Source organism: Sorex fumeus, unplaced genomic scaffold (assembly GCF_029834395.1).
Source record: "Sorex fumeus unplaced genomic scaffold, SorFum_2.1 ptg000007l, whole genome shotgun sequence".
NCBI classification, from domain to species: Eukaryota; Metazoa; Chordata; class Mammalia; order Eulipotyphla; family Soricidae; genus Sorex; species Sorex fumeus.
In genome coordinates, this window is record NW_026606064.1 from 48,706,777 (window position 1) to 48,840,322 (window position 133,546).

Sequence of the window (133,546 nt, forward strand, 5' to 3'; positions counted from 1 at the left end):
GGGTTTGGGGGCCACACACACTGGTACTTAGGACTTACTCCTGCCTCTTGCCTTTGGGTTCACTTCAGACAGTGTGCTCCTGATCAAACATTAATTCAGAGCCAGAAAAATAATATAACCTGTAAGGCCTCTTGCCCTGCACTTGGGCAGCCTAGGTTCGAAACCTGGCACCACATATGGTCCGCTGAGCATCACCAGAAATGGTACTTGAGTGTGGAGCCAGTAGTAAGCCATAAGCACAGCTGGGTATTACTCAAAAACTAAAAAGAAAAAAAGACAGAACAAAGAAAAAGAAGAAAAAGCAAATGTTAATTTCAAAATCAACTGTGTAGAGGGTCAGAGAGATAGTACAGAGGGTAAGGTGCTTGCCTTGCATGCAACTGACGTTAGTTCAATCTCCAGCATTTTCCTGAGTGCAGAACCAGAAGTAACCCCTGAACATTGCTGGGTGTGGCCCCATCACATGCAAAATAAAATAAAATAAAAACCAAAAAAGAAAATTTAAAATCAACCATTTAAGATATCTGAGGTGTTTCTAGCTGTGGTCATCCTTATTGCTTTTTAAAATATTTTCAGGGGTGGGGGCACACCTAGCAGTATCGAGGGGTTGCTCCTGGCTCTGTGCTCAGGTAAATTTTTCACAAGTCTTTCGTGTCATGTTGCCTTTCTCAGGAGAAAAGGACTCATGAGTGGGAAAAAGTGAAGCAACCCTGCCTCAGGGGAACAGATCTGCCTGGGCTATGCATTTCAACATCTCAGGAGCCCACCAAATAACTACCACATCCTGAGTTCCTCCTCAGCCATGTTCTCTGATCAAGGAGAGAACCAGGGCCTCTCTGTCAGCTACCACGAGGTCCTCACCACTCCACACAACTTCCCACTGAGAACACTTTCTTCATTTTTACAGCAACACAACTTTGTAGCAAGCAGTCCACACTGCTGTCCGGCCCACCTTGCTTTCACCTGTCATCCAACCCTGAACTACTACACCAATGAGGACGCAGCTCTCCTCTGAGATATGTCCCAGCTACAGCAGTGAAATCTTCAGCCCCCTTGGGGTAGGCAAAATTTATGGCCTCTGTTCGGCTGGGCCTGGGGTGGGATAGTCCCTGCTAGAGAGGTGAGAGTGTAGTTTCAAACCTCATTGTATAACCTGCTCTTCCAGACTGTTGAGGAATGCCTGGGGTTCCAGGTCAGGCTCTCCGAGAAGCAGATGGTAGGACAGAATCAAATATGCAGAAATTTTAACTGGAGAGGGGCCAGAGTGATAGTACAGTAGATAGGGCATTTGCCTTGTGTGCCAGCTGACCTGGGTTCAATTTCTGGCAAGCACCTCCTGCACACGGAGCCAGACCATCACAGGTGTGGTCCAAAAGCCAAAAAAAAAAAAAAAGAAAAGAAAAAATTTTAACTAGGGAAACTCTGTGTGTGTGTGTGTATGAGAGAGAGAGAGAGAGAGAGAGAGAGAGAGAGAGAGAGAGAGAGAGAGAGAGATCAAATCTAGAGCCACAAACTTGCATTGCACACACACTACCACAGAGTCATATGTCTGGGCCCATAGGGAAATACTTTTGAGAGATAAAGCAGAGTGGGAACAAGGGTATGTGAGATGCAGCTCAGACCAGAACACAGGACTGATGGCTGTGAATGGAGAAGAAGCCTTGGCTGGGAGGCGACTGTTGTTGTGATCGTCTGAGGAAATATTGTCAGGCCAAAGGGAAGGTGCATTAATGATGCTTTCAGCATCTTATAGGCCTTCAACCCTTTATCCTCAGAGTTTGATTTTTTTATAGACTTTTTTAGAGAAAATTTACATTCACAGCTACTCTCCTCCCTCCACAGAAATTAGTTTGCTTAAACTACCAGGGGTTAAGAAGATAAACTAGAATAAATGAGGAAAAGAAAAAGAGAAAAAGAGAATAAATTAAATCCAACTGCAATGTTACCTTATATTGTAGGTGGGAGAAACTTCCCCAGGCGAAAGGGTTGAGTTCCCCCAAGTAACTCATAAATAAGCTCACAGGTCACCTAACTTCTGGCTATTCTGAATGGTTCAGGTGACTTGGATGAAGGAGGGGAGTAAGGTAAGTAACCTCAAGAAAATAAGGCTTTCACCTCTCTGCTTGACACAGCCTGCCCACCCCAGCCATCTGGGGAAATGCTTGCCATGGGTTAGGACTGGTCAGATCTGCTCAAGCACCCACAGAGCATGGACTCTCGTGTTCTACCAGCCCCAAACGATAGCTGTCAAGCAGAGCCTGGTCTTGCTCTGTCTGCACAGGACAAGTACTGTCCCCTACCATCCCAGTTCTTGGGAAGCCAGGGACTCAGGCCAGAGCAAGGAACTGCTCTTTGCAGGAAAAGGAGTATCAATCCTAACCTCTGCTTAGATGTTCCAGTCAAGTCCCTTCTCTCTTGCAAAAAAGAATTTCGTCAGATGGGGGCTGGAGTCATAGTACAGTACATAAGGTACTTACCTTGCACGCAAATGACAGAGTTTGATCCCAGGCACATGGTTCTCTGAGCCCACCAGGAGTGATCCCTGAACTCGGAACCCAGAGTAAGCCCTGAACCCATTTGGGTATGGCCCCAAAATTTAAAAACACAGCAATAAAAAGAAATTCAGGAGATGAAATAGTTAAATAGAATAGTTTTATTTAAAATTTCACTGAGAGGAGTCAGAGAGATGATACAGTGGGTGAGGCTCTTACCTTGCATGTAGCCAACCCAGGTTTGATACCCCACATTCTAGATTGTCCTCCAAGCCCCCCAGGAGCAACTCCTGAAAGCAGAACCAGGACTAACCCCTGAACACCACCATACGTGTTCCCAACCTCCCCTTCAAAAAATTTACTTAGAGAAATATGAAATAAGGGAGAGAGATGAGGGAGGGGAGGGGAGAGAAGTGTTTAAGAGAGAACACACAGACCAGAGTGATAGTATAGCAGTTAGGGTGCTTGTCTTGCCTGTGACCAGCCTGGGTTCAATCCTTTGCACCCCAATATGGTTCCCTAAGGCCTTCAGAAGTGATCCCTGAGCATAGCCAGGTGTGGCCCAAATATGGGAGAAAGGGAGAGAGAGAAAGACAGACAGAGAGAGAGAGAGAGAGGGGGGGGGGAGAAGGAGAAAGGGAGAGAGAGGGAGAAAGAGAGAGAAAGAGAGAGACAGAGAGAGAGAGAGAACATAAACTTCACCGAAGTGGGAAAAGCTGAGTACATATACCAGGTTGAGATGCGGGTCAGTCTCCAGGGTGGAGTATGCAACCCACATGACTTTACAAAGTTGGCTTCTTCCAGAGGCTGGAGCAATAGTACACTGGGTAGGGTATTTGCCTTGTATGCGGTCAACACAGTTTGATCCCTGCCACCCCATATGGTTTCCCAAGTCCTTCAGGAGAGATCCCTGAGCACAGAGCCAGGAGTAAGCCCTGAGCACTGCTAAGTGTGGCCCCAAATTAAAAAAAAAATAAAGTTGACTTTTCCATACAGATTTGGCCTGAGGCAGGAAAGATAACAAAGTAGGTAAAGCTCTTTTCTTATGCAACCCAGTTTCAATTCCTGAAATTCACTGCATATGATCCCCTGAGTACTTCCATGATTGGCCCCCAAGCACAGAGCCAGGACTAACCCCTAAGCACCACTGGGTATGACCCCTCAATAAATAAACAAACAAATAAACAAAAAAACCCAGACTTGGCCTTGAGTTTTCTGAACATGAAGGTTAATCTTGGAGTTGTCACAAGAAAAAAGGTCTTGAATTCTTGATGGTTCTTATATATCTATTTAAAAAAATTAGGGGGCCATATACAACTGTACTCAGGTATCACTCCTGACAGTGCTCAGGAGTTATATGTAGTGCTGGAGACAGAATCCAGTTCTACTGCAAGCAGACCAGGTCTAAGGCAAGTGTCACAACTGCTGTACTATCTCTCCAGCACAAATCAAGACTTTCAGATTCTCTCGAAGCATCTTTTCAATGGGCGTCCTCCTTTCTCTGGGTGATGCCTCAGTTTCTGCATCTGTTCATGTTCTCCATCTCCACACACACAGCACAGCGGGTAGGGCGTTCGCCTTACAAGCGGCCAACATGGCCGACCCGAGTTCGATTCCTCCGCCCCTCTCTGAGAGCCCGGCAAGCTACCGAGAGTATTCGATATGCCAGACACAGTAACAACAAAGTCTCCAATGGAGACGTTACTGGGCCCGCTCGAGCAAATCGACGATCAACGGGAGGGCCTTTACCTTTACCTCCATCTCCAAAGCACTAAATATTTATTTGCATCTGAAAGGGATGTGGCCTTTACACCTTTGGATTACTCAGAGCTAAACAATTTCTTCTTAGTTTTATTATTTCCCAAGACTCATTACCAGGCTCTCCCCCACTAAATATATTATGGACACACATATATCCCAAATGGATCATCTTCCTAAGTTTGTACAAGTCCATTGTGTTGGGCTATCCAATCTTTCCAGTTTGGGCAAGTCTGATGAGTGCGTCTCTCTCTCTTTTTTTTTTTTTTTTTTTTTACTTTTTTGGGTCACACCCGGCAATGCTCAGGGGTTACTCCTGGCTCTGCACTCAGGAATTACTCCTGGTGATGCCCCGGGGACCATATGGGATGCTGGGAATCGAACTCGGGTCAGCTGCATGCAAGGCAAACACCCTACCCACTGTGCTATCGCTCCAGCCCTGAGTGCTTCTCTTTTTAAGAGTAAATTAATTTTTAATTGAATCATAATTGAATCTTATGTGAACCATAAGATTCACAATTACAAAGTTGTTCGTTATTGAGTTTCATTCAGAGAATATTCCAACACCCAACCCTTCAACAGTGTACATTTCCTGCCACCAATGTCCCCAGTTTCCCCCAGCCTCCCTGCAGCCTGCCACTGAACTCTGCCACTATGGCAGACTTTCTCTCTCTCTCTCTCTCTCTCTCTCTCTCTCTCTCTCTCTCTCTCTCTCTCCCACACACACACACTTTTCTTTTTTCCTTTTAGGCACTGTGCTTTGCAAGACTGTTACTGAAAGGGTGTCATGCATATCACTTTACCTCCTTTCAGCACTCAGTTCTTGTCTGGAGTGATCATTTCCAGCTATCATTGTCATAGAGGTTCCCTCTCTGTCCTAATGATGAGTGCATCTCTTGAGCAGCCTACTATCCTGTGCTCCTCAGTTGGTGTTTTCCCAACTCAGTTTCAAAATTCTGAATGATGCTTATGTTGGGCGGGCTGGAGCAATAGCACAGAGATAGGGTATTTGCCTTGCGCGCAACCAGCCCGGCGGAACCGGGTTTGATTCCTCCGCCACTCTAGGATAGCCCGAGAGTATCTAGCCCACACGGCAAAGCCTGGCAAGCTACCGTGATGTATTCTCTATGCCAAACACAGTAACAAGAAGTCTCCAAAAAAAAAAAAAGAAGAAGAAGAAGTCTCAAAATGGAGACGTTACTGGGCCCGCTCGAGCAAAATCGATGAACAACAGGAGGACAGTGACAGACAGTGGCTTATGTTGGGAAGGAGAATGTGGCTCTCTATTTTCCTTTCCATGGAACAACCTATCACAATTTCTTCACAGCTATGCGACATATCTGGTGAAAGAGGTCACTATTACTCCTTTGAGGCAGAGATGTTCTTTCTCAGCTTTTGGATCTATGTTGCATGTTCTCCAGTAAATTTTATTGAGCATAATGTCCTGAGAAATAATAGCTCAGAGGGGCCATGAAAGATAGCACAGTGGGCAAAGCACTGTACTATCTTGCCTTGTACATGGCCGACCTAGGTCTGATCCCAAGCATCCCATATAGTACCTTGAGCACTGCCAGGAGTAACCCCTGAGCATGCCCAGGTGTGGCCCTAAAACAAAACAAAATGAAATAAAAAGAATAGCTCAGAACTACAGTAATGACATTACTTCCTTCAGAGTACAAAGATAAAGGATCAAGATCCAGGAGACAGTGGCAGGAAGCTGATGATCCAGGTTTGGGATGTGGGTCTGGTGCTTTACATAAATAATCTCTTAATTCTCATTATAGCTCTAGGAAATAGGTTTAATGGATCCTTACTCTTTTTTTTTGTTTGGGGGGTAGGGGCGGGAAAAGGTCTCCAAGTGGTACTTAGGTGAACAGGGACCCCCCTTGGAGATCTTTAGCCAACAAGGCTGCAGGTTTGATGCAAAGCCTCAAGGATACAGGTCTTTTGGTTCTAAGTATTACTTGGACCGTCCAAGCGGTACAGAACTGTCTGGTGCTGCGGTTTAAACCAGGTTGGCTACATGCAAGGTATGCACTTTAATCCCTTTACTATCTTTCCAGGCCCCCTCTGTTTTGTGTTTTAAATCAAATGATACTTTTTTTTTCTCTCTTTTTGGGTCACAATTGGCGTTGCACAGGGGTTACTCCTGGCTCATGCTCTCAGGAATTACTCCTGGCGGTGCTTGGGGGACTATATGGGATGCTGGGAATTGAACCCGGGTTGAACCCGCAGGCAAGGCAAATGCCCTACCCACTGTGCTATCTCTCCAGCCCCCCAAATAATACTTTTTAAAAACATTTAAAAAAATTTTGTGCCGTACATAGCAGTATAATCCTGTCAGTGGCTGAGTGACTATATGGGATGCCAAGGATTGAACAAAGGTCGGATGTGTGCAGGGAGAATGCCCTAACCACTGAACTATATATCTAGCCTCCCCAAATGATACTTTTATCTGGTTCTTAGGAGAAGCTGGTATTTAATGATCCTCCTAGGATCATTCTAAAGAAATAGGATCTGTCATGGACTAAATTGTGCCTTGAACTAAATGTGCCATAGACTAAAAGTGATATAATTTGATGTACCTTAAAAGTTCCTATATTTCTTTTTTGTTTGTTTCTGCTTGGGGGCCACACCCAGCAGTTCTCAGTGCTTACATCCGGCTCTGTGTCCAGAGATCACTCCTGGCAGAACTTGGGGGACCATATGTCATACCAGGGATGGAACCCAGGTCAACTGCATGCAAGGAAGGCCCCTTACTTGCTGTCTTATCTCTCATGCCCCTGTTTTCCTTTCCTTTCCTTCCTTCCTTCCTTCCTTCCTTCCTTCCTTCCTTCCCTTCCTTCCTTCCTTCCTTCCTTCCTTCCTTCCTTCCTTCCTTCCTTCCTTCCTTCCTTATCCCTCTATCTCTCTCATTTTCTTTTTCTTTTTGAGTCACACCTGGCAGTGCTCAGGATTACTCTTACTGTGCACTCAGGAATTATTCCTGACAGTGCTTGGGGGACCATATGGGATATCAGGAATCGAACCCAGGTAAGTCTCATGCTAGGTAAATGCCCTACCCTCTGTACTATCAGTTTGGCCCCTGTTTATTTTTCTTATGGCATGTATTTTTTTTAATCTAGATTTGTCCTTTGCAACTTTGTCAAATTGTAGAGGTTTTGTCAGATAATTTTTTTAGATTTGATTTTAGTAAAGACCATAATTTGTAGTTGAGTTTAGACATATAAGGTTCCAGCACTGATCACACCTCCAACATAAAATTCTCTACACCGATGTTCCCAGCTTCCCTCCCCTGCTCCCCCATCCCCAGACTGCCATCTTTTTAAGCTTGGTTGTTAAACCTTGGGTCCCATGATTTCAATATTGTTGACTCTGTTTAGATATTTAGCTCTATTATTCCTTAACACCACGATGTACCTGAATCTCCTTGTCCCCTGCCCCCGTGGCTTCTCATCTGTCTCTCTCTCTTTTTTTCATTACTTTTGGTACTATTTCATCTGTCTCTTTGTCCCCCTTCACTTGATATCTTTCCTTCTCACTATACTCTGAGGCCAAATATATTCTAGCCATTCCTCCTTTTAAACCGCTGCATTCCTTCACCAAGTTATTCTAAATACCATATATTAGTGATATCATCCTGTGTTTATTCTTCTTACTTCATTTAATATACCATCCATTTTCATCTGTGTTGTAGCGAATTGTATGATTTTATCATTTTCTTCAGCTGTATAGTATTCCATCATGTATATACACCACATTTTCATGATCAACTTATCTGTTGCTGGACATCAAGGTTAATTCCAAATCTTAGCTAATGTACTGACCATTCAATAATCATCATTGAATGCTGCACTGAATAATGGTGTGTGTATATATGTCCTTTTTAATGAATGTTTTTCTATCCTCGGGGTAGATAGCCAAAAGTAGAATTGCTAGCTCAATTCTGTTTACTGAGAAATATACATACTATTTTTAATAGGGATTGAACTAGACAACATTCCCACCAGCAGTGAATGAGTTTGTTTTTCACCACATCCCTGACAATATAGATTGTTCCCAGTATTTCTGATATGTGCCATTCTTGTTGGTGTAAGATGATATCTCATTGTCATCTTGATTTGGCTTTCCCTATTAGTAAGTGATGATGAGCATTTTTCTCTGTGCCTGTTGGCCATCTGTTGGTCTTTCTCAGAGAAATCTCTGTGCATTTTTTTCTCCCCATTTTTTCCTGAGTTTTTTTTTTACTTTTGTTATTGTTGTTGTTGATCTCTGTGAGCACTTTATATATCTGGATATCATCCATTTATCTGATATATTGAATGTAAATATTTTCTCCCACTGAATTAGCTCTCTTTCAGTTTTAGTCTGTTTCTTTTGTCATGCAGAAACTCCTAATTTGATGTAGTCCCATTGTTTATTTATTTTGCTTTTTGGGTCACACCCGGGCAATGCACAGGGTTACTCCTGATTCATGCACTCAGGAATTACTCCTGGTGGTGCTCGGAGGGATCATATGGAATGTTGGGAATCGAACCTAGGTCGGCCGCATGCAAGGCAAATGCCCTACCTGCTGTGCTATCGCTCCAGCCCCCTGCCCCCATTGTTTATTTTTGATCCTGTAGCCTTTGCCAATGGCATCATATCATATATCATTGAAAACTCCTTTGAGGTCCAGGTCTTAGAGCATTCTGTCTATATTTTCCTTTTTCATTCATTCATTCATTCATCATCCTGTTATTCGTCGATTGCCTCGAGCAGGCCCCAGTAACGTCTCTTTCATCCTAGCCCTGAAATTATATTCAAGGCTCTTTAGGAGAAGAGACCCATCATTGTTACTGGTATTTGGCATATTTGGTGCGCCACGGGGAGTTTGCCAGACTCTGCCCTGTGGGCAGGCTATATTCAATAGCCTGCAAGTTTGTCCAAAGTAGGAATGAGATAATAAAATATCATAAAAAGATGTCCTGATAAGATGTCGCGCGGCCGCAAATGCGGCCGCGCGGTTCCGGGAGCTGGATTTTATAGTCTCTGAGTCTTGGCCGCTGATGGGATTACACGGCGCCAGGGGGCCAGGTGGTGGGTGTGACCCCTGCCTACTGGAATTTGGAGGATCTGGGTGGAGGATGCTCGACTCCAATTCGAGTAGGCTTGGAGATCTCGGCCCCGGAACCTGCGTGGCTTTGTCCCTCTGCCAGTACCTTCATGTGTGCGGAGAGTGGTCTCAGCATGGTGGTGGCTGGTCCTGGAGGTCTTCGGCTGCTGGAGCCTGCACTGGTCTCGTCCGGGAGCTGGATTTTATAGTCTCTGAGTCTTGGCCGCTGATGGGATTACACGGCGCCAGGGGGCCAGGTGGTGGGTGTGACCCCTGCCTACTGGAATTTGGAGGATCTGGGTGGAGGATGCTCGACTCCAATTCGAGTAGGCTTGGAGATCTCGGCCCCGGAACCTGCGTGGCTTTGTCCCTCTGCCAGTACCTTCATGTGTGCGGAGAGTGGTCTCAGCATGGTGGTGGCTGGTCCTGGAGGTCTTCGGCTGCTGGAGCCTGCACTGGTCTCGTCCGGGAGCTGGATTTTATAGTCTCTGAGTCTTGGCCGCTGATGGGATTACACGGCGCCAGGGGGCCAGGTGGTGGGTGTGACCCCTGCCTACTGGAATTTGGAGGATCTGGGTGGAGGATGCTCGACTCCAATTCGAGTAGGCTTGGAGATCTCGGCCCCGGAACCTGCGTGGCTTTGTCCCTCTGCCAGTACCTTCATGTGTGCGGAGAGTGGTCTCAGCATGGTGGTGGCTGGTCCTGGAGGTCTTCGGCTGCTGGAGCCTGCACTGGTCTCGTCCGGGAGCTGGATTTTATAGTCTCTGAGTCTTGGCCGCTGATGGGATTACACGGCGCCAGGGGGCCAGGTGGTGGGTGTGACCCCTGCCTACTGGAATTTGGAGGATCTGGGTGGAGGATGCTCGACTCCAATTCGAGTAGGCTTGGAGATCTCGGCCCCGGAACCTGCGTGGCTTTGTCCCTCTGCCAGTACCTTCATGTGTGCGGAGAGTGGTCTCAGCATGGTGGTGGCTGGTCCTGGAGGTCTTCGGCTGCTGGAGCCTGCACTGGTCTCGTCCGGGAGCTGGATTTTATAGTCTCTGAGTCTTGGCCGCTGATGGGATTACACGGCGCCAGGGGGCCAGGTGGTGGGTGTGACCCCTGCCTACTGGAATTTGGAGGATCTGGGTGGAGGATGCTCGACTCCAATTCGAGTAGGCTTGGAGATCTCGGCCCCGGAACCTGCGTGGCTTTGTCCCTCTGCCAGTACCTTCATGTGTGCGGAGAGTGGTCTCAGCATGGTGGTGGCTGGTCCTGGAGGTCTTCGGCTGCTGGAGCCTGCACTGGTCTCGTCCGGGAGCTGGATTTTATAGTCTCTGAGTCTTGGCCGCTGATGGGATTACACGGCGCCAGGGGGCCAGGTGGTGGGTGTGACCCCTGCCTACTGGAATTTGGAGGATCTGGGTGGAGGATGCTCGACTCCAATTCGAGTAGGCTTGGAGATCTCGGCCCCAGAACCTGCGTGGCTTTGTCCCTCTGCCAGTACCTTCATGTGTGCGGAGAGTGGTCTCAGCATGGTGGTGGCTGGTCCTGGAGGTCTTCGGCTGCTGGAGCCTGCACTGGTCTCGTCCGGGAGCTGGATTTTATAGTCTCTGAGTCTTGGCCGCTGATGGGATTACACGGCGCCAGGGGGCCAGGTGGTGGGTGTGACCCCCGCCTACTGGAATTTGGAGGATCTGGGTGGAGGATGCTCGACTCCAATTCGAGTAGGCTTGGAGATCTCGGCCCCGGAACCTGCGTGGCTTTGTCCCTCTGCCAGTACCTTCATGTGTGCGGAGAGTGGTCTCAGCATGGTGGTGGCTGGTCCTGGAGGTCTTCGGCTGCTGGAGCCTGCACTGGTCTCGTCCGGGAGCTGGATTTTATAGTCTCTGAGTCTTGGCCGCTGATGGGATTACACGGCGCCAGGGGGCCAGGTGGTGGGTGTGACCCCTGCCTACTGGAATTTGGAGGATCTGGGTGGAGGATGCTCGACTCCAATTCGAGTAGGCTTGGAGATCTCGGCCCCGGAACCTGCGTGGCTTTGTCCCTCTGCCAGTACCTTCATGTGTGCGGAGAGTGGTCTCAGCATGGTGGTGGCTGGTCCTGGAGGTCTTCGGCTGCTGGAGCCTGCACTGGTCTCGTCCGGGAGCTGGATTTTATAGTCTCTGAGTCTTGGCCGCTGATGGGATTACACGGCGCCAGGGGGCCAGGTGGTGGGTGTGACCCCTGCCTACTGGAATTTGGAGGATCTGGGTGGAGGATGCTCGACTCCAATTCGAGTAGGCTTGGAGATCTCGGCCCCGGAACCTGCGTGGCTTTGTCCCTCTGCCAGTACCTTCATGTGTGCGGAGAGTGGTCTCAGCATGGTGGTGGCTGGTCCTGGAGGTCTTCGGCTGCTGGAGCCTGCACTGGTCTCGTCCGGGAGCTGGATTTTATAGTCTCTGAGTCTTGGCCGCTGATGGGATTACACGGCGCCAGGGGGCCAGGTGGTGGGTGTGACCCCTGCCTACTGGAATTTGGAGGATCTGGGTGGAGGATGCTCGACTCCAATTCGAGTAGGCTTGGAGATCTCGGCCCCGGAACCTGCGTGGCTTTGTCCCTCTGCCAGTACCTTCATGTGTGCGGAGAGTGGTCTCAGCATGGTGGTGGCTGGTCCTGGAGGTCTTCGGCTGCTGGAGCCTGCACTGGTCTCGTCCGGGAGCTGGATTTTATAGTCTCTGAGTCTTGGCCGCTGATGGGATTACACGGCGCCAGGGGGCCAGGTGGTGGGTGTGACCCCCGCCTACTGGAATTTGGAGGATCTGGGTGGAGGATGCTCGACTCCAATTCGAGTAGGCTTGGAGATCTCGGCCCCGGAACCTGCGTGGCTTTGTCCCTCTGCCAGTACCTTCATGTGTGCGGAGAGTGGTCTCAGCATGGTGGTGGCTGGTCCTGGAGGTCTTCGGCTGCTGGAGCCTGCACTGGTCTCGTCCGGGAGCTGGATTTTATAGTCTCTGAGTCTTGGCCGCTGATGGGATTACACGGCGCCAGGGGGCCAGGTGGTGGGTGTGACCCCCGCCTACTGGAATTTGGAGGATCTGGGTGGAGGATGCTCGACTCCAATTCGAGTAGGCTTGGAGATCTCGGCCCCGGAACCTGCGTGGCTTTGTCCCTCTGCCAGTACCTTCATGTGTGCGGAGAGTGGTCTCAGCATGGTGGTGGCTGGTCCTGGAGGTCTTCGGCTGCTGGAGCCTGCACTGGTCTCGTCCGGGAGCTGGATTTTATAGTCTCTGAGTCTTGGCCGCTGATGGGATTACACGGCGCCAGGGGGCCAGGTGGTGGGTGTGACCCCCGCCTACTGGAATTTGGAATTTGGCAGTGAGTCTCCTGCCCCTGCGCTTGGCTGTTCCTCGCTGGGGTCCCTTGGAGGGGAGCGGGTTGAGCTTTCCTCCCCGCCCCGACCAGGGCTCCAGCAGCCAAAGACCTCCAGGACCAGCCACCACCATGCTGAGACCACTCTCCGCACACATGAAGGTACTGGCAGAGGGACAAAGCCACGCAGGTTCCGGGGCCGAGATCTCCAAGCCTACTCGAATTGGAGTCGCGCATCCTCCACCCAGATCCTCCAAATATTTTCCTTAATGTACTTTATTGATTCTGGTATTATCTGAAGATCTTTGATCCACTTTGAGTTGAATTTTGGTACAGTGTGAGATATGGATGCAGTTTTAATTTTTTTCATGTGGTTATCCAATTTTTCCAAACAGCATTTATTGAAAAGACTGTCTTTATTCCATTTCATACTCTCAGCTCCTTTGTCAAAAATTAGTTGAACATATATGTAGGTTTCCTTGGGTATTCCATTCTGAGCCATTGGTCAGAGTCTGTCCTTATTCCAGTACTATGCTATTTTGATCACAATGGTTGTATAGCTTCAAGTTATATAATGAAATGCCTCCCAGTCTTATTATTTCTAGGAGCTTTATTTTTAAACTTTAAGCATGGTTTACAAAGTTGTTCATAATACAGTTGTTTCTGGCATTCAATGTTCCAACACTAATCTCACTCCCAGTGTGACATTTCCTCCACCATTGACCCATTTTCCCACCCACCCCCCAAGCCTGCCCCCTTGGCAGGCACAAAATAATTTGCTTTATATTGCTTGTTACAACAAAATGGCAAATGGAATTATTAAAAAATAGTTCAGTAAAATAATTGTGAAAATTATTATGTAACAATAGGATTATTAAAGTAGGTGTCTGAGGGTTTACTGAGCTGTCTTTTGCTAGTTAAACCTTATGTGTTACTTTGTTTATTGAGCTTAGTTGGCTTCTATACTACTTTCCCATCTAATTTGTTGTGCTCCTACGTGGCTATCAATACTGTGGAATTTGGAGGTGTCACTCCAAGAGCTCCAGGATCTGCAGGCCTGGGACAATTCTTGGTCCATCAACCTCTTGAGAAGGCCCCAGAGTTGTCAGCCTGAAGACTGGTATACCTGCGTGTTACATCAGCTAGGTTTGCCATCTCTTCTGAGATTAGTCGTGAAATTGGGTTGTTGTTTACAAGGTGGCAGCTGTGAAATAGGGGTGTGGCCATTGGGGCTTCCTGCAGTAGGAGGTGGGAGGAAGTTTCCTGCCCCTACTCTGAAAGGACCCCAGAACTTTAAGCCCCAAAAACAATGTAGTAGGGAGTTTCAGCATCTCTTCAGAAATTAGTCATAAAGCTGGTATTGAAAGTTTGTATGGCTGTGGGGTGTGGGAGCAATTACTGGGGCTTCACCAGGGTGGATTATCCTGATTCTCTCCCAAGGGCACCCCAGCGTTTTCAACCCAAAGAGTAGTGTACCTGTGAGTTCCAAGTTTGGCTTGCCTTGCATCTCTTCCAAAATTAGTTGTGAAGTTGTGAAGCTGGTTTACATGATGGCAAGCTGGCTACGAGCATCTTTTGTGGACTCATTAGGGTCTTCAATGTATATCATCATGTCATCTGCAAAGAGAGATAATTTAATTTTCTCTAATACAATTTGGATCCCTCTGATTTCCTTTTCTTGCCTGATAGGTGTTGCTAGGACTTCTAATACAATGTTGAATAAGATTGGAAACAGCAAACATCCTTTTCTTGTGCCTAATCTCAGTGGAAATGCTTTCAGTTTTTCACCATTAAGAGTAACATTGACTATGGACTTTTTATAAATAGCCATTACTGTCTTTTGGTGGGGACACAGATGGTGTTCAAGGCTTACTCCTGGTTCTGTGAGCTCAGGGGATCAAATCCAGTTTGACTGTATACAAGAGAAGTGCCTTCCCTGCTGTACTATCATTTTGACCTGTCATTACTATTTTGAGGAAGGTTCTTGCACTCTTATTTTATTAAGTTGTTTTTACATCAACTGATATAATCATATGATTTTATCTTCCTTTTACTGATATGGTGTATTTTGTTTTCTATATTGAACCGTCCTGCAACCCTGAGATGAATGCCACTTGATCAGTATATGATGTTTTTGTTTTGATACACTATTGAATTTGGCTTGCAAGATTTTGTTGAGGATTTTTACAATGATGTTCATCAAGGAGATTGGTCTGAAATTTTCTTTTTTTGATAATCTTTGTATTTCTCATCCAGTGATTGCTTAATTTCACTGGCAAATGCTTGCTTAATTTCTGATGACAGTGCAGTGAGTGTTGATTTTAGATCCTCATAAACCACACCCAAGAGTTTTGATGAGCTTGGGGTCTTGCCTGAATTTTTGTCCCTGAGATTATAGTTGAGTTCCTTTGCTTACCCCATTTTTTTCAATGTTGTGAGTGTTAATGGTGGAGATTTAGAATCCTAGTTGAGAACCAATATGTTCAGGTGTTTGTACAGAAGGCTACTAATAGTACATTTGCTGTGCAGGTTATGTTTTTTGCCATGCAGTGTTTGTTTTTGTTTTTTGCTTTTTGGATTACACCCGGCAATGCACAGGGGTTACTCCTGGCTCTGCACTCAGGAATTACTCTTGATGGTGCTCAGGGGACCATATGGGATGCTGGGAATCCAACCCGGGTTGGCCACATGCAAGGCAAACACCCTGCCCGCCACGCTATTGCTCCAGCCCCTACCATGCAGTATTGAGTATGACCAGGGGATTTTCAACTAGTTACTATATTAACTGAGATTTAAGGCAATATACGGTTTGAAAAATAGGAGTGCCACAATCCACCTGCTCCCAATATGAGATATGTAGGCAGTAATATTTTTGCACAGACACTACTGCATCTATGAGGTTTGGGGTTTGGAGCATGGACAGATGTGAGGTGAGCCCTAAAAAATCACTGAGGTAATATGGTTGCAATAGTGTTAAGCTTTATACGTTTGGCACACAAAGTTACTATAGCTCCATCACCACCAAAATGTCGAATACTCTTTTAACACTGTCCCTATTTTGCTTCGAATCCACCTCTTCCTTCCTAATCAATATTTTCTTTCCCCATTGCTTGGCTTGATCTCACTTTTGTAGTAAAAATCTAAGGCTTAATCATTAGATAACAAATTGTCCATTTCCTTGCTTTATCTCTTTGGATACCACCTATGAATGAGAACATCCTGTATTTCACATTCTCCCTCTTATTTATTTTACTTAACGTGAGCATCTCTAGTTCTGTACAAATTGTAGCAAACAGCAAAATTTCATCTTTTCTGTTTCTTTTATTGGGGGGGCCACATCCATCAGTGATCAGGGATTGCTCTAGGCTCTATTTTCAGGGATCACTTGTAACAGGGCTCAGGGGTCATGGTGATGCAGGGGACTGAATCCAGGTTCATCAAGGAAAGTTTCCTGTCCCTTCTCTTTTCTTAAATCTGAGTAGTGTTCTGTGTACATATATCACAACTTCTATGTCTACTCATCTGTTATAGAAATGTGGTTGTTTCCAGATCACAGATATTGTAAATAGGGATATAATGAACAAAGTTTGCATACCTTTTCAGGTTAATGTTTTTGTGTTCTTGGAATAGGTACCAAATAATGGAGTCACTGGGTTACTGGAAGTTCTATTTTTAATTTTTTGAAAAGTCTCCATACTGTTTTCCACTGAGGCTGAATCAGATGAATTTTCCTTTCTCACCACATCCCACCAACACTAGTCATTTCTGTTCTTTTTGACATACACCATTCTCACTGGTGTGAGCTATTGCACTGTCATTTTGATTTGCACTTTTCTGATAATAAGTGCACAGTATTTCATATGCTTATCATATACTTGTTGCCTTCTTAGGGAGGTGTCTATTCCTTCTTAAAAATTTTTTTCTACTTTAGACATCAAGGTTTATAAAGTTGTTCATGATGCATGTTATAAGTATTCACTATTCCAATATCAATCCCACTACCAGTGTGACATTTTCTCCACCATTGTCCTCATTTCCCAATCACCCAACTCTTCCATTAACAGGCTCAAAATAATTTATTTTATATTTTTGTATCTTATGGTCTGGAGCAATAGCACAGCAGGTAGGGCGTTTTCCTTGCATATGGCCAACCTGGCCAAGTCAAGTTTGATTCCTCTGCCCCTCTCAGAGAGCCCGGAAAGCTACCAAGAGTATCTCGCCCGCCTGGCAAAGCCTGGCAAGCTACCCATGACATACTCAATATGCCAAACACAGTAACAAATCTCACAATGGAGACATTAATGGGCCCACTTGAGTAAATCGATGAACAACGGGAGGACAGTGCTACAGTGCTACATAAGTGACTAATAGAATAATAAAAGATACTCCAGTAAAAAAAAATTTGTGAAAATTATTATATCTCACCATGGGACATCAAGTCCTAGTCTGAGAGTTTACTAAGCTGTTGTTGCTAGTCGAACCTTCTGAGTTAATGTTCTTGTTTATTGAGCTTAGTTGACCTCTGTGTTACTTTCCCATCTAATTTGGAGTGCTCATACTGGGATATCAGTATTGTGCAGTTTGAACAGTCATTCTCACTGTCACTGACCTCCCGTTGTTCATTGATTTGCTCGAGCGGGCCCAGTAATATCTCCATTGTCACAACTGATACTCTGTTTGGCATATCGAATACGTCACCGGGAGCTTGCCAGGCTTTGCCACGCGGGCGAGATACTCTCAGTAGCTTGCCGGACTCTCCAAGAGAGACAGAGGAATTGAACTCGGGTCGGCCATGTTGGCCGCTTGCAAGGCAAACGCCCTACCCGCTGTGCTATCGCTCCAGCCCAGTTTGAACAGTATTGTACAGTATTGTACAGCTGTGGCACAACTGACCACTCCAGAGTCTAGAATATTTAACTGGGCAGTGAGCTTACATGGCGACAGTTGTGGGGTGTGGCTGTGGCTGCAAAGGGCTTCTGGAAGTTCGAGGGTTGGGGGAGGCTGCTTGCCCCCACTTGAGACAACCCCAGAGTTCTCAGCCAAAAAAAAAAAGGTGTACTAAAATTTTTTGCAGAGCTGTCTCGAGTCTCTGCAGTGTAGCTGTTGGCATGGCAACAGCTACTGGGTGTGAGTGAGGCTGCTGGGGCTTCAGCAGGGTGGGGACTTGGCCCACCTCTTCCTCCAGAGGGAGCCCCACTTTTCAGCTGGGGTACTGGTGTATCTGTGAAATTTTGCAGCTAGTTTATCTCTTCTGAGATTTAATCATGAGTCTGTATATCTGGGCCAACAGATAAAGCAAGCTTACATGGTGGTAGTTATGTGATGTGGGTGTCCCTTTTTATTGGAGTTATTTGCTTTACGTTGTTCAGCTTTATGAGTGCCCGCTCGAGTGCCTTATATATCTTGGAAATTAGCCCTTTCTTTATCAGATGTATGGTGTACAAATATTTTATCTCACGCAGCAGTGTGTTTTTAAATTTTAGTTCAGTACAAAAACTTGTATTGCTTTCTGGGTTTTCTTTGTATTTTCTTGCAGTGCCAGGAAACAAGCCCAGTGCCTCACGTTTGGCAAGTACTCTACTGCTGAACTACACCTCTGTTCTTAGCCACAACCAGCAATGCTTAAGGTCACTCCTGGAAGTTCTCAATGATCCATGTATTATTGTGGTATTACATCTGGTATGTAAAAAACCAGCCCTTTGAGCAATCCTCCAACCTACAAAACTTTAGTTTGATTTCTGCATATTCCTGCTTTTGTTTCCTTTGTCAATGGATTCAGTTTATTGAAGATATAAGGTCGATTTTATGAACAGTTCTGAAGAGGTCTTTGTCAAAAAAGCACTTTTTTTTTTGGTGCCACACTTGGCTGTGCTAAGGGCTTACTCTTGGCAGGATCAGGAGATCATATGGAGGGCCAGGGACTGAACCTGGGTTGGCCATGTGTAAGGAAAGCACCCTAGCCACTGTAGTATGTCTCTAGCCCCACCCAAACATTTTAAGCCAAGAATGACACTTTGTCCTATTGTGTGTATATGTGTGTGTGTGTGTGTGTGTGTGTGTGTGTGTGTGTTGGGTCATTCCAAGCAGTGTCCCCGGGTTATTCTGGCTCTGTGTTCAGGAGTCAACTTTAGTGGTGCTCTGGGGAGCATGTGTAGTCTTCAAATTTAGCAGATGCAAGGCAAACGTCTTTTTTTTTTTTATCCGGTGGAGGGGGGGGCTTTTTGGCCCATACCTGCCACTGCTCAGTGGTTACTCAATGGCTGTATGCTCAGGAATCACTCCTTGCAATGTTCAGAGGACCATATGGGATGCCAGGGATTGAATCCAAGTTCACCAAGTGCAAGGCAAACATCCTCACCACTGTACTATAGCTCTGGTCCCAAGGCAAAAGTCTTAATCTGTACTATCTCTCTAGCCCCCACTTAGTACCTTTAAATTGGATATACATAGAGAAAATATAATAGCTATAGGCTTTAGCATCAAAACCAAAAATGATGTGAGAATCGCCAGGAAGTGCAAGCCCTGATCCCTGTCAAGTACCTGTCTGAACACTGTGGCAACTCCTGGGAAGCAATACCAGAATGTTTGAGAGCACTGCAATGTGATATTCAACACTACCATCAGCAGCAGCAGCAGCAGCAGGTACAACTAAATATTCGAGCACCATAAGCAGGTGTAGGTGTGTGTGTGTGTGTATGTGTGTTACACACACATAGCAGTAACATAGTTATTATCATAGCAATAACAAAGGGGAGGAAAGGGAGAGGGAGGAGAGGAAAGGAAAGGGGAGAGAAGGTAGGGAAAAAAAACACACGAAGGTTGTGTTTTCCTCATTCTATAGAGGTAGAAATATGGCCAAAAAGAGGTCAAATTCCTGATACTATTACCTATGTTGCGCTTGAAGAAATTACCAGGTTGGTGGGAGAATCCAGTGATCAATGTTTTTAACATCACTCTCACAAATGTATAATAAAGAACTAAAGACATAATGGGTCAGAGAGATAGTACAAGGGTTAAGGCATTTATTTGCCTTAAAAGTGGCCGGCCCTGGTTTAATTTCCTGAACTGCATATGGTCCCATACACACTGCCAGGAATGACCCCTGAGCACAGTTAGGACTAACTCCTGAGCATTACTGGATGTGAACCCTGAGCACTGCACCACAACCAATCACCTCACTAAAGGCTTAAAATTGTTTGCCTGTGAAACACAAGGTCAATGAGTTTAAGCACAAGATCATGAGTTCAAAACTTAGAACTGCAAAGTGCATGGAGGTGAACAGGACAGCCCCAGTATTTTTGATCCCTGGTAAGAACAGTCCAGAAAATGACTCAAGTGCCCAGGGCAAGCATGAGATCAATGCCCTATGACCCCCAGGCACAAAGGCTATCCTGATGCCCCTGCTCTAGGCTTTGTGAGGGAGAAAAAGAAGAACATCATCAAAAACAAGTTAAATGTCTTATTTGTAGTTTAACACCAATACACTATAGATTTGGGGCTAGAATACAGCTACAGACTTCAAAGAAAATTCAGGGTTTTTGTCTAAAATGAGTTGTCACAAAACCCCATAACAGTAATCTCTCTCGATGTCAATGGTCTAAATTCACCATTTAAGAGATAGAATGGCAAAATGGGTACAGAGACAGAACCCAACATTCTGCTGCCCACAAGAAACTCATCTCAACAGTCAGAGCAAACACAGACTCAAGGTGAAAGGATGGAAAACAATCCTACAAGCAAACAGCTCCTTCAAAAAAGCTGGGGTGGCCAGACTAGTATCCGACAACATTAATTTCATGATGAAAAAGATTAGAAGGGACAGTGAAGGCTATTTTCTCTTCATCAAGGGATATGTACAACAGGAAGAAATCACACTCTTAAATGTATACGCACCTAATGAGGGAACAGCTAAATACTTAAAACAACTGCTAACAGATTTTAAGGAGGACACTGCTAGCAACACAATAGTAGTTGGAGACTTCAACATCACCTTATCATCTTTGGATAGATCAACAAGAACAAAACTCAGCAAGGAATCATTGGCTTTGAAAGAAGAAATAGAAGAGAAAGGGCTTATAGACCTATACAGGGCTTTACACCCCAAAAAGAAAGAATACACATTCTTCTACTGGTTAAAGAAACTTTGGTACATTTACACAATGGAGTACTATGTAGCAGTTAGAAAAGATGAAGTCATGAAATTTACATACAAGTGGTACTACATGGAAAGTATCATGTTAAGCAAAATGAGTCAGAAAGAGAGGGATAATAGAAAGACTGCATTCATCTGGGGAATATAAAGTAACAAAATAGGAGACTAACACCCAAGAATGGCCAAGATTAGTACCAGGAATTTTGCTCCATGGCTTAGAGGCCAGCCACACATGCTAAGGGAAAAGGGAGCTCATATAGAGAAAGGAGCACCAAATAAAGGGTGTTGGGAGCATCCTCCCAGGATGGGAGAAGCATGCTGAAAGTAGACTATAGACCGAACATGATTGCCACTCAATGCCTCTTTTGCAAACCACAACACCCAAAAGGAGAGAGAGAACAAAAGGGAATGCACTGCCACAGAGGCAGGGTGGGATAGGGGGGTGGGGGGTGGGAGGGATACTGGAATCTGTGATTGTGGAAAATGGGCACTGGTGAAGGGATGGGTATTTGATCATTGTATAATTGAAACCCAAGCACAAAAATTTGTAAGTCTTACAACTGTACCTCATGGTGTCTCACTAGTAAAAATTAAAAAATTAGGGGCTGGAGCAATAGCACAACAGGTAGGGTGTTTGCCTTGCACGTGGTCGACCCAAGTTCGATTCCCAGCATCCCATATGGTCCCCTGAGAACCGCCAGGGATAATTCCTGAGCGCAGAGCCAGGAGTAACCCCTGTGCATTGCTAGGTGTGACCCAAAAAGAAAAAAAAAATTTAAATTTAAATTAAAAAAAGAGTTGTCACTGTCACTGTTCATCAATTTGCTCGAGTGGGCCCAGTAACATTGTGAGACTTGTTACTGTGTTTGGCATATCGAATATCATGGGTAGCTTGCCAGGCTTTGTCATGCAGACGAGCTCGGTAGCTTGCTGGGCTCTCCGAGAGGGGGGGAGGAATCAAACTCAGGTCGGCCATCTCTGCCGCATGCAAGGCAAATGCCCTACACGCTGTGCTATTGCTCCAGCCCATAAAATGAGTTACCATAGATATTAAGGACATAACTCAAGTTGTAGTGCACATACATGCCTTGAGTAGTGTAAGGTGCTGAGTTTGATCCACAATACATTTCCTGCTGCTCCCCTCCTCACTCCCCCCCACCCACACACCAGAACTACCAGCTGTAGTCCTGTTGGTCCTGAGCACTGCTGGGACGAACAGTCCCAGTGGATAGGGCACTTGACTTGCTCACAGTGTTTTTCATTTGGCCCGAAAACAACAAAAAAATGCAGAACTGCTATCCTTGTGTAAAAACAACCTCAAAATAAAATCTGATTTGCCTTTTTGGTCTAATACCATGACTTTGGATTTCATTCACCAGTTTTACTTCCCCCAGTACACTTGTTTATTTCTATTATTTCAAGAGTTCACTTTTTGGGCTGGAGTTATACTACAGTGGGTAGGGTGCTTGCCTTGCATGTGGCCAACCAGGGTTCAACTCGCAGCATCCCATAGAGTGATTCTGACTGCAGAGCTAGGAGTAACGCCTGCGCACCACTAGGTGTGGCTCTAAAACACAAACAAAACAAAGTTTATCTTTTCTTGAACTCATCAAATCATCATTGTACCCTTATCTCCCTATGTGTTGATACTAGGAGCAATCCCCCCCCCCCCCCCCCGTTTTCTCGCCTTGTTAATTGGGGATGGGTCATACATGGCAGTACTGAGGTGGGAGTGGAGTTTCACTCCCAGCAGTTCTGGGGGCCATGTGGTGTTTTGGCCAGCAGGTCAAACCTAGGTTGTCCACATGAAAAGCATGTGCACTAGTTTTATGAGCTGGCATCTCTTTTGTTTAAAGCCCATTTGTTTGATTTGGGCCACACCTGGCAGAGCTCAGGGCTTACTCCTGGCTCTCTGCCCAGGGATCATCACTCCTAGCAGTGCTTAGGGGAACATATGTAGTGTAAGGGATTGTACCCAGGTAAGCCACATGCAAAGCAAGCACCTTATCTCCTGTACTATCTTTCTGGCACCTTTATTTTTATTGTAGATGAGTTAACATGGTTACTGTAGTGAGTTGTTCATTCTCTCAAAAGGTAGATTAGAATGCACAGGAAGGGCAGTTAGGATGAGGGGAGTAGTCTTTAGAAAATTCCAACTTTCCGTTTCACCAGATGACAGTAACCAGTAATTCAAAACAGAAAATTGACATGACCAGATCCTCGCTATTCCCAAGTGGAGGTAGCAAGAACTAGTATTTGCGACAAGATTTGTGCTTGAAACTATTATGACGGCTTTACATCATTTAGGCCTCAAAATCAACCGTTTGAGCTGGTTAGTACAGTGGGTAGGGCGCTTGCTTTCCATGAAGCCAACACAGGTTCAATTTTGGGCATCCCACAGGGTCCCCAGCACGTAACCCCTGAGAGCAGAGCCAGCAGTAATTCTGAGTACCTCTGGATGTAGCCCCGAAACCAAAAAAAAAAAAAAAATTAAAACCCTGTTATCTTAATTTTACACATGAGAAATTGAGGCACAAAGAAATACATTTTCACATAATTAGCAACCAGAATCCTATGCAGGCCTTTGTTCCAGACCCAGCCCAGAACCTTGAGGATGACTCCTGCAGACATCTCTCCTTTGCCTGCTCCACGTTTCTTCCTGACAGGCTTCCAGTACTCTCATCTTGGTACACTCCAATTCACTTTCCAATTTTTGTTCTGAAAACACAAATTAGAAACATGCCACCCCCACTGCATTGGTGCTCTAAGCCAATCCAACTCCTTAGCCTGAATTGGCTTCTGTACTTTCCTGTCCTCATCAAGGTGTACCACCATTTTAAGGGTGAGGGGCCACACCCTGCCTATTTAGGAGCCAGTTCTCTGCCATGCTGGGAGGCCATGCAGTGCTCAGGGAGCGAGTCCCTGCTCCCAAGCTCTAGTCCACTGGGCCATCTTGTGTAGTTGACCCAAGGGGTAGGGAGATGGCCTTATTTAGTTTTGTGTGTCACACCCAGCAATTCTTAGGCTACTCTCTACTTGAGGCTCAGGGGTTGCCGGGAGTTTGGAGTACCTGAAGGTCACCAGGCTGGGTGATGGTCGAACCGTGCAGTGCGGGGTATCAAATCCAAGGCCTCATACATGCCAGGCAAGCGCTCTAGGCAAGGCTGGGCTACATCCCCAGCCTTCCATTCCTGGAATCCATCCATGCTGTATTCTCATTGCGCAATCATCCCAACCTTCCCGCTCCTCTAAATTTCTGGAGAAGGGACTGGTGCTGCTCACTAACATTTAAACCAACTGCTGAGAAGCAGGCATGGTTTTTATGGAGGCCGGCAGGCTGGAATTGTGGCCTCCTTCCTGAAGCTTCTTTCAAGACGAAGTGACTTTCCATCTTGGCGTCCTATCCGCCAACATTCTGGCGGAGCGCCTCACCAGCTCGCGCGCCACCGTGGCCACACCGTGGCCGGCGTCTGCACCCCGCGAAGCCTCCCCCGCCGGGTTCCCTGCAACCCCCGCGGCCCGTAACCACGGTCCAGCGTCTAAGAGGCATGAAATGGTCGAGACCGGCAGGAACGCGGAGCCCGACGCGCTCCGGAGCTGCCGCCCTAAATAAACGGCGAACTTCATGACCTCTCAAGGTCTCGCCGCCATTCGGGCGTCCGCGGCTGGGGAGGGGACCCCGGGGGCGGGGGGCCCAAGTCCCGCGCCGACACGCCAAGGTGGGGGGGGGGGGCGCTGCGGCCGTAGCCCTCCTCCGCCTTCCGGAGAAGGGCGGGGACGGAGACGCCGGGAATCGTGGGCTCGGGGTACTGGGGAGCGGGGCGGGGGGAACGGCTTCGACTAGAGCCCCCCTCGCCCCGTAACACGACCCCGAGCGCGGGGCCTCGGTGCCCGCGCCGGGCGGTGCCGCCTCCGGCCCCCGCGCTCGGCTCGGCTCGGCCCGCCGCGGCCACCCTCCCCGTTCCCCTCCCTCCCTCTCCCCGCTCGGAACAAACAGCCCGCAGTTCCCGCAGCTGCAGCGCGAGACGCCGAACGCGCGCTGGGAGCGAGCCCCGGAGGAGGCGGGCGGCGCGGGGCCGGGCGGGACTCGGGCGCCAGGCCCGGGCAGGGGCGGCGCGAGACAGACGGGCCGCTCGGCGCGGCCTCCCTCCGCCTCTGCCCGGCCCGGGGGCGGAGGCGGAGGGGGGAGGGGGCGCTGCCGAAGTTTGGTCCCGCGGCGCCGAAACCCTGTCGCGGGCCGAGCGCGGGTGGCAGCCGGCCCGCCTCAGCCGGCCGCGACGGGAGGAGCGCGGCGCCGCGTCGCGCCGCGGGCAGCGAGCTCCGCATTCGAACCTCCCTCGCAAAGACAGTCTCCGCCCCACAATGCACCGCGGCGGGCAGCCTTTGAAAAAGCGGCGCGGCTCGTTCAAGATGGCGGAGCTCGACCAGTTGCCTGACGAGAGTGAGTAGCACCTCCAAGCACCCCCCCCCTCCCCGCCGGCCGCCTGCCCCCGGGCGGCCCTGGCCGGGGCGGCTCGCCCTCCCCTCCGCCGGGCCCGTGGGCCGACTGCCAGCTCCACGGTGGGTCTCCTAGCCCTCGCACCCGGGTGTTGCCGCCGCGTCGCCGCCTTTGTTATGGTGTCTGGTGTGTGGGGTTCTGGGGTGGTTTGAGCGCCAAGGCCGGAAGCCGGGAGCCCGGGGGCCCTACCCGGGCGGGACCAAGGCGGTGGCGGCTCCCCGGGCCCGACTCGGGCCCCGGGCCGCCGTGGAGGGGAGAGCGGCGGCCGGCCGCGGGGGCTGCGCTCGCCGTCAGCAGCGCTCGCCGGGCGCCGAGGGACGCCCGCGGGGTTATGTAACTCGCCGGGTGGGGGGCCGCGCCGGGCTCGCCTGGGGCGGGGGCGCCCCTTCCGCGGGGCTCCTTCTGGCCCCGGCTGCCGATCCTGTCCTGTCACCGTCCCTGCCGCCGCTGGCACTTGCGGGCGTCCCTGGCCTCTCTCCTCCGCGGCGTGTCCACCTCTGAAGTGTTTCCGTGTCAAAGGGTTGGCCCCTTCCTTCCCTCGGGACCACAGGTGGCCGTGGCTCTTTCCAAGAAGGGGGACACCCCGCATTCAGACAGCCTCTCATCCCTCCGAGTTCCTCGGCAGTGTGTGTGTGTGTGTGTGTATGGAGGGGGGGCAGTCCCATCGTACCCGGTGTACCCCTCCGCGCGTGCACATCCAGCATTGGCCAGGACAGCCCCCGGGTGCATGGCCTGCGCGCCCCACGCTCACGACCAGGTGTGCGGACTCCTGGGTGGTCGGTGAGGACACGCACACAGCCAGCCGCTGAAGCGCCCCTAGCACCTCTTCTTGCCATTTGCAGTGTCGTTCAGGGCATAGAGATGGGGGGTTTTAGTTAGCCCCCCAACCCGGATCCGCAACCCCCCCGTGGGGCACTCCTGGAGAAGTCAGATATGCAGAGTTTTCCGAGGACGGAACCCCCAGAATTCCGTCTCCCTTTAGACCTCACACTGGAGGCCAAGAGACGTAAGAAATGGGTGCGGAATTTGGGTCTCCTAGTTGGATTCAGATGAACTTCGCGAGATCTCAAGTCCAGAGCAAAGCTTTTGGTGGAAGAGTGGGTGCTCAAAATGTGCCCACTGTAGAGTTACAGTGGAACTTTCTCGATGATATACAGATGTTCTGTTTATAGTGTTCAGGGGAGTGGCCACTGCGTCACACTTGACTGGAATGACAAGAGACTGAATTTAACATTTTGCTTCATGAGCATTGGGCAAGACACAATTCTGAATTGTCTGTAAGTGTCCCCTCCCCCCTTGAGGACTTGCAAGGTGTGCTTGAAGGGGGACCCTCCTAAGGCGATTTTGGAGGAAGATTCAATGCAATGAAAGTTGCTGGGCCTGGGGCTGGATAGGTAGCACAGCAGGTAGGGCATTTGCTTTGCACGTGGCCGACCCTGGCCGACCGGGTTCAATTCCCAGCATCCCATATGGTCCCCTGAGCACCACCAGGAGTAACTCCTGAGTGCAGAGCCAGGAGTAACCCCTGTGCATCGCTGGGTGTGACCCAAAAAGGAAAAAAAAAAGAAAAAAGAAAGTTGCTGGGCCCTTCATTGCCAGTATTGTCCAGACCACCTTGACATGCTCAGGGGTCACCTGGGTCACTCCCAGGGTGCTGGCACACCCAGTGTTGCTTGACACCCTGCAGTACTGGAGGCCTTCCAGGACTGCAGGTGGGGACATGGGGTCAGACCCAGGTGGGGGTGTGGGGTCAGACCGAGTTGACTATATGCATACATGCATATGCCTTAACCCCTATACTATCTCCTGCAGACTTGTATTTCTTGTTTGGGGATAGAGTTGATTGTGATTTAGGATGTTCCCCAGTAAGAGTTGACCTGCTAACCACAACGTGCTTGTCATCTGGAAATCTCTGAAAATTCTTTTTATAAACATGTTTTCTCCCCTCTTAGTAGACCCAGCTGCTAGAGCTCTTAGTTTGGTTATTCTAGTCTTTTTGTCCTGTGAGAGAGGCTTTAAGCATCTTTTTTTTTTTCTAAATCTTCTTTGGAATATTTGCTCATTATAATTAAACATTTACTGAAGGCATATTCCAGTTCTCTGTAGACTTGGCACTCACAATAGAGTTCAAATTCCAGTGACACTGTCAAACTATATAATAATCATTATATTACTCCGACATGTCCAATACATGGTGTCTGTATATGGGATAGGGGTGTAGTGCATGGTGTGTTGTATGTCTTGTTTAACTAGACTGCAGTTTGTTGAAAATGAGGATTGCCAAACTTAGTCCCATAATATACCACAAGTCAAGTATGTATAAATACCTGCCTATATAGGTTTGAGTGTAGGCGCATGAGACATTGCTTATGAAATTCGAGCAGTGTCTTGAAAAGGGAAGGTAATTTCAGTTTGAAACTGAAAATTACACTCTTTTTTTGTGCCAATTTTAGTCAAGGGTAGAGGGGCTAGATAATAAATTAGCCATTTAGATTGTCTAACAATATTAATAATAAAAGCTACCTTTTTTTTCTTTTTCTTTTTGGGCCACACCCAGTAGTGCTCAGGTCTTACTCCTGGCTCTGAGCCCAGGGGTCACTCTTGGCAGGCTTGGGGGACCATATGGGGTGCTGGTGATCAAACCTGGGTCGAGTGCATGCAAGGTAAGCACCTTACCCCATTCGTTAAGCCCTCAGTCATTCTTTTAAGTCAGAAACTAGGGTGTGTGGGAAATAGTTTAAATGGGAAGTATACATGCTTTATATGGGGGATGTCTGGGTTTGATGACTCCTAAGCATTCTCTGATGTGGTGGTGAAGGGAGAGAGGGAGAGAGTGAAAAAAGAAAAACCACTGAAAGTCTGTCTAAACAGGGTTGAATCTTAGAGGTATCTTAGATTGAATCTGAGATAGATCCTAAGGGTTATGGCTCAATGGTAGTACATTTGCCCTGCATGTGTGAGACCCTGGGTTCAAATTCTGACACCATGTCATCCCTTGAGCACCACTGGGAGTAATCCCAGGAGCACAAAGCAGGGAGTAACCCCCAAGCACCTCAAAACAAGCCACTACATACTCTCAGACATTCCGAAGGGCCACACATGAAAAATCATATAAATGGGGTAGGGATCAGGGGTCAAACCTGTAGGGAGGGAGAGAAGGTCGTAAAGGGGCCACAGTTGGAAAAAGATTGAAAATTACTAAAGTAGAGCTTGTGTGAAGTCCAGGGGCATCTGAAAGGATGGGATCTTAGGAAGAACTATCGAATATAGGAGCTCAAATAAAGTTGTTAGCTGAAAAAAGACTCTCATCTCACATAAAATACAAATACCTCAGTTGAAATATGAATTAAATGTGAATATGATATACTGTTACAGAGCATCTGGGTCATCCTACGTTTTTAAGAAATGGTAGCTTTGGGGGCTTCCCTAGCACTGCACATGATCCCCAAAGCACTGCGAGGAATCATCGTGAACACTGCCAAGTATGACCCAAGAAAACTGGGGAAAAAGGAAAGAAAAGAATGACTGGACTATATAGTTCAAATGAAACCTAGAACTTATCTTTGTGCAACTATTTTTAACTTCCTTTATGTAAGCCTTTCTAATTCTTACACCTTTGATCTTCTAATTGTCTCAGCTCTACCTACTTCTCCCCATTAACCTAAACTGTCACCATCTCTGCTTAGTACTAATCACTTCAGCCTTGCATGAATCTACCACCCAACCCCACTCCCTTAGCCTCCACAGCTAATGATCCTTTCAAAATGTATTGTGAAGCATACATAGACAAAAGTTGGGAATATGTTCTGAGAAGTGTATTATTGTTAGGTGGTTTCATTTTCTGAGACTGCCAGATTGTAATTCTACAAACTTAACATGACCTACTACATGCTTAGGGTGTGTGGTTTAGTTGATTAGGACCAGTCATACTTTTAATACATCACTGGCTAAAAAATTGTTAAGTGTCACATAACAATATAATAACCTGCTTCTTAAGATACTTCAGTAGCGCCAGATCCCTTTTGTGATTTGGCCACTTATAGCTTTGCTTTGTATCACCCTTTCTCTTATTCTTTTCTGTTGAGCTTAATTTGACCTTTAAAAATTTTTTTTTTACTTAGCAGGGTCTTATTTTTTAATTTTTAATTCTTTTTGGCCATACTGGCTTTGATTTTAGAGATCACTCCTGGCAGTACTCTGGGGACCATGTGGGGTACTGGGGAATCTAACCAGGGTTGGCCACTGGCAAGGCAAGGCATGCCTTATCTGCTGTACTATCGCCCCAGTTCTACTTGGTAGACTTTCTTTCTTGCGGGATCTTTGTAAATGCTGTTTCCTTGGCCTGGAATGCTTTACTTTTTTCTTTTTTTTCTTTTTGGGTCACAACCAGCGTTGCACAGGGCTTACTCCTGGCTCATGCACTCAGGAATTACTTCTGGCAGTGCTCGGGGGACCATATGGGATGCTGGGAATTGAACCCAGGTCAGCCGCGTGCAAGACAAACGCCCTACCCTCTGTGCTTTCACTCCAGCCCCTAGAGTGCTTTACTTTCATCTCACTTCTAGTTCTCTTCTTTAGATTTCATTTTTTTGTTTTGTTTTTGGAGTACAACTGGCAATGCACAGGGGTTACTCCTGGCTCTACACTTATGAATTACTCCTGGTGGTGCTCAGTGGACCATATGGGATGCTGGGAATCGAACCTGGGTTGGCAGTGTGCAAGGCAAATGCCCTACCCACTACTATCATTCCAGCCCCTAGATTTCGTTTTAAGCTTTTTCAGAGAGCTATTTTCTATCCTCCTTGACAAGGTTGCATCTGACTGAATCTTCATTCCACGGGGTACCTTCTAGGTAGCAGCTTAATGTATAAATACCTTAAATATATAAATGTGATTATTTATAATTACTTTGATTAGAAACCCTATCAGAGAAGGTGCTATTTCTCTTTTTCTTCATGTTTGCATTTCTTGCATAACCCTTGACATATTTCTCTAATCTTTTATTTTTTCCTTGTTTTTGTTTCTGACTCCTGGTTCTACACTCAGGAATCACACCTGGTGGGCTCGGGGGACCATATGGGATACTGGGGATCAAACCCAGGTCATCTGAATGCAAGGCAAGCTCCCTACCTGCATTACTATTGCTCCGGTTCCATTCTCTGTGATCTTTTTCATACCTCTCTTCCCTTGCCATCTACTCCTAGCAAAATGGCCTTTTTCCTGTTCCTTTAGTATTTTATATGTTCTACCTCAGGTTGTTTTTTTTAACCTACTGTTTTCTGCCCAAATTCATTGTTTTGACCTGATCTGTCATTGTCGTGTCCTTTCCTGGTGTCCTCTCCTCATAGAAGCATTATCTATCTATCCTGTGTGAGGTAGCTCCTTTACTCTGAGATCACCTTATTTATTTCTTTTATAGCAACCACCAAGAGTGTAGTTATCCTTTCATGTACTTGTTTAAAGAGTCTCCTCCCATGAGCGTAAGCTCCTTCAGAGCAGAAACTGTCTTTTCCTTTGACTAAGCTCAGCCCCTTAAATAGTGCAATGTCAACGTTCAGTCAAAACTTAGTAAATGACTTAAAGTTGCAGCAAGATGCTAGCAGTTAAATGACTTAAAGAACATACCCAGTTACCTCAAGATGCTAGCAGTTACCTGCATGTAAAACCCTTGTTGTGAACTTAGTTGTGTTTTGTTTTGTTTTGTTTGGGTGGAGGAGCCACACTCAGCAGCACTCAGTGGTTACTCCTAGTTGGTGTTAGGGTTGCTCCTGGTGATGCTCTAGGGATCATGTGATGCTGGGGTCGACACTCAAGGCTCCAGTATGTAAAGAATGTGTGGCAGCCCTTTGAGCCATTGGCCTTTACTAGTTTTTGATTGATCAAAGTAATACTAACAGTAAGTGTCATATAAAAATTAGTCAGGTGCTGTAGGCATTCTCTTGCCATCTTTAAACATATATTAGCTCATTTAATCTTCAGTTTACTGTCACTGTCCTCCTGTTGTTCATCGATTTGCTCGAGCGGGCCCAGTAACATCTCCATTGTGACAATTGAAAAAATTAGCTATACAGAGAGCACAGCAAGAAAGCAGAACCAGAATTGAAATGTTCCTAGTCCCAGTTTGTGTTCTTATTTACTCTGCTCTCTTGTTTCTCAAAAAGAAATAGGTCAGAATTCTCAAAATATAGTTAGTTCCTGCCTTCATGCATGGAGCAGGAATGGATATTCCTGGGGCTCTTCCAGTGTCTTCCCAGATAGTACATTTCAGAGAAGCTTAAAGCGCTTCATAAAAAATTGTCTTCTTGGGGTTAGAGTGATAGTATGGTGGTTAGGGCATTTGCCTTGCACATAGTCAATCTGGGTTCGGTCCCCGGTATCCCACATGGTCACCTGAGCCCTGCCAGGAATGATCCCTGAGTGCAAAGGCAGGAGTAAGTTCTGAGCACTGCCTCTTGTGGCCCTGAGATGTTGCATGCCTTGGTAGAGTGCATACCTCCTGTGTGTGGGGCTCTAGGTTCAATCCCTGCCACTACACACAGTAATAAAAGTTTCTTCCAACTCCTTTTCCACATTCTCTATCCTTATTATTTTGTTCTGTTAACCTCCCCCCTCAGCACTTTTCATCACTAGGTATGCCTTTTTGTCACCCCTCCCTAGACTAAATTCCATGAGAGCAGCAGGGACTTGGGCTGTTTTGCATACTGTGTTATCTTCAGTTCCCAGCGGAGGGACTGGTGTGTGCTGAGCACTCCACATACTGAATGATTGATTGGTTACTGTTTTTTCTCAAATGAACTGTGTTGGTTGCTACATGAACATAGCTCTGCCTGTTACTGCTGCTTCCCAGTTTTGTTACATTGTTTGAGGCTTGATAAAAATCAGGACTTATTGGCATCTCTTCCCTACTTCTCTCCCAGGACTTATTGTCTTTGGTCATTAAATGTCAGTTTACCTATAGAAGTTGTTGAGGAGCCAAAGCTGTGACTCAGTAATAGAACACTTGTCTTACATCTTTGAGACCCTGGAGTCAATTCTTGGCACCACCAATTAAAAAGTTAGGATCTGGGGATATAGTGCAGGCATCAGAGGCACAGGGTACCCACTTTAATCTCTGGAACTGGTCTCCATCACTCCCACCACTCCCCAGCACTGCTGGGAGTATTTCTGGTGCTGGGAGTATTTCTAGTGCAGGGTAGAAGCAACATGATATTGCTTGGCTCAGAAGTTGCCTCTGGTCTGGGTTCTTGGTGTTCTGCTTAGAACCTGTGAGGATGCTTAATAACCATTCTCTGTATCCAGGCAAGAGAGGAGGGTGAGGGGCTGGAGTGATAGCACAGTGGGTAGGGCGTTTGCCTTGCACGTGGCCGACCCAGGTTCAATTCCCAGCACCCCATATGGTCCCCTGAGCAGCGCCAGGAGTAATTCCTGAGTGCAGAACCAGGAGCAACCCCTGAGCATTGCCAGGTATGACCCAAAAAGCAAAGAGAGAGGAGAGAGAGAGAGAAAGAGAGAGAGAGAGAGAGAGAGAGAGAGAGAGAGAGAGAGAGGGGAGGGTGAAAGCAAGTGTATTTGAAATTCTTCATAGTGCCTTGCAGAGAAGTCAGTTGAAGTGTAAGGTTTTGAGATGCATACAAACGTTTCATAGCCAAAACTTTGGTTGCGTTAGGGCTGGAGCAATAGTACAGTGAGTAGTGCGCTTGCCTTGCACTCAGTCAGCCAGGGTTTGATCCCCGGCATCACCCATATGGTCCTCTGAGTACCATCAGGAGTGATTCCTGAGTGCACTCAGGAGTAATCCCAGACATTGCTGGGTGTAATGGAAAAACAAAAACAAAAAAACCCTAAAAACAAACAGCTTTTGTTGTTTCTCATTTGAAGTTGTTCATTTATGTGAGTTATGTCATTGTTGCTTTTGTGCAGACAGGTAGAATTAATCTGTCTTCTAGTTTTTGTACCTAGCTGATATACTTTTTCTTACTTTCTCCTCTGACAATAATATTTGGTTTTGTTTTATTTTGTTTGGGGATACTCCCAGCTCAGAGGTCAATCACTGGCAGTGCTCCGGGGACCATCTATGCCAGAAATTGAATTCAGAGCCTCAAACATGCAAAGCAGTTGCTCTAGCACTGAGCCACACCTCAAACCTCTATTATTTGATTTTATTTTGTATAATTATAAAATAAATTGGCTCCTTGTTTGTTTGTTTGTTTTTGGTTTTGGGAAACACTTGGCGATGCTCAGATACTCCTGGTTTTGTACTCAGGAAATACTCATAGGGTGCTTGGTACCATATGAGATGCTGAGATGCCAAGAATTGAACTCAGGTTGGCCACTGGATTGACTTCTTTAGATACATTGATACATTTTAAACATGCCTGAAAATTTTGTATTTTTTATGGGCTGTGAATGAGGCTGGAGTGATAGCACAGTGGGTAGAGCGTTTGCCTTACAAGCGGCCAACATGGCCGACCCAAGTTCGATTCCTCTGCCCCTCTCGGAGAGCCCGGCAAGCTACCGAGAGTATCTTCCCCCTCACGGCAGAGCCTGGCAAGCTACCTGTGACGTATTCGATATGCCAAACACAGTAACAACAAGTCTCATGATGGAGACGTTACTGGGCCCGCTCAAGCAAATCGATGAACAACGGGAGGACCGTGACCATAGGCTGTGAATATGACTTAGTGATAAAGCACACACTTGTATGTGGAGAATGTAGGTTCAGTCTTTGAAACTGCAAAATTTAAGATTTTTTTTCAGGGGCTGTGATAGCACAGCGGGTAAGGCGTTTGCCTTGCATGTGGCTGACCTGGGATTTGATTCCCAGCATCCCATATGGTTCCCCGAGCACTGCCAGGAGTAATTCCTGAGTGCATGAGCCAGGAGTAACCCCTGTGCAATACTGGGTGTGACCCAAAAAGCAAAAAATAAAAAATTTTAAATTTAAAAAATTTTTAATAAATTTTTTTCAGCAAAACTAAGTAAATTACCAACTTTTCAAATAACATTGTAGATTCTTTCAAATAAGGCAGTTAAGACATGAGAAGTGTCCCGTTCTTTTTTTGTCTTTTTGTTTTTGGGCCACAGCCAGCAGTGCTCAAGGCTTATCCTGGCTATGCTTGGGGGACCGTATGGAATGCAAGGATCAAACCCAGGTTGATCGCTTGCAAGGCAAACACCATACCTGCTGTACTATCTCTCCAGCCCTGAGAAGTAGCTTGTTTTATCAATAAATAAAAAAATAAAAAAGCTTTATTTTATTTTTTCAGTTTTGGTCTATGTCTGACTTTACTCAGATCTTACTCCTGGCTTTGTGCTCTAGTAGTCCTCGGGACCATATGGTGCCAGAGATCTAACTCTGGTTGGATGCAAAGCAAGCACCTTACCCACTGTATTCTCTGTCCAGCCCCTAAACTATCTATCTCTCTGGGCCACCAGCTTGTATCTTTAAATATTATACATACCTGCATCCTAAACTTCCAGGGTACATCCTGTTGATCCCTGACCCTTCCAAACAACCAAGGGATGTGCTGCCTATGTCCCTGCATCCTTCTACATCTTTCCATTTTTTGGTTCATCTTTCCTATTTTCCCTTTCTTTTGTCTTTTTTTTCTTTTCTATGCCAGCAGTCAAACCCAGGGCCTCACATAGAAGGCGTGAGTTCTACCACCAAGCTATATTCCCAGCCGTACGTTTTTCTCTCCTTCACTATCACTTGTGTTTTGTTTTGTTTTGTTTTGTTTTTGTTTGGGGACCACACCCTGGTGGTGCTCTGGGTTTATTCCTGACTCTCCACTCAGGGATCACTCCTGGCAGGACTCGGGACCATTTGGGGTGCCAGGATTCTGGGTCAGCCATGTGTAAGACAAGTGCCCTATCTATTGTCCTCTCTCTCCAGCCCCTGTACTACCACTTTTTGTTTACTTTTGGTTTGGGGGCTATACGTAGCAGTGCTCAGGGGCTATTCCTGACTTTGTGCTCAGGAATGATCCTTGATGGTGCTCAGGAGAGCAGAGGATTTTTGTCGTTGAAATACAAGCCAAGTGCCTTGAACCCTATATTATCTCTTCAGCCCCTCCCATACCACTTCTGATCTTTGCCTCCATAAATGTAAGCGCCCTTTCTCTTTTCTTTCTCTGGCATATTTCTGTATGAGGACCCAAAATTGCTTCTTCCCCTGTACTCTGCCTGCCTTCTTACACGTTTTTCTCTTGGGAAGGTCTTCATTTCTTCCAGATTCAACAAAACTCCCATCTGTAGCTGTTTTATCTGTTTGTTCTAAACCTGTTCTGTTTTATCTGAGTTGTGGTCTGTAACTTAATGTACAATTCTAGGTACACATCTCTATTTTTGGGGGGGTGTTGGGGGAGATTGGGTCATACCCAGCAGTGCTCAGGGTTAACTCCTGGCTCTGTGCTCAGGTGGCACTCCTGTTTGGGCTCAGGGACCTTATATGGTGCCACGGTCGAACCTGGGTCAGTTGCTTCAAAGGCATGCACCCTGTCCACTTTACCATCTCTCTGGCCTCTCTTAAGTATACATCTTACCATCATTTCAGACTCAGCACTACTAAAGCTAATGAGTCATTCCCCACCCCACCCCCCCAAGCCATCTTCTTTTTCTCTCACTCTGGTTACAGAATAATATTGGTTTGTTTTTAATTACAGGCTCTTCAGCAAAAGCCCTTGTCAGTTTAAAAGGTAAGAATCAGCATGATTCTTTAAGAATGGTATAAATTTGGAATTTGATTCTTTGAGTTAATCTGGATATAGTGTTTTTCTGTGATTCATTATAGCTTTTAAATATTGGTTTTCACTAATGATAGCTTTATAGTGCCAGGGATCCTGTCTCAGGCCTCATTATCACTAAGATGTATTCTCTTCCCATGAATTTAAACTCATGGTGTTATATGAGACTATGTTGTTGTTAATTTAGAAATTATCAAGAATTTTATTTTTCTAGAATTAAAAATAAAGGAACTTTCTACCTGAACATTTCAGATTTGCTAAACTGTATTTTGAGGTACTTGCTTTCCAAACAGTAGTTTCTTGAAATTAAAAAAATGGCAGGACCAGAGATGTGACTCAGTAGTAGAGTGCTTGCTTGCATGTGTAAAACCCTGCACTTTTAAGTAAAAACAAAAACAAATCACCCGAGAAAGAATACTACTACTGTTCTTTTTCTGAAGGAAAAAAATAAAAGACATAATCCTTGGTCTTGCTTCCTCTCACTCCCCCTAGGTACATTCAGTGTAGTTTATTGAAAATTTTTACCTTTTGAGCAAAATTATACTGGGTACATCAGTTTGGAATCAAGCTTGATATTCTCAAAGGTTCTTTAGTAGTTTTAGTTTTTATTTTATTTTGTATTTGTATATATATTTGGCAAGTGTGGTATTTGGGCCATATCTTGTATTTGGAGACCATTTGTGTCAATATCAAACTGGGGTTGGCTACATATAAGGAAAGTGCCTTAACTCCTGTACTCACTCTCTAGCCCTGTGGGTTCCTTTCCCCTCCCGCCCCCCCCCCCCCCAATTTATTTTGTATTGGATCACAGTGAGATACACAGTTACAAAGTTGTTGGTGGTTGGGTTTCAATCATACATTGTTCCAACATCCATCCCTTCACCAGTATACATTTCCCACCACCTATGTCCCCAGTTTCCCTCCGACCAACCCAGCCCCCCCTTTCCAGTTTTAAAGCTACAGTTTGTGCTTTGACTAGGTGGTTTAGCAGATTGTCTTACAGACTTTGAGAACGCTTAACTTAATTATTTGCTTAGCATAATCAACTGCACTTCACCTCTTTGCTTTTATATGTTTTAATCTATACTTTAGAAGTTTTCTATTGTTCTTTTTCTCAATATGAAAAGTTTCTTTTTAAAAACAAAATCTATGTATGTACATCTGATATAATTTATTATTCTTATAGGGTAAAGTAGAAAATGCTGATGAGCAACTAGACAAATAAAAGTAATTATCTTGTATATATTATTAGTTTCTCATATCTTTGTGTAAATTTCTTTTATGAAAATGAAACTTCATTATTTCCATAATAAGCCTAATCAGTTATTTGATTAGATTATATTTAGTTGCATGCATCTCCGAAGACATTTCTTTTAATGAAGGAAAACTAACACCATATATTTCAATTTTAGATATCAAGGTTTTCATATGTAGAAGCAGAAGGCATTGAAATTGTGCTGTAGGGGCTGGAGCAGTAGTACAGCGGGTAGGGTGTTTGCCTTGCACGCAGCTGACCCAGGTTTAATTCCTGGCACTCCTTATGGTTCCCCAAGCCTGTCAGGAGTGATGGCAGAGAGTAGTGCAGCAGGTAGGTAGGGTCTTTGCCTTGTTCTTCCTTGACTTGGGTTCAATCCCCAGAATCCTGTATGGTTCTTTGAGCCCACCATGAGTGATCCCTGAGCACAGAGAAAACAAAAGAAAAATTTTATTTGGCTTTTTGGGTCACACCTGGTGATGCTTAGGGGTTGCTCCTGGCTCTGCATTCAGGAATTATTCCTGGTGGTGCTCAGGGTACCATATGGGATGCCAGGGATCAAACCTGGTTCGGCCAAGTGCAAGGCAAATAAATGCCCTCCCAGCTATACTGTAGCTCCCAAACAAAATTTTTTAATTTTTATTTATTTATTTATTAGTGAAACACCATGAGTTACAGTTGTAGACTTACAAATTTTTGTGCTTGTGTTTCAGTTATACAATGATGGAGTATCCATCCCTCCACCAGTGCTCATTCTCCACCACCAATGATCCCAATATCTCTCCCTTCCCCCCCATAGCACCCCGCCTCTGTGGCAGGGCATTCCCTTTTATTCTCTCTCTCCTTTTGGGTGCTGGGGTTGGCAAAAGAGGCATTGAGTGGCAATCATGTTTGGTCTATAGTCTACTTTCAGCATGCATCTCCCATCCTGGGAGGATCCTCCCAACACCCTTTACTTGGTGCTCCCATCTGAGCTGCCTTTTCCCCTAGCATGTGCAGCTGGCCTCCAAGTCATGGATTGAATCTCCTAGAACTTATCTCGACTATTCTTGGATGTTAGTCTCCTATTTCAAACAAAAATTTTTTAAATAAATTGCATTGTAAATTAAGTCTAGATTTTTCCCTCCATTGTCTTGCTTTAGTCAGGCTGTGTTTATGAGATAGTTCTTGGGAAATTAAAATAGAGGAATTTAAAACAGGAATTTAAAAATTTAATATGGAAATTAGTTTTCTTATATTTTTTATTTATGCATTTGGCTTTTGGGCCACATTTGGCAGTGCTCAGAGCTTACTCCTCACTCTGCACTCAGGGATCACTCCTAGTGGAACCAGTGACCATATGTGGTGCTGGGGATCAGATTTGGGTTGGCAGGTACAAGGCAAGTGCCCTACCTGCTGTGCTATCTATCACTCTGGCCCTAATATGAAAATTTAATACTCTTCAAGATGTTTTTCCTTATATATAGATAGAAATTTACATATACCGATAATATTTTTGGTTTGTTTCTGGGCCACACCTGACTATGCTCAGGACTTAATCCTGGCTTTTTGCTTAGGAATCACTCCTGGCTGGCTCGGGAAAACATATGGGGTGCCCAGAATTGAATCTGGATTGACTGCATGCACTGTCATTTTTCTCCAGCACAGAAAATATTTTTGCCTGTAATAACTATAATCATTAGTGTATCTTTCCATATTTTAAATATATTGCTATTAAGAAAATGTTCATAGTATGAAATTCCTTGTACTAATTTAAATCTTATTAATAATAATATTTATTACAGAGGGAAGCTTATCTAACACATGGAATGAAAAGTACAGTTCTTTACAAAAAACACCTGTTTGGAAAGGCAGGAATACAGGCTCTAATGTAGAAATGGTAAGAAATTAATTTTTCTTATAACTGGACTATGATAGTAAATTTTCTACATTGTCATTTGCATACTCTCATAGCACAGTAAAAATTTTCCAAGGTTTTCTGTAACTCCAAACTATGGAGCCTTTATGTTGTTGATTAGTATTTTGTCATTTAGATAATTGTTTGTGATATGTAACATCTTGTATTTTTTTTTCTTATGTTTATTTATTGAATCACTGTGCAAAGAGTTACAAAGCTTTCAGGTTTAAGTCTTGGTCATACAATGATCAAATACTTTTCCCTTCACCAGTACTCATTTTTCACCACCAAGAACTCCAGTGTACCCCCCCTCGCGCCCCTCTCAATGCCTGTGAGGCAGATGATTTCTACTTAACTATTCTTTACATTGATTACATTCATTATTTTGACCAAAGATGCACCATTATTGTTTAGAATTCCCCCCCACCCCCCAACAACCAGAATTGCTGAAAAGGCATTGTGAAATACTTTGTTTTCCATACCTGGTTATGAGAATCATATAATGATTTTGGATTTCTGCAAAGAGCCAGATAATTACAAGATTGGTTTCTGTGCATCTGGTGTTATGGCTGTGCCGTAAAGCCACTTGTTGGGGGGGGGGGGGGGGGGCAACTCGTGACCTGGGTAGGGTGTTCAGAACAAGCTGGTACCACCCCCCTTCCCATGAGACTGCAGTTGCCCAGTCACCGCCGGCTCATACCTGGCTTTCCTATAAGCTTTGAGGCCGCGGCCACCTTGCTGCTTGGGGGGAAAAACACGGAAGGGAGCAACACCCTTTCTCTCCCAGGGAGGCATGGCACCATAGTTTAACACATGGTCCATTCACTTTTCTGCCGCAAGCAAGCTGCCGGGCTCTGGATTAAGTTCTTTTGCCTCTGGAGCCATGGCCATGCCAGAGAACCGCTCATAGGGGGGAACTCGTGACCTCAGTAGGGCATGAAGGATGAGCCGGTACCACCCCCCCCTTCCCATGAGATTGCAGTTGCCCCGTTCACCACCAGCTCATGCCTGGCTTTCCAATAAGCTCTGAGGCAGGGGGCACCCTGCTGCTGGGTGGGGGGAGGAGGCAGAAGAGAGCAATACCCTTTCCCTACCAGGGAGGGATGGCGCCGTAGTTTAACTCATGGTCCATTCACTTTTCTGCCACAAGCTGCCAGGCTCTGGATTAAGTCCTTTTGCCTCTGGAGCCATGGCCGTGCCAGAGAGCCGCTCATGGGGGGCAACTTGTGACCTCGGTAGGGCGTGAAGGACGAGCTAGTACCATTCCCCTTCCCATGAGACTGCAGTTGCCCCGTCGCTGCTGGCTCATACCTGACTTTCCTATAAGCTCTGAGGCAGTGGCCACCTTGTATGAGGTCCAGATGCATTTCTGCCAAAAGCCACTGGGTTTTGAGATTTGTTTCTGAGTCTCTGGGATAATGGCCGTTAAGCAGCTTGATCAGGAGCCAGAAAAGCTGTTTGTAGGCGGCGACTCGGGGACCTGTTGGGATGGGGAGGAAGGGCCAGTTCCACCATCTGGTGAGGCCCTGCGTGTCTTATCACTGTACCCAAACCTGACTGTCCAGTGTCCTCTGGAGGATGGCGGTCACCGGGCCGCCAGGGGGAACAGGCGAAGGCATGAAACCTATTCCCACCTGGAGTGGCCCAGCACCAGTAACCTATTGCAGGAAAAGGACGCTTTTCTGCCAAAAGCCTTTGGGTTCCGGGATTCGTTTCTGAGTCTCTGGGATCATGGCCATTAACCAGTTCAGTCAGGAACCAGAGAGGCCATGCTTCCAATTATATAGCTGAGCCAGAGGTAGTTTGTGGGCGTGTCTCCCACATACCTAACTTTTGGCTGTTTAATTTCTTGGTAAACTTTGCCCCAAGTTTTTGGGGTCTGGCCAAAGGCACAGCAGCAATTTTGGGGTATCTGAAAATCTGACTGTGCCATAAGGCTGCTGATACACTCGCCTCACAGGTACAGATTAACCTGCTGGCGGCACCATACCCCCAACATCTTGTACTTAAAAGTATTTGTTAGTAGTTGTAATTTCCTTAAATAGGGGAAACCAAAAAAACCTACAATAACCTGAAATTTTCACCTTGGAGTGCAAAAAATTTTAGTAACTGATTCCCACAAAAAGATACATACAAATAAGTGGAAAGATATTAAAATCTTGTATAGGTCAAGGGTAAGTAATGAGAGGTAGCAGTAGGCATGAATTGGCATGATCAGTGATTTTGGGGGCCACTCTCTCCTGTTCAGCCAGGTTTGAGATATTTTAGGAATCAGTCATGAAACAAGTCTGGCGCTGCCATGGACAGCAGAGTCATAATAGCTTGGGCAAATATGCAGGATTTCTCACACACTATCAATTTTATCACCATCATTCTTTAGCAGTATTGAGATTTAGTAGATTTAATTTCAATGGTCTTTAGCCCTGACCTAACTAGATGCAGGCACATTTTACTAACCAGCACCTTCCTCCCTTTCAACTAGGCATAAACCTATCTTAGATGGTAGGTTTAAATGGAAGGATTTAAAAAATTAGGGTGCTATTATGGTATAATTTGTATTCTTTGCTAGGCCTCTGGACCCTTCAGGGAACTAAATTTTTTTGTGTTAATAGTTTCTTTAATGCATGACTTTTGGATTTTATAAAAATTCTAGTTCAGTTGTTATTTGTCAATTATCTACTTTAAGTATTTGATACTCTTATTTATATATTGGTATTCAGTTAATCATTTTTTGATAGCAGATCAAGGATAACATATACATTTAGATTTATTCTCAAGTGATCTAGTAACTTTATTCCAGTTTAGCTCCATGGACATCTCATTTGTTACACCCAACTAGTATTAATCCAGGCACCATCATGAGAACTGGAATTTCCAGAATTTATTTTTCCATTTAAGATTTCACAGTTTAGTAAGGCTTTACTATTTAAAGGGGCCTCTACATCAAGGAAGCTTGGGTTCTAGTTTTAATCATCAGCTAGATATTTCATTTTTAAGCAGATTACATGAATGTCTTACTGCTTTTCAGATCAAAGAGTTTTTATATTTGTGTGCTTTGTACCACCTATATTTCTTTGTACTGCAGAGAATTTAGATTTATTTAGCCATATTTTCAGTTCCGGAATGTGTTTTGGGACAAATACAGGATGTGTTCAGTCTTTTGATTAAATAAAATTTTTGTCTTAGCCTTTCAGAAATTCAAAACGAAGTAGACTGTTTTCTGATGAAGATGACAGACAAATAAATACACGGTCACCTAAAAGAAACCAAAGAGTTGCAATGGTCCCACAGGTATGTGTGTGCTAAAATTTTGTTCATTTCATGTGGAAAGGTTAGAGTTTGCACTTTTTATTATATGCATTTGGAAAGCAAGTTCCTTTCTTTTTTTTTTTTTTTTTCTTTATGGTTCACACCTGGCAATGCTAAGGGGTTACTCCTGGCTTTGCACTCAGGAATCACTCCTGGCAGTGCTCAGGGAACCATATGAGATGACAGAGATTGAACCTGGGTCAGCCGTGTGCAAGGAAAATGCTCTACCAGCTGTACTATTGCTTTGTCCCCAAGTTCTTTTCTTATTTGAGGGGAGGGCTCCAATTGGTGGTGGTAAGGGACCATGCTTAATGGTGGTTGATGGACTATATGCAGTGCCACAATTTGCACTGTATTATTCGGCAAGCTACCAAGGGTATTGCGCCCGCACAGCAAAGCTTGGCAAGCTACCCGTGACGTATTCAATATGCCAAACACAGTAACAACAAGTCTCACAATGGAGACGTTACTGGGCCCGCTCAAGCAAATTGATGAACAACGGGAAGACAGTGACAGTGATTGTCGCCATAACCATATACTAAACAAGAATTGGTGGTTTTGTTTGTTTGTTTTGGGGCTACACTCAGCAATGCTCAGGAGTACTCCAGGCTCTTCCCTCAGGAATTACCCCTGGTGATGCTTGGGGACCATATGGGATGCCAGGGATCGAAACCCAGAGGTGCTCAACTCTGGCAGCATTGTGACCAAGGAACTGAAACCCACACCACTTGAGTATTTCCGGGTTTGGAGTACTGAGCTAAAGAAAAGAACTTGCAGGCCAGAGATAGTATAAAAGTTAAAATAAAATAAATAGGTTAAAAAAAGTTAAAATCGTTGCATATGGGGCCTCTGCAATAATGCAGTGAGTGGCACGTACTCAATTTCGATTCCTGGCATCCCATATTCATGGAGGACTCTGTAGAGATTAGTTGTAAAGCAGTGGGGTTTGGCCATTGGCATGGTGGTGGCTGTGGAGTGTGGGTGTCCCCTTCCTCTTTGTTGTTACTGTTATTGTTGATAACTGGAGTATCACCAAATTATTAATTTGAGGTGGCACTGAGGATCCTAAACAGCAAGTGCCACTGGGATGGCTCTTGGTGTGTGGGATAGTGAGATCAGACTTGCCAAATCCCACCAGCAGTGAATGAGGGTTCACTTTCAACACCTCTCTTCCAGCACTGTTTATTTCTAGATTTAACTGATAAGCTAAAGTTTCCAAATTTATTGGCCTACCCCCTTTTCAGAATAAAAATGACTCAGTTCTCCCCCTGGAAATTTACCTTCATGTCATCTGTGACTGGAGATAGTTTAACTTCTTTTCCAATTTGAATATTTGTTTTTCTCTTTCTTCCCTAATCAGTGTTGCTAATACTGCCAATATGTTGAATTACAATGGTGGACATCCTTGCCTTGTGCTTAATATTAAAGGAAACAATAGAATGATTTTCAATAGCTGTTTATGTATGTGTATACATTTTTTTTGTTTTATATTTTTGGTTTTAGGGCCACATTCAATGATGCTCAAGGGTTACTCCTAGCTCTGCACTCAGGTGTCACTTCTGGTGGGCTCAGAGTACCTTATGGGATGCCAGGGATCAAACCCAGGTCAGCCACGTGCAAGGCAAGCACCCTATATGCAATACTATCTCTCCAGCCCCTAACCATTTCTATTTAATAAATCACCATTAACCTATTAAAAATTTTGGTCAGTAACTCAGCCAAAAGAAAAATGACACTTTTTTGATAATAATATTTTGCATACTTTTGTTATTAGGCAACTCCCAGAATATGCAAAATATTTTATATTGAAAAGCTCATTTCCAGGACTGGAGAGTAATGTAGCATGTAAGGCGTTTGCCTTGCACAAGGCTGACTTGGGTTCGATCCCTCACACCTCATATAGTTCCCTAAGTACAACCATAGATCTCTGAATAATGCTGGGTTTGACCCAAAAACAAAAAGGGCAGTTTCCACAGACAGAGATGTGGCTCATGTGGTAGAGTACATATCTTGTGTTGCATGATCCCCAAATACTTTATGGCCAGATGTGCCTCTTGTGGCCCTGAAGAACTGCCAGGTTTGCACATTATCAGGTGTGACAGATCTAGCACTGATAGGAATTTTTTTCCTTTTTGACTATCATTAGAGTCGCATCCACAGCCCCAATCTCATTTTGATGTTGATTTGAATTTCCCTGATTATTAGTGATGTTGAACACCTTTCTGTATATGTTAACCACGTACATATTTGTATAGTTTAGATATTAGCACCTTATTGAGATGCTTTGCAACTATTTTGATTTTCAACTAATATGATTTGCAGCTATTTTCTCCCATTCAGTTGGCCTTTTCATATGTAGATGATTTCCTTTGCACTGCAAAAGCTTTTTAGTTTTGTATAGTCCCACTTGTTTAATTTTTGCCTTTGTTACCTTTGGTTTTAGTGTTATAATCAGAAATTCATCTCTAAGATCTGGGTCAGGGAGTTCATTGTTTATATTTTATTCCAAGAGTTATATGGGAATAAAACATGGGTTTTATTTTCATAAGGTTTTAAATCTATTTGATATATATTTTCTCATGTAAAATAGTCCAGTTTCATTCTTCTGCATGTCATTGTCAGGTTTTCCCAGTATTATTTATTGATAAGATTGTGGTTTTTTCTGTTGTTTAGTCTTGACTACTTTGTCATAAATTCATTGACTATATATAGGCTTGTAAAATAGTTTGAAATCAGAAAGTATGATGTCCCTGGCTACATTTTTCTTTCTCAAAATTTCTTACTTTATTAGGAATCTTTTGTGGTTCTTTGTAAGTTAATGAGGGCTGGAGAGATAGTTCAGCAGGTAGAGTACTGCCTTGCAGACAGCTGACCCAAATTCAATCCCTGGCATTCCTGAGCCTTGCCAGGAGAGATCTGAGTGCAGAGTTAGAAGCTAGCCCAGAGCATCATAGAACATGCCCATGCACTCTCTACCCCACCTCCCAATTTTTTAAAAAAATCTTTTGTTGGTTCTATTTTTTTAAATTTATTTATTTTAGTGGGGAAAGATTATTTATTTATTTACTTATTTTCCCTTTTGGGTCACATTGAAGCAGTGCTAAGGGGTTACTCCTGGCTCTGCACTCAGGAAGCACCCCTGGCGGTGCTCAGGGGACCATATGGGATGCTGGGAGTCGAACCTGGTTTGGCCCTGTGCGAGGCCCTACCCGCTGTGCTATCGCTCCAGCCCCAAGGCAAGATCATTTTAATTTAATGAACTTTTCTTACAAAGATGTGAGAGGAGAGACAGAGAAGCACAGGCTTCTGCAGAGTAGAAATAAGTAAGTGTAGATGCAAGCAAGAAAGATAGGTGTTCAAGGGAGAACATGGGCTTGAAGATTCAGGCAATCTATCTCTGAACTCTAAATTTTATTCCATTTCTGCTCTTTTGTTTAGTTATCTGCATATAGGAAGGCCATGGATTTCTGTGTGTTGATTTTGTAGCTTGCTGCTATATTGTATAAGTTTGTTATTCCTACTATATTGTATAAGTCTGTTATTCCTAGGAATGTTTTTATAGAGTTCTTTATTTTGGCTCTCACCTGACGATTTTCAGGGGTTACTCTGGCTCTGCACTCAGGAATCACTCCTGACAGTACTCTGGGGATCATATGGTATTCCAGGGATATAATTCAGATAGTACCTTATCTGCTATATCATCCCTTGGCCCCTTTGTGGTGTCACAAGGATGTCCTAAGAATAGTATCATATTATTCAGTAGGTAGTGAGAGTATGGCTTTTTTTCTAATCTGATACCCTCAAAATGTTGTCTCACCTGACTGCTGTTGAATAATAGTGGTGAGAGTGGGCAACCTTGTCTTGTGGCTATTCTTAGACAGTTTTCAGTTTTTTTTATTACTGGGTATGATGTTTGCTGTTTGCTGTGAATTTATTTTAAATGACTTGAACTATGTTGAGGAAAATACCTCCAATTCCCACTTTATTGAGAATTTGTTTTTTGGGGTTTGTTTTTTAAATCATGAATTGGTGTTGGATTTTGTCAAATGCTTATTCTGCATATATCGACGTGATGCATGATTTTTATTTTTTTATTTTTCCTTGTATGGTGTATTGTAAATTGATTGACTTGCATATATTAAATCATCCTTGCATCCCTGGGATGAATTCTACTTGACCATAGCATATAATTTTTTTGATATATTATGTTTGATTTGCTAAAGTTTTGTTGAGGATCTCTGCTTATGTGTTTGTCAGGTATATAAGCCTGTAGTTTTTCCTTTTTTTGTGAAGCTTGTGTCTGTTTTGGTATCAAGGGGATGTTTACTTTATAGAAGCAGTTTGGGGTGATTTTTATTCCTTCAACTTTTTGAAGGAGCCTGAAAAGGATTGGAAGTAGATCTTTAAAAATTCAGAAGAACTCAACAGTAAATCACCAGGACCTGGGCTTTTGTTTGGGGCAAGACTTTTGATTGTCATTTCAATATGATAATAATTGGTCTGTTTAGTTCCTCTGTTTCCTTTTGATTCAAGTTCGGAAGCAGTCCAAAAATTTATCCATTTCTTCTAGATGGATAGATTTTATGGTATAAAGATTTTTCAGGTAATCATTGATGGTCCTTTGAATTTCTCTGGTGTCTGTTGCGATGTCTTCACTTTTATTTCTGATTTGGTCTACTAGGATTTTTTGTCTTGCTTGGTAAGTCAGCTATGGTTAAACCTGATGGTTTTTCTGTCTTGTTTATTTTTCAAAGAACCAGCTCTTAGTTTTTTAATTTCCATTTCATTGGTTTTTGCTCCAAATTTTATTATTTTTGCTTTGGGGCCACACCAAACAGTGTTCAAGGCTATTCCTGGCTCTGTGCGCAGAGATCACTCCTGACGAGCTTGGAGGACCGTATGTGGTGCTGGAGATCGAACCCAGTTGGCCTTGGCCTTTTTCTAGTTGCCTAAGCTGAGCAATTAATTAGGTCATTTATAGTGGGCCCTTTTCTTCCTTCCTGTGAAAGTTCATAGTTTGTGTTGCTATAAACTTTTCTCTTAACATCACTTTTGGCTGTGTCCTATATGTTCTGGTAGCTCATATCTTCATTCTCACTTGTTTTCAGGAATCTTTATATCACGATCATCCTGTTGTTTGTCGATTGCCTCGAGCAGGCACCAGTAATGTCTCCTTTATCCTAGCCCTGAGATTTTAAAAAGTGCCATATTCAAGGCTCTTTCAGGGTTAGGAGAATGAGACCCATCATTGTTACTGGTATTTGGATATTGGGTACGCCACGGGGAGTTTGCCAGACTCTGCTGTGTGGGCTGGTTACATTCTGTAGCCTGCCAGGTTGTCCAAAGCAAGAATGAGATAATAAGTGGCTGCGCGCTTCCGGGAGCTGGGTTTTGTAGTCTCTGGGTCTTGGCCGTTGATGGGATTGCACTGGGGGGGGGGAGGGGGGTCGCAGTTGGTGGGTGTGACCCCTGCTGAAAATCTGAAAAATATAATCTGATTTTCTCTTCATTGCTCATTAGTGAGTTGTTTAATTTTTAATGTGTTAAGAGTTTTTTTTTCTCATTTCTGTTGGCGATTAACTTTCATTTTCAGTAACTTATGTTCTGAGAGGATAATTGATAGTTTCTGCCTTCTTGATTTTGTAAATATGTTTTGTGACTCAGGATGTAGTCTGTCTTGGAGAATGGCCCAGGTGCACTGAAGAAGAATATGTATTTGACTTTTGGTCAAATATGTAGAGGGTGTGAAGAACCCTCTATATATTTGTTAAGCCCATCTCTTCCATTTCTTCCTTCAAAGCCAGTATTTCCTTGTTGAGTTTTAGTTGATCTATCCAGAGGTGGTAAAGCAGAGTTGAAGTCTCCTACTATTGTGTTGTTGCCTTAAAGAAGTCCCTTCAAGATTGCTCCACGGGTGTTTGGGTGTTCAATTATTATATGACTGAAACTCAAACATGGAAGTTTTGTAACTGTAGCTCAAAGTGATTCAATAAAAAAAAAAAGTCCCTTCAATGTTTCTTATAAAATTACTTTTCAGGTTATGAAAAACTTAAAACTTTTAACTTTTAAGGTTATGCTTACCTGTGAAATTCTGTATTGCTTCAAATATGAATGATAGTATGTTGGGTTGAGTATTCTTGGTAAGGTGTTCATATCGTTGAGTATTTGTTTTGTTTTGTTTTGTTGGGCTACACCAGCTGTGCTCACAGCTTGATCCTGGCTCTTTGGTCAGGGGTCTGGCTCTGTGGTCAGGGATCACTCCTATGACTTCTGGAGAATTGCTTTGGGAACCGTAAGGGGGTGCTGGGGATCAAACCCAAATTGACCACATACAAGACAGATTCCTTAACCACTTAGCCCTTAGTGGCCTCCAGCACTGCTAGGATCCAAAACATTACAGTTGTTGGGTCTGAGTGTTGAACCTTCTGGGCTATGTTTGTACCCAGATGTGTTCCCCAGGTCTCCTGAGCACTTATTGGGAGGTTCCTACACCACCCTAACCCTCCAATTTTTAAATTAGAAAATGAAAACTAATACAAATGAATGATATTTTCTAAGTTTTTCTTATATTATACTTTGCCATTTTTTGTTATGGTATTTTATCTTTCACAATCACAACAAATCACAAATCATCCTGTTACTCGTCGATTGCCTCGAGCAGGCCCCAGTAACATCTCCTTCATCCTGGCCCTGAGGTTATATTCAAGACTCTTTAGGAGAATGAGACCCATCATTGTTACTGGTATTTGGCATATTGGGTACACCACGGGGAGTTTGCCAGACTCTGCCGTGTGGGCGGGCTACATTCGGTAGCCTGCCAGTTTGTCCAAAGTAGGAATGAGATAATAAGATGTCATAATAAGATGTCGCGCCGCCGCGAATGAGGCCGTGCAGTTCCAGGAGCTGGTTTTTATAGTCTCTGAGTCTTGGCCGCTGATGGGATTACACGGCGCCAGGGGGCCAGTTGGTGGGTGTGACCCCCGCCTACTGGAATTTGGAGGATCTGGGTGGAGAATGCTCGGCCCCGATCCGAGTAGGCTTGGAGATCTCGGCCCCGGAACCCGCGTGGCTTTGTCCCTCTGCCGGTACCTTCAGGTGTGCGGAGGGTGGTCTCAGCATGGTGGTGGCTTTATAAAAAATATTTGGGGGGCTGGAACGATAGCACAATGGGTAGGGCGTTTGCCTATATATATATTTGGGATGTGGCTGGAGAGATAGTGCGAAGGGTTTAGGCATTTTTCTTACATGTGGCTGACCTCAGTTCAGTCCCCAGCACTGTCTGTGTTCCCTCAGTGACTGCTAGGAGTGACTCCTGAGCACAGATCCTGAGTAGCTCCTGAGCACTGCTAGGTATGGTCCCAGACTCTTCACATTCAGTAGTCAGGAAGCCTTCCCTCATCCCCCAACCAAGTTATTTAAAACGTTAGAATTGCACTGAAAGCTCTCTTTAATGTTATAGAATTCACTGGTGAAATTCTAGGCTTAGTGCTTGCCTGCACGCATGCTCTCTCTGACTCTTGCTCTCTCTCATTTATTTTTCATCTCTTCCCTTTCCTTTGATTGTTATTATGGTGACTGTGGGTGGCATACATACCTGGATATGGTGCTCTCTGGGGAATTGCAGTACTTGCACACTCTGCTGAGGTGCTCACTGTGGTTTGTCCTCCTTCAGTTGTGGTACTTGCACATTTGCTTGCTCAAGGTCACATTCTTCAGTTGGGGCATGCACTTTCTGATTATAGTGCTTGCCTCAGGTGGGTGCATTGGTCACAAATATGCTTGTCAGGGCTCACAATTTCTGGCTGAGGCACTCACGCCTGTTTAGTTAGGTGCTCATCAGGGGTTGAACCCCTTTGTGGTACTTGCACACACATGACTGAAATGTAGCTGTAAATTTCTTGTATTGCTGGGGATCATAGACCACAGAGGTCCCAGATTCAAATATCAGAACTGCCAGCATAATGCTAGTACATGTGGCGACTAGGGTATTGAACCTGCTTATAAGACTGATGTTCTAAGCTACTGACTCTGGAACCTTAATAGTCTTTTAAGACCAAAAAGCTCTAAGATCCATGGCCAGGGGAAATGGGTTAGGAGAAGTGGTCAATGGTTAGAACTAACCACAAGTATGTATGGGGCTGAGAGTAGGTAAGATAGAGAAGAGACCAGTATGACATAGCTGGAAATGATCATGCTGGACAAGATCTGAGGGTTAAAAGTAGGTAAGGGATATTCTTGACAGCCTTTCAGTGTCAATATTGCAAACCACAATGCCCAAAAGAGGGGAGGGGACAGAGAGACAGACAGACAGACAGAGAGACAGAGAAGTGCCTGCCATAGAGGCAGGCAGGGGGGTAGGGGGTGAGGGGGGGTGATGGGAGGGAACCTGGGGACACCGGTGCTGGGAAATGTAAACTGGTGGAAGGATGAGTGTTGGAATACTGTAAGACTGAAATCCAATCATGAACAGCTTTGTAATGGTCTATCTCACAATGATTCAATAAAAAACGTTTTAAAAAACCCTCTAAGAATATTTGTCAAAAGTATCTTCTTATTGTGTATCTGGGCTGGAGCGATAGCACAGCGGGTAGGGCATTTGCCTTGCACGCAGCCAACGTGGCTGACCCAAGTTCAATTCCTCCGCCCCTCTTGGAGAGCCCAGCAAGCTACCAAGAGTATCTCGCCCACACGGCAAAGCCTGGCAAGCTACCCGTGATGTATTCAATATGCCAAACACAGAAACAACAAATCTTATGATGGAGACGTTACTGGGCCCACTTGAGCAAATTGATGAACAATGGGAGGACAGTGACATTGCGTAGCTAAATTGAAATTGCACTCTAACATAAACATGGTGGTTGCAAGTATTTCAGTTTGTCAGAATTTTTTTTTCTTTTCTTTTTTTGGGGGATGGAGGGGCACCTGGCAATAATCAGTAGTTACTCCTGGCTCTACACTCAGGAATCACTCCTGGTGGTGCTTGGGGACTATATGAGATTGAACCTGGGTTGGCTACATACAAGGCAAGTACCCTACCCACTATACTATTGCTCTGACCCCTGACAGAATATATTATGAAACCAGAGGCTTAACTGTAAGAAATGATAAAAATGTTTAATTGTTAGAAATCATCAAAAAAGGATTGAGGAAATAGTACAAGAGTTAAGGTGTTCACCTTTATTTATGGCCAACTCTGGTTCAATCCCCAGCAGTACTGGGATTGACTATACCCCAGTATAGTCCCTGAGTGCTGCCAGGACTGGTACCTGAGTACAAATGCAGGAGTAATATCTGAGTACTGCCAGGTGTGGGGCTCCCAGTCCCCTCCCCCATCGTGAAAAAAAAAAAAAGACACCGAAGGAGGACTGGAAAAAGATAGTTTAACAAACTGGAGCCCATGTCTCATATGCAGGAGGCTCAGATTGAGCCCTGGCACCCTGTGACCCTCTAAGCACAGCCAGGAACAATCCCAAGCACTGAACCCCAGAGTAGCCTCTGAGCACTGGCCCCGTGCTAGGGAAGCCCAAAAAGCAAAAACACATAAACAGAATAAAACGAAATTTCCATGTTAGATACTGCTGTTGTTTTGTGAACTTAATGATAATTTGCCCTTTTACAAATAAATGCATTCAGTGTTATAGAGATTCATTTTTGCCTTCTGGAATTGTAATTAATCTTTTTTTAATTATATAGAAATTTACAGCAACAATGTCAACACCAGATAAGAAAGCCTCACAGAAGATTGGTTTTCGACTACGTAACCTCCTCAAGCTTCCCAAAGCACATAAATGGTGTATATATGAGTGGTTCTACTCCAATATAGATAAGTATGTATCATGGTTTATATAATGAGGATGACATGAGCCAGATGTTTAAATTCAGTCATTATAAACTACAACCATTTCTATTTAGATTCTTTTTTTCCCCCCTGACTATTCTTTTCTATTCCTCAGTCTTAGGATTTGTTTTCACTTCTCATAGTTTTCTTTCCCCATCTTTTTGGGGAAGTTGTACATTTTTATGAAAAAAATAAATGAAAATATAATTTTTTATATTACAATTTATGAAGGCTTTGGAATTGAGATACCCTAAAACAAAGCATTTTCTTTGCAATGGATGATATTTTATAAATTTTGACATTTTAATGATGGCTCAATGGTAGGTAAATATTAATTGTTTTTAAAAGTGATTCAGTAAGATTTTTTGGAGTTAGTTCTCTGAGGAATAATACTTAGGCACTTAAGTTATATTTAAATGTTTAAATAGGACAAAATAAAAGATTGAAATCTAGATATACAGCAGTAGAAATTATTGAAGAAAAATTTTGACTTTTAATCCATCCTTATCTAATTTCATCTAATCAGTGCCAGGATTGGTGCTTGCTTTTCTGGTGACTTATCCTTACTGAATTCTGCTTTCCAAACCAATGGTTTGGTCTTAAACTGTGACTCACAAATTTCAGTCCCTAGCATTGTTAAGGCAGGTTTCCCAAACTCTTTAATAAAACTGTTGTCTTTTTGTCTCTTGATATTTTTTTTCTTGCCCCCCCCCCCAAAACTAAAGAGAACTCTCAGGGTTCTTATGTAAACTGAATTTTTCTGAAATTTCTAAGAAACTAATCTAACCCTCTAGAGTTACTCAGTTTTCCAAAACTACTTTCATCTCAAAGGGGACTCCTTGGTGATGGTATTACCTTTGGGACAAAGATACTTTGTAGTTAACTTTGTTTATCTTCAGCAAGAATCATAACTGTTAGAATAGTTTTCCAAAGAATAGTACTTAAAAAAAATATATACCCTCACAGATTTCCCCACCCTCTTCCCTTCCACTTACAGATTTTTTTCAATTAATGTGTACAGGAGCCAGAGAGGTATTACAGTTGGTAGGGCGTTTGCCTTACCTGTGGCTGACCCAGGTTCGATCTCTAGCATCCCATATGTTTCCCCAAGCCAGGAGTAATGCCTGAGTGCAGAGGAGTATACTTGAGTGCAGAGCCAAGAGTAATCCCAGAACATCACTAGGCGTGACCCAAAAAGAAAAATATATATATACATATATATATATATTTTTAGTGTTTTTAGTAATCTTAAGCACAGACAATATTGGCTGAGTAACTTTTACACATTATTAATTCCATAAATTCTAAAGATTTGATGTAATAGTAATAAATTTACCTATTTTTCTTCCATTCCCATTGTTACTGATGAAGTGAGCAAGAGTTTCTCACAGTTGTGTGGTGCTAACACACACTTAATGCTCTACCCAAAGAGCACACATTTGTGATGGTATTTGGGATCAAACTCATGGCCTCAGACTGGAGAAATAGCCCAGTGGGTTTAGTGCAAGCTTTTTATGCAGAAAACCTGCATTTCTGGTGCTGCATGATTCCTCAAGCACAGCTGGGAGTAACCCCTGAGCATAAAAACCAGGAGCAGTCCAGAAACAAAATAGAAAGAAAAAATCTAAAACTCATAATCTTGTTCCTGCAAGTGCTCTACTCAGCCAAATTCCTAGACCTCAGAAGAACTTTCCCCTTCACTCCCTACCCTTCCCTTTCTTTGCTGTTGTTGTGAGGTGACCAAAGATAAGTGGCATGCTAGGTTGTGGGGCTTATCAGGGATCAAAGCCTTTAGTGGTGCTCACATACACACTCACTGATGGTCATGCTCCTGGCTATGGTGCTTGCACATGTTTAGTTTTTGTGCTTGCTCACCGGGATTCATACCTTTTAGTTGCCATGCTCACACTTGGCTGCAGTGCTCTGGAGATTGCGTACTGTTGCAACACCAGAGCTCCCAGAGAGCAGAGTTGCTGCAAGCAACACCAGGGACCAAACGCAGAGTCTCAAGCTTGCCACTGAGCTATACACCTCTTGGCATACCTTTTCTCAAGGTTTAGAAGGAGTTGTATTTTTGGGCTGGGGGGGAGCAACGCCTGATGTTTGCTCGTAGGTTACTTAATCTGTGTTCTGGGCTTATTCCTACTGATACTAGGGAGACCTGACGTGCCAGGGATCAAATCTGGGTTTCCTGCATGCAAAACATGCATTTCAGCTCTCTGATTTATTTCTCTGGCAGGCGGACTTTTAATAATGCCTATTTTGTATGTTTGGAGATGTTGAAAATTAGAATATGTATTTTGAATTTTGTCTTTTAAGTAGCATGCTTTTATATTAACCATTAAAATGCCATTTTTTATTTTACAGGCCTCTATTTGAAGGCGATAATGATTTTTGTGTATGTCTAAAGGAATCTTTTCCTAACTTGAAAACAAGAAAGTTAACAAGAGTAGAATGGGGAAAAATCAGGCGACTTATGGGAAAACCACGGAGGTAAAAAATGTTATTACTGAAAATAAAATCAACTAGCAGTGTTGTTATTGCCATTGTTTTCAAAAAAGATTAGTACTGAAGCAGAACTTTTTATAATAACTATTTTAAATAGATCCTGTTCTAATTTAGTTGCTTTTTATATTTACACTTCTTATAATTAGATGTAATACTGCTTTTAAGTGAAATTTTGAAGTATGTAAGATCTCTAGCTTTTATATTACATCTGTATGCACCACAAAAACATATGTATACACACATACACATATGTCTTTGTGGTGTACACAGACATAATATGAAATATATAGTGGAAGAATCACAAAGTGTCCTGAATCCTGCCAGACAGGTCCTATAGCCTAGGTCAGGCTGGTCGTAGAGAGTGAGATAAACAGGGGGACAAACAAATAGACTGTCCAAGCTTTAGGGTCACCTGAGCAGCCATGAGTGGTCTCACAGAACAGCCATTTATTCAGTACCACATTGCTACCTGCACCCTGGGCTGACACTGATTAAGTAGACAGACCCTAACCTATTACATACCTCTAATACACATACATACATGAAGATCAGAAGCTGAAGTATTCACATAGCTAATCAGCAGGCACCTGTAAAAGTACAGAGGAAAAGGGGCCAGAGTAAGGGCATTTGCCTCGAATGCCGGTGACCCAGGATCGATCTCCAGCACTTCATAGAGTCCCCCAAGCCTGCCAGCAGTGATCTCTGAGTGCAGAGCCAGGAGTAAGCCATTGCTGGGTGTGGCCCCCAAAACAAAACAAACAAAAGTACAGAGTAGAGTCAATTTCTTACTCTGTTTTTGTCCATGTAGTCCCTGTATCTAAAAGACCCTAAGCAATCTTATTCTGTGCTTGCCTGGCACATATTTTGCAGTAGACAGATATTTGTTATCTATTCTGTTCTTTCCTGTTAGATTATTCTTTCCTGGATGCGTTCTTGCTACCTTATGCATTTTAATACCTAAACTATCTTACCTAGAGGCATATCCACTTTGTGGATATCTCATTTTTTGTTAGGGGGGTGAATTTCCACACTAGGAGATTGAATCCAGGGCCACATACATGTGAAGCTTGTGCACTGCCAAGTTTAAGTAATATCCCTAGCTCAAGTTTTGTGTTTTAATTTAATTGAAAATGTTTTTGCTTTATTATTTGGGGGAGGGAAGTTCTTCCAGCCGTTCTCAGGCAGCTGGGCTGGTGACTCTGTGTGAAAATCATAGGATATGGTGCTGCTCAGGCCTTGCAGGATCAGGGGTTACCTAGGCCACCTTGGCAGTGCTTGGGCTCTCAAGGGCCACACCTTGTTGTACTGAAGGACCTTCAGGCTTGCACCTGTTGTTGTTGGAGGATCATGTGGTGCCAGAGATCCAATTTGGGATGCCGGGGATCAAACCCCGGTTGGTCGCTTGCAAGGCAAATGCCCTACCAACTGTACTATTGCTCTGGCCCTAATACAAATTATTTATACAGCATTTTTTTATAATATACTTTTTGGTTGGTTTTTTCTTAGGGGGGCACACCTGGTGGTACTTAGGGGTTACTCCTGGTTCTATGCTCAGGAATTACTTCTGACATGCTCGGGGGTCCATATGGGGTGCAGGGGATCAAACCTGGGTTGGCTGTGTACAAGGAAAACACATCCCCACTGTCCTATCACTCACCGGCCCCTATAATATACTTTATTTATTTACTTATTTTTAGGTTTTGGGTCACACCTAGTGGTGCTCAGGGCTTACTCCTGGCTCTGCACTCAGAAATCACTTTTGGCAGGCTTAGGGGACCATCTGGGATGCTGGGGATCGAACTTGGGTCAGCCACATACAAGGCAAGCACCCTTCTGCTAGTACTATTTAACTGGCCCTTTATAATGTACTTTTAATAAAGATTGAATAACACAACGGATCGGCCAGGGATATGGCTCAACTAGAACACACATCTTGTATGCATGACGCCCTGGTGTAGAAACAAAAAATACTACATAAGAGTGGAATAGGAAGTGTGCATAATGGAGATGGGTAATTGGAAAAACATACAGGATCTTGGATAAGAAGACTCAGTATCCTAAATTTATCTACAGATTATAGCTGCTGGTAGGAATGAAACATGATAATACCACTTTATAAAACTGATGATTAAAAAACTGTTGGGTTTTTTTTGATCTTTTTTTTTTTAATTGAATCACCATGAGATACAGTTACAAAGCTTTCATGTTTGAGTTTCAGTCTTACAATGATAGAACACCCATCCCTCTACCAGTGCACATTTTCCCCAGTATCTTCCCCCAGCCCCCATCCATTCTAACCCTCCCCCTGCCTCTCTGGCAGACAATTTCCCCCATACCCTCTCTCTACTTTTGGGCATTGTGGTTTGCATTACAGATGCTGAGAGGCTATCACATTTGGCCCTCTATCTGCTTTCAGCACACATCTTCCATCCCAAACGATCCCTCTAGCCATCATTGACATAGGGATCCCTTCTCTATTCCAGCTGCCTTCTCCCACAGCTCATGAAGCAGGCTTCCAACTATGGAGCAATCTTCCTGGCCCTTGTGTCTACTGTCCTTGGGTATCAATCTCATATTATGTAAAAAACATTTTTTATGACTTAATTTTAAAGTAGTTTTAAGTTTGCAGTAACATGGGGGGAAAAGTAGATATTTCCCATATACCATTGCCCCCTATAAATACATAGCTTTCCCCCCATTATCAGTATTCCCCATGAGGATGCTGTCTTGATCAACACATTGTAATTGCCCTAAGTTCATAGTTTACCTTAGAGTTCACTTTGGTAATTCTGTATTCTTCAAGTTTCGGCATATGTATGATATCTTCATTATAATATCATACAAAGTTTTCCACTTGTTTAAGTTCCTCTGTGCTATACTTTTTCATCTCACTCCCCAGCTCCTGGAACCGACCGTTTTGTGGGCAGGACCTTCCTGGTTATGCCTGGTGCCACTGAGTGATATTCAGCTCTACTCAGTAGTTCAGTTCTTAGAGCCTTTGATATGGTACTTCTTGGACCAGCAGTATTCAGGGCCACCAGGGTCACCCAACTATATTTGGAGACATTATCCAGGAGTGCTCAGGGTCCCATGTTGTGTTGGGTATTGATTCAATACCTCACACATGCAAGATGGGTGCTCTGGCCCTTGAGTTCTTTACCTAGCCTAGCAACTGCTATTTTGTTTTTGTTTTTTCGGGTGTTTTTTTTTGGGAGGGAGAGGGGGTCTATTTTGTTTTTGTTTTCGGGCCATACTCAGTGGTGCTCAGGGCTTATTTCTGGCTGTGCTCAGGGACTACTCCAGGTGGTGCTCAGGTGAACATATGCAGTGCTTGGGATCAAACTAGGATTGATCACATGCAAAGCAAACACCTTAACCCCCGTACTACTCCCGAGTATTATAAAGAGAGAAATGTATGTATATTTTTTTCTTAAACATTTAAACTATTTTAATATTCCTTAAACAGGGCTTGGGGAGGGAGGGATTCCACTGAAGGGGAATTGTAACAAATCCACAGAATAGGCTACTATTCCCCAGTAAAAATAAATAGCCATGATGCATGCAGCAAGATAGATGGATTTTTCATTAATTATCCTGAGTGACAGAAGAGTTGATGCTATGTAAAGTTTTAATGGACATTATGACAGAAAGTATTTATTGATTGCTTGAGAAGTAGGGCTTTTTTGTTGTTGTTTTGTTTTTGGGCCACGCTTGGTGGTGCTCAGGGTTTATTCTTCGTTTTGCACTCAGGGAGGGCTCAGGGGACCATACAGGATGCCAGGGATTGAACCCGGGTCATCTGCATGCAAGGCAAACACCCTGCCCACTGAACTATTGCTCCAGTCCCAGTAGAGCTGTATATGGTTTGGTTACTTATTTTGTTTGTTTGTTTGTTTTGTTTTTTGGGGGGATGGCACACTCAGTGGTGCTCAGGGCTTACTCCTGGCTTTGCACTCAGTGATCATTCCTGGTGGGACCTGGGAGACCATATAGGATGCTGAGGTTTAAGCCCAAGTCAGATGCATGCAAGGCAAGTAAGTGCCTTAACCACTGCTACTGTATCTCCGGCACTAGAGAAGTAGAGGTTTAGAGGTGAGAAGAATGCAAAATATGGCTAACACAGTAAAACTTGGGGAAAATTTATAGCTTCATTATCTTGACTATGCTCATGTTTTGTACCATATAAATTATAGAATATAATTTTGTGCAATATAATTTATGGCATAAAAGCTATGTTTAACTTTGGTTCGTCCTAAAATTTGATAATAGAAATAAGACAAACTAAAGATATGGGTAATTCATCATTTGTATTTCAAAGCAAGAATGATTAAAAGTTTACACTGCAGCAAAATTTACACAATTCTCATCTCTAATTCTCTTATTAGTATGCTCACTGGGTCACAGAGAAATATATTTTTCTGAATAGACTATTGAAATTGAACTTTGACCCTAGGAGATGTAGGATCCACATGCAATTTTGTCAAAGGATGGTGGATAATATTCCTTTGTGGGAAGAAATGATCTACATTTGGTTGTATATCTTTCAGGTCCCTTTTTGAAAAGGTACAAGATAAGTTACTTTGAAGAAAATTGTTATTTCTAAGAACCCACTTTTAAAAGATTGAGAAGAAAAGGGAAATGATGAGATGGATGGTGTGATTTGAAGTTTTTTATAGGCTGGTTATCAGCTTAAAATCTTTGTAATTTATTTTAGATGTTCTTCTGCATTTTTTGAGGAAGAGAGATCAGCGCTAAAACAGAAACGGCAGAAAATAAGACTTTTACAACAAAGGAAAGTTGCAGATGTTTCACAATTCAAAGATCTTCCAGATGAAATTCCTTTACCCCTGGTTATTGGAACCAAAGTTACAGGTAAATGAAAATAATCTTCTTACTACTTTCATTTAGAAATTTTCACCAACATAACTTCTTCTAGAGAAGTGACTTAAAATTAGTGAGCTGTATATTTCTATAGAGATTATATAGTGTTCATCTGTTTTTTAAGTTCCTGAGGAAAAGTGTGCTGTTTTCTTTTGTTTTGGGGGGCATATCCAGCAATGCTCAGGGTTACTCCTAGTTTTTGCACTCAGGAATGACTCCTGGTGGTGTTTGAGGTGCCGGGGGTCGAATATGGGTTGGCCAATGGTAGGCAAGCACCCTACCTGCTGTACTCTCTCCAGTCCCTATTTTTAATTTTGGTTTTGGGCCACACCCCACAGTCCTCAGGGCTTACTCCTGACTCTGCTTGGGGATCACTGTTGGTGAGGCTTGGAGGACCACCGGGGGTGCCAGGGATAGAACTTGTGTCAGCTGCTGCTAGCAAGCACCCTACCAGCTGTACTATCACTCTGGCCTCAAGTGTACTATAAAGTGGTGCTGCTACAGTGTAAACTAAACAACTCAAAGGTAAAATTTCAAATTCGTTGAAGTAAGTTTAACTATTATTGAATTTTTATTCTGTTGTTACTGCTTTAGGTGTCCTGAGCAGTACTTAGTGGGGGCTGAGCTCCATTCCAAGCCATTCAGCCCAGTGCTGCTTGGGCTTAGCATTGTTCCTGGGCCATCAGGGTTACCTGAGCAAGGTTTAGGGGTGGAAGTGGTGCCAGGATTGGAACCAGGGTTTCCACATGCTGGCGTGCACTCCAGCACTCTCATCTGTGGGTCTACTGAAGTGGTTTTCTTGGTTGGTTCATTTGTTTTGTTTGGGGGATTAGCTGACAATGGTATTAGGAACTGCACCTGGCTATTCTCTAGGAACCATGGAGTGCAGGGATATATCTAGGGCTCCTTTAACTGTTGCCAAAATTTTTACAACCCGATATGGGTGGCAAACCACAATTTAAGAAGCTAGGTTCTAGACTGGGGATCAACAAATTATGATGCCCAAATCTTCTTAAACATATATTTATCTTAAATAATTGATAGCAAAAAATTGAGTGCTTTATGATATATGTAAAAATAAAAGGGCATTAGTATTTCTGTAATTAAAACAGACTGACTTATCAAAATACAAGTACAAATATGACAGGACCCAAAAGATCTGCCAGTATTTTTTTTATTATTATTATTATTTTGTCTACCTGAAGAAATGGGACTGGAGTGATAGCACAGCAGGTAGGGTGTTTGCCTTGCACGCGGCCAACCTGGCCAACCTGAGTTCGATTCCTCTGCCCCTCTCAGAGAGCCAGGCAAGCTCAGGTCGGCCAGGTCAGAGAGCCAGGCAAGCTCAAGTTGGCCAGGTCGGCCGCGTGCAAGGCAAACGCCCCGCCCGCTGTGCTATCACTCCAGTCCCATTTCTACCGAGAGTATCTTGCCTGCACGGCAATGCCTGGCAAGCTCCCTATGACCTATTTGATATGCCAAACACAGTAACAAGTCTCACAATGTTACTGGGCCCACTCGAGCGAATTGATGAACAACAGGAGAACAGTGACAGTGACCTGAAGAAATATATCACACCACCCAATACAAAAATTTTTTTAATACTGAATTATTAAAGAAACATGAAAGTGGATTTTTTTGTGGTTTTTACTTTTTTTTTTGCGGGGTCGGGGAGGACAGTGGTTACAGCATTTTTTGGCCACACTGGCAATGCTCAGGGATTGCTCCTGGCTCTGCACTCAGGAATTACTCCTGACAGTGTTCAGGAGACCATGTCATGTACCAGGGATAGAACCTGGGTCAGCTTTGTACAAGGCAAGTGTCTGACCTGCTGTACCTGCTCTGGCCTTGAAAGTAGGTATTATAGTCAGGATTGTAATAGGAGTTCAGAGAATAATTCAGTGGCTTAAGAGCAGCTGCTTTACAAGCATCAGCCTGGTATTTCAATTCTGCATGCTCTGAGCTTGATCCTGGAAACTCCATTGTCTGTATGACTCTTAACATCACAAGCAGTTTATGGCCATGTCTCAAACAGGTACATGTGAACAGCACATATTTTAAAAAGGGATGCCAAATATCATGACTGCAAAAGATGTGTAAGGACCTAGAGAGAAAGTACAGTGGGTAATGTTCATATCTGGCATGCAGCTGACCTGGGTTTGATGCCTGTCGTAACATAAGTGTCCTGAGCACAACCTGGAGTGATGTTTGAACATCACTGGGTAAACCCCCTCCCCCAAAAAAGAAGAAAAAGGTGACCCTTGGTGAACACATATGTGAATACCACAGTCATCCCCAGCTACGTAAATATGTATGCATATACCCTGTAATGTCCCTATATATAAAGATCCATGTTTAAAGTAAAATTACTGTATTACAAATCTGTTGATAACATATTACCTATAAGAGTGTGTAATAAAAGTATATGTTACAATTCCTAGAATTTTGTTGTTGGGTTTTGTTTGGGAGCCACACCCAACTGTGCTCAGGTCTTACTCCTGACCTGCACTCAGAGATTACTCCTGGCAGGCTTAGGGTGTAGTGTACCAGGAATTGACCCAGGTGGGCAGCATGCAAGACAAGTGCCTTACCCATACTATTTCTCTGGCCTGAGATTTATTTATTTATTTATTTTTTTGCTTTTTGAGTCACACCCACAGGGGTCACTCCTGGCTCTGCACTCAGGAATTACCCCTGGCGGTGCTCAGAGAACCATATGGGATGCTGGAACTCGAACCCGGGTCGGCCGTGTGCAGGGCCTACTGTGCTATTGCTCCAGCCCCAGCCTAAGAATTTTGAGGTTTGATAACATTAGCATGCATAAAATCATCTGGAAGACTTCCTAAACATGTTGGATTCCTCCCAGAGTTTCTGATTTAGGTGCATTTTGGGAACGGGATGAGGTAAGGAAGGGAATTGTCAAGAATTTGCAATTCTTTTAACAAGTTCCCAAGTTTTTTGTTTGTTTTTGGGCCACACGTGGTGATGCTCAAGGTGTACTCCTGACTCTACACTCAGAGATTACCCCAGATGGGGTGCTGGAGGTCAGGTCGGTTGCATGCAAGACAAGTGCATACCCCCACTGTATTATCAGTCTGACCCTTACAGTTTTTGTATTTGTGCCCTTGTGCCACCCCCTCCCCAAAAGGTTGTTGAAGTTGCAGTGACCAAGCCTTGCTGTGGTGCTTGCATATTCCACCTGTGCTGCTCACTGGTGGGGGGAAGGGTTCACATCAGTTTGCAGTGCTCATAATTTCAGCCACAGTGCTCACCCAGGATTGTGCTCCTTTTACTTGTGCTGTGCATATGATCTACTCTTGTGCCTTTCTAGCACACTCTAGTTGCAGTGCTCACTGGAGGCTGCTGTTGTAGTCGTGCAAGTGCTCATCAGTAATTGCATTTCCTGGCTGCAGTGCTCACATATCTTTTACTTGCTGGTCTTATCTAGGGTTGCACCTCTTTGTTGTGGTACTCACACACCACACATTAGCTGCAGTGTGGCTGGAAGTCATTGTAGTACCAAGGATCAGAGACTACAGAGTGCCAGGCTCAAATAGCAAAGCTGCTGCATGCTCAGTGCTTGTGGCATTACCGGGGGTTGAACTCATGTCCGTACTGTTACAACGCAGTTGTTTTAATCCATTGAACTATTCTTTTGGGCCCTTCAAGTATATTGATGCTCTTTGTGGGGGGCTTTACTTTAAGTCTAAAGGAATTTTTTTAATGCTAAAATATATCTGTACAGAGATAAACTTTGAAATACTAGCAAGTATTAAATGAATCAAACGAAGAGATAACATGAATGAATGGTCAGAGGAGCAACAACAAAGAAATAGATAGAGCCAATAGAAAATAAAGCAGTTTTAGTCTATTCATATTTTAGTTGTATTAAATTCACTAAGGTGGGGGGTTGGAGAGAGAATATATAGGTAAAGGCATTTGTCTCACATACATCTGACCTCAGATCAATCCCCTGCACCACATTTGGTCCCCCAAGTACTTCCAGGAGTGACCCCTAAATATAGTCAGAAGTCTCGAGAACTTTTCAGTATGGCCCAAATATCCCCAAATTTAACTTTGAAAGATTTAAAAGTATTAACAAGGGAGGCATTCAACAGAGAATTCAACAGATTGAATGCATACTTGTACGTAGGGTGCCTGTTTTTGATTATTGGCACCTCATAGTCCCCTGAGATTGCCTGAAGTAACCCCTGAAAACCCGTAAATGGAATGACTGAATAAATGATGAGAGCCAGAGAAATAGCTCAAGGACTAGAGTACATACTTTGCATGTAGGAGCCCAGTTTCCATGCCCAGCACCACATAGTCCCCTGAATTGCGACCCCCCTTCCCCAGCACAAAGCTGGAGAAGCCCCTAAACACTGCTAGGTGTGCAACCCAGCCTTTCCCTGAGGAAGGAAAGAAAGTGAGCTAGATCCCTATACTTAGAAAATAGGTTTATCAAACTAGATTTAAAGATAAAGTAAGACACGACTATGTGCTGCCTTCAATAGGTGTAGTTACAGATTAAGAGCAAAAGGGCAAAAGGCAGATGCTATGGAAATATTAACCACAGAAAGTTGAAATGACTATTAACATTAAAAAAGGTAAAGGTAAAGGCCCTCCTGTTGATCGTCGATTTGCTCGAGCGGGCCCAGTAACGTCTCCATTGGAGACTTTGTTGTTACTGTGTTTGGCATATCGAATACTCTCGGTAGCTTGCCGGGCTCTCTGACTATTAACATTAGATAAATAAATTCGAGACAAGTAGATCAGGCAATATTCGATAATGATAAAAAACTTAATTCATAAAAAAACTCAACAATCCAAGTATATGTGTATATTTATTAGTAGATGCCTTATAGTAGTTCAAAATATTGAAAGTGAAAATAGACCATTAAAGGAAAAATACAGAAACTGGCAATCATCATAGATTTGAGTTTAACACCTTACTACGAATAATTGAGGAAAGGGGGAAATCTGTACAAACACAGAGAATCCTACCAGTTGTAATGACCTGACTGGTACCTTTACAACATGCCCAGGATTGAACCAGGGCTAGCCACATACAGGTCAAGGGCCTTAATCCCCATACCATCTCACCAGTCACAGAATACATATCTTTGCACATGTCTATTTATTAAGATAGATCACATAGTAGTGGTTAATTTAACTATTAACCAAGTAACCAATTAATCTATTAACAAATGTAAATAGATTCTAAAAGATTGAAATCAGAAACTATAACACATCTAAATAATGGAATACTATGCAGCTGTTAAGAAAAATGAAGTCATGAAATTTTTTATAAATGGATGGACAGGGAGAGTATTTATTATGCTGAGTGAAATGAGTCAGAAGGAGAGGGACAGACATAGAATGATTGCACTCATTTGTGGTAATATAGTAGAAAACTAATACCCATGGCCAGGAAAAACAGGGACTAAGAGGACTGGTCAGTGGTTGGAATTAACCACAAGTGTGTGAGGAGTGGAGGGTAGGTAAGATAGAAAAGGGACCAGTATGATAATAGCATGGAATGATCACGCTGGACAAGATCTGATGGCTAAAAGTAGGTAAAGGGATATTCCTGATGACCACGGTGCCCAAAAAGGGGGAAGGGGGGGGAAATGCCAGCCGTAGAGGGGGTGATAAAGGGAAACTGGAGACACTGGTGCTGGGAAATGTATACTGGGTGTTGAAACACTGTATGATTGAAATCTAATCATGAACAGCTTTATAAGGGTCTATCTCACAGTGATTCAATTTTTAAAAAATGTAAAAATAAAAGTAAATTTAAAAGATTGAAATCAGACACAGAATTTTACCCAGCACAACAGAATTATAATTTGAAATTAAAGCAATAAAATTCCTGAAAGCACCTAAATATTTGGAAACTGAATACCATCTTACTAAGTAATTCTCAAGTTAAAAAAAACTCAAGGGGCCTGATAGATAGTACAGTGGGTAGGAGTCTTGCCTTGTACAAGGCTAACCTAGATTCAATTTCCACCATCCCATACGGTTTCCTGAGCATCACCAGGAGTGAATCCTCAGTATAGAGTCAGCAATAACCTGCAAGTATCATCAGGTGTTTCCAAAAAAAGAAAACTCAGGTTATAGAAATAGTTCATTGGGTAGGGCATTTGTCTTGTACCCTGCCAACTCAGGTTCAGCCCCAGCACCTCATGTGGTCCCCTGAAAACCTTAAGGGCTGATCCCTAAGCACAGAGTCATGAGTAAGCCTGAACACTGCCAGGTTTGGTTCAAAAACAAAATGAGAAAAGCTCTTTTTTAGTGGTAATATAGCCAACATATTGCTCAAAGAGTGCTGAGCTTATTTATGCACCTAGAAAATTTTGCTTTTACCTCAGATGGTAACACATAGCTTTTTTTTATATATATATTATTAAGTATAAGAGGTTAATTTTTCACTTTTGTCTTGATAGGAACCCTACAACTTCAGTTGTTTACCCATGTAAAAAACATATAATAGGTTTATTCACATTGTAAGTCAGGGTAAAACATTTTACTGATATAAAAGTTCTTTTGGAATTAAGAACCATCATCACTTGTCTTTCATTTGGTGTCTTACATTGATACTAATTGGATTTCTTTTTATATCCATTTTCACGAAGAAACAAGTTTTTTCACCTAATGTGATTATTATTATATTCAAAGAACTGTGTAGACAGTATAACAATGTTGAGATCTTTTAAAAAGATGTGTGGCCCCAAGGAAGGAGGAGGCATGGAGAAAAAGAACAGCACATGGATGAGGAAAGAGGCAGTGGGCTGAAAACTTTCCCTTCACAAAGCCCAATGGGGAAGCAAGACTCTAGGCCAGGCAAGATGTCCAGGGCGGTCATTTAAAACAGGCGTACATGTATGTGGTCTCTGCAGGGAAGAGACCTGAGACCTTCCTAAGCCTAGGGGTGGCTGCTGGCTCCTGGCCCCAGACAGGAAGAGCTTCCTCCTCCCCTGCCAGCATCTGACCTGCATCTGATGTTCACCAAGCATCTAAAAGATTTTCCCCAAAGACTTAGAAAACTGGTTCTGCTGTGCTACTGTGAATGCGGGGAGGGAGCATTTTCTGAACTGCAAATTCCCAGCAGCAGTCATCATAAGCAGCACAAACTCAGTGTGTCAATCTCTGTGTGACTAGGTGATCGCTAGACTGCAACCTAGGCTGTCACAGAAACAGATCTTCATTCACCTTTAGCCCTTGCAGTGCATTCGTGAAGATATAGAGGAATTCACCTACATTAATGGAAGGATGCAAAAGGTTAATTATTTTGTGGGACGGCTCTCAAGCCCACAAGAGCTTACTCACCTCCCAGATGAAGAATTCAAGGTATTAACAATAAGTGTCTGCACTGAAATTAGGAAAACAGTAAAAGAGATCTCTAACAAGGAAAGAAAAAGTATAAGAGTATGAGAAAACTTTAGGTACAACATAGTTGGTGAACTGAAAAATCCCAGTCTCAGCTGCAGAATTAAAGAAGCAGAGGAACTTCTGTCATAGAAATCAGTGTGCTTGAGAATAAGGTATATAAAAATATCCATAACAGAAGGAAAAAAGAATCATGAAAAAAAAAATTAAGGGATCTTGGGACAGTTCCAAGAGGGTTAACATCTATGATTTAGGAGTTTTAAGAGGAAAGAAAAGAAAAAGTAGAGAATTATTGGTTGAAGTAATCATAACCAAGAACTTCTCCAGTTTAAGGATCAAATGATACGCCCAAATCCAAGAATCTCCAGGAGTTCCAAACAGAATAAACCCAATTGAAAGAACACCAAGATCCATTGTATTAAAATGAGAAAAGCCAGAACTGAGCTGAAGTGGTAGTACAGTGGCTAGGGCATTTGCCTTGTACAAGGTCAATCTGGGTTTGATCCTCGGCATCCCAAATGGTACCCCAAGCACTACCAGGAGTAATTCCTTTTTTTTTTTTCCATTTTTTATAATTTTATTTATTGAATCACCGTGAGAGCAGTTACAAAGCTTTTGGGTCTAAGTCTTAGTCATACAATGAAACACCCGTACCTTCACCAGTGCCCATTCTCCACCCCCAACAACCCCAGTATACCCCCATCCCACACCCTCCCCCTGCCTGTGGGGCAGATGATTTCCACATTACTCTCTCTCTACTTTGATCACATTCACTATTTCGACACCAGACCCACCATTATTTGAGATTTTACCCCAACACTCAGATCTGCTGAAAAGGCAACAATAGACAATTTGTGTTCTATTGCTGGTTATGAATAACATATGATGTCGTGTGGCTGCAGTAGGGCCATGTGGTTTTGAAATTCTGAAATTTTAACACTTAAATCTGGAGGGATTTCTGCCAAAAGCCACTGGGTTTAGAGATCTGCTCCTGAGTCTCTGGGATCATGGCCGTTGAGCAGCTTGATGAGGAGCCAGAGAGGCCGTTCATGAGCGTTGGCTTGGGGTCTCATTGGGGTGGGGAGGACAGGCCCGGCTCCCCCCACCCCCATTCCATGAGGCCCAACAAGTTTCGTCACTGCGGGCCCAAGCCTGACTGCCCAATGGCCTCTGGAGGATGACAGCCACCAAGTCGCCAAGAGGGAGCAGGCGGAGGGACAGCACCCATTCCCCCCTGGGGTGGCCCAGCGACAGTAACCTACTGTGGGGTCTGGACACATTTCTGTCAAAAGCCGCTGGGTTTCGAGATTTGTTTCTGAGTCTCTGAACCAAGGCCATTGAGCAGCTTGATGAGGAGCCAGAGAGGCCATTTGTGGGCGATGACTTGGGGTCTCGTTGGACAGGCCCGGCTCCCCCCACCACATCCCGTGAGGCCCAACAAGTTTCATCACTGCAGGCCCAAGCCTGACTGTACAATGGCCTCTGGAGGATGACAGCCACCAAGTCGCCAAGAGGGAGCAGGCGGAGGGACAACACCCTTTCCTCCCTGGGGTGGCCCGGCAACAGTAACGTACTATGGAGTCCGGATGCATTTCTGCCAAAAGCTACTGGGTTTTGAGATTTGTTTCTGAGTCTCTGGGATCATGGCCGTTAAGCAGCTTGATCAGGAGCCAGAGAGGCCATTTGTGGGCGATGACTTGGGGTCTCGTTGGGGTGGGGAGGACAAGCCCGGCTCCACCTCCATCCCATGAGGCCCTGTGTGTCTCGTCACTGGGGGCCCAAATGTGACTATCCAGTGACCTCAGATGGATGGCGGCCACTGGGCCGCCAGGGGGAACAGGCCAAGGCACAAAACCTATTCCCACCTGGGTTGGCCCAGCACCAGTAGCCTACTGCAGAGACCAGACACATTTCTACCTAAAATCACTGGGTTCCAAGATTCGTTTCTGAGTCTCTGGGATCATGTCCATTAAGCAGTTCAATCAGGAACCAAAGAGGCCTTGCCTCCAATTGTATAGCTGAGCCGGAGGTGGTTTGTGGGTGTGTTTCCCACATACCTAACTTTTGGCTGTTTACTTTCTTGGTAAACTTTGCCCCAATATTTTGGGGTCTGGCCAAAGGCACAGCAGCAATTTTGGGGTATCTGGAAGTCTGAAGGCGCCATGAGGCTGCTGATGCACTCGCCTACAGGTACAGATTGACCTGCTGGCGGCCCCATACCCCCCCAGGAGTAATTTCTGAGTGCAGAGCCAGGAGTAACCCCTGAGCATCACCAGGTGTGACCCAAAAAGCAAAAAAAAAAAAAAAAAGGAAAGAAAGAAAGAAAGAAAGAAAGAAAGAAAGAAAGAAAGAAAGAAAGGCCCAAACTATAGAACCTGAGAAGAGCAGATCAAAGCAAAAACTTAAATATAATGGGAACCAGAGAGATCGTACACTGAGTAAGAGTGTACGCTCCCTTGCATGTGGGCAACCCAAATTTCATCCCCTGCATGAATTTGGACCTTGAGTAAGCCCTGAGTACAGCCAGGCATGGCTCAAAAGGTCGAAAAATAAACAAAAACATATATAAGGGAACTCCTATGAGACTTATAGCAGATCTGTCAAATTAAGCTCTGCAGACCAGGAGAGAATGGTATGACATAGTCAGCATAATAAATGAAATTAACGTCCAAATTAGAATTCTCTATCCCCTTGTCACCAACATTCAAAGGAGTAATACAAAGCTTTGTAAGCAGTGAATAAAGAAGTTCACGACCATCAAATCACCTCTGTTAAAAAACACTAGTTTTCCTATCAAAAGCAAAGACACCCTACTTAGAGATAATAAGATATAAGATATAAGCTAAAATATATAAACTGTGAGAAAGGACCTAGAGCGATAGCACAGCAGTAGGGTATTTGCCTTGCACGCAGCTGACCTGACTGACCCAGGTTCAATTCCGCCGCCCATCTTGGAGAGCCCGGCAAGCTACTGAGAGTGTCTCACCTGCAGGGCAAAGCCTAGCAAGCTACCTGTGACGTATTCGATATGCCAAACACAGTAGCAAGAAGTCTCACAGTGGAGATGTTACTGGGCCCGCTCGAGCAAATCAGTGAACAATGGGAGGACAGTGGACAGTGGGAAAGGACCAGAGGAATAGTGTCATCTTTTGTAAAGCACTCAAGGCTCACTTGTTTTTTTTTTTTTTTTTTGCTTTTTGGGTCACACCCGGCAATGCACAGGGGTTACTCCTGGCTCTGCACTCAGGAATTACCCCTGGCGGTGCTCAGGGGACCATATGGGATGCTGGGAATCGAACCCGGGTTGGTCGCGTGCAAGGCAAACGCCCTACCCGCTGTGCTATTGCTCCAGCCCCAAGGCTCACTTGTTTTTAACTTAATAGGGGACATAAACTCAAAACTTCAAGGGTAGACTGCATGGAAATTTCAAGATAAACATACTTAAAAGATACAAACAGGAGGCAAAATGCCAATAACAACATACAGGGGAAGAAAAGAAAAGAAAGTCAAAGAAGTAAAGACAAACTTCACAAGCACCCAGTATCCATAGAAAAACATAGTGTCTTTATTTTTGTGTGGTTGATTCATCCTATAGTGAGAGGAAGATGTTATCTCCTACTTGATTGTGTTTCTTGATCTTTTTCCTTTGGCCTATTAGTAGTTTCTTTATATTCTTTGATACTCTTTCATTTGGTGCGTATATATTGTGAGAGTTAAGTCTTTAGTGGAATGCCTGGAGAGATATTTCAGCAGGTAAAGAGCTTGCTTGCCTTGCACAGAGCCACCCCAAGTTTGATCCCAGGCACTGCATAGTTCCCTAATCTCTGTCAGGAGTGCTACCCTGAGCGTAGAGACAGGAGTAAGCCCTGAGCACTGCCCAATGTGGCCGAAAACAGAACAAACAAAAATTTTGGTGGGATTATAAAATGCCATACAAATTTGGAGAAATGTGCAACAGTTTTTAAATAAGCATACTTGCCTTGTGTTGCAACAATCTTAAGAAATGAAAGCAGCTGTCATATTTCCCTTCCTTCTTTCTTCCATCTCCTCCCAGTCCTTTATCCCTCCATTCCTTTCTTTCCTCTTTCCTTTTCTTCCTTAATTTTTGCTGGGTATTGAAGGGCCTCACTTAGGCAAGGAAAATACTCTGCCACCAAGTCAAATTTCTAGCCCTAATGTTATGATCGGATGAAGTACTGACTAGATTAACGTCAGATAACAGTGTTAAGCACTAAAAACTATAGAATGTGTGTCATATAGCTCCATTTATATGAAGTTGTAGAAGAGGCAGAATTTATGAGGAAAAATATCAAAAAGTGTACTTCTAAAGAAAATGATTGGGAAGTGGGGAGTTTCTGGAATGAAAGGAATATTCTGTGATTTGATTAATGTATTAGTTAGATTTACAGATATATACAACTCAACTTTTACTCACGGTGATTTGTTTTATTTTGATTTAGGGTCACTCCTGGCAGTGCTTGGGGGAATTATATGTCATGGTGGGGGTCAAATGTAGTCAGTCACATGCAGGGCAAGCACCTTACCCACTGTAAAAGAGTTCCCAACTCTTTTTTTGTTCTTGTTTTTTTGGGTTATACCTGGCAATGCACAGGGGTTACTCTTGGTTCCACACTCAGGAATTACCCCTGGCAGTGCTCAGGGGACTGTATGTGGATGCTGGGAATCAAACCCGGTCAGCCGCGTGCAACGCACACGCCCTACCTGCTGTACTATTGCTCCATCCCCAAGTGCCCAGCTCTTCACTGTAATTTTATACTGAGTAAGTTATATAAATAAACAACATTACACAATCATTTGTTCTTGTTTGGGATCTTACTCAACAGTACTATGGGATCATGCAGTGCCTAGAATGGAACCCAAGGCTCCCATATGCTAAGTAATTCATTGAATGATCTCCCTGACCCAAAATTCCACATTCTTCTATTTTTTTTTTAATTTGGTGGAGGGGGGAATGATACACCCTGCCATGTTCAGTGACTTTTCCTGGTTCTGTGTTCAGGAGTGATTTTGGTCATTGCTCAAGAGATCATATCTGGTACAGGGAATTTAAACCAGGGTTGGTGGGATGCAAAGCAAGTGACTTAACCATTATACTCTCTCTAGGCCCCCTAGATTCCATATTCTTAGTGGATTTTTTTTAATGTAGTAGCAGAGAATGTAGCTCAGTAGTTTGCATGCTTTGAGATTTAATCTCATAAACTTTTCTTCAAAAGCAATAAAGAAAGGAATTTTAAAAACTGAAAATATTAGGCAGTTCTGGGAGTAATGGCTACTCAGTGGGTTAAAACACTTGCGTAATTGGGCTGGAGCAATAGTATAGCAGTAAGGCACTTGCCTTTCACCTGGCCAGCTCCAGTTCCATCCATAACACCACACAGGATTTCCCAGCACCACCAGGAATAAGAACAAACACAAGCACAGGCCTTAATTTTAAGCTTAAGTGCTTCCCAGAAGCACTCAAACAATCCTCAGAACCCTGCTCAGTGACTTATAGAGCACCAGCGCAAGAATAAGTCCTGAGTTTAATTCCCAGGGCACAAGGAGATCCTGACCAGTCTGCTGTCTGGAATCCCTGACAAGGAAAAATAAAAATGGAAAAATAAACTTAGTTGTCAAATTATCCCTTTCATTAGGTACTGCATTTACTTCGATTGCAGAAGACAGAGTGACCCCCCCAACCATAAGAGGCTGAAAGAATTAAGAGAGAAAGAAACACTTGCCAGGGAAAGCTGAACTTTCCAATTACCTGATGCCAAAGCTTCTCAAAAATTCTTCCTTGAAGATTGCTTCTTGGCCTTTTGGCTAAGATCCAATGTAAAAATTCTTCCTTGAAGAAATAGAGCTTGGGACTGGAGTGATAGCACAGCGGTTGCCTTCCACCCGGACAACCCAGGTTCGATTCCCAGCATTCCATGTGGTCCCCTGAGCATCGCCAGGATTAATTCCTGAGTGCAGAACCAGGAGTGACCCCTTTGCATTGCCGGGTGTGACCCAAAAAGAAAAAAAAAGAAATAGAGCTTAGTGAAGAGTTTGACTAAGCTTTCAACAAGTAGAAAATTGTCGGTGTTCAGAACTTGATTGAAGATCATATGGGATGAGAAACAAATGTCAACATAATAATCTCAATTAAAGATAATTTTAAGGGGCTGAAGTGTGTAGGGCACTTGCCTCATATGCTGTCAGCCCAGGTTCGATTCTTGGCATCCCATATGGTCCCCTGAACCTTGCTAGGAGTGATTTCTGAGTACAAAGCTAGGAGTAAGCCCTGAGTACCAACCCCCTACCCCTTTTAGGAAAAAAAAAAATCTTAACCCGGAAGATGAACAGGTCTAAGGGAATAAGGGCAAATACACTTGTTGTGAACTATCATGCACTGAAATCTACCAAAGTTAATTTATACTTCATGTAGATCCATTTGTTTTATTTTATAATTCCCAGTAACAACTGTGTTTTGATAGCTTTTTATTTTGTAAGTACACTATGAGTTACAAACAGTGGTGTGGAGCATTCTGGTAGAGAGTATGATGTTGGAATGTGAAGCTATATCATTAACAGTATTGAAAATCATAGCACTTCAAATTTTAAAAATAATATTAATGAGGGGGCTGGAGCAATAGGACAGCGGTTAGAGCGTTTGCCTTGCACGCGGCCAACATGGGTTCAATTCCCAGCATCACATACAGTCCCCGGAGCACCACCAGGAGTAATTCCTGAGTGCAAAGCCAGGAGTAACCCCGATGCATCACCAGGTAGACTCAAAAAGCAAAAATAAATAAATAAATAAATAAATAAATAATGAAAGTGTTTGCTGGGGCCGGGAGTACAATGGGGAGGGTGTTTGCCTTGCATGTGGCCAACTTAGGTTCGATTCCTGGCATCTTAGATGGTTCCTCAAGCACTGCCAAGAGTTATTCCTGAGTTGGCAGAGCCAGGAGTAAGCCCTGACCACAGTCTAGTGTGGCCCCAAACAAAGAAATCCAAAAAATGAAAGTGACTGGATCTTACAAATGATTCTTAGTTTTAAGAATAAGAATTAAGAATAAGAAGGGCCTTTTGGTTTTTCTTTTGTTTATTTAGGCACTAGGTTTTTAATAGTGTTACTATTTAGGAAATGTAATGTCACTACACCACATCTGACACAGGGTGTGAGCGTTTCTCTCTCTCTGTCTCTCTCTCTCTCTCTCTGTCTCTCTCTCTCTCTCTCTCTCTTTAAATTTCCAAAATGATAGAAAATGTGAATGGTGGAGAGACTGGGGAAATATCTAGATACCTACTTTAGCACATTGTTTAAGAGGTTCTTTACTAGGTATCCATTACTCTGAATATAACTTCGTAATCAGATAAATCAGGGCATAAAAATATTTAAAATTACTTATTTTTTACAAAATACCTAAGAAACAGAACTGCCAGAAAAGTGATATATGGGCTCTCTAAGTCAGACAAGTAAGAGTAAAAAAAAATATGTGAAAGATAAAATTTGCAGAAGTAAAAGTAGATTTAAGATTTAACAACTTCTGGTTAGCTCAAACTCTAAATCCTAGTCCGTAACTGAGGCTCCGATAATCTTTAAAGTTGACCCTTGAAGTTTATACTGAAATATAAACTAGAGTGACCATATAATTTATTTCCCAAATAGGCATACTGCTTAAAGTAAAAGAGGAAATGCCGTTAATAATTGAACCAGAGTAACAAATGTAAATGAACATTGTCCTAGGCTAACTGACTGAAAATGATTTATGGTCAGTTCCTTAAAGGATGTTTTGAAATTTTTTTATTTTGGTGGGAGGGGTGTTGAGGGAGACACACCTGGCAATGCTCAGAGGCTATTCCTTGAGGAAGGCTGGGGTCACTCCTAATGGCATGCTGGACTGAACCCAGGGATCCTCCAAATTTTCCATTGAGGGAGATGCATATTTTTTTTTCTTATATTTTCTTATTACCAGTATTCTCTCAATCAGTTTATTTTGGGAGGAGGCACACTCAGCTGCATTCAGGGGCTACTCCTGGTTCTGAATTCAATGGCCACTTTTATTTAAATAAAAGTTTAGACTGGTTGCGTGCATATATCTTGTTCCAGAAAGTCCTCAGATCTGTGTTTGGGTTAGGAAACACGTGAAGTTTCTATTAGTTTGAAAGTCATCTTAGCGTTACTTTTTCAGGGAAGACTTCATAAGCTGTGCTCTGGGAATCAGGGTCCACTCCTAGCAAAACTCAGCCCTGCTGTGGGGGTCTGCCTGGTACTTGGGCCTCTTGATGGTACTGGGGGCCACTAGGGCCACACCCAGCATGGAGTGCCGCCTACCCTCTAGCCCTTTGGGTCTTCTCTCTAGCCCCCTTAACTTCACTTTTTCCTTCAATCTATCAAAGTCAGAATGGGGGCCAGAGAGAATGTCTACAGGGTTTAAGGCTCTTGCCTTACATACAGCAGACCCCAGTTCAGTTCCTGACACAGCATTTTAGTCCCCCAAGCCCTTACTACGAATAAGTCCTGAACAGTGCAGGGTATGGAAAAAAAAAAAACGAAAATGATATTTTAGTCTCCTACGGTGTATTTTAATCAGTTGATATTTTTAAATAGTTTGTAGAGAATATTTGTTTTCTATTAAAAGGTAATTAAAAATGTCATTTTGCCTAATTCAGTCTTTTTTTTTTTCCTTTTGGGTCACATCCAGGGATGCTCAGGGCTTACCCCTAACTCTCCACTCAGGAGTTACTCCTGGCGGTGCTTAGGGGACCATATGGGATGCTGGGAATTGAACCCGAGTTGGCCGCATGCAAGGCAGACGTCCCGCCCACTGTACTATCACTTCAGTCCCTCATGTTAGATTCTTGCTTGGATTTTCCTACTGTTTCTTCATACTGAATAAATAATAGTTATACAAGAATTTTTCTGTTGAGGGAACTGGAGCAATAGCACAGCGGGAAGACAGAAACTAGGTGAAAGCTTTCCACATTTCCCTGCCTATAGTGTCACTCAGGACTTAATTAATGTCTCCAGCAACATGTTGTCTGTCAGAGAAACTCATACAGTGTCCAGAGCTTTTACTGGGGGCTTGTCTGTCACCCCCTGCCTAATTGGAATTCCAGAAGAAAAATACAGTCCAGTATGTAGCACTGTAGCACTGTCCTCCTCCTGTTCATCGATTTGCTTGAGCAGGCACCAGTAATGTCTCCATTGTGAGAATTGTTACTGTTTTTGGCATATTGAATATACCACGGGGAGCTTGCCAGGCTCTGCTACACAGGGGGGATACTCTTCGGAAGCTTGCCGGGCTCTCCGAGAGGGACAGAGGAATCAAACCCAGGTCGGTTGCGTGCAAGGCAAACGCCCTACCCACTGTGTTATTGCTCCAACCCGCGGCAGTGTCCAGTATAAACTACAAAATTTGCACACACAAATCTAGGTATGATAAAAAAAAATGTTCACTAATATAGGGATAGTGAGAACACTCAAAATTCAAATTCCCAGATACTAACTTCCAGGCAAGGCGTTCTAAGAATAGAAGGCTCTTGAGCCTAGTATATTAATTTCTAAATACATTGTGTGAGTATGTGTGTGTGTGTGTCTATTTGTCTATCTGTCTCTCTCTGTGTCTTTATGACTGAACTGTTCCTCATACTTTATGCATTAATATAATGGACCAATGTTACTTTTGTTACTTCTTTTTGCAATTTGGGGTTTATACTAATGATTTAGGAATATTTTCTTCTTAGTTTAGTACCTATATATTATTTCATTCTTTTGTCAAATTAAAGTTCATTTATTGTTTGACTTTTTGTTTCAAATTTATTTTTGTTGTTTTCTCTAAGCCTAAAATAAAATGTGTGTGTGTTTTTTTTTTCAAACTATAGTAGACAACAAATGCTACTGTACTGTTCTCTAATTACATGCTCGAAGCAGATTGAAATTTGATAACTGTATTTCCCAAACATCGTGTCTTTTTGTTTCTTAGCACGATTACGTGGTGTTCATGATGGTCTGTTCACTGGACAAATAGATGCTGTGGATACTCTTAATGCTACCTATAGAGTAACTTTTGATAGGGCAGGGCTTGGAACCCACACCATTCCTGACTATGAAGTTCTTGTAAGTAACATTTCATAATATGTTTGTTTTATGCCTATTCAATATGTTATAGAGAGTTTATTTAACTAATTCTGTTTGTTTGGGGGCCACATTCAGTAGTGCTCAGGGTCGCTTCCTCTCAGTTTAGCAGTCACTCCCGGCAGTGCTTAGGGGACCATGAGCCTAGGCCTCCCTCCCTGCAAATCATGCACTCTGCCTACTGAGCTTTCTCTGCAGCCCAAATACTGTATTTTATATAGATTAATGATTTCCGGTCACAGAGGGAGAGTCTTAGGAGTTCCAAGCCCTGCCTACTAATTTTAGAGCAGATCTATGCTTAAGAAGCATATGTTTTCCAGAAACTAGCATCCCTCTGTTGTACCTGTCCCACACAGAGCTTGAGTGTGAGGGAATTCATTGCTTCTAACTATGGAATCTCAGGGAATAAGCTACATAATAGCATTCTCATTCTATTGTTTTTATTCATGTGTAGCTTAGTAAAATTATTTTATGATATAAATAAATATTAAAAAGTGATTTTAAAATTACTCAGGAAGGAGTCAGTGATACAGCTATAGTAGTAGAGCGCATACCTTGCATGTTTGCAGCCCATCGTTTGCGATGCCTTACTACATGTCTCCAACACTCATGACAGTGTCACTGGTGCATTCTGAGCACTACAAATGTGACCCCCCCCCAAAAAAAAAAACAGTTGGAAGTCTTGCACTTTAAAATTATTCTGTTTTATCCTCAGAATTATATTGGGTGAGTCTTAATTATTCCCCCACTCTGCTGTTTCCATATAGAAACATACATTTCACTATAGATGAGACATGAGTACATTGAGTAATTTTGTTTGTTTTGTGGTGCTGGGCATCAAACCTAGAGCCTCACACCTACAAGCGAAGCAGAGTACAAGTGAGCCACATCCCTGGGCCTGCACTGAGTGATTTATTAAGGACTCTTGAGTTTTTTAAGTTTGTTTTATGCAGTCAAAAATATCACCACTATTTTCACAATCATGCTTAATCGAGTTAATTCATGAAAACTATCTTTCAAATTTTAAAATTATTTAAGAGCTAGTCTAATAAAGTTTTGATTCAGTCCCCAGTGCTGTTTGGTTCCCTGAGCACCAGGAGTGACCCCTGAGCCACAGAACTGGGAGTATCCCCCACCACTGACAGTTATAGAAAAAAAAATGTATTGAACTACTAATTTACAGTTTGCTTGTCTTTAAGCTTAATGGAAGATTACTTTTATCCTTCCTTTTTAATTTTTTTATGAACTTAAAAGGATAAAAATGAAAAATAAACTTTAAGGATAAAAATATTTTTTTAGATCTCAGGTGAATTAAAAAATATCTGGGGCTGGAGAGAGTACAATGAGAGGGGCGCTTGCCTTGCTTGCAGCCACCAAGTTCAATTCCTAGCACCCCAGTTAGAGCACATGCTAGGCATGTGAGAACACAGTTTGATTCCCAGTATCATATGTTCACCCCCTGAACGTTGCAGGACTGGCCCAGGTGTATCCCCCTCGGCACTGCAGGGCCCCAGCAGCGTCATATCCACAGGCCCCTCCATTGGCCTGCTGACCTCATTAGACAAGAGTCTCAGTGGCCCTATCCCCCAAAGTTAAAACTAAAGTTTCTTTCTTTCTTTCTTTTTTTTTTTTTTTTTTTTTTTTTGCTTTTTGGGTCACACCTGGCTATGCACTCAGGAGTTACTCCTGGCAGTGCTCAGGGGACCCTATGGGATGCTGAGAATCGAACCCAGGTCGGCCGTGTGCAAGGCAAATGCCCTACCCACTGTGCTATCTCTCCAGCCCCCTCATTGTGATTTTTCTTACCAGATTCTGTATAGGGAGAAAAAAACTTTGACTTAACTATGAAAAAGTATACCCGCCTTAAGTTTTTCCATTTAAGGATAAAATCTTTAAACTCCTCTTCTCATATTCACCATTATTTTTCTTTCATTTTGTTTTATGTATGTGGTGCTGGGGAATATAAGCCTGGGTAGGATCCAGCTCTACCACTGGGCTATTTCACCAGATCTTATATCCTTCTTACACAAAAGGGGAAAGTTTGTTTTCTGCTTCTTAGTACAATTTTCCTTATGAGAATTCTAAATATTTCTCCCTGACCAGGTAAGAGTTAACTATAATTATAGCAGGTAATATTTAGGTAGTCTTTATCCACAGACAACCAAAGGTGGCTCTGGAACATTTAAATCTCTCCTCCTCTCGTTTTTCTCTTTTTAATTTCATTTTACGAGTTTATCCTTTGGTAGCAAAGCAGTGTTCTTTTAGTGGAGAGCCTCCTGTGCAATGCTGGGGGGTTGAGGAAGCTCTCTCCCACCAATACTTGGCCAACCAGACCACAATTAAATGTGAAGGCCCAAGATGCAGTGTTTTGAGTACCCTGTGGAGCCAGGGAGCATCCAGGCCACCTAGACGCTTAGGGGCCTCTATAGCTCCACTCAGCAATACTTAGGAGGTCGTGTGGTACAGGGGATTGAACCCAGGTCAGTACTAGGCATGCAGCCTAACTGATGTGCTGTCTCCCAGCCCTGCAAAGTAGTATTTTTACTACTCAGACTGACGTTCTAACCTTTTTGATCTATGTAGAATAATACAATCTGTGTTTAACCATAGCATGTAATTTAATGTGTAGCTAAAGCGGAAATATAAAGATAAAATGAGTGGGAAAATATATCAAGTTTTGTGGATTACTTTCTTTTTCTGTAAGAGTAACGAGCCTCATGAGACAATGCCAATTGCTGCCTTTGGACAAAAACAACGGCCTTCTAGATTTTTTATGACTCCACCGCGGTTACATTTTACTCCTCCTCTTCAGTCACCAATTACTGTAAGTAATATTTTTAATCTCATTAGTTTAAATGATTATTATAAATAAGACTTTATTATAGATAACACATGTTTTGTAACAACTTTAAGAGATACCCATATTCTTTGAATTGATATTTAAATAATGGATATATCAGCTTTGAATGTATCTTCTTTTGGTGGAATTTTAATATGAATTATAGTAGAATTTTCTCTTTATTTAGGAATAAGATATTTATTTTTTTTATAGTCAATGATTCCCTTTTAATTATTTCCATAGGATAATGATCCTTTATTAGGACAGTCGCCATGGAGAAGTAAAATTTCTGGCTCTGACACTGAAACATTAGGTGGTTTTCCAGTAGAATTCCTTATCCAAGTGGTAAGAATGATTTATTTTGTTTGTTTGGTTTTGGTTTTGGGGTTGCAGCAGGCCCAGGGGTTAGTCCTAGCTCTGTGCCCAGGGATCTGAACCGTGACCAAGGTGATTTGGTGGTACTCTGGGAACCATATATGGGATATCGGGTTGGAACCCAGTTGGCTGTGTACAAGGGAAATGCCCTACTATCACTCCGAAAGTAGAAAGAATTGTTTTGAGTAAGTTCAATGTCTTTTGTGTTTAAAAAAAAAAAGTTGACTATTTTTCTAGACTAAATATCCATCTATCTACCTATATACATTTTAACTTTGTTCTTGTCTTAAGAATGCTTATTTCCAACAGATTTTGAAACAAGCTGTGACGGGAGTCTGAGCGATAGATAGTACAGCAAGTCAGGTATTTGCGTTGCACAGGGCCAACCCGGGTTCAATCCCCAGCATCCCATATGGTCCTCAACACTGCTAGGAGTAATTTCTGAGTGCAGAGCCAGGAGTAACCCCTGGGCATCACTGGGTGCGACGCGCAAAAAAAAAAAAAAAAAAGCTATGACAATCAAAATACGTACTGGAGATGTGGCTAAGAGTGCCAGCCTTACCATGTCCAGATAAAGACTTACAGGTCTTCATTGTTGGGCTTTTCTTAGGTTTGGTTCTTATTTTGCTATGTTGAGGACTCTAACATGGCACATATTTTGTGAAATTCTGCATGGTTAACTGTTAATAGCTTGTCTGAAAACTTTTATATAGTAACCTCAGTGCATTCTGTCAGTTCAGTAGTTATAATATGTGCTGGCTAGCTCTATCATTAGGAAGTTTATTTCTTTTCTAATAATAGAGGGGCTTATTCACTTGGTACTTATTGATTAGATAATAAGAAATCTTGTTTTGTTTTTTTTTTTTTGGGGGGGGGTCACACCCAGCGATGAACAGGGGTTACTCCTGGTTCTGCACTCAGGAATTACCCCTGGCAGTGCTCAGGGGACCATATGGGATGCTGGGAATCGAACCTGGGTCGACCGCGTGCAAGGCAAACGCCCTACCCGCTGTGCTACTGCTCCAGCCCCATACTAAGAAATCTGTGCTTAGATTAAAACAAGTATAGATTTATTGTACAGGTCTATTTTCTTGAATAGCCTGGCTTTTTAGGGTGAATGATTGGTCCACACATGTTCTCAGCAGTGCTCATATGACTCTGCAGTACCAAGGACTGAACCTGGGCTTCCTGCATGTAAAACATACTCTCAAACCCTTTGGACTACTTCTCCAGTCCTGCTCTGGCTCTTTAAGAATGTAGTGAGGGAGCCAGAGCAAAAAGTGGTAGGGCATTTGCCCTGCATGCAGTGCTGGGGATTGAACCTGAGACTCCTTCTGCATGCAAAGCATGCACTTCAGCCTGTTGAACCCTCTTTCTAGCCTACAAATTTATTTTTGAAATTCATTTTGAGGGAAAGTATACAGCAGTTTGTATTTCTTAATTATATGTTGTTAATTATTGTTAAAGTGTGAAATTTCTTTGGGATTTGGGGGCACTTCCCAGGGAGGGCTTAGGGGACAAGACTGCTACTCCTCGTTACACTTGATCAGCTGGACCAGATAGCTCAATGCTGGGGCCCAGTGAAGCAATATTGCTTGGTTCTAGTGGCACTGGGGCTACCAGTGCCACTCAGCAGTGCTCAGGGTAGTGCCTGCAGTGCCAGGGATTGGACTTAGGACTCTGCACATGCAAAGCATGCACCCTGGCACCTAAGCTATCTCCCCAGTTCTAATGAATTGTCCATGTCTTTTTTGGCTTTTTTTTTTTTCATTTTTGCTTTTTCTTTTTGGGTCACACCCAGTGGTGCTTGGGGCTACTCCTGGTTTGGGGAATAGGGGACCAAGAGGTGCTGGATCAAATCCTTTTTTTGGAAAAGGTACATGAGATATTTATATGTTAAATATTGAAATTATTAATAGAGCCTTTTCTCAGACACTTGTTTTTAAAACTATGTCCTTGGGCTGGAACCATAGTACAGTGGGTAGAGCCTGCACACGACTGGCCTGGGTACTATCCCTGGCATCCCATATGGTACCCAGAGCACTGCCAGGAGTAATTCCTGAAGGCAGAGCCAGGAGTAACCCCTGAACATCACCAGGCGTGAACCAAAAAGAAAAAAATAAAATAAAATATGTCCTTTTAAATAGTGGAAGTTAAAAAGCTAATGGGCTGGAGAGATAGCACAGCGGGTAGGACGTTTGTCTTGCATGCAGCTGACCCGGGTTCGATTCCCAGCATCCCATATGGTCCCTCGAGCACCGCCAGGGGTGATTCCTGAGTGCAGAGCCAGGAGTCACCTCTGAACATTGCCGGGTGTGACCCAAAAAGCAAAAAAAATAAAAAGCTAGTAGGTCGTTTTGACAAAATGTGTTTCAAAGAGAGGGTGAGAGACCACAAGAGAAAAATTGACCAGTAGAGGGAGCCAGAAGGCAAGCACTACTGCCAAATACTAGTTAGATTTCACTGCTTAGTTTTAATTTCAGAATCTATTAAATGCATTGTGAAACCACTGTTTAAGCGATAAAAATAAAATTTTTTGGACTGAGAATGTGACTCACAGGGCTGAAGCACAATGGGGGAGCCCTGGACTTGATCCACCACCTCTTGGTCCCCTACTCACCAAACCAGGAGTGGCCCCAAGCACCACTGGGTGTGACCCAAAAAGAAAAAGCAAAAATGAAATAAAAGTCCTTTCATGTGCTGGTAGGATTTTATGAAACCGTAGCTTTGAAGTTGGAGAACATGTTTTTTATATATTTCCGTTTCTAATATTTTTTACAATGACTAAACAAACATTACCAGTTTTTGGCTCATTTCATAACTAATAATGAGTAATATTGAGATTACAGTTGTTGCATTTCAGGGCTCATACATGACAGGAGGTGCCTGAGGCCTTACCTATGCAAGGTGTATGCTTTACCACAGAGCCACATTCCTAGTTCAATGAGTTTATTTATTTATTTATTTATTGCTTTTTGGGTCACACCCGGCGATGCACAGGGATTATTCCTGGCTCATGCACTCAGGAATTACTCCTGGCGGTGCTCGGAGGACCATACGGGATGCTGGGAATCGAACCCGGGTCGGCTGCATGCAAGGCAAACACCCTACCCACTGTGCTGTCACTCCGGCCCGAGTTTCATTTTTGAAGAAATTTTTATTTTTTGAAGGGGAAGAGCGATTGTACAGCAAGTAGGGTGCCTGCCTTGCCAATGGCTGACCTAGACTCACTCCCTGGCACCACTTATGGTTCCCCAGCTCTCCAGGAGTGACCCAGGAGCGTGAGCCAGGAATAAGGGTGTGGACCCAAAACTAAAAAGACAAAGAAAAAATTCTCCATATTTATTACTGTTTTGTTACTTAATTGCATTATTTAAGAAATAGGATAAATGCTTATTTTCCTATTAATTAGAAAATAAGTTTGCTTTGTAATCTTGGGACCACAGCTGGAAATGTTTGGGGGCTACACTTGCCTCTGCTTGGGAGGAAAACTACTTCCTTCGGCAGTGATGAGGGGTCCACTGAGGCTTCCTGCATAAAGCATGCACTCCCCCACCAAAGTAATGAGTTTAATCACAAGTGTTCTCCAATATTGATTTTTTAGAAATATCAGTTTGAACTGATGGATTTTAATTTGTATTTTAATTCATTGTAGCTATTTTTATTTCGGCACCAGTTGTCTTATTTGGCTGTAGTGGAAATATCAGTTTGAGTCCTTCCTTTTGACATGTCCTACTTAAGTGGGTTTTAAATAATATCAGTTTGGGGGACAGAGCCATAGTACAGCAGGTAGCACATTTGCCTTGCACACAGCCGACCCAGATTCGATCTACACATCCTATATGGTCTCCCAAGTACCACCAGGAAAAATTCCTGAATGCAGAGTCAGGAGTAATCCTTGAACACATCTGGGTATGACCCAATCTCCCCCCCTCCAAAAAAAAAAGATCAGATTTATAAAATAAAATACTTATGCTATATTTAGATTGAAACACTATAATTTGTTATATATTGTATATAATAATTATGTTTATATCTAAATTATACATTATAATATATAAACTCTTAAATAAAAAATAGCTAATTTGATGTCTGATAATAAAATGCCTATTCTAAAACATCTCTTCTTTGTCTGTAGACCAGATTATCAAAGATTCTAATGATTAAAAAGGAACATATTAAGAAATTAAGGGAAATGAATACAGAAGCAGAAAAATTGGTAAGGATATGTTTCTCATTTCTCCTTGATTATATAATTTTCAAATGGTGTGACTTTGATATTAAAAGAATTTAAGATATTTTGTGGAAGAAAATCTTGATATAAAAGCTACTTTAAGGGCTGGAATGAGTATGGCAGGGGAGCATTTACCTTGCATGTGGCTGACCCAGATTCCATCCCTGGTATCCCATATAGTCCCCTGAGTACCTCCAGGAGTAATTCGTGAGTGCAGAGCCAGGAGTAACCCCTGACCGTTGCTTAGTGTGTCCCAAAAAAACAAAAAAAAGCTATTTTAAAAATCCAATTTGTTGTCACTATCTCATTATATGAATGCATGCTGTGTAAATTAGCATCATAACACATTTCATTACCCCAGGATTTATTATCTATTGCATGAACAACTGAGTAAGATTGATGGGTATATTAGGTTCTTTGAAAATTTTCATTAGTATGGGATCTCCAGGATTGAGGAAGTCACAGTAGTAGAGACTGTAAAAAGTGATTCAGGGGCCGGAGTGATAGATAGCACAGTGGATAGGGCATTTGCCTTGCATGCGGCCGACCTGGGTTCGATCCCCGGCATACCCAAGTACCACCAGGAGTAATTCCTGAGTGCAGAGCCATGAGTGACCCCTGAGCATCACTGGGTGTGACCCAAAAGACAAAAAAAAAGAAAAAGTGATTCAGTTAATCAGGACATATATGTAAGTTGGCATCTTTAGGTTATCTTGACAGTTTAAATACTGCTTTATTAATTAAGGCCAAAATATGAGTCAATTTTATATGAGGATATACATACATAATTATTTTCGTTAAAAGAAATATTCTTTACATAAATAAAATTATTTTTGTTATAATGAAAGTCATGTCTTACAGAGTTAGAGAATCACAGATTTCATCTCAAATACTGTCTCTTATTGACTGAAAATGGCTTCACAGAGTTTGAAAGTAAGGGAGGTTTCAAGTGACTGCCCTCGAGTTGAAGTGCTCTAGCTCAATACCAATATCGTTCTTGAGTACGAGAAGAAGAAATAATAGCGTTAGTCACCTCAGGTACAGAGTGGTAAAGCACAAGTGTGACTAAACAGCTGACAAGCAGATAACTAAATGAGAGAAAAGCAATCTTCTTTGAATTACAGAACTTTTTCTGTGACTGAATTACCTCATTCAAATCCTTTCTTTTATGGAATTACAAACTGCAAACCAAAGATTTCAAGGAATTTTGGTCCAAGATCATACTGCCATGTATGTTACTAGAACATAAAGATACTAAAACAGGCATAGTTCCATTTTAACTCATTGTTAAGTATAATATGAAATTAGTATTGTCAGATACACAAGTCTATCAAAGATTGAAAACAAATTAGTCAGGGGCCAGAGTGATTTTACAGGAGGTAAAGCACTTGCCTTTCACGCAGCAGACCCTGCCTATAGCAAGCCACACCCGGCGGTGCTCAGGGCTTACTCTCCTGGCTCTGTGCTCAGGGATCACTCCTGGCAGTGCTCATGGACCATATGGGTTGCCAGGAATTGAACTTGGGTTGATGAAGTCTCATAACCTCTGTACTCTCTGCCCCTCCCTCCCCTTTTTTGTTTATGTTTGGGGGGCCACATAAAGGCATATTTTAAACTATTTTAAAAATACATTAATGTTTTGGATTTGTGGGTCTTATTTCTTCACAAAAACCGAGGCTTAGGAAGGGGAAATAATATGGGAAGCACCAGTGGTAAATTAAAAAGTAGGGCCTCCTGGATATGATTCCAGGCTTGTTTGGAACTTTCCCCTTCCCTGATCTACCTATGATATTCTCTCCTCTCCTTTCTTACCACACCACAAAATTCTGGCCTATGCAATCTGGCTTTAGATTCCGCATCATGTTACTGCCTCTGGTACATGGGCCTCGGATTCCCCAAATGTAAAATGGGTATAAACAACACACTTCTCTTGGGATTGTTGTGAGGAATTTTTAAGATCCCATTTGGTACTTGTTGTAGTGTCTGGCACCTTGTTCACCTTGTCAATATATGTGAGCCATTTTCATTTTCTTCTCATCATTAACTTAGCAATAAATTATTAATAGTGTGACAGACTATTAAGTAAAACATAAGTGCAGTACATGTAAATATGTACATGATTCCTGATCTTCACAGCGTCAGTAGAGGGGAAGGAAGTGGGGAAAAGGTGTTGTAAAGTCTGAGATCAGAGACTGCTCTGTGACTAAGGTGTTTGCTTTGCAAGTTGAGACCATGAGTTTGATCTCTGGTGCTGCTACATGTACCAAGAAGAATACTGGCAGCTTTCTGAGACCCCCTGGAACCAAGCCAAGTGTGTGTGAACACATTAACTAATGGGTGTGGCCCTTGGCTAGCTCCACAACTAAAAGATGTACAAGCACTGTAGCTAGGAATGCAATCCCTGAGGACCAGTATAATCAGAAAGTGAACACCGTGGCCAAGCATGTCAACCACAGAAAAGGAAAAGGTATATATTGTTTAAATCAATAAGTAACCCTTATCAAAATCTGTTTTTCTCCCCTCAGAAATCATATTCTATGCCCATTGGCATTGAATTTCAGCGAAGATATGCAACAATTGTTCTAGAGCTTGAACAGCTGAACAAAGACCTAAACAAAGTTTTACATAAAGTTCAACAGTACTGCTATGAGGTAGGTAATTTGTGTGAATATCCCCTGAAGGGATATTGTTGAGGCTGAAGCGGTCATCGATGCCCTAGCCAAACAGGGTGTTCAAACTCAATACATCAGAATCCTCCATGAGCTGTATTACGGATTCACTACCAGGATCTCACCATTCTACAAAGACGTGATCATCTATGTCAAGTGAGGGGTTCGGCAGGTTGGTGATACCATTTCACCGAAACTCTTCAGTGCCACCCTTGAGAATGTCATGCGACAACTTGACTGGGAAGGAATGGGAGTGAAGATAGACGTGGACAACTACACCACCTCCGCTTCGCTGATGACATCTTTCTAATAACACCAAACATTAGCCAAGCAGCACAAATGCTGACTGACTTTGACCGTGAGTGTGGAAAGGTTGTACTACAGCTGAATCTCACAAAGACAATGTTTATGAGAAACGGTCTCGTTCTTGAAATTCCATTCACTCTCAATGGAACGAACATCTCTGAATGCAACAGTTATTTGTACCTAGGTCGAGAAGTCAACATGACGAATGACCTGGCACCTGAGTTGCGCAGTAGGAAGAGAGCAGCTTGGAATGCCTTCAGGAGCGTTGAAGAAATAGCTAAGAGGACAAAGAACCTCCAGCTCCAGGAACATCTCTTCAATTCCACTGTTTTTCCTGTATTACCATATGCCTTAGAGACCTGGGCCCTATGAAAACAGGTTGAGAATGCTATTCGGGTCTCCCAAAGAAGAATCGAAAGAGCTATGCTTGGAGTATCATGCTTCACTCAAATGAGAAAAAGAATCCGGAATTCTGACCTCTGTCGACAATCAAGAATCAGGGACGCTGTCTGGTTTGCCAAGCCATCGAAAATCAGATGGGTTGGACACATAATGTGATTTGGAGATGACCGCTGGACTAGAGCCATTACTGACTGAATTCCACGGGACGTCAAAAGATCACATGGCCTCTCACCTACAAGATGGTCAGACTTCTTCATCAAGACCCTGAATGATCAGTTTGAGGCTCTTCGTGTTCCTAGAACAAGCAGATGCCATTGGGCTATACTAGCACGTTACAGGGATGAATGGAGATGTTACTGGCGCCCACTCGAGCAAATCAATGAGTGCTGGGATGTCAAGTGATCAAGTGATCCCCTGAAGGGGCTCTGCTCTCCACTTCATATTTGAGGCTTCTTACCGTTCTTCACATTTTAAGAAATCCCCAGTCAGCCAGTATCTTAAAAATGTTTTTCAGAATCATATTTATATATACATGTAATTTTTTATATCTTACCATGTCACTGTCATCCAAAAGTGCTTTATACAAAGCAATATATGTATATCACTGCCACTGTCCTCCCGTTCATTGATTTACTCAAACAGGCCCAGTAACATTGTGAGATTTGTTGTTACTGTGTTTGGCATATCAAATACATCACAGGGAGCTTGCCAGGCTTTGCCCTGCGGGCAAGATACTCTTGGTAGCTTGCTGGGCTCTCCAAGGGGGACAAGGTTATTTGATTTGGGGGCCCACCCAGCACCCTATATGATCCCTCAAGCACCGCCAGGAGTAATTCCTCAGTGCAGAGCCAGGAGTTAACCCTGAGCATCTCTGGATGTGACCTAAAAAGAAAAAAATAAATAAATAAAAGTCACCATAAATATAGAACAAATAAGAAAGAAAACATGTTAGATGAGGAAAAACTTCTAGGTTAAGAGTTCCATTTTCATTATAAATGCTAGTTCAATGAAAAATCAATCTTATACACACAGATTCTCATGGCTTTATGAATATACACATCTTATGTTTCATTCTTCTTCAGCTTGCTCCAGACCAGGGCCTCCAGCCTGCAGATCAGCCAACAGATATGAGACGAAGATGTGAGGAAGAAGCACAGGAAATTGTTCGGCATGCAAATTCCTCAACGGGACAACCCTGTGTTGAAAATGAAAACCTTACAGACTTAATCTCCAGGCTTACGGCTATTTTATTACAGATTAAGGTACATTTCACAGAAAATATTCTCTTTATTTTGACACCTAAACAAACTATGCTACTTTGCTAGAAAAGTGTAATCTGTATATTATAGCAGGTATTTTTGTCTGTATTTGAACTATGATTCATTTAAGTTTTGTACTATTTTCCTCTAGTGTCTAGCAGAAGGAGGAGACCTGAATTCCTTTGAATTCAAATCACTTACAGATTCATTAAATGATATCAAGAATACAATAGATGCTTCTAATATCAGGTAATTTATTAGATGTACCTTAATCATTTTTATACTAAGCTTATAGTGATTTCCTATAGGTTTTAAGAGTTATGCATATAAAGTTGGCTCATAATTTTTTCCTTTAAATTGTAAGAGAGCTTTTTAATTATATTCAGAATAGGCATTTTATATTTTTTTTTTAAAAAGGCAGGTAAAGGCCCTCCCGTTGATCATCGATTTTCTCGAGTGGGCCCAGTAACGTCTCCATTGGAGACTTTGTTGTTACTGTGTTTGGCATATCGAATACGTCACGGGGAGCTTGCCAGGCTCTGCCGTGCAGGCGAGATACTCTCGGTAGCACAGCGGGTAAGGCGTTTGCCTTGCACGCAGTCAACATGGCTGATCCGAGTTCGATTCCTCCGCCCCTCTCGGAGAGCCCGGCAAGCTACCGAGAGCATTTCACCTGCATGGCAAAGCCAACGGGAGGACAGTGACCGTTGAGTCTAAATACAATGAATTTTTTTTAATAAAGGAATAAAACATTTAATATGGAGGTTTTGATTTAACATGGGGGTTCAACTTAGAAGTTTGCCCAAAGAGAGATTCGTCCTCTTTGTCAGCTCTTTCACTTCTGTAGAACAGAATTTTTCAGTTAGTACTAAAGGAGATGGGAGAGTTAGTTCATGCCTGAGGTCATTTTCTTAACACTTTCCTAACTAAACTTCAGTTCTTCCTTTAAAACAAATGTTTTTAATTTGTGAATTAGTTAACTATTTTTATTCTTTCTTTAGTTGTTTTCAGAATAATGTAGAAATCCATGTTGCACATATTCAGAGCGGCCTGAGCCAGATGGGAAACTTACACGCCTTTGCAGCAAATAATACCAACAGAGACTGAATAAAAGATGTAATTATTCAACTGCAGAGGACGTTGTTTTTGAGAAGTTCTTTTCCTATATATAGGCTTCCAACACCAAATAACCTAACTTCTGGAAAACAAGGAAAATTTAAATCTTCAAATAAGGCATTTTAATATACTGTACTGCTTCTTAAAAAACCAGCATTGCTGACCAGCATTATATTTATTTTTCTTTTATTATTCAGCTGTAGTAGCATTGCGTATGTCACATGTTTTTTAGCAAGTATTTTAAAACTGAAAATGTCTGAACGTAATAGGTTTTCTTGGAAGACTGTTGACCATTTATCTATGTGCATGAATCCAACACTTGCAGATAACTACTGAAATTGAGAATATGAAGAAACATGGTTTCTTTGTGGTTTCTATGCTCAGCACTGTGGAAGTATCTAGAAAATTACAACTCCAGATTCTTTAGTTGATCACCATCTCAGTCTTCAAAAGATAACATCATGAGATACAGGAAGTCCTAGTTTTAAGGAAGCCACTGGAATGTAGATGGGAAATATGGACTTAACAAGTATATGTGTTATATACTTGCAGTGTGACATGGTTTTATAGATCATTTTATAATAGTATTTTAATTTATCATAATTTATAAACAAAACCTTTGTTGTTTGTCTGTTGAAAGAAAATGAAGGAGCAGAAAAAAAAAACATTACTCAGAATGCTTAATTTCAGCAAATGAATTTGGCATGTCTTCCCATCAATTCAGGGTGAAAGTACTATTGTTGAGATTTATCTTTAAAAGACTGGTAACACACTATTTTCGTATTTTTTTGTTTATTTGCACAACTTTTGAACCAGGTTACTGGTTCAAATCCAACAATTTATAAAGTAAAAACATTTTATAAGGAAACATATAATGAGTGCTATGAAATGCAGAAAAGGTTTGTATTTGATTGTGGGTTTTTTCATTTGTTTTGGTTTTGGGTTTTTTGTAAGGAAAATCCTGCCTAAAATGTTAATCTTGTAAAAATGTGTATTTGGAATTTTGTTTTAAAATAGATATTATAAAGTTAAATATAATAAATTGTTTTCAGATTTGGAGTTAAAGATATAGCTATAGAAGTGGCTTTGATTCTTTCAGATGTCTCATAAAATGAGACTTTTTATATGTTAATGTATAATAAAACTGAAACAAGATTATTTTCCATTTGAAATTTTTGTATAGCTTAAAAATGCTTCCATATTCTTTGTTGGTAATGTGCTACTGCAATACTTTAGTGCAGAGTTTATATTTAGCTAAACTGTTATGTTAATTAAGAAATGCATAAATCTTTTATTCTTAATATTTGTAATTCTAAATAAATTGATCTATGAAAATTTATATTGTTTTTTATTCAGTTGTAACTTAAGTATTCTATTAAAAGGAAGTTTTAAGGAATAGAAATTTCTACTAGATTATACTTACTCTAATTGATATGTGTGTGTATATACATATACATGTTTTTGTGTATGTGTGTATATATATTTGTATATGTACATATATCAATGCTCAGGGATTTCTTCTGGTAGTGCCAAAAGATTGAACTGTGTTCAGCTGTATGCAGGATAAATGCCTTAGTACTGTCTGGTCTCCTAAATTTTGTTGTGTTATAGGGCCCACCTGGCAATGCAGAGGGGTTACTCCTGGCTCTGCACTCAGAAATTACTCCTGACAGTACACAAGGGACCATATGGGATGCTGCAAATCAAACCCAGGTCAGCCACATGCAGGACAAGTGCCCTACCACTGTATTATTGCTCTGGTCCAAATATATTGTATTTAAAGAGGAAAAGTTTGCCATTTAGTAATTTGGGATCAGATGTACATTAATTTGAATAATGCTACCTCTGCTTAACAGATTATTAGAGCTCTAAGAAAACTGCCAAATTGAACAATACTTTTTATGTTTTGTAGATTCAATTCTAAATTAGTCCTCAAAGTCAGATTCATTTGTTACTACTGAGACTCTACCAAAAAGACTTGACTGTCACTTTTTCTTCCTTGAAAGTCATGCACTTTTTCCATTTTCAGTCTCACCACTCTCTCAGCCCCACTGCCATCATACCCTCCTGGAATCACTGTAATCATTTCCTGGTATCCAGTCAGCCCCCTCGAATATAGCCATCAGTAAGTGAATCCCCATCTAAAGTCTTGTGGTCTTCAGTACAAATTCAGAACTTTTATGAGATCTGGGGCTGGAGCGATAGTAAAGCAGATAAGGAACTCGCCTCACATGCAGATGACCAGGGTTCAGTAGCCAGCACAACATATGGTCCTACTGAGCCTTGACCGGAGTGATATTTGAGCACAGAGCCAAGGGTAAAGCCCTGAGCACACTGCCAGGTATGGCCACAAAAAACAACTTTCACAAATCTACAAAGCCACACATTCATGATCTGACCTGGCTTCCAAATCTTTCCATTCTGTTCCTCACTCTCCAGGGCCTTTAGCACATGCAACTCCCTCCCATTCCCTCTTCTTTGTTTTCTTTCTTCCACCTGGTAACTCCTAACTAACACATCTGACTTTCATCATCACTTTCCCCCTCCCCTGAAACTCCTCTTCCCCCTCTCCCATTACTCCTGGCTCTGCACTCAGGAATTACTCCTGGCAGTGCTCAGGACCATATAGAATGCCTAGGATTGAGCCCAGATCAGCTGTGTGCAAGGCAAAAACAATGTTCTATCTCCAGTTCTCAACATCACTTCCTCGGGAAGCTTTCCCTTCCCACATCACACTGTCCCCAGCCATGTACATGTCTTGAGGTACCTCTCCTTCCAGCGCTTAACATAGTCACAATGATAAAATTTTTACAAATTTCTTCCTGTGCATACTAGTCTTTTCATTCAATGAGAAAAGGAACTGGGTTTTGTTTACTTTTTTTTCCAGGTCTGTTAATAGACACCAAGTATAAGTTAACAGTGCCACTTGAAGCAAAAATATGATCTTGCGTCATAAAACATGAGACAGTATTCCCTTGAATGAAGAAATTCTGCACTGGAGGTTACCGTTAAACCATCACATTTCCATTAGTCCTTACTAAACAGACCAGCCCAGTAAAGGTGACATGAATGATAGTGGATAAACAGATGGGTTGAGTTAGTCCTAGTTTTGAGTCCTCCCATCAACTACTAGTATGATCATGAACCTCTACATCAGTTTTTCGATCCTTGTAATGGTACTAATCACTACCCTATATGGCAAGTGTGGGTATTAAATATAAAATGCCTGATCCAGGTTCAATCTCTGGCACCCTATTATATGGTCCCCAAGCTCACCCAAGCATAGTATCAGGAGTAAGTCCTGATTGCCGCCAGGTGTGGCCTTAAAACAAAAATAATTATAAAATTATAATTATAAAATACCTGTAAGCCATTTAGCATTTTGGGTCTTTCAAGAGTTAAAGGCAACTATTCTTAGAAGATCCCATAATTTTTTAATGTGGCAAGATTTAAAGATAAGTAGATATTCCCTGGGGAATAAATATACAATTAGTAAGCTAATTATAAGATTCATTTTTTTATTTGGGGGGCCATACCCAGCAGTGCTCAGTCAGGGGCTGCTCCCTCCCTGGCTCAAACTACTGGTGCTGCCTGGGATCAAACCCAGACCTAATGCATGAAAATTGTGTTCCAGCCTATTGGGCTACTCTACCCCTCAAGATTTTCTTTGCATGGGGGTGGAGGAATGAAGTGGGGGGCGGGGGGTGCCACACAGGCTCACTGTCACTGTCACTGTCCTCCCGTTGTTCATCGATTTGCTCTAGCGGGCCCAGTAACGTCTCCATTGTGACAATTGTTACTGTGTGGCATATCGAATACGTCACAGGTAGCTAGCCAGGCTTTGCCCTGCGGGCAAGATACTCTTGGTAGCTTGCCAGGCTCTCCGAGAGGGTCGGAAAAATCGAACTCGGGTCAGCCATGGTGAAATGTTATAGTGTCAGGGTTTGCTCCAGCCCCCAAGATTTACTTTTAAATGCAACCCTAGAAGTCCTATGAATGAATGTATGTGTATGAGCTCATTTGGTCATGTCAAGTCTCAGTGTCAAGAAAGCCCTCCGTGAGTGTGAAGATACCCCTAAGGTAGGCCCTGAGCACAAGTTTAACACAATATTATATTTGGTACTGAACAGTCGCTAATATTTATTACCTCATTTTTTTGTTTGTTTTTAAGGATTCAGGCATCAACTCTACCAAAGCCTGAACTGTGTCCTGTGGAATTGTGTAGTAGTTTGCTACTCCCTAAAGAGATGGCTTGCACATGGCATCCCATATGGTCCCTCGAGCACCTCCAGTAGTGATTTCCCAAGTGCCGAGCCAGGAGTAGCCCCTGATCATGACTGGCTCAACACCCCACTGACCCGCTGCCGCCAAAAAAAGTGCTGACTACTTTGGTGGCACATCTATAAAAATTAGAATGACTTGAGTATAATCTCTATAGGTCTAAAAACCAATAAGACATGAATTCAGGCTCTAGCCATAACTTCTTGATTCCAAAGCATAGTTTACAAAGAAATCTTACCTCGTGTTCAATTTCATCTAGCCCTCTGGAGTTTGAAAACCCTCATGATATCAAAACAACTTATCTCAGGCTAACTTTGAAATAGCAATTAACATATTATTGTGTTTGTTTTTGTTTGGGGATCATACCTGGTGGTGCTCAGGGCTTATTCCTGGCGTTATGCCCAGGAACACTGCTAGAAGAGCTCAGGGGACCAAACGAGGTAACAGGAATCAAACTTTATTGGGTCACATGCAAGACAAGTGCCTGACCCGCTATATTTTATCTCTGGTCCAGTAGTTTACATATTATTAATTTATAAATTGGTGAAGAGAATTTTTATATAAAACTTTGAAACAAACACAAGCTTTTAACCAAGTTAAAAAATCTCAGTAGTTGGGTCAGAGTGATAGTACAGCAGGTAGGGCGCTTGCCTTGCACTCAGCCACCCTGGTTCAATTCCCGGAGTCCCACTGGTCACCATAGCACCACCAGGAGAAATTTCTGAATGCAGAGCCAGGTGTACCCCCCCTCCCCCCGAGTACTGCCAAATGTGCCTCTGCCACCCCACCTGCACATCCACAAAAAAAAAAATAACCTCAGCAATATTCTAATGATTGCTAGCTACAAACTATATTTTCAGAAACATTTTGAAATTTTTTTTATGGACATAAATATTAAGCCACCAAGCAGTAACACTGCTTAGTTACACTGTGCTAAATGCAATACTTTTCAGAGGGGAGGGGGGCTTTGGGGTCACATCCAGCAGTGCTTAGGGGCTACTCCTGGCTCTGTGCTCAGAAGTCACTCCTGGCTGCACTCGGGAACATGCCAGGGATCAAACCAGTCTCAGCCACATGCAAGCACCTTAACCCTTGTACCAGCTCTCCACCCAATACATTTTAATATTACTACAATGAAACATTTGTGGAAAATGTTTAATAATCCACTGAGTTGCACAGCAGTATAATAAAAGTGCTAAGGGTAAGTTGGAGTGATTGAAGTAACAAGTATAAAAAGGAGAGAAAGGGGAGGGGAGGTATCTCAAATGTTTTGAAGGAGAGGTATTTGATTCCAAAAATTGAATGGAGAGGCAGACCAGAGTTGTGGCTCAGTGTTAGAGTGCACGTGTTCACGCAATAGGCCTGGATTTGATCTCTTGCACCATAAACATCCCTCCTTCCCCCTGCCAAAAAAAAAAAAACTGAAAAGAGTGTCTTTTGAGGAGTAGCCATATTGTTCACAGGTCAATGAGGTCAGTTATCTGGGTGGGAAACGGAAAGGTTTTCTAGCAATTGGAGGCCTTTACACTTTTCTAACAAGAGTTGTTTTCAATTAAAAGAAACTATAGGCAGGTGACTCAATCTGAATGCAGGGTCGATGGATCTATGAATAACTGTAAAGATGACAGGCCAAATTTAAAAAAGTAATAGGTGGGTTGGAGAGATTGTGAAGTGGATAAGGTGCTTGGGTCACACATGGCCCTAACCCCAGCACCCAATATTGTCATCTGAGGACCATGAGGAGTGATCCCTGAGCGCAGAGCCAGGAATAAGCCCTGAGCACAGCCCGTTGTGGCCCAAAACCCAAAAGAGTTGTGGGGAAAAAAAGCTTGTATGACTTGGCGATAAAATGAGGATTGAAGGAGAAGGGCCAGAGTGAGTGTAAGGCCACACGCCTTGGAGGATTAAGAGAGCAGTTGGCAAGCAAAAGAGGAAACTTAGTCAAGCTGAATTCTTAAGAAGACAGGGAGTCCAATCCCTAAAAACCCAGTCCCCCAAAAAATGCAAAAAGGACTGGATCAGGAGAGTGAACTGAATGTACAGATTTGGGGATTCATGGGTAACAATGCCAGAACTCCTAGGGAGTGTGTGCTATAAAGAACAGGTCACGGAAGCCTTGGCAGTCACATCCACACCCCAAAGCGGCCACCCAATTGAAAAGCTACTCCAGCCTTACCATCCTGATAAAAATACCAAATGCCCTGAATAAACACCATGACCTCTTAGCACCTGTATTGCAAATCATAATGGACAAAAGGAAAAGGAGAGAGAGAACAAGAAGGAAAGTGCTTCCCATAGAGGGAGGCTGGGGGGAGGGGTGATGGACCGTAGTGGTAGGGAAACAGGTTACATTGATAGTGGGAAAGTACACTGGTGGAGGAATGGGTGCTGGATCATCGTATGACTGAAACCCAATTATGAACAGCTTTGTAATGGTCTATCTCACGGATAGTCAATTTAAAAAATTTTACAAGGAAAGACTGACTGAAAAACCATCATCAAGGTTAAAGTTTAACAAGGTTATGTCCTTCGCATTGGAGGCAGGAAGGACAGTACTGTCTGATGTGTCTCTCTGGCTGCCAACCACGACTCCTTTGGCTTCTGAATTCACCCAGAATCCTCAAGAGTTCCCAAAGGCAGAAAAGATGTGTTCCTCCCATGAGTCCAGTTTCGAACCAATGTCTTCAGAGAGAGGAGAATAGGTTTCAAAGTTCTGATTTTGGGAGCCAAGGTCAGAGATACTCCCTCCAACCCTGTTGGCGTCAGGCAGGCAGTTCACATCTACCTCCAGAGGCAGCTGGGGCTTCAAACATTTCACATCTGTTCGGTGGGCAGGCTGGGGGAGAAAGAGCTCTGGCCTGGGGGAAGGCTGGCTGGATTTTCCGCTCTGGCGCCTTGACTTGGCACGTCTATTCTGGAACCACACCTGGAAGAGGGGAGAGGAAAATGTTTGAATGGAATCTTCATGCTACTATCACCTTCGAAGTTCAGGTTTTCTGGCCCAGAACTTAACGGTTTTCAGAAAGCACTTGGATTGAGGAGTGATAGTGTATTTGCCTTGCACACAGTCGACCTGAGTTTGATCCCCAGCATCCCATATGTTCCATGGAGCCCACCAGGAGTGATCCCTGAGCACAGAGCCAGGAGTAAGCCCTGAGCACTGCCAGGTATGCCCCCAAAACAAAAAGAAAAAATGGGGTTTGATCCCCTGCTACCCAGATGGTCCCTGAAGCTAAGCCAAGAATGATCCCTGGGGCTGGAGCGATAGTACAGCGGGTAAGGCGTTTGTCTTGCATACGGCTGACCTGGGTTCAATCCCTGGCATCCCATATGGTCCCCCAAGCACTCCAAGGAGTAATTCCCGAGCACAGAGCCAGGAGTAACCCCTGAGCATCACTGGGTGTGACCCAGAAAGCAAAAAAAAAAAAAAAAAGAAAAAACAAGAATGATCCCTGAGCACAGTGCACCACCAGGTGTGCCCCCCACAAAATAAATAAGTAAACAAAAACAAAAAACCAAAGCACTTGGGCTGATGTGTTTTGGAGCACCGAGCTTTCTCTGCCTTCTCAATTCCCAAAATTGGAATAATGAAGGTATTTTCAACGGAGGTGGGGGAGAGGGGGCTCACAGAAGCACTTGCACTTGAGGGAGAAATGCTAATATTTTAAGATGACAAGCACACGAAATTTAAAATATCGATTTTGAACGTGTACTTCCATGTCCAGTTAATCCAGGGGCTGCTTTGCTCAGTGGACTTCCGTGAATAAATGTTTCTGCTCACTATTCCTTCACAAATACTGAAGGGTGTCCTGTTTAGGACGGCCCGAAGCTAACTATTGAAACAGCAGGTGTGGCCCCAGGATGGCAAAGCCACTAACGCTCTCTCAGCGTTAAAAAGAGGGCGGGAGGCTGGAGAGACAGCACGGAGGGTAAGGCACTCGCCTCGCACGAAACCAAGCCGGGTTCGATTCCAAGCACCCATATGGTTCCCCTAAACAGCACTAGGAGGGATCCCTGAGCTCAGCGCCAGAAGTAAGCCCTGAACAACTCCCTCCCCACACCTCCCCGCCAGAAAAAAAAAAAAAAGAGTGCTGAAAACTGGACCTACGGGCGACGGGTAGCGAGCGCGCCAAAGGACAAGCGCCTCTCCTGATCAGCACGCTCCGCTATTCGCTAAGTCACCAGACACGCCTTGCACTAGGCTTTTCAAACTGCTAAAGCATTTCCATAATGCTTCTGGCTTTACCTGAAGACGCTACCGCCTAATGCCAGAGAGACAGCACAGCGAGTAAGTCTTGCAACCACGCCGGGTCCCCCGGAGCATCGCCAGGACTGATCCCTGAGCACAGAGCCAGGAGGAAGTCCTGAGCACAGCCCGCCGGGCGCGGCCACCAAACCAATAAAATAAAATAATATACAATCCCTCTCACCAAAATCGCAGCAGTCATCCAAGCCGTAAGAGCACATCCCAATGCCTCTTCTGTACCCGGGTTCCATCCGAGAAGTGCATGCTCCCTCCACCCCCACCAGCACGTGCTACGGCGCCCGACCTCCGGCCAGTGTGCAAAACTAACACAAAAGCAACGAAATTCCCGTCTGGGTTACCCTGTCCCAGCTCCCCTTCCTGGACCCGATGGTAATTCCAACTGGGCCTTCAGGAGGAATGGGGGGCGCCTGCTATCACCTCCCCGCCGAGGACTTCCTCTCCGGCCGGCCAGCCACTCTCAACCGAGAGTGAGCGAGAAATGCCGGGGTGCCCGCCAGCGTCCCCCCGCGCGGCGCAGGAGGGTCAGCCCCGGGCCCCGCGCTCCCGCTCGGGCACACGGCGACTGCGCGCAGGGGGACCGCGCCCGCTCACCTGGATCCTGGACTCGGGGAGCAGGGTCAGCGCGGCCAGGCGCTCGCGCAGGTGGATGTCGGGGTACATGGTCCGGCGGAAGACGAGCTCCAACAGCTGCAGCTGCTCGGGGCTGAACGACGTGCGCTTCCGACGCTGCGATACCGACGGCGCGGCCGCTCCTTTGGGGGGCGCGGGCGGGCCGAGGCCGGCGGGCCCCGGACTTCTCCCGAGAAAGGCGCCGAAGGGCGCCTGGACGCCGCTCTCGGGCCCGGGCCCCGACGGGGCGGCGGGGAGCAGGGCCGCGGCAGGGCTGGGCGGCGGGAGGAATGCCCCGCCGGCGTGCGGGGCGCGGTACGCAGGGACAGCGGCGCCCTCCCCGAACGGGAACTGGTTGGACTCTGCTGCGGCCATGGTTGCCCGGAGCTGCGACCCGGGAGGGGCGCGCACGCGGCTTATACGGCCCGGGGCCCGACGAGATCAAAGCGGTGGGCGCGGGGAGGCCCGTGTCTCTTCGGGGTGCGAGCCCGCCCCCAGCCCCGCCAGACGCCGCTGGGGGATAATCGCTTCCGCCGACCGTGGGATGCAGGGAGGGAGGCGTGAACTTGGGCCCGGGCCCCCTCCGGCCTCCTCCCCCATTCATCCGCCCCGCCGCCCCGCCACCGCAATCAACATCCCGAGCGCAGCTTTGCTCTGCAGCCCCCCGCTGCCTCCGAGGGGACTCGGGTGCGTGGGCGGGGTGCGGGGGTCCGGTCAGCGACCCCCGGCGGGTCCTGCTCCCGCGTGGACCGGGTATTGAGATGCCCGCCGTCCCGCCTGTTGGCATCAAAGCTATTTACTTACCCCCCCTGCTACGTGCTAGACCCTGGACCAGGTTGATCAAACAGCCCTGCCCCGTGGTCTGCACGCCTCTGAACACATCCTGCATCAGAGGAGGGGGTGCAGATAAAGGGACCTCAAAGGAAGCAGTAAACTCGTCCTGTGCAAATTGGGGGACAGGGGTGAGGACGGGGGTGGGGCGCGGAGAGGGAAAGGTTCTTTTTGCCTGGAATTTGAGCCAAGAAGTTTCCTAGATTCTGGAGGTTTGAAATGTGCCCGCGTTTATAGGCCTGTGATTTGGCTTTTATCTGCGCTGAACGGGAAGAGAGGAAAGAGCTTCACAAGTTTCTCTTCCTTTCATTGCCCTCCGGGCTTCCCTGAAGACCCCGCTGACGGCCAGCGCTGCGCTGGGATGCCGGCTTAGGTCGGCTTCTGTCCCTGAATTAAAGTCTTAGCTGGAACCCGTTGCTTCCCTTTAAGTCTGGAGCTGCTGTGTGTGTCTCCTATGTGCACGGTGAGGCTCTAGCTCAGCGAGTGTCACTTTGTAAAAAAAGAGAAATTTGTGATCTCTAGGGCTGAGATGCTTAAACTTTGTTCACCCCAACCCATTTTGAGTGGGAGAAATTTGTACTTGTTCCCAGATATATAGGTACATATACAATAGGTCTACCAAAAGATCAAATATCTGGGGCTGGAGCAAAAGCACAGCAGGTAATGAATGCCCTTGCTGAGTTTGATTCCTGGCATCCTATATACTCCTCTGAGCCTGCCAGGTTTGATCTCTGAGCACAGAGCACCACCCAGTGTGTCTCCCCCCCCACCACCACCACCAATCAAATATTTGCTGACAGTAAATCATGAGTTCATTTTAAATTTTGGGATTTTTTTGGGGGGGAGGGCATACCCAGCGGTGTTCAGGGGTTACTCCTGGCTCTGTGCTCAGAAATTACTCCTGGCAGTTCTTGGGGGCCCATTTGGGATGCTGGAGATGGAACTTGGGATGACCGCATGCCAGGCAAATTCCCTACAGTTGTACTATCACATTGGCCCCTGAAGACAAAAATTTAAAAAACGTATGCCATCCATTACAGCTCTAGGTGTCAGGGAAGTGCCCAGGCACAGGTAGAAGTGCAGGGGCTACATTTCCCTCAGGCCCCTTCTCTGTCCTGCATACAAAGGGGTCCCCTGGTGGAGGGGGGGAGCTTTCAGGGAACTCTCCCCACCTGCTAAAGAGAACCCCACCCCGGGAGGGCTGTTTTCAACCTTATGAGCTTGCCAGGCAGCATAGCAGAAAGGATTTTGGAGGCTGTAAGGAGTGAATTTTGTACCTGATTCACTCCTGGTGAATTCATTCCTGGTAGGAGTGGCAGCATCAGACACTGTCTACTGGATTCCCCTGAGGTTCATAGACAGTGCTCACAACTGTCCATCCATTTTTCCATCCCCACTCCTTTCTCCTCCACCCTCTTTCTCTTATTTCTGTTCCCTGAGCATTAGGGTTGCCAGGAAGGGAGATATAAGATGAAGGACAAATCCTCTGTTTTTGTGTGCTCATTCATTCTTTTTTTGGTCGTTTTTTGTTTTGGGAGGATTGCTCAAGGTTTACTCCTGCCTCTGTGCTCAGGGCTCAATATACCATCTGTGTGCAAGGCAAGCATACTATCACTCCCCCTCCCGTTGATCATCGATTTGCTCGAGCGGGCCCAGTAACGTCTCCATTGGAGACTTTGTTGTTACTGTGTCTGGCATATTTTCATTTGTTTTATCTTATTCACCATGATTCATAGTACTATCAATTTTAGGGTTTCATGCATACAGTGTTCCATCACCATAATCTCCACTAGTGCCTGCTTCTCTCTCCACCATTGTCTCAGTAACTCCTCTGCCTGCCACCTTCCATCTTTCCACCATGGTAAGCTCAGTTTGTAGGTCAGGTCACAGATCATGTTGCCTTTGGGCATTTATTTTTCCCTCACTTGGTTTCTCTACATCCCCCAGATGACAGAGATCACTGTGTCTGTCCTTCTCCTCTAGCTAACTTCACTCACCATGATATTCTCCAGATTCATCCATGAAGCAACAAATTACATGATTTCATCATTTCTTACAGCTGAGTAGTATTCCATTGTGTGTATGTACCATAGTTTATTTATCCAGTCATGAATATTTGACTTGTTTCCAGAGCTTGACTATTGTGAATAGTGCTGCAATGAACATAGGGATGCAAGTGTCTTTCTGTAACAGAGTTTTGGGGCCCTTGCTCTACACTCCACAGTCTAGACAGAGGTTCTAGGAACCCAGGAGTCACTGTGCCAAGCATGACCCCGTGGTTGTAGGCTCTGTCCTTCTCAGGAGAAGGCCACCCCTGCCTATTCCTGGGGGTTGCTGTCTTTCGCCCCTTATCCCTCACCATGTCCCCTGGCAGGCAGAGCCAACAGCACCCAGCCCTGCACACTCGGTCCATTGCTGTAGACGTGTGTAGCTGGGAGCCAACCCAGGCACAGCCCAGAAGCTTGAGGGCAGCAGGCTGCCACTGCCCACTGACAGCCTGAGATGCCTAGTGGCCTAGGAAATGCCCAGGAGTCAGGACTCAAGAATTCTCTGTTCTACTTATTTGCAGGCTATGAAACAACAACAACAACAACAACGAATGTGAATAATACCCAAAGACAATAGAAACAAGGGCCAGGAGGACTGGTCCAAGGTAAGAAGCATGCGGCCAAAGAGGGCCGCAGTTAGAACAGAGAAGGGATCACTATGATAATGACAGTTGGAAATGATCACTCTGGACAGAAGCTGAATGCTGAAAGTAAAGTGATATGCATAATACCCTTTCAGTAACAGTATTGCAAACCACAGTGCCTAAAAGGAAAATGAGAGAGAGAGAGAGAGAGTGTCTACCACAGAGGCAGGCAGCAAGGGAAGGAAGCTGGGGACATTGGTGCATTGGTGGCAGGAAATGTGCACTGGTGAAGGGATGGGTGTATGTACATTGTATGACTGAAGTTCAATCATTAACAGCTTTGTAACTGTATATATCAAGGTGATTCAATTTTAAAAATTCTCTTTTTCAGTGTGGACTGTCTTCCCCAGAAGTCTCCAGCAGAGTCTTTTCAGAGGCGCTGGAGTGTGGTCCTCAGTGGGAACCCAGGCACCTGCCTGTTGTATGTGGAAAGGAATGGTCAGAAGTGGACACTGGGGGAGGCATGTTGAAGCAGTTAAGCCTGTAACATTTTTGGTTTTGTTTTGTTTTGTTTTGTTTTGTTTTGACCAGCCTGCAGTCAGTGCTCAAGGCTTACTCCTGGCTCAGTGGTCAGAAATCACTCTTGGCAGGGCTCAGGGACCGTGTGGGGTGCGGGGAATCGAACCTATGTCAGCACTGTGCAAGGCAAGTGCCTTACCCACTGTACGATCACTCCAGTCCTCAAATGAAGTTTTAATTGTGTGGCTTGCATAGTCCTATATACAACCACAGTGATGAGACTGTAGGATCCCAGAGTTAGAACTGGGAATGCACAATTGGCAAAGACTTGATTTTGTTTATTTAGTTTGTTGGGGGTGGAGGTCATACCTGACAGCGCTCAAGGAACCGTGTGGTGCCCGAGATCAGACCAGAGCTCCAGCATGTACCATGTGTCCCGATCCTCCTCAGGGTCAGTAGACTTTAGTTTCTGTCCTCTGGTACTGCTTTAGAGTTTCTTCATCATATACGTATGTTATAAATAGGTTTTTTTAAATCTAAGTTTGTTTGGAAGCCTGAAGGAACTCAGGGTTTTCTCCTGGCTCTGTGCTCAAGGATCACTCCTAGCAGGGTTCACAATGTGGGGTGTTGAATCCTGGTTTGTCATGTACAAGGCAAACAACCTATCTGCTGTACTATCTCTCCAGCCCTCAAACCTATTTTCTTTTGATGCCTAAAATGCAATGTGGTCATCTGGATTGGATCCAGGCAAGGATGACAAGACATTTGTGGGAAAATTGATGGTAACTAAACTTAATTTTTATAATTAAAAATAACTGAACTATAGACTGCCATGTAATGTGTCTGGAGAGAGATTATTTCTCCTTAAATGTGTGGCCCAGTTCTCTGGACAATCCCCCTAACTAGGGTAGGAAATATAAATTTCTCCCAGGTTATTTACAAAAGCTCCAAGGTGCGTGTTCACTCAGGATGAAGTCATTTCTGGCCACTCCATGTTCCTCAGCCACCTATCCATTCATAAGTGGATTTCACTATATCCGAGTCTTTTATGCCTTCCCCAGTCACCCCATCGCACAAAAACACACAGTGGGTATTTGCCCATTCTTCTATGGTTATATCCCCAGTCAGAACATGGAGAAAGGAGCCAGAGTGGGTCAGGCTCTTGCCTTGCATGTGGTAGAGCTGGGTTCCATTCCTGGCTTCCCATCTGACTTCCCACTGGGAAATCCCCACCAGGAGTGATCCCTGAGCACAGAGCCAGGAGCGAGCCTTGGGCATCATTAGGTGTGACTCCCCCCCTCCCCAAAAAAATAACAATAACATGGAGAGAGCCTAATTCTTGGCAGTACCTTCAAAAAGAACTATTGCAAGTTACTTTCCCAGACCAGATCATCTGTGGAATTTACCTGTGAGGTTTAAATAGCTCCATAAAGTACTTCCCTCTGTGGGGGCAAGTTCATTTCCCAGTTTCAGAAGACCAGGCTGACAGTCGCAGGGTTAGCTGAAGGTGGAATCAGGTGACAAGGCTGCCTCACGGGAGCCGCGGGATGACTTTCATTTGCTCGGTCCCTAACATCTCTTCAAACAGGCAAGCGAGATGGACCAGTCCCCAGCGATACCTCCCACGCTAAAGAGAAATTCAAGTGAAGTGCATTCAAGTGAAGATTCTGTAGCAGCGTGGGCCTGCTGAACATCAGCATTCTCTGGAGCCCACACTGGAAAGGGGAGCCGCTGGGGTCACCATCCTGTTCCACATCCTCGCTGTTTCCCACCATGGTTCCTATCACCGACTCCCCCAAATATCACAGAGACCTGCCTTTCCTCCCCAAGTGCTAAGTACTCTCTTCCCCGGCTCTCTTTGTTGTTCAAGGCAGACCCTCAGTGCTGCCCGCTGCCCCACAGACCAGCCGGGAGCCTGGGTGTTTATTAAAGAGAAATCCAGGAAAAGGCAGCCCAGGGGAGTTGATGGCCCCACTTCCACCTGGAGGTCCTCTGCCCCTTTGATCCTGCCCGCTTTGATTTCCTCCCCACTGACTGCTGTGCCATTTATCCCAAGTAGATTTCAGCACCAACAGAGAGACAACTCCCCACCTCCCAATGTATGCGTGTGCCAGGAGAGGGATAAATGTCAGGAAGCTTTTTTGTTGCTTAGTGTCACAGAAACACACACACACACACACACACACACACACAATTTGAAACCCATATGTGAGCTGCATTGTTTTTTGCTTGTTTGTTTTTGGGGGGGAAGGGAGCTACATCCAGCTGTGCTAGAGGCTTACTCCTGGCTCTGTGCTCAGGGATCACTCCTGGCAGTGCTCAGAGGACCATGTGGTATTGAGGATCAAATCTTGGTCAGCTATATGCCAGGCAAACTCCATATTCACTGCACTATTTTCTCCAGCCCGTTTGTGTTTTGTTTGTTTGTTTGTTTTGTTTTTGTTTTTTCTTTTTGGGCCACACCCAGTGATCCACAGGGGTTACTCTTGGCTCATGCACTCAGGAATTATTCTTGGCGGTGCTCGGGGGACCATATGGGATGCTGGGAATCGAACCCGGGTCGGTCGTGTGCAAGGCAAACACCCTACCCGCTGTGCTATCGCTCCAGCCCCTGTTTTTGAGGGTTTGGTTGTTGTTGTTGCTTTTAAGGATGATTCCTTTTCTTTCAGTTATTTCTACCCAAAACTTCTGATAGGAAAAACTCCTGCAGGAGCCACAGCCTGTTCACTCAGCTGAGCAACAAGGTCAGAGGAGCATTCTCATCTCAGAGGACAACGACCTTGGGACCAGAGAGATAGTACAGTGGGTAGTGGGCTTGCTTTGCATATGATGACCAACTTGGATTCAATTCCCAGCATCCCATATTATTTCCCTGAGCCCACCAGGAGTGATTCCTGAGTGCAAAGCCAGGAGTAAATCCTAAACACTGCTGGGTGTGGCCCAAAAAACAAAAATTTTAAAAGAGAAAAGAGACCCTGCCTTTCCCAAGCTGCTTCTTCAAGAGATACACCTGAAGAAGTCAAATAGCTAACACCACCCGTGATGTTTCAGATGTCTCTTTCTGCACATCCTCCTTGTGAATTTTAAATGGGGCTAGTGCGAGACAGAGAAACTGAATTTCATATTTCCTCTTAATTTAAATTTAAATAGCCACATGTGTCTAGTGATCCTACCAAACAGCCCGCTCCATGTTACCATCCTGTAAAGCTCTCTTCTTTAGATTTTTTGTATGTAGAAACAATGAGGGATTCAGTTGATGCAAACTCATATGCCAGATTTGATTCTAGACTCTATTATTTATGGTGGGGAGAAGTGCTCAGGGATTACTCCCAGCTCTGGGCTCAGGGGTTTCTGCTAGCAGTGTTCAGGGAACCCCATGTGGTGCCAGGGATCAAACAGGGTCAGCTGAATGCAAGGCAAAAGTCTTACCCCCTGTGCCAATGATTCCGTTTGAACTTTGTATTTTGTGCAAACCTAATGAAATGAAAAATTCCAAAGACGGTAAAAAAAAAAAAAGTCTTACCCACTGCATTATCTATCGCTCCAGCTCCCAGACTAATGTTTTTATTTATTTATCTATTTACTTTTGGGGTTTGGGCCATACCAACCATCACTCCTGGTGGTGCTCAGGGGACCATAGTTGGTGTCAGTGATCAAACCAGGGTCAGCTGTAGGCAAGATAAAGTGCCCTAATCCCTGAATTCAGAAGCTGCCTCAAGCGTCTGAATCATGAGATAAATAGTTCCACAGACGGGATCATGTGCTTTGTGTGCTCTCCTGAGCATCATCAGGAGTGACCTTCCCCGCCCACCACTGTCCTGAGCACAGAGCCAAGAGTATATCCCCTGAGCACTGCCACGTGTTGCCCAAAACAAAACAAAATTTAAGAAATCATTCTAGCAGACTGAAAGAAGAGGCAGTAGCAGTTAGGGCAGTATGATGTCTTACCTTGTGACTGAAGCCACAACGGTTCAAATGATGCCGCCACATTTGGCTCCCCTGAGCACTGCCAAATGTGGTCCCTGGGCTCAGGGGTCTGCACATCCAGGAGTGGCTCCCACTGAGCACAGAGTCAGACGTGTGTGTCCACCCGGAAGAAGGAATCCTGAATTGTCAAAAGCACTGCCTTCTGTTTAGGGATCTCACAGAGTTTTTAGCCAGTTCGTGTTATCATTTTGTTTGGATTTGTTTGTTTGTTTGTTTGTTTGGTGAGCCTAGCGGTACCCAAGTCTTATTCGTGACACAGACCCACTTCTGATGGGCTTAGGGGACTACATGGGTTGCCAGAGATTGAACCTGTGTCACCCATGGACAAGGCAAATGCCCTACCCACTGTGCTAGCTCTCTGGTGCCCTGGCCGGACAGTGTTGAAGTAGTACTGGACAATTCGCAAATGACCTTCCTGCAAAGTGACCTTGTGTGTGCACTTGCTGGCGAAAGCCTGTGAGGCTGCCATTTTTTTAACACTTAACTGAAGCCCCTGTTTCTTGCTGATTATTTTGTTCACTTCTGAAACTCCTCTTCATCTCAGCACACTGTGGCTTTGTGCCAATTTAGTGGTAGTCAGGCATCTTACCTGAGGTTACACTGAGCAGGACAAATAGAGAGTGGCATCAGGGGAGCCTGGTCAATCAGAGAGGCTGCCCACACCTGTCTTTCTACTTCCAGATAATTTATCTGAGCGTTTCCAAGCATCCCAGTAAGCGAAGATCACTCTGAGCTCTGTCCCAGCCAGCATGTACTGGATGTGTATTTCCAAAACATCCTTTGCTAGAAATTGTAAGCTTGTAATATTGAAGAGAATCAAACTTAGATTCTTTATTTTCTGGGTTTTGCGGCCACACCCAGCAGTGCTCTGAGGACTGCTCCCGGCTCTGTGTTCAGGGAACCAGGGTAGGCCCATACAAGGCAAGTGCCTTAAGCGTTATAACATCCTTGGCCCCCAAACTCAGCTACAAAAGGCTCTCTCTTGGGCATTTTCCAATCGGACAGACTCTAATCCCACTTTTCTGTGTGTGTGAGACTAGTCTGAGGTAAACCTTTCCAATCTCAGGAAACTGGCTCTATAGGAGGCTGAACTTCAGGCCTTATTGGGATGATACAGGAAGCCTGGAACCACCTTCTGCTTCCACCAGGCACCCTGAAGTGGTCTGTGGAGGCGGGACATGGGGGCTTCTCTCCTTCCTGCTTGCCCTCCAGTTCCAGCTGCTGGGTAGTGGCCAGCCTGCATCATGCAGCCCTTCAGAATAGCTGACCCCTGACTTGGGGAACCAGTTATAGACCAGACTAAGCTGCTTCAGTCCATGCTCCCAACATGCCTGCCTTTCCTTCAAGCTTACTGCTCATCCAAAGAGCCAACAGAATCCTGATTTTTATTTTATTTTGTTTTGTTTTGGTTTTGGTTTTCAGGCCACACCCAGCAGTGCTCAGGGGTTACTCCTGGCTCTGTGTTCAGGAATTACTCCTGGTGGTGCTGGGGATTGATTCAGGGTCAGCTGCATACAAGGAAAGCGCCCTACCTGCCATACTAGCACTCCAGCCCTGAGGACCTCGATTTCTTTTTTCTTTTTGGGTTATATTCAGTAATGCACAGGGGTTACTCCTGGCTCTACACTCAGAAATTAGGCGGAGACCATATGGGATGCCAGGAATCGAACCCAGGTCGGCCGTGTGTAAGGCAAATGCCCTGCCTGCTATACTATAGCTCCAGACTCCAGGACCCCAATTCTTAAAGAAATAATTCTCAGCAAAAAAAAAGAAGAAGAAGAAGGAGAAAGAAATCATTAATATTTGGGGCCAGAGCAATAGTATAGCAGGTAAAGTGCTTGCCTTGCACATGACCAGCCCGGGTAATCCCCCGCATCCCATAAGTTCCCCTGAGCACCACCAGGAGTAATTCCTGAGTGTAGAGCCGGGAGTAAGTCCTAAGCACCACTGGGTGTGGTCCAAAAACAAAACAAAACAAAACAAAAAAAGGATATACTTAATTTTAGTTTTTGTTTTAGGGCCTACACTTGGTGGTACATGGGGGCTACTCCTGGCTTGGTGCTTGGGGATCACTTATGGCAGTGCTCAGAGGAACCGTGAAGGATCAGGAATTGAACCCATGGCTCCCACATACAAAGCATTTGCTCCAGTCCTCTGTGCCACCTCCCTGCCTCAAATGGACCATGATTTTCCTTGGGCTTCTTGCTCCGCACTCAGAATTCAAAGGTCTCTATATACCATTTCTCACTAAAAGATTGTTAAAACCGGACCTGGAATGACAGTCCAGTGGGTAGGGTGCTTACCTAGCACACAGCCAACCCAGGTTCAGCCTCTGGCACCCCATACACCCCTCGAGCCATATCAGGAGTGATCTTTGAGTGCAGACCAGGAGTAAGTCCTGAGCACCACAGGGAGTGACCCCGAAACAAAACAAAACAAAAATTATGAGAACCTTCCTTTGGGAAACAGCTCCTTAGGGAATAGCAAACATCTGCGTCTGGAGTAGGCAGTCCTGTCTAAAAAAGACTTAGAAAGATATTAAGCATGATAGAGGCAACTGTCACAAAAGATCATTTGAAGAGGCTCAGGGGCAGGAAATAGCTCAAAGGGCTAGAGTGTGTGCCTGGTATCTGGAGGCCCAAGTTTGGCTCCTTGAGCACTGCCCAGAAGAGCACAGGATAACCTTGAGCACTGCTGGATTGGCCCAAGCACCACCAGACCTCAATACCATTACATGTCAGGCTTGATTCCTGAAATACTGGGCCTGGACAGCTAGACTGAGACTCATCAGGAAGGTCCCTGGGATCCCTGAACACTGCCTGGAAGATCCAAAATGAAGAGGGTTCTGGGCTGGAAAGATAGTAGCATGGGGATGGTGCTTGCCTTGTGCATAGTTGGCCCAGGTTTGGTTCCTGGCACCATATATGATTTCTGATTCCCGTCAGGAGTTATTCCTGAACACAGACCCAGGAGCAAGACCTGAGCACTGCTAGTTGTGGCCCCCAAACCAAAATACAGAAAATAAAAGAGAATTCCACTTGCCAATATAGGACAATTAGAGTATCAGTAAGAAAAATAAAGGCAATCAGTGGACAGATATCAAATAGGTTTAAATTCATGATTTCATAAAGATCATTAAAACCAAAAACTCTTTTTCAGAGGGCTCCAGGGAACAAACCCTATATTCTGGGGCCAGAGTTGTGGCTTACGTGTGAGGCCCTTGGTTTGATCGCTGGTGCTACTTGATCACCCAAAGCATTAGCAGGAGTGACCCGACATCCACGGAGCAGCTGGTTGTAGGCCCCACAATAATGAAAGAAGTGGGGAGGAGGACTGAGATTTAGTCTGAAAATTGGCAAAGAAAGAAAGGAGTAAATATTTATCCTGCATTTTCTATAGGATTATAGCTTAAGATAAACACATTGCTGATAAAGAAATTTCTTTATTTGGTCGGGGGTGGGGGCATACCTGGTGGTGCTTAGAGCTTACTCCTGGCTCTGTGCAATGAAATCATGGATCCGATCATTCATCAGCCTGCTTGTTAAATCCTTTTCCTGGTAGAAATTCACCACTCCGTATCCTAATCATATTTGCCAAAGGTATAGCCAGAATGGTACTCAGGCATTAGAACCGGCATCTTTTCTAAAGAAGCACAAGAACCACAGCCGATGACACCACATGGCCGCAGGATACAATCCACAAAACCACGACTGGGACCTTCTGGAGGACAAATAGCCCGTTGCTGCCTCCTCAAGCCCGTTAGAGACAATCTAGACTCAGGGAAGGGCAAAGACACTTACTAACCCAGTGCAACATGGGGATGCTGATGGACCAGCCAGGCCAGCTGTAAAACTCCATCTCTAGGTCTAGCAGGGGCATTTCAACACCAGACGTGATGTGCTTTGGGGACATTGTAGTTAAGATGTTTTTTCATGATGATTATGATTTGGTATAGTTTTAAAAAGACTCATCTTTTAGAGATACAGGGAAATATTGGCAGGTGAAATAAGGGATGTTTAGAATTTGCCTCAAAATAATCTAGTTGGGCTGCTGAGTAAGGAGGAGGAGGTACAGAAGGAGGAAATGGGACAGGGCTGTGTGGGTCCCAGTTGAAGCTAGGTTTGAGAGTTCATGATGATAGTCTAAAAGTATCTCTTTGAAGTTTTTCCAAAATAAGTAGTTTTTAAAAAGAGAAAAACATGTTCAGTGCATGTATGGTAGAGCATTTGCCTCAAATGTGTGAGTCCTGGGGTGTGAGGGTGAGGGAAGGAGCAAGAGGTAGGATCTTTTTGTTTTTAATGTGGGTTTCTTTAACTTTTTAAAGTGAATCACTGTGAGATACTCAGTTACAAAGTTGTTCATGATTAGGCTTCAGTCATAGGATGTTCCAACACCCTTCCCTTCACCAGTGTACATTTCCCACTACCAGTGTCCTCAGTTTCCCTCCCTCAGCCCAACCCTCACAGCCTGCCTCTATAGCAGACATTCTTCTTTTTCTCTTTCTTCTCTTCCTCCTCCTTCTCCTCCTCTTCTTCCTCATCCTTCTTTCTCTCTCTCTCTCTCTCTCTCTCTCTCTCTCTCTCTCTCTCTCTCTCTTCTCTTTGTCTCTCTCTATCTCTGTCTTTCTCTTATTTTCCTTTCAAGCACTGTGGTTTGCAATACTATTACTGAAAGATTATCATATATATCCCCTTACAGCCTTTCAGCACTCCGTTCTTGTCCAGAGTGATCATTTCCAGTTATCACTGGCATAGCGATCCCTTCTCTGTCTTAACTGCCCCGCCCTGCCTTCTCCCCCCCCCGCCCCCCCCCACACCCTACTTATGGTAAGCTATGGGTACCATGACCCAGTTCTCCTGGCAAGAGGCAGGATATTTGAAAGATAGGGAAGGTATGGATCTGGGGTAGAAAACTCTCCTTTTTAAGAAGGAAAGCTCCCTACCCCCTATCGGCTATCTGGGCCCAGAGGCAAGACAGGAGCAGCTCCCTGACCTGAGCTGAGGAGACCCCGTGGGGAGCAGCTAGCCTGGGTCTGGGTCAGGCCTGGCCGGCTTTCACCACACACAGAGCTGAGCAAAGCCACAAGCAGCAGGGGCGGGAGAGCACCGTGAGGGAGAAGACAGGGTCACCTCAGAAAGCAACAGCTGGGCTCTCCCTCCAACACTCTTTCTGGGGCAAGGAATTTCTTTTCTCTCCTGCCACTCTCAGCTCTCTAGGCATGCTTTTCTTCTCCCCCATTGTCTCCTGCAGCCTCAGGGGCTCTGAGTTGTAGCCTGGGGGTTGGGGGGATATTGGTCTTGGTGCACTTAGTCTAATCTGTGTTAAATCTGCCCCAGCTGCAGAGGTGGGAGGCCTCAGCACAGGTGGTAGAGTCAGAGGTGAGGTCCCGTGGAACCTGGGGTACCCCGACTGGTTGAAAGGGCTGGAGCAAGTACCCTAGTCCAGTCTCCGACACCTCACAGTTCCCCAAGTATTGCAGCACCTGGACACCATCAGGTCTGGCCTCAAAACAGAAAAGAAGCAGCTGAGGAGAAAAGACAGACCAGTCACAGCCACAGTTCCAAAGATGCCCTGTGCGACTTCAGAGAGCCCCCCACTCCTGTCCTGGTACAGGAGCAACCCCTGGCAGCCCAATTGGGTGCAGTGTGCCACGAAGGCTCAGCTGTCTGTGGAGCTCACCCTGGGCTGGAACAAGAATCAGAGTCAGAGAAAAACTCTTCCGGAAGTGCTGAGCTGAGAAGCCCACCCAGGAACCTTCCAGAATAAATAGGAAAGACGGCTTGGGGACCCTGGAAAGGTTCTTCTTGCTGCCCAGTGGGCGCTCTCATGGGCTGCTCGGCTCAGAGGTAGCATTGGCATTAGATTCCCTTCTCCTCTCTCCCTCAGGAGAGGTGTAGCAGGAGGAAACTCACCTTAGAAGAATAGTTAGAGTTGCACCAGTCTGGTTGATGGAGTTCAGTCCATCCTCTTCACCACTCGAACCCACTTCAATCCTCTCCCGGCTCTTCCCTAGAGTCAAGGTTTTCCTTCAGGTCCAATCCTGCCCACACTGAAGAACAGGGTTCAAGGCCTCCACCCCCAGCTTTCTCTCTGAGGGCCTGCTGTCACCTCCACCTCAGTTCCCCACTGACACACCCCGGGAGTCAGGGTTTCTGCAAAAGTCAGATATCAACCACAAGAGAAAGAAAAGAGCCACCCACAGTAGTCTGAGAGACCCACTCCAGCCTCCTGGTTGGGCGCAACCATAGAACTGCAGGGGGGGTGGCATTTGCCTTGCATATGGTCAATCTAGGATTGACCCCATATGGTCCCCTGAGCACTGTCAGGAGTAATTCCTGAGCACAGAGCCAGGAGTAATCCCTGAGCACTCCTGGGTGTGACCCCAAAACAAAACAAAACAAAAAAACAGACATGCAAACACATACACAAACCACACACACACAAACACAAAAACATGTGTGTGCGTGCACGCGCTCTTCCAAGTCAGACAGCTCTGCAGGCTGAAGCACAGGCTTTTTTGCTTGTTTGTATTTGGGCCATGTCCAGGCTTACAGAGCTCAGGGCTTTCTCCTGGCTCTGTGCTCAGGGATCACTCCTGGCGTGGCTCAGAGTGGGGATAAGAACCCTGGTAAGCAGAGTGCAAGGAAAGTGCCTTAACCCACTGTACTGTCTTTTTAGCCCTCAAACAACTCTTTAAATGTTTGCTATGCCAACAGTTTATCTTTGAACAATGTACATATCTACAGATGTGTTTCACATAAATGCACTTTTATCTATTTGTCACTGTTCACTGTTCTCCCATTGTTCATCGATTTGCTCGAGCAGGCCCAGTAACGTCTCCATTGGAGACTTTGTTGTTACTGTGTTTGGCATATCGAATACGTCACGGGTAGCTTGCCAGGCTCTGCCGTGCGGGCGAGATACTCTCGGTAGCTTGCCGGGCTCTCCGAGAGGGGCGGAGGAATCGAACTCGGGTCGGCCATGTTGGCTGCGTGCAAGGCAAATACCCTACACACTGTGCTATCGCTCCAGCCCTTTATCTATTTATATCTATACATTTCAATTACAGTTATTGACTAATCTGGTTTCTCTGTTTTTTCCTTGTCCATTATCTACTCCACATTTTTCTGTGGGTATGACTTTAATAGCACTGTACCTCCCCCATGTGTCCAGGACACAATAATAGCCTTTCAATACATATCTGGTTCATTGAAAGAAATCTCGGGAGTTGATACTTCAGAATCTATAATGTCCAGTAGGTAAAGAGATATTCATAGAATAACCTTTCAGTATATGTGTTGCAGCTCAAAAGGAAAAAGAGAGAGAGAAAGAGAAGAGAGGAGAAAGAGAAGAGAGATAGAGAGAGATATAGATAGATAGATAGATAGATAGATATATAGACTGCCATAGAGGCAGGTGGGGGAGGGTGGGGCAAGAGGAAATCTGGATACATTGGTGGTGAGAAATCTACACAGGAGGAACAGGTGGAAGGACGGCTGTTGGAACATTTTATGACTGAAACCCAATCATGAACAACCTTGTAACTGTGTAGCTCACTGTGATTCAATAAAAATTTCTTTTAAAAATCTATAATGTTCATCTGCAGGGTGAGAGGGCCGAAGAGGGAGATGGTAAGGGGGTATACCTGACTTTACATGCTCTAAACATATGTCTTTGGAAAGAAGAAAGATGCCTGTCATCGAGATGGGGGGGACAAGTGGGGGATGTAGGGTGGTGGTGAGAAGGAAATTGGGGACACTGGTGGTGGGAAATGTGCACTGGTGGAGGGATGGGTGTTGGAACATTGTATGACTGAAACTCAATCATGAATAGTTTTGTGATGGTCTATCTCATGAAGACTCAATTAAAAATTAATTGATTTAAAAAATTATCTCTTTGGTTTTGTTTTGTTTGGGCTTGGGGGTCACACCTGGTGGTTCTCAGGGGTCACTCCTGGCTCTGCACTCAGGAATTACTCCTGGTGATGCTTGGGAGACCATATGGGATGCCGGGGATCGAACCGGGGTCGCCTGTATGCAAGGCAAATGCCCTACACACTGACTACCACCCTGGACCCCTAAAAGTATCTCTTGAGGGGCCTGGAGAGATAGTAGTGAAGAAGGTGCTTGCCTTGCATGTGACCAACCTAGGTTCCATCCCCAGAACCCCATATGTTTCCCCCAGCACTGCCAGAAGTGATCCCTGAGTACAGAGCTAGGAATAAGCCTTGAGCACCTCTATGTGTGTCCCCAAAAAACAAACAAAAAAGGATCTCTTGGCCTGGAGAGAGAGCAACAGGCTGAGCAGAGCCTGTGACCATACCACACAGACCTCGAATAGCCCGGGTGTCAGCAGATGTGGCTCCAACATCAAAATAATAGGAACAGTAAGTATAATAATAAGTATCTCTAAGGTGAGTGATGTAATTCAATCATAAATGTCATGCTTTTTTTTTTTTTAATTTTATTGAATCGCCGTGAGATAGTTACAAGCTTTCATGTTTGGGTTACAATCACACAATGATCAAACACCCATCCCTTCATCAGTGCACATTCCCCCCACCAATACTCCCACTATACCCTCTTTCCCACCCTCCCCCTGCCTCCATGGCAGACATTATTCCCCATAATCTCTCTACTTTGGGGCATTATGGTTTGCAATACAGATACTGAGAGTTTATCATGTTTGGTCCATTATCTACTCTCAGCACACATCTCCCATCCCGACCGATTCCTCCAGCCATCGTTTTCTTAGTGATCCCTTCTCTATTCCAGCTGCCTTCTCCCCTCAGCTCATCTGGCAGCCTTCCAGCTATGGAGCAATCTTCCTGGCCCTTGTATCTACTGTCCTGGGGTGTCAGCCTCATGTTATGTTATTTTATACTCCACAAATGAGTGCAGTCCTTCTATGTCTGTCCCTCTCCTTCTGACATGATACTCTCCATGTCTATCCATTTATAAGGAAACTTCATGACTTCATCTCTTCTTAGAGATGCATATTATTCCATTGTGTAGATGTACCAAAGTTTCTTTAACCAGTTATCTGTTCTAGGGCACTTGGGTTGTTTCCAGATTTTGGCTATTGTGAACAGTGCTGTAATGAATATATAGGTACAGATGTCATTTCTACTGTGCTTTTTTGCATCCTCGGGATATATTCCCAGAAGTGGTATTGCGGGGTGAAATGGAAGCTCAATTTCTAGTTTTTGAAGGACTGTCCATATTGTTTTCCAGAAAGACTGGACCAGTCGGCATTCCCACCAACATTGAAAGAGCATCCCTTTTTCCCCACATCCACACCAGCACTGGTTGCTTTTGTTCTTTTGAATTTGTGCCAGGCTGGAGCAATAACCCAGCGGGTAGGGCGTTTGTCTTGCATGCAGCCAACATGGCCGACCTGAGTTGGATTCCTCTGCCCCTCTCGCAGAGCCTGGTAAACTACCAAGAGTATCTCGCCAGCACGGCAAAGCCTGGCAAACTAAAGCCTGGCAAGCCACCTGTGATGTATTCGATATGCCAAACATAGTAACAAGTCTCACAATGTTACTGGGCCCACTCAAACAAATCGATGAACAATGAGAGGACAGTGACAGTGACAGTGAATGTGTGCCAGTCTCTGTGGTGTGAGATGATATCTCACTGTTGTTTTGATTTGCATCTCCCTGATGACTAGCGATGTGGAGCATTTCTTCATGTGCCTTTTGACCATTTGTATTTCTTTTTTGAGGAAATTTCTGTTCATTTCTTCTCTCCAGTTTTTGATGGGGTTGGAGGTTTTTTCCTTGTACAGTTCTACTAGTGTCTTGTATATCCTGGATATTAATCCCTTATCAGATGGGTATTGGGTAAATATTCTTTCCCATTCTGTGGGCTCCTTCTGTATTTTGGTCACTGTTTCTTTTGAAGTGCAGAAGCTTCTTAGTTTGATGTAGTCCCACTTACATGATCAGTGATGCTTCATCCTTAAAGATGCTTTTAGCTTCAATGTCATGGAGACTTCTGCCTGTATTTTCCTCTATGTACCTTATTGATTCATGTCTGATATTGAGGTATTTATTTATTTATTTACTTTTGGGTCACACCCGGCAGTGCACAGAGGTTACTCCTGTCTCATGCACTCGGGAACTATTCCTGGTGGTGCTCAGAGGACCATATGGGATGCTGGAATCGAACCCGGGTCAGCCGCATGCAAGGCAGACACCCTGCCCACTGTGCTATCGCTCCAGACCTTGATATTAAGGTCTTTAATCCACTTTGATCTGACTTTTGTGCCTGACATTAGACAGAGGTCAGAGTTCGTTTTTTTGCAGGTAGCTATCCAGTTTTCCCAGTACCACTTGTTGAAGAGGCTTTCCTTGTTCACACTTCACACAAGCATTTCTTACTTCTTTGTCAAAGGTTAAATGGTCATATATTTGGGGGTAAAGGTCATGCTTAAAGTGAGGGAGACACCCTTATTTCAATCCCTGGTATCAGAATAAACAAATAAAATTTAAAAGTGACTCTTTTATCAAAAGACCAACCAATGGACACTGATAATAGAACCAATTTTACCTGAGGGGAAATTAGGTGGAGAGAAATAAAATGCATATTATTGCAACTATTCTTTGCAAACAATTTTTTAATGTTTAATTATATTTTTGGTTTGGGGATCACAGCCAGTGGTGCTCAGGGGCTACTCCTGGCTCTGGGCTCAGGGATCACTCCTGGTGGTGCTCGGTGAACCATTAATGGGGCTGGGATTTGAACCATCTTCAGGACTGCAGCTGAGTACAAGGCAAGAGCCTTAACCTCTGATCTATCTCTCTGGCCCTCAACCAGGCTAGAGAGGTATTTGTGTGTGTTGGGGGGGGGGGGGTGTCTCCCAAGTGTTTCTGAAGAGGCCCAGGAACCCTATCTGCAACCTTGGCCTACTGAGTCACTTGTGCCCCAACAGCTACACTGTCTCTCAGCTGTTCTTTTTTGGGGAGGGGGGTTGGGGAAGTGGGGAGGGAAGCCACACCCAGCTGTGTTCGGGCCTTCTGGCTCTGCATTCAGAGATCATCTGTGCAAGGCTTGGGAGACCATATGGGGTGCCAGGGGGTCAAACCAGGGTTGGCTGCATAAAAGGCACTCCCCACTGTACTCTTTCTCCATTTTTGTCACAGCTGTTCTTAACCACCTGTATTCTGTGTGTTCTTCTCTTGGGATGACCCAGTATAGCCCTGAATGCCCTGAGGGAGTCCCCATGCACTTTCTCTGGGGTATCCTATTGTCTGTAGGCCTGACCCTGCTTGATAAGCAACCAGCCTGACTCTGGGTGGGAGAAGAGGTAGCCGAGAAAGGCCTGAGGAAGGCCTGACTTTTGTCTTGACCAAAAGAGGCTGTGGGCCGAAGAGATAGAGCAGGTATTAGGGTGCTTGCCTTGCATGTGACAGACACCAGTTCTATTCCTGGCACCCATATGGTCCCCAAAGCCTCTCCAAGAGTGATCCCTGAGCACAGAGCCAGGAGTGCACCCCTACCTGACTGGGAAGGGAAAGAAAAAAAAAGATTCCTCACTGCCTGGAGACTGAGAGTTGATAGTTCAACTGGCAAGAGGTCAGGTTTCTAGTGACAAGGCTGAGTTAGATCCCTTCTGCCACATGGTTTCCTGAGAGCTTCCAGGAGAGGCCTCCATGCACTGAATCAGGAGTAGCCCTTGAGCATCCCCCATCCCAGAAAAAAAAAGGTGGGGGCGGGGTAGAGGGTTCCAGCACCAGGAAAGGGGCAGATTCTTGCATCTGTCTTCACTTTAGTCCCTTCTGCCTTATTGGACTTGGGGCATGAAAAATCCTTTCTCTGAGCCTGAACCCTCTCACTTGCAAAATGCTCCCAAGATGAGCTGACCTCTGGGTGGGCTGTTCCCCCAACCTGAGTGCTGGCAGGGAGGTTTGAGACATCAGTCCCCAGGAGTGGGTTACCGAGAGCTGGAGGGTCCAGGCCAAGGGCTTGGTCACAAACACAGCAGAGCACCCTCACGGGGATCTCCTTGCTCCTTGCTATATGATTGGGGTGCTGAGATGGGGACACTGCACACTCCAGCTGGCCCTGCCCACACCCGGCACCCACTCTGCTGTCTGACACATCTCACACCCGCTTTGTAGCGTTGGTGTTTTTTCAGGTGCACTCATCTGGGCTCCATCTGGTCTCTGAGCTCCTGGTGGGTAGCATCTGGCGGGTGGGGCCTGGGTGGGTGCTGGAGGATGGCACAAGCAGGGGCCGTCTGAGATGAGGTTGCAGGAGTGTGGGGCAGCTGGGGATGGGCGGGTGTGGAGACCCCTAGAGTGCACTGTGTGGGTGTCAGCACAGGAGCAGGGGCTGCTCCCCTTCTGTTTGGGGGCTCCAGGTCATGCTCTCTGGCTTCTGTGCAGGGGTCTCTCTCCTGGGAGCCTGCTAGCAGAGAATTCAAGGGAAAAAGCTGGGCCTGCCTTATCTCTCCTTCCTGGGGGGCATGGAGAGTTGAAACTTTTCCTGCACTTGAAAAGGTGCTGATGAAAGGCGTGGGGTTCTCTGCAGAGGCCAAGCCTCAGAGAAGCAGCCGGGGAGGAAGTGGTCAGCTCACAGGTACTTGCGAAGCCGCACCTTGGCGTGAGGGCAGTGGGGAGCAGTGGGGAGCCCTCAGTCCCGCCTCAGGAAGGGAAACTGGTCTTTTTCCGGGAAACAGGGACTGCTCTGAGGGGTTGCATACCCCTGCTCGAGGGATGGTGGCCAGAAAGGCCAGGCCTCCGGCAGGCTCAGCCCTGAGCCTCCTGGGCTGTAAAAGGAAGGCCTGGGGCCTGTGTGATAGTACAGAGGGTAGGGGCTTGCCTGGTATGTGGCCGACCTGGGTTCGATCCCCAGGATTCTGTATGGTCTGCCAGGAGTAATTCCTGTGTGCAGAGTCAGGAGTAAGCCCTGAGCATTGCCAGGAGTGGACCAGAACTCCCCCTCCCTCCCAAAATAAAAGGAAAAAAAAGAAAAGAAAAGAAATAGAAGCAGAAGGGCTGGCTGGCAAAACCTGCAAGCCACTTTCTCCTCGGCAGATTTTCCCAGGCCTCCACCCCACTGACCCACAAAACGTGAAGTTTTCCATGTTCCCCGCTGGCTCCAGGTTCCAGGGTTCCTCTGTGAGGGCCAGGAGGATGCCTAGTTCTCTCGTCCCTCCTCATAACCCACTTACCCACCACGTAAGGAGTCTGTGGGGACTGTGAGGTATAACCCGAGTCTGTGCAGAGCTCCACTATTCATTCTTTCCCACCATTTCTCTATGGCAGAGAACTGATGCCCATCTAAAATCTTGCTAGCACTTTCTTTATTCAGGGGGCCATAAGCAGCAGTGCTCAGGAATCATTCCTGGCAGTGCTTAAGGGGACCATTTGGAGTACTGCTGTACTGTCGCTCTGGTATCTCTAGTACTTTTTTGGTTTCTGTCTCATCTAGGGAAACTGGAGACAACTCCTGGCCACCTTCAGCCAGCTGGTCCATTCAGTGCTTGGGGATGGAACTCAGGTCATCCACATGCAAGGCAAGCGCCCTCTCCACTATACTATCTCTCTGGCTCTCAAGGATGAGGAGCTGTTGGATACTGCTGTGTTGGGGACCACCAGGGCTACCCCCGGGGGTGCTCAGGGGCCAAGTACTGTTGGGTACAAACTCGGATCTGGGAGTCAGAGTGATCGGACAGTGGTAGGGTGCTGCCTTGAATGTGGCTGACCTCAGTTCGATCCCCAGCATCCCACAAGGGTCCCCTAGACACCTTCAGGAGTGATCCCTGAACGGAGAGCCAGGAGGAAACCCTGAGAATTTTTGGGGTGTCCCCCCAAAACAAAACAAGAAATTCTATCTCCTTAGCCCCTTAGATCTTTCAAGCCAGTCTCGAATGCTATCTGCCTTACTGCCCTTAGTACATGCATCAATAGCATCTTCTTATCCTTATTTTCAATCTACTATTTTTATTTTTATTATTTGGGGACATTGGGGACACACCTACCTGTACATAGAAACTACTCTTGTCTCTTTGTTCAGGAGTCATGACTGGCAGTGCTCAGGGCCCATATAGGGTGTTGGGTATCTAAGCCAGGTCCGCTTCATGCAGGTAAGTACCTTAATCTTTTTCCTATCTCTCTGGCCCATAAATAGCTTATTTTTTTTTTCTTTTTGGGTCACACCCAGCGATGCACAGGAGTTACTCCTGGCTCTGAACTCAGGAATTTCTCCTGGCAGTGCTTGGGGGATCATATTGGATTCTGGGAATCGAACCTGGGTTGGCTGCGTGCAAGGCAAATCCCTAACCACCGTGCTATTGCTTCAGCCCCATGAATAACTTTTTCTTTGATGTAGAGACCACTTCAGATAGGAGGTGACCTAGGGGATCACCCACCCAGCTTGCAGGGGTCTCCCAACTCAGAGGAGTCGTCCAATACCTGCCTCCAAGAACTGAGGATAGTGGAAAAGAGTGGAGTGATGTGTTAGAATTGAGGGAGGACAGCTAGAGGCACCCATATGGAACTGGAGCAGGATGGGCACAGCAGCATGGGCACTCACCTTGGACATGGACAACCTGAGTTTGATCCCTGGCACCCCATACGGTCCCTGAGCACTGCCAGGAGTGATCCCTGAGAGCCAGGAGAAACTCCTGAGCATGGCCAGGGTATCATGCCTTACCCCCACCCCAGCCCCTGCACCTCAACAACAACAACAACAACAAAAGTGATCACATGCCCCTTTGCATTTGCACCTGAGCCTGGCCCCTTTGCAGTTAGCTTCACTGCTTGCCTGCTTGCCTCACTGCTCCAGAATGTCCTTCATCTCCTTGTGCCACAGGCCTAAGCATACAGGAGCTGGTGGCCTGGCAGTACCCTTACCCATGTGTGTGTGTAGAGAGGTGGCAGGGGACTCCTCTGACTGGTACTGGAAAGCAGCACATCAGCCTTTTTTCTGTTTGCCTGTTTTCGGAGTGCATGTGGGTTTCGGGGTTATACCCAGAAGTGCTCAGGGCTTACTCCTGGAACGCTTGGGGAAAACCACATGTGGTGCCAGGGATTCAAACCCAGGTGGGTGAGATACAAAGCAAGCTGCTTCCCACCCGGCACTCCCCCCCCCCAGCCCTGCTCAGGTGGGTGGTGTGCAGGGGAGGGAAGGCACATCCAGGCCGGACCTGGCACTTTTCTACATACTTTGCACATGTCACCCCCATCATCCACTCCTATGTCCTTTCTCTCCCACCCTACACATGGGGAAACGAAGACTGAGAATGTGCCTATCAGGACTAGGAGCCACAGTTTTGTGTGGCAGGGATGTGTCTGCCTGTACCACCAAATTTCGGAGTTCTGCCACCATCCTCTGGGCTCCAGGCACCCCATTAGATGATAGAAATGCCGGAGTCACCTTCCTCAGTACCTGCCCTGCTTTCTGTCCTCTGTCTAGGAGTGGACAGTAAACAACTCGTTTCCTCTATGAGAATACCAACGAATCTAATCTTAAAATGACAACCCTATATTTGTGACATCAGATTTGGTGATCAAAAAAAAAAAAACCACGACCCATTCCCTGGTTCTGCGGGAGCCTCGTAGGTCAATGTGCTGACCCCCTACCTTTACTCAGTACCCTGACGCAGAAATCTAAGATTTAACAAAATAGGATTTGGAGCCACCGAGGGCTCTCCGTGAGCCTCAAACACTCTCGTTGCTCCTCGCCGCCTTCTACATGCACAAACACTCGGAGATGTTATGCTCCCGGCCCGGGTTGGGGGGCCCAAGGAGCCAAGAGCGGGCTTGGGCACCGGGACTGCGGGGGTGAAGCGCACTAGGCCAAATCGCGGCCACCAGGGGGCGCACGTGCTGCGGAGAGAAGACAAACGCGGCAATTGGACCCCAGCAGGAATCATCACAGGCCATTGATGAATGGGATGAGAAGGATGATGAGAGGGATGAAAAGCAACAAACAGGGCAAAAGGGAATGGGGTGGAGGTGACACTTTTAATAGGATGGACAGGGAGGCCTCCAGGGAAAGGTGATATTGGTACCAGGTGTTTTGGGTTTTGTTTGAGAAGGTGATAGTGGAACAAATAGTTGTTTGAAGGGATGTGTTTTGGGTTGAATTTATTTTCAGGCCACATAGGGGTTGCTCAGGACCTACTCCCGACAGAGTCAAAGCCATTGAAAAAGAAAGAATTTACATCTCAGGGATGGACTTATATGTGAAGCCCTGGGTTTAATTCTGGGAACCAGGGGTCACTCCTAGCAGTGTTTGGTCCATGAGGGCCAGCAGTTAAACTCAGACCTTCTGCGTGCAAGGCTCAACTCCTTGAACCACCTCCTCAGCCCCAGAGCAAATATTGCGTATATCTTCTTCATTTTGGGACACACCCATGTTGCTCAGAGATTACTCCCTGCTTTGCATTCAGAGAAAACTCCTAGCAGTCTCAGGGGACCACATGAGGTAAAAGGATCAAACCTTGACTGCATGCAAGGCAAGCAGTTTTCCCTCTCACACCATCTCTCGGACCTCTCAGGCATTAGTTCAGAGGATGTGATGCTGCTGGGCCCTGTAGTTCATGGGATTCCTTGCGCATCCCTGGCTGTACTCAGGCTCCTCCAACCTGGTGATTATCAGGGGAAAGAACCTGGGTCTGGTGCATGCTAGGTGTGCACCCTAACCATTGTACTGTCTCCTTGCCCCAACATCTTTGTGAGTGGGTTTTTGTGATTTTGAGTCCTAAGTTGGGAGTGACTCCTGGCTTAGTGCTCAGGAGACTATAGGGTTCCAGGAATCAAAACAAGCACTATACCTATGCAAAGGTAAGAGTCACATCCCTGGTTCAAATTAATTCATTTTTAATGGCTAGATAATATTTTACAGGATGAGTAACACCATTATTTTTCAGATGAAGAAACTGAGGCTTTTGGATGGGGCCAAATTTTTCAAGACCTGTTTTGCTTGCTCAAGCAGCTTACTGGCTGGACGAGATCTGAGAGGGCAGGGAGAGAACCCTAGAGGCAGAGCACATGCCTACCATGTATAAAGTCTGAGTCTGAGCCCCAGAGTCACATCTCCCCCAGCCTTACTCAGGGTGGCCCTTGTGGTTCCAAGCTCCATGGCCAAGCTCGGGTGTGGCCCCAATGACAAAGCACCAACTGGGCCCAGAGACATAGTTTAGGTGTTACGGCTCTTGCCCTGCTTTTGGACAATCTCAGCTTGATCCCCTGTACTTCATATGATCCGCTGAGCATTACAGCGGTGATTCCCGAGCAAAGAATCAGGAGTGAGCCCTGAGCACCATAGAGTGTGGCCAAACAAACAAAAATTTAAAACCCAATGCCCCTTTGTTATTATGCAAAAGCATGAATAGTTTATATATAAATATACATATATTCTGGTTTTTATATGTAGTGTTGGGGCCACACCTAGCGGTGTTCATGGTCACTCTTGGCATTGCTTTGGGGACCATATGTGGTTCCAGAGATTGAACTGCGGCCTCCTCCATACATGTCATGATCTCCAGCCCATGGAGTTATCTCTCTAGCCCCACTTATAAGTTTTATGGGGTATATATATTTTTCTTTCTGTTTTGGGTCACACCTGGAAGTACTCAGGGGCCATTCCTCTGCGCTGGGGAATAACTCCAGCAGTGTTATATAGGAACCATATGCAGTGCTGGGGATTTCATTCTGGATCTGCAGGATGCAAGGCAAGAACCTTAACCCCCCTACAATTTCTTTGGTCCCCCAGTCATAAATTTTGAAGGTGAAAATACACTTATGATAAAATTTTGTGTGCCAGAGAAAGTAAAATAAGAATTTTTAACTGTTAAATTACTATATTGTGGAAAGAAGTTCCCCAACATCTAATGAAATGGAAGAATCAGATTGCCCAATGGCAGAAATAATAATGGTAATCATACTAATCAGCGCATTTAGGGGCTGGAATAATAGTCCAACAGATAGGGTGCTTGCCTTGCACACAGTTGACCCCAGTTCAATCCCTGCCTCCCCATCACTCCCTTGCCAGGAGTGATCCCTGTGCATAGAGCCAGGAGTAAGCCCAAGCACTGCCAAGTGTGGCCCTAAATCCCCCCCCACTGCAAAAAAGAGAAAGCATACATATATTTGGGGAGGAGGCATTTGAGTCACACCCAGCAGCGTTCGGGGGCTCAGTCCCTTCTGGAGGGGCTCAAGGGATCATGCATGCTGGGGATAAAACCAGGCTGGGGGGAAAAGAGAGCTGGATGTATGTGTCTAAACCTTGTACTTTAGGTCCATCTGTGTTTTGTTTGCTTGTTTTTGTTTTGGGGGCACACCTGGCACTATTCAAGGATAACACCTCACTCTGCGTTCTGGAATCACTCCTTGTGTTCAGAGGACCATATGAAATGTCAGGATTGTACCTGGGTGGGAGATATGCAAGGCAAGTTCCTTTCCTGCTGTACTATCGATCCATACCCCCATCTGTTGTTTGTTCTTAATGGCTCAATATTATATATCCATGCTTTTTGGGTCACACCTGGCAATGCACAGGGGTTACTCCTGGCTCTGTACTCAGGAATTACTCCTGCCAGTGCTCAAGGGACCATATGGGGTGCTGGGAATCGAACCCGTGTTGGCCGCTTGCAAGGTAAATGCCCTACCCGCTGTGCTATTGCTCCAGCCCACTATAAAAATAAAATTTTAAAAATTAAAAAGAAAGTAAATGGGAAACAGGTACATAGTTCAGTGGCAAGGGCATTTGCCTTGCATGAGTTGATTGGGGTTGAATGATCGGCACCCTATATGGTCCCCTCAGCTTGATAAGAAATGATCTCTGAGCATAGGGTCAGGGGTAAGCCCTGAGCACTGCCTGGTGTGGCCAAAAAAAAAACCTAATAAATAAAATTTGAAGAAAAATAAAATAGAAGTTAATCAAGACTGCTTCTTTCTCAAGGGTTCATATAATTCATTATTCATATAAATGGCTAAAGTGATATTTTACAGTTCTCAAAATACATGACATACTGAAATGTGTTCATTACAACCAATGTTGATGAGAAATAAATTATATTCAGGGGCCAGAGAGATAGTGCAGTAGGTAGACCACTTGCCTTGCAGGCAGCTGACCCAAGTTCAATTCTGGCACCCCATATGATTTCCAGAACCCCACCCGGAGCGATCCCTGAGCACAGCTGGGTGTTGTCTTCAAAACACACACACACACACACACACACACACACACACACACACACACACACACACCAGATCCCTAAGGAATAGGTTAGAACAAAGCTGTAGTCTGACTTTGGACTGTGGGTGTGTGCTCTGGGTTCTCAGCCTGTTCACACCCTGACAGAAACTGCCTCTGCCCTGTGTCACAGGCAGCTTTAGTAACAGTTTTTGTTTCATAAATAGATGTGACTGGGCTCACGGGCCTGCCCGGGGAGGTGGAGGGAAGAGCTGGTACCCTCTTGGTTCTTACCCGTTTTTTTAAGGGGTATATTTTTGGGGGTGGGGTTTATTTGATTATCACCTTCCTAATATCTGCCTCAGTCAGAATCTGCTGTCTGACACCTGCCAAGCTCCCGGGCCCTGCTCTGGGGCTGCCCAGCAACATTTTCCAGGGCGTCAGAGTTTCCTGCTGTTGGAAGATAAGCAGAGTGACTGGTTCTGAGTCAGATCTGGGCTCCGTGCTCAGTGGCTGCCCCGGTACCAGCATTCCCTCCTGCTGATGGGCTGTCCCCTCAATACATTTCTGCTTTTCTCCAGTGTGGAGACACCTGTGGGCAGTAGGGACACCACACCTGGCAGCGTGCCAGCGGTTCACCTGCCACCTCCTATATCCCACTGGATCAATCTGTGGGGCCTGCATTATAGGAGTAAACCCTGGAGTTTTACTCAAGTTTTACACACATTAAAATTTCCAGAGAAAGGGGCTGGAGTAAAAGTACAGCAGACAGGCTGCTTCCCAGGCATGCAGCCACCTGCATTTAATCTTTGGCACCCTATATGGTTCCCCGAACACCACCAGGTATGGCCCCAAAACACACAACCGAACAAAAAAATCATTGTGCAAAGATAGTTTTATTGACAAAGCTCTCCAGGCAATAAAAGGGATACTAGAAATGATCGGTTTTCTGGTGGGGTTGAGGTCAGGGTACTTTGGTCTCCCGGCTCATGAGTGGGGGCTGCATTTGTTTGTCCACCCTATTGACCCCACCCTGGAGTACTTGCTCAGTAAATATTTGTTGAATGAGTAACTTAACCATGAAAAAAAATAAAAAAGACTTTGGAAATGGTGACACATGTTCCTTGCTCTGTGCTGTGCATATAGTAAGTGGTCAATAAAATTAAATGTGTGTGGGGCTGGAGCAATAGCACAACGGGTAGGGTGTTTGCCTTGCATGCAGCCAACCCGGGTTCAATTCCCAGCATCCCATATGGTTCCCTGACCACAACCAGGGTAATTTCTGAGGCAGAACCAGGAGTAACCTCTGTGCATCACCGGGTGTGACCCAAAAAGCAAACAAAAAAAAAATAAATGTGTGAAAATGAATGCTGAGAGATAGTACAGCAGGTAAGGCACCTGCCTGCATACAGCTGACCCAAGTCCAATCCTTAAGACCACATATAGTCCCTGAAGTCAGCTGCATGCAAGGCAAAAACTGAAGAAGCCCTATACTATCTCTCTAGACCCCAAATATTTACAATCTTGGTTACCAGTAGTACCTTGATTTAAAATACAAAACAAAACAAAAAAACAAGACTCAGGAAGTTGAGGCAGATCTGGGTTCTGTGAGACCTTCAGAGTGGGATCTGGGTGACACTGGAGTGAGACAGACCAGGCTGAGTGTGAGGTTCCTTCCTCAGCTCTGGCCAAGGGTGTGTCTGTGCCTTAGCTTTCCTCCCTAAAAAAAGGGATACAGTGGGAACTGGAGTGATAGTACAGTGGAGACAGTGCTTGCCTTGCACACAGCTGACCCATGTTTGATCCCAGCACCCCATATGGCCCATCAAGAGTGACCCCTTAGATCCCTTAGTTTAGAGCCAAGAGTCCTGAGCATTGCTGCGTGGCACAAAACCAATAAAAAGTAAATAAAATAGGACATGGTGGGGCAGGAGAGATAGCTCAATGTAGTGTGTGCTTTGCATGCAGGAGGCCCAGAATTGATCCCAGGACCACATGGTCCCGGCAGCAACCCTGTTAGTAACCCCTGAGTGAAGTAACCCGACTAACAGAGCTGGAAAGGACCCCCAGTTATCTTGGGGTGGCCCAAAACCTGAATAAACGATCAAAAAATGGAACATGGTGCTTCTTTCAAACAACTATTGCGAGGCTTAAATGAGACATGTGAAAAAGAATTCAGGCACTTTCTAGTACATACAAAGTGTTTGGTAGCTATTATTGATATTGGTTTACAACAGTGGCATGCTTCAAAGTTTTGTTAGGAAGTTCTCCCTCTTGGGCTGGAGCCATAGTACAGTGGGTAGGGCATTTACCTTGCATGCGACTGACCCGGGTTTGATCCCCAGCATCCCATGGTCCCTGAACACTACCTGAGCATTGCTGGCTGTCACCCACCCCCCCCCCAAAAAAAAAAGAAATTCTCCCTCTTAGTGAACTGATCCATCCTCTGTAACTTTCAAAGTTATGCTCTTTCAACAAACACGATTGAGTCTTCCCACTCCTCCAGGAAGTCTTTCCAAACCGCACCAAACAGCCATCTTGCCCCTCTGGTCATCCTGTCAGCTGGGGTGGCGCAATTTCCACTCTTCCCATTTGTTTGCACTTGCTAATTTTCTGGTGCATTGTCACTTTCTGGAGAACAACTCAAGGCTCCAAGCACTGTGTAAGGAGAGGGGAGACAGAACTCAGCTGCAGTGGAATCCTTCAGGCAACCTTTCCCTCTTTAGCCAAGCTGGCAGGGAGCTCAAGCTCTGTGCGTACAGGAAGGGTGCAATGCGCAAGAGAGGGAACAAGGAAGCTCAGGCCGGCACCAACCTACAGGAGTCATGCTGAAATCAGGGCTCCTGCTTCCGGTCTGAGCTTCCTCAGCAGCAGCCCTCAAGGATAGCAAGACTGGAAACATGTCGTTTATTAACTAGATTGGCAGAAGTAGGTGAGGGTGGATGTTCTTAAAGAAGAATAGAACACTAGGTATAAAAATGGTTATTTAAAGTGAGAAATGAAACCACAATAAATCACAAGCATGAAAAAGCTGCCTAGCAGGGCCAGAGAAATAGCCTAGGGATTAAGATGCTCGCTTTGCATGCAGCCGTGATCCCCAGCACCACATGGTCCCCTGAGCACTACCAGATGTGGCCTATATCTTCCTCCCCCCCAAGTACCCAGGAAAATAGATTCAGTGTTGTAAACGTCATAAAAGGGAAAGTCGTTTAAAAATTGATGGGCATTGCAAAACTCAAATGACACATTAACAACTATAACTACTCTTTGACTTTCTGAAACATCTCTATACTTATTTTTCTTCAGATTTTTTGGTCTGCATATTCTTTGGTCTCCATAGAACAAGTTCATCACTTATGTTTTTTAATTTTTTTATTACTCACCAGGAGATAGTTCACTACAATGCTGTTTATGATTTGGTTTCACCCATACAGTGTTCCAACATCTGTCCCTCCACCAGTGTACTTTCCCAGCATCAATGTCCCCAGGTTCCCTCAACTTCCTACCTGCCTGCTTCTATGGCTCGAACTTCTCTCTCTCTCTCCTTTCTCCTCTCACCCCCTTCTCCTCTCTATCTCCCTCTCTTTCTCTCTCCCTGTCTCCCGCTCCCACACACACTCTCTCTCTCCCTTGTTCTCCTTTTGGACATTGTGGTTTACAATAGATACTAAAAGGTTATAATGCATATCCCTTTATCTACTTTCAATACCCAGTTCCTATCCAGCGTGATCATTTCCAATTATTACTGTCATACTTGATCCCTTCTCTGTCTCACCTGCCCTTCTCCCACACACACTTATGTTAGATTCCAAACACTGAACTTCTTCCTGACCCCCATTTTCTTTGGTCATGGAACTTAATTTTTTTTTTTTACTGAGAACATGGAGAAAATCCAGTGTTTTCTCTTGCATGGTTTAATGAACCTTGGTTTTCATATTCATCACTTAGAATTTTCATCACCCACAGTATCTTGCCCAGTATCAGTATCAGTCCCAACTTTTATGGTGGATCTGAAGAAACCAAGTGAGGGGCTTTCTTCCTGCACATTCCTCCATTCCAGGAGGTCACCACAGAACCTCAGGTAGGGAGACAAATCTAGCAGCCCCAGAAAGCAAGGGGAGAATGAGCTCCTCCTGGAAACACTACCTCCTCCAGCCGGCAGGTGGAGTTGAGGTACAACCTGCACACTCCCCATGTCCACACACACTCTACTTAAAAATCAGCCTCGGGGGTTCAGGGTGATGGCACAGCAGGTAAGGCACTTACCTTGCACGTGACCGACCTGGATTTGATTCCAGAGTCCCTTTTGGTCTCCTGAGTGCAGAGCCAGGAGTAACCCCTGAGCATTGAGAGTGTGACCCAAAAACCAGAAGCTAAAGAAGTTAAAACATTTTTTTAAAAGATTAACACCAGTCTCTGAGCATTTTTAGTCTCTGAGTTCCTTTACAACAGACCTTTGGAATCCAATCTTTTTTCTTAAAACTTCACTAGTTCATACTGCAGATAGAAAGTATTACTTAGTAATAATTATAATTCTTTTTACGTGAATAATATTTGCAAGACAGACGAAAGAAGTTTTCCTCCATTGCTAAAGTTGGTTGCTGTCAGTAGCACTGTAGCACTGTCCTCCCATTGTTCATCGATGATTTGCTTGAGCAGGCACCAGTAATGTCTCACAACAAATTGTGAGACTTGTTGTTACTGTTTTTGACATATCAAATACGTCACAGGTAGCTTGCCAGTAATGGGAGGGTTTTTGAAAATAAAAATTTCTGGGCTGTGGAGATAGATGAGTGGACAGAGCACATTCCTTGCATGTAGGAGTCAGAGTTTTACCCCAGCAACACAGGCTCTCCGAGCATCGATGGGAGTGACCAGGAGCTCAAAGCCGAGAGTGGCCACAGGACAAAAAGTCAATACGTAAGAACAAAGGAAAACACATCAGTCTGAGGCTGGAGAGAGAGTGTGGGAGTTAAGGTACTTTCCTATAGGGCTGAATAATATAGTGGGTAAGGGCACTTATCTTGCACATGGCTAACCCAGGTTTGATCCACAACATCCCATGTAGCCCCTGAGACTTGCTAGGAGTAATTCCTGAATGCAGAGTCAGAAGTAGCCCCTGAGCACCACCAGGTGTGTCCCCATCCCAAATAAAACAAAACCAAAAAAAAAATAGCCTTGAATTGTAGGGGACTAGCCTAGATCCCATCCTCAGCACCACACGTGATCCCCCAGCACTGCCTGGAGTGATCCTGAGCATACAACTAGGAGTATGTCCTGAGTACCACAGGGTATAGCTCAAACTCCTCCCTACAAATTCTGTAATTTTAAATATCATTTTATTTATTTTTGGTTTTTAGCCACACCCAGTGGTGCTCAGGATTACTCCTAGCTATGTGCTCAGGAATCACTCCTGGTGGTGCTAGGGATCAACTTGGGTCAGCCACGTGCAAGGCAAGCACCCTACCTGCTGCACTATTGCTCCAGCTTCAATTTAAAAATTTACTTTATTAGAATCTTTTTACTTTTGAACCTGAAAAAGATACACATAAGTTCATAATAGATGAATACTCTTAAAGTGTTTTTGATGACATCAGCGCTCGAGAGACATGGTAAGAGCAGTAATATGAATCATATCTTATCTATTCACAGTATTTTATAATTCCTAAATCACTTTCACAGAGATAAGTTTTTTTTCTTTTTTACGTGTGCCAGGATTGAGCCCAGGACCTCACACGTGTAAGCCATACGTTCTACCACTGAGTCACATTCTCAACCCCAAGATAGATGGAACCTGGGTAAAATCAATCTGTCTCTCTCTGTCTCTGTCTCTCTCTCCCTCCCCCTCCATTCGGTCTCTCCCCCTCCCTCCTCCCTCCCTCCATCTTTCCCTCTCTTTCTCCTTCCTTCCCTTTCCCTCTCCCTCTCCCCCCCCCCCCACCTCTCTCTCTGTGCCACACCTGGTCGTGCTCAGGTCTGACTCCTAATTCTGTGTTCAGAGATCACTCCTGGAGGATTTGGAGGGCCACATGTGCTGCTGGAGATTGAACCTGGGTGCACCACAGCAAGGCAAGCACCCTACCCTCTGGACTATCTCTCTGGTCCCTACAATTTCTACCTTTTTATAGGTAAAGATTCTCAGAGAGTGGTCTAGCACCACAGTCTCTTGAAAGCAGCAGATGCAATGCCTTGCCCTCTGTTCTGGCTGGCCGTCTGGGTTCTGTGGCACCCTCTTTGGTTGGGCCTTCATCTCCTCCCACATCTTCCTCAGCTACTCCTTTCATGGCCTCATTGTCTTCACCTGGGCTATGTGACCCAGGTTTCCCCTAGGTTTCCCCTATTGCACCATTCAAATTTAAAGCACTTTAATTTAAATTAAATTAAAGCACTTTTGGGGCTGGAGCAATAGCACAGCGGGTAGGGCATTTGCCTTGCATGCGGCCAAGCCAGGTTCGATTCCCAGCATCCCATATGGTCCCCTGAGCACCGCCAGGGGTAATTTCTGAGGGCAGAGCCAGGAGTAACCCCTGTGCATTGCCAGTGTGAGTGACCCAAAAAGCAAAAAAAAAAAAAAATTAAAGCAATTTAAATTCAATTCAAATTTAAAGCACTATGAGAAAACCAGGGAGATTGTACAGTGAGTAAGGCACTTGCCTTGCATACGGCCGACCCAGGTTCAATCCCTGTACCCTATATGGTTCCCTGAACACCACCAGGAGTGATATCTGAGTGCAGAGCCAGGAGTAAGGTCAGAGCCCTTCTGGGTGTGCCTCCAAACCAAAAATAAATACAT

At 44.6% G+C, this 133,546-nt stretch overlaps 2 protein-coding genes across 3 annotated transcripts; one reads left to right on the plus strand and one right to left on the minus strand.

The window, feature by feature from the left end:
- The first annotated feature begins 24,936 nt into the window (after nt 1-24,936).
- LIN9 (lin-9 DREAM MuvB core complex component) lies at nt 24,937-91,815 on the plus strand. Of its 2 annotated transcripts, XM_056132525.1 has the most exons (16): nt 25,233-25,268; nt 27,886-27,988; nt 35,990-36,022; nt 39,110-39,204; nt 42,409-42,513; nt 52,225-52,358; nt 54,737-54,862; nt 59,592-59,749; nt 77,125-77,258; nt 79,981-80,100; nt 80,359-80,460; nt 84,629-84,709; nt 87,250-87,375; nt 89,184-89,363; nt 89,512-89,609; nt 90,362-91,815. In XM_056132525.1, the coding sequence occupies exons 2-16, from the start codon at nt 27,982-27,984 to the stop codon at nt 90,465-90,467; spliced, it is 1,605 nt and encodes a 534-aa protein (XP_055988500.1). In that variant the 5' UTR covers nt 25,233-25,268; nt 27,886-27,981; the 3' UTR covers nt 90,468-91,815. The 2 variants fall into 2 exon arrangements, with proteins under 2 accessions (XP_055988492.1, XP_055988500.1); XM_056132517.1 differs by lacking the exon at nt 27,886-27,988 and having other exon boundaries at nt 24,937-25,268.
- A 5,562-nt stretch (nt 91,816-97,377) lies between these two features.
- Nucleotides 97,378-100,008, minus strand: MIXL1 (Mix paired-like homeobox). The gene is made up of 2 exons (XM_056106995.1): nt 99,616-100,008; nt 97,378-97,683 (listed from the first exon to the last, which is right to left on the minus strand). The coding sequence occupies exons 1-2, from the start codon at nt 100,006-100,008 to the stop codon at nt 97,378-97,380; spliced, it is 699 nt and encodes a 232-aa protein (XP_055962970.1).
- Nucleotides 100,009-133,546: the final 33,538 nt, after the last annotated feature.

What these genes read in the sequence shown, in the direction of transcription:
- LIN9 (XM_056132517.1), top strand. Translation starts at nt 25,190, where the DNA reads ATGCACCGCGGCGGGCAGCCTTTGAAAAAGCGGCGCGGCTCGTTCAAG. An exon ending in TATTGGAACCAAAGTTACAG is followed by an intron (nt 59,750 to 77,124) that starts GTAAATGAAAAT and finishes TTTGTTTCTTAG; the next exon opens with CACGATTACGTGGTGTTCAT. An exon ending in TTCCTGACTATGAAGTTCTT is followed by an intron (nt 77,259 to 79,980) that starts GTAAGTAACATT and finishes TTTTTCTGTAAG; the next exon opens with AGTAACGAGCCTCATGAGAC.
- MIXL1 (XM_056106995.1), bottom strand. Translation starts at nt 100,008, where the DNA reads ATGGCCGCAGCAGAGTCCAACCAGTTCCCGTTCGGGGAGGGCGCCGCT. An exon ending in TCCCCGAGTCCAGGATCCAG is followed by an intron (nt 97,684 to 99,615) that starts GTGAGCGGGCGC and finishes CCCCTCTTCCAG; the next exon opens with GTGTGGTTCCAGAATAGACG.